Source organism: Chanos chanos, chromosome 1 (genome assembly GCF_902362185.1).
Source record: "Chanos chanos chromosome 1, fChaCha1.1, whole genome shotgun sequence".
Taxonomy (NCBI): domain Eukaryota; kingdom Metazoa; phylum Chordata; class Actinopteri; order Gonorynchiformes; family Chanidae; genus Chanos; species Chanos chanos.
In genome coordinates this window covers 42,996,495-43,138,099 of record NC_044495.1, presented here as the reverse complement: position 1 = coordinate 43,138,099, position 141,605 = coordinate 42,996,495, and the positions used below count along the sequence as shown (strand labels likewise).

General features: G+C 42.3%; 12 protein-coding genes and 1 pseudogene across 13 annotated transcripts in view; 8 read left to right on the top strand and 5 right to left on the bottom strand.

Moving 5' to 3' along the window:
- The window catches only part of LOC115830162 (P2X purinoceptor 3), a 15,028-nt gene extending 8,664 nt beyond the window's left edge, over nt 1-6,364 (top strand). The window contains 11 exon segments of the mRNA XM_075353540.1: nt 1,631-1,702; nt 2,170-2,239; nt 2,388-2,478; nt 2,584-2,661; nt 2,927-3,068; nt 3,196-3,332; nt 3,580-3,673; nt 3,864-3,929; nt 4,492-4,586; nt 6,294-6,308; nt 6,310-6,364. Coding sequence (XP_075209655.1) covers nt 1,631-1,702; nt 2,170-2,239; nt 2,388-2,478; nt 2,584-2,661; nt 2,927-3,068; nt 3,196-3,332; nt 3,580-3,673; nt 3,864-3,929; nt 4,492-4,586; nt 6,294-6,308; nt 6,310-6,364 — 915 coding nt within the window.
- A 9,370-nt stretch (nt 6,365-15,734) lies between these two features.
- On the top strand, nt 15,735-18,853 carry rad9a (RAD9 checkpoint clamp component A). Its single transcript, XM_030780892.1, is given in 13 exon segments — nt 15,735-15,768; nt 15,872-15,942; nt 16,101-16,223; nt 16,417-16,531; nt 16,631-16,730; nt 16,850-16,956; nt 17,115-17,221; nt 17,394-17,405; nt 17,407-17,448; nt 17,450-17,460; nt 18,182-18,299; nt 18,398-18,580; nt 18,712-18,853. Coding segments are annotated over 13 exon segments (1,128 nt in total). The 3' UTR covers nt 18,817-18,853.
- Nucleotides 18,854-27,989: 9,136 nt separating this feature from the next.
- Nucleotides 27,990-29,789, top strand: ndufs8b (NADH:ubiquinone oxidoreductase core subunit S8b). The gene is made up of 6 exons (XM_030787625.1): nt 27,990-28,032; nt 28,116-28,181; nt 28,328-28,417; nt 28,597-28,769; nt 28,896-29,024; nt 29,658-29,789. The coding sequence occupies exons 1-6, from the start codon at nt 27,990-27,992 to the stop codon at nt 29,787-29,789; spliced, it is 633 nt and encodes a 210-aa protein (XP_030643485.1).
- A 525-nt stretch (nt 29,790-30,314) lies between these two features.
- ran (RAN, member RAS oncogene family) lies at nt 30,315-33,214 on the top strand. Its single transcript, XM_030770475.1, has 7 exons — nt 30,315-30,391; nt 31,231-31,293; nt 31,520-31,604; nt 31,814-31,939; nt 32,046-32,233; nt 32,472-32,642; nt 32,782-33,214. Exons 2-7 carry the CDS (start codon nt 31,261-31,263, stop codon nt 32,824-32,826), a joined length of 648 nt encoding a protein of 215 aa, XP_030626335.1. The 5' UTR covers nt 30,315-30,391; nt 31,231-31,260; the 3' UTR covers nt 32,827-33,214.
- Nucleotides 33,215-36,073: 2,859 nt separating this feature from the next.
- On the top strand, nt 36,074-48,342 carry stx3b (syntaxin 3b). 2 transcript variants are annotated; one of them, XM_030770462.1, is made up of 10 exons: nt 36,074-36,103; nt 40,929-41,006; nt 41,282-41,381; nt 42,873-42,947; nt 43,115-43,185; nt 43,358-43,466; nt 43,857-43,930; nt 44,097-44,231; nt 45,323-45,433; nt 48,265-48,342. In XM_030770462.1, the coding sequence occupies exons 1-10, from the start codon at nt 36,074-36,076 to the stop codon at nt 48,340-48,342; spliced, it is 861 nt and encodes a 286-aa protein (XP_030626322.1). The 2 variants fall into 2 exon arrangements, with proteins under 2 accessions (XP_030626322.1, XP_030626312.1); XM_030770452.1 differs by lacking the exons at nt 45,323-45,433; nt 48,265-48,342 and adding exons at nt 44,982-45,092; nt 46,613-46,709.
- A 1,734-nt stretch (nt 48,343-50,076) lies between these two features.
- Nucleotides 50,077-65,188, top strand: kdm2ab (lysine (K)-specific demethylase 2Ab). Its single transcript, XM_030778030.1, has 23 exons — nt 50,077-50,160; nt 51,265-51,303; nt 52,098-52,236; nt 52,335-52,413; nt 52,563-52,609; nt 52,724-52,902; nt 53,008-53,114; nt 53,221-53,314; nt 54,113-54,266; nt 54,575-54,690; nt 55,999-56,125; nt 56,215-56,474; nt 57,168-57,245; nt 57,625-57,891; nt 58,179-58,310; nt 58,529-58,609; nt 58,873-59,127; nt 59,213-59,245; nt 59,450-60,414; nt 61,482-61,645; nt 62,904-63,050; nt 63,175-63,387; nt 64,932-65,188. The coding sequence occupies exons 1-23, from the start codon at nt 50,137-50,139 to the stop codon at nt 65,111-65,113; spliced, it is 3,882 nt and encodes a 1,293-aa protein (XP_030633890.1). The 5' UTR covers nt 50,077-50,136; the 3' UTR covers nt 65,114-65,188.
- Nucleotides 65,189-68,065: 2,877 nt separating this feature from the next.
- Nucleotides 68,066-76,439, top strand: ankrd13d (ankyrin repeat domain 13 family, member D). Its single transcript, XM_030779362.1, has 17 exons — nt 68,066-68,151; nt 68,256-68,391; nt 68,712-68,836; nt 69,098-69,143; nt 69,551-69,694; nt 71,080-71,269; nt 71,587-71,653; nt 72,758-72,839; nt 73,563-73,624; nt 73,747-73,877; nt 74,150-74,307; nt 74,401-74,514; nt 75,312-75,484; nt 75,814-75,893; nt 76,011-76,041; nt 76,081-76,244; nt 76,354-76,439. Exons 1-17 carry the CDS (start codon nt 68,068-68,070, stop codon nt 76,415-76,417), a joined length of 1,851 nt encoding a protein of 616 aa, XP_030635222.1. The 5' UTR covers nt 68,066-68,067; the 3' UTR covers nt 76,418-76,439.
- Nucleotides 76,440-77,515: 1,076 nt separating this feature from the next.
- Nucleotides 77,516-80,547, bottom strand: LOC115830150 (signal-transducing adaptor protein 1-like). The gene is made up of 9 exons (XM_030794202.1): nt 80,446-80,547; nt 79,706-79,777; nt 79,464-79,583; nt 79,287-79,343; nt 78,498-78,676; nt 78,275-78,403; nt 77,977-78,046; nt 77,766-77,868; nt 77,516-77,607 (listed from the first exon to the last, which is right to left on the bottom strand). The coding sequence occupies exons 1-9, from the start codon at nt 80,545-80,547 to the stop codon at nt 77,516-77,518; spliced, it is 924 nt and encodes a 307-aa protein (XP_030650062.1).
- Nucleotides 80,548-85,941: 5,394 nt separating this feature from the next.
- LOC115830139 (zinc finger CCHC domain-containing protein 7-like) lies at nt 85,942-89,254 on the top strand. Its single transcript, XM_030794191.1, has 8 exons — nt 85,942-86,197; nt 86,362-86,462; nt 86,553-86,654; nt 86,853-87,053; nt 87,156-87,191; nt 88,139-88,234; nt 88,410-88,527; nt 88,654-89,254. Exons 1-8 carry the CDS (start codon nt 85,942-85,944, stop codon nt 88,962-88,964), a joined length of 1,221 nt encoding a protein of 406 aa, XP_030650051.1. The 3' UTR covers nt 88,965-89,254.
- An 18,453-nt stretch (nt 89,255-107,707) lies between these two features.
- Nucleotides 107,708-109,950, bottom strand: LOC115806775 (zinc-binding protein A33-like). Its single transcript, XM_030767990.1, has 6 exons — nt 109,552-109,950; nt 109,135-109,230; nt 108,776-109,006; nt 108,609-108,631; nt 108,397-108,521; nt 107,708-108,249 (listed from the first exon to the last, which is right to left on the bottom strand). The coding sequence occupies exons 1-6, from the start codon at nt 109,948-109,950 to the stop codon at nt 107,708-107,710; spliced, it is 1,416 nt and encodes a 471-aa protein (XP_030623850.1).
- Nucleotides 109,951-110,472: 522 nt separating this feature from the next.
- Nucleotides 110,473-111,038, bottom strand: LOC115830131 (histone H3-like). Its single transcript, XM_030794181.1, has 2 exons — nt 111,025-111,038; nt 110,473-110,977 (listed from the first exon to the last, which is right to left on the bottom strand). Exons 1-2 carry the CDS (start codon nt 111,036-111,038, stop codon nt 110,473-110,475), a joined length of 519 nt encoding a protein of 172 aa, XP_030650041.1.
- A 507-nt stretch (nt 111,039-111,545) lies between these two features.
- On the bottom strand, nt 111,546-111,918 carry LOC115807687 (histone H2A-like; annotated as a pseudogene).
- A 4,679-nt stretch (nt 111,919-116,597) lies between these two features.
- On the bottom strand, nt 116,598-118,077 carry LOC115830121 (histone H4-like). Its single transcript, XM_030794171.1, has 2 exons — nt 117,990-118,077; nt 116,598-116,920 (listed from the first exon to the last, which is right to left on the bottom strand). The coding sequence occupies exons 1-2, from the start codon at nt 118,075-118,077 to the stop codon at nt 116,598-116,600; spliced, it is 411 nt and encodes a 136-aa protein (XP_030650031.1).
- Nucleotides 118,078-141,605: the final 23,528 nt, after the last annotated feature.

Genomic DNA, 141,605 nt, shown 5'->3' with positions numbered 1-141,605 from the left:
GGTTCAACCTAGTTCTAGTGACCAACCAGGCATCTAGACATTCTATTTCAACTTAGATTTCAATAACTTACTAGTATCAGTGAAATTACTATAAAAGTATGATTGTGAAATTTCTCAAAAAATTGTGAAATCGGAATATATCTGAAATGAGTCCGGGTCAACTTCAATGGTCAGGCCTGGTCGTAGTGTATAACGGATGTAAACATTTAATTTCTTCTTAAATATCAATAACACCCTGGAATTGATGAAATAAAAACGTGAATACAGTTTTGAAACTTCTTAGAAATTTGTGAAATCACGTAACATCTGAAAAAAAAAAAAACACTTTTTGGGGTCAACCTCAAGGATCAGGCCTAGTCCTAGTGACCAACCAAAAGAATGTAGATATTTCCTTTCAACTTATATGTCAATAACACCCTAGTACTGATGGAATAAAAATACAGTTGTGAAACTTCTCAGAAATTTGTGAAAACAGATTATGTGTCAAAAAAGAGCTTTCTGGGGTCAATTTCAAAACCCAGGCCTAGTCCTAGTGACCAACCAAAGGATGTAGACATTTCCATCCAGCTTACATGTCAATAACACTCTACTAATGATGAAATAAACACGGAAATACAGTTGTGAAAGTTGTCAGAAATTTGTGAAATCAGAAAACGTGAAAAAGGCACTTTCTGGGGTCAATTTCAAAGGTAAGGCCTAGTCCTAGTGACCAGCCGAGGGATGTAGATATTTCATTTTAACTTATATGTCAGTAACACCCTTGTATTCATGAAATAAACATAGAAATAAAGTCGTGAAAGTTGTTAGAAATTCGTGAAATCAGAAAACACATTAAAAAAGCGCTTGCACGAAAAATTGTATTGTGTTAGCTAGATGGTAAAACATGGAAAAGGAGTGTTGAATAAAGATGGTTAAGTTGATTTCAGCTCTTAGTGTTTGTTTGTATGTGGTGTTTTTATGGGGATGTGGATCTTACAGATCGGTTTGAGAAGTGCCTATGATTTGCATGTTCTACATTTTATCGTAAGTGTGTCAGGCAGTGTGGGTCTAGCACTGGTCTGGTCCTGGTCTTGACTTGGTCTTGTCCTGCCTTGGTCTTGGTCTTGACTTGGTCTCAATACACTGTGGTCTTGGTCATGACTTGGTCTTGGTTTAGGTGGTCTTGACCACGGCACTGCATTTTACACACATTTTACTCAATAACACACTGTCTGAACTTCCATGCTGTACTATTTAACACACAGTTCTAACTAACATGCTGCACTAACATACTGTACTATCTAAAATATAGTCCTTACTAATGTACTGTACTAACTAACATACACTCCTGACTAACATACAGTGCCAATGTACGATACTAATTAACATACAGAACTGCCTAACATACTTTTCTATCATTCTGATTTACCGTAATAACTGAAAATATCACACCTCATTCAGCATTCTGATTTACCACCCTGACTAATGACTAAGATACACCTGACATACATGAGCCTGCATAACGTCTACGCTTTCATTCTTCTTTTCATGTTTTTTTTATTCTTACTTGGGAGTGTACTCCTGACTGACATTAAACTGAATGTAGATGTGTACGAATTGCTTTCTCTCACCTGTTTCCTGCATTTCCCAGGGCTCATCTGTGTTCTGCATCATCACCAGACAGATTGTCACTGAGAATCAGATGCAGGGCAAATGTGCTGAGGTGAGACTCATCTACTTGATCTACCATGCTCTCTCTCTCTCTCTCTCTGTTACGGCCGGGCACACCAACCGCAACATAAAGGGCACACAGACAGTTCGGCTCAAAGTCTAGGAGTTTTTATTAAACTGAAAAGCACGAAAAACATAACATAAGTCAGCACAGCCTGCTCCAAGGTTAAACCACCCACCCTCTTCATGCCAGGCTTGGGGTGTATTTATAGACAGGAGCAAACCATGCTCAGGTGAGCCAGACAGGTAACTTAAAGGTACCTGCCTGGAAGAATAGAAAAGAGAAATAAATAAGGCAAGTCACCAGCAGGCTAAAACACAATCAATGTCACTGTGCCATCTTAAGGGGCAGAAGAACATAACACACTCTCTCTCTCTCTCTCTCTCTCTCATGTGTTTTTGTGTTTTAGAATGAGCTGATAGCATTGTTATGAGTTATTCTGTCCCCTCCATTTTTAGACTGAAAAGAACTTTTACTGCACTACTGATAATGATTGTGTGAAGCACCTCCACTCCATTAAAGCAAATGGTGAGAACCCTTAGTGTATTTTTTCCCTTTCAGTCTTTCTCTCTCACTCTTTTCTCGCTCTTCAGCATGCTGTGTGTCTTCTTTTTCTCTTTCCATCACATTCCTATCCTTCCCACATTTCTTTGTCATTCTTTATCTCTTCCCTCAGGTAACGTTACAGGCAAGTGTTTGTCACCAGAGAATAAGTGTGAGATTAACGGCTGGTGTCCTGCAGAGAAAGACACTGATGAATCAAAACCGTAAGAGACACAAACACACAGAACACTGTCTTTTTTTAATGTCTAATAGTGATTAGCTCTCAATTCTCTCATATCTCTCTCCATCTCTCTCTTTCTCTCTTGCAGTGAAATTATGGAGGAAGTAGAAAACTTTACCATTTTTATAAAGAACAGCATCCGTTTCCCTCTATTCAATGTGACTAGGTAGGTGTATGTCTTAATGCACATGCACTCTACGCTGTGATATACCTGACCGAACCCCTTTGCCATCTATTCATCATTTTTGAAATAAAGGACCTCTAGGAGGAGATGTGGAAAAAACTGTATATAGTCTCTATGTTCTGTTCTTCTTTTGTACTTGAATTTTGCCAATATTTATGACAAATGCAACAGTGACAATGTAAGACACTACAAAACACAAGCATAGAGATGGAAATCATATATGTGTTGTGCTTTTGGTCCTTCATAGAGGAAATTTCCCTCCAAACATGGATAAGGAGTACATCAGTAACTGTACCTTTGACCCAATCCATCATCCTGCCTGTCCCATCTTCAGAGTTGGGGACATCCTGAGATTCAGCAATGAAGAATTCAAGGACATTGCAAAAAGAGTGAGTTTCTGCTGCATTCTACTCCAGTCAGTCCACAGACTGGTCATACCGTCAGTCAGAGAGCAGTGTTCCCAGTAAGTGATATCTGACTGGTGAAACACTTAATATGTCTCTCTGTTCATCTCAGGGAGGAGAGATTGGCATTAGTATAAGCTGGAAGTGTAATCTGGACCTGCCTCTAAAATACTGCACACCCAAATACTCCTTCACTCGACTGGATGAAGTGTTTGAGGACAGCAACATCTCCAAAGGATACAACTTCAGGTGTCACCTCACGCATGTCCTTTCTCTCTGTATTTAGTCAGGACAGCACCACCTCTTTTGACCATTTTAAAGTAGAAACTGACCTGGTGCGTCCCACCCCCACCGTGTCAGGGTTCAGACCGACCAACCCTGAGTTACAGCTTCCATTCCCTTACCTCTAAACCTCTGCATTCTTCCTCTCTCGCTCTCTTTTCTCATTCTCTTGTGTTTATCTTTTGTGTATCTTATTCTCACACTCTCTCTCCAGATATGCCAAGTATTACAAGACAGAAAACGGCACTGATTTTCGTACACTGCACAAAGCTTTCGCCATTCGCTTTGATATCCTCGTCACCGGGACCGTGAGCACAATGTCTCATACCGTGTGCATGTTAACAGTGAGGTTTCTGTGTGTGTGTGTGTGTGTGTTTATGTGTGTGTTAGTGGGTGTATGCTGTTGTATATTTGTATCATGATTACTCAATGTATGCTCTGTATCTAGTATTTGTTTTTGTGTGAATGCATTCCATTAACCCTCTTCTTTATATCCAGGCAGGGAAGTTTAACCTCGTCCCAACTTTGATTAATATAGTTGCAGCACTAACCTCAGTGGGTCTGGTAAGAGCTCTCTCTGCTGGACAGACACAGACATTGCATGAACACAAGTAACGTGGAATATGGCACATGTAATATGGAGTAATGTGATAACTTGAATAATAGTGAGTGGAAGACGGACTTGATTAGCCTCTGTTGTTCAAATCAGAAATCACTTTGTATGCATGTCATCTTTTACTCCAGGAGTGTTTACTCCAACTGTGTTCTCAGGATGAATTATACTCAGATTTCAAGAATACTTTGGGTTTCTAGGAACCCAAGTCAAGGACAATCATGAGATTTTGGGATGTGAGAAGGGATGTAGGCACTTATAAAATCAATCCCTGTATGAAAATGGGTGTCTCAGAGAAACGCTGTTGATATAACCCAAAATAACACCATGTCAGCAGCATATGCACAGTCCTCTTTTCCCATGATCTTTTCCTTTCTTCTTTTGGAGACGTTGTTCATACCTCATCCTCCTCTGTATTGTACCCTGTTGAGCTGGGTCTTTTCTTTATGTTTTGTTGCTTAACATTACTCAAGTTCTCTCTCTCTCTCTCTCTCTCCCCCTGACTGGCTGCAGGGAACTGTGCTCTGTGACTACATCCTCCTCAACTTCATTAAGGGGGCTGAGCAGTATAAGGAAAAGAAGTTTGAAGAGGTTCTAGAACTTTCTTTGTTTTCCCCCTCCCAGACTCTGACTTTTTCCTGCTCTCTGTCTCTGCCTCTATCTCTGTCTCCATCTCCGTCTCCGTCTCCGTCTCCGTCTCCGTCTGTCCCTGTCTGTCTCTTTCTTTGTCTCTGTCTCTGCCTCTGTCTCTGTCTCTGTCTCTGTCTCTGACTCTGACTCTGTCTCTGTCTCTGTCTCTGTTTCTGTTTCTGCCTCTGTCTCTGTCTCTGTTTCTGTTTCTGTTTCTGTCTCTGTCTCTGTCTCTGTCCCTGTCCCTGTCTCTGTCTCTGTCTCTGCCTCTGCCTCTGTCCCTGTCTCTGACTCTGACTCTGACTCTGTCTCTGTCTCTGTCTCTGTCTCTGACTCTGTCCCTGTCTCTGTCTCTGTCTCTGTCTCTGACTCTGACTCTGTCTCTGTCTCTGTCTCTGTCTCTGACTCTGACTCTGACTCTGTCTCTGTCTCTGTCTCTGACTCTGACTCTGTCCCTGTCTCTGTCTCTGACTCTGACTCTGTCTCTGTCTCTGTCTCTGACTCTGACTCTGACTCTGTCTTTGTCTCTGTCTCTGTCTCTGTCTCTGTCTCTGCCTCTGCCTCTGTCCCTGTCTCTGTCTCTGCCTCTGTCTCTGCCTCTGTCTCTGTCTCTGTCTCTGCCTCTGTCTCTGTCTCTGTCTCTGCCTCTGTTTCTGCCTCTGTCTCTGCCTCTGTCCCTGTATCTGCCTCTGTCTCTGCCTCTGTCTCTGTCTCTGCCTCTGTCTCTGTTTCTGTTTCTGTTTCTGTTTTGCCTCTGCTCTGTCTCTGTCTCTGTCTCTGACTCTGACTCTGTCTCTGTCTCTGTCTCTGACTCTGACTCTGTCTTTGTCTCTGTCTCTGACTCTGTCTCTGTCTCTGTCTCTGTCTCTGCCTCTGTTTCTGTTTCTGCCTCTGTCTCTGTCTCTGCCTCTGTCTCTGCCTCTGTCCCTGTCTCTGCCTCTGCCTCTGTCTCTGTCTCTGTCTCTGACTCTGTCTCTGTCTCTGTCTCTGTCTCTGTCTCTGTTTCTGCCTCTGTCTCTGTCTCTGTCTCTGTCTCTGTTTCTGTTTCTGCCCCTGTCTCTGTCTCTGTCTCTGTTTCTGTCTCTGCCTCTGTCTCTGTCTCTGCCTCTGTCCATGTCTCTGCCTCTGTCTCTGCCTCTGTCTCTGTCTCTGTCTCTGACTCTGACTCTGACTCTGTCTCTGTCTCTGTCTCTGTTTCTGTTTCTGTTTCTGCCTCTGTCTCTGTCTCTGTCTCTGTCTCTGTCTCTGTTTCTGCCTCTGTCTCTGTCTCTGCCTCTGTCTCTGTCTCTGTCTCTGTCTCTGACTCTGTTTCTGTTTCTGTCTCTGTTTCTGTTTCTGCCTCTGTCTCTGTCTCTGTCTCTGTCTCTGTTTCTGTTTCTGTTTCTGTCTCTGTCTCTGTCTCTGTCCCTGTCTCTGTCTCTGTCTCTGCCTCTGTCTCTGTCTCTGTCTCTGCCTCTGCCCCTGCCTCTGTCCCTGTCTCTGTCTCTGTCTCTGTCTCTGTTTCTGTTTCTGTCTCTGCCTCTGCCTCTGTCTCTGTCCCACCCTGTCTATAAAGCCTTCCTCAAACACTTTCTTTCTTTCTTTCTTTGAAAATAATAGTGTTGTCTCTGATGTGTAAAATTTCTCTTTCCCCAGGTTTCAACAGTACAAAACTAATCTGAGAGTGAGCTATCTTGCCATGGCAGCCAGCTGTCCCTCAAACCTGAGTCGAGACTCAGCAGACTCAGGGATCCTCTCTGTTGGACACTGGAGTTGAGTAACACTACCATTACACCAGTGAACAATCAGAAGTTAAATAAGCTACTTTTCTTGCCTGTGCTTTGCATGTGCTGCTTGTGTTGACTAATGAAATTTGCTGTCTTTGTCCCACAGCCCTTACACGTTACTCTCCACTATTAAAAAGAGCTAGACTACTTTACAGTATATTCAGTCTTATGTGCTTGAGACTAATCCATGTGTAATTCAGCTTTTATTGTAATTCACTCCTTTAATCTATAAACCGGCCTCTTTGGGGACAAAATGCTGGAACATCAAAAAATGTTAGATCTTTATGTTAGATCTTTATTCACCAATTCACCACTGTACTATGTTCTGCACTCATTTTTTAAACCTGCTCTCTCTCTCTCTCTCTCTCTCTCTCTCTCTCTCTCTCAAGCTTGTCCTCATGTTTCTGCATTTGTACAGCTACACAAACTTCTTCACTAATACAAAATACAATATACAGTACTCTTTAACTATATTTATATCTGCACAGTTGCTATTTTTAGTATTCAGAACTCTGGCTAGAAATAATAATTATTCAATACATGCATGCAATTTGGAATGATTCATTTAACAATGTAACAAAGTCAGACATGTTTCCTTGAGTCAGTCAGTGTAAAGAAAATCAGTGTTAAACCAAAATCATCGAACAGATCGGATTAACACTCAAACAGTAGATTAGTAAATGTTTTTCTGAGAAGAATCATTCAGTGTTGCCGCAGTCTATTTCGAAACACTCTGAAAGTAGAGTGCATCCTTTAGAAAAACCTGATTCTGTACAAAATGCATGAAACAAATACTAACAATGGAAAAAAGATTGGAGTGTTTAAACCAACACTTAAGACCTGATCTCTGTCAGATGAATACAGAATGATAATCCATCTGATTCATCAATGCAGAATGATAATCCATCTGATTTATCAATGCAGAATGATAATCCATCTGATTCATTAATACAGGATGATAATTCATCTGATTCATTAATATAGAGTGATAATCCATCTGATTCATTAATACAGAGTGATAATCCATCTGATTCATTAATACAGAATGATAATCCATCTGATTCATTAATACAGAATGGTAATCCATCTGATTCATTAATACAGAATCGTAATCCATCTGATTCATTAAATGGGAACACGTGAAGTGATTTTATGGGCATATTTTCCGTGACAAAAAAACATATGGGTGAAGTTGCTGTTTTTTTCTGTGTTAAGTAAAAGCTTTTAAATGTCATTGTAATGTTTTGTTTTATTTTCTGTCAGACACTGTGTTAGTCACTGTTTTGGCCTCTATAATCAGAGAGAGATTTCACACGCAGTATCAGGAGTGCAGCCAAGATCTTGACATGGAAATGGAATGGATGGTGTGTTCTGAAAAACACTGTGTTTGTTGTAACTGTCTAGAGAAAGAATTGACGGTGTAAACCATGCTCAGGAAGAGAGACAGAATGGTCAAACTGTATTTCAGAGGTATATCAGAGATAATATTTCACACTTTTTCAAATCATTTTTCAAAATATCTTGTAATCATATTTTGTCATGGAAGACAGCCTCTTTTGTGATATTAAAGACAGGCAGGGATGAGTAGAGCTCAGTGGAGCCCTCTGCAGGAGATCAAGAGAATAGTAAACAAATGTGCTATCTGTCACCTCAACATTTAACACTAAGCCGCTTATCCTGACAGGTCGCCAGTCACACAGATAAACACATTCATGCACACAATAGTATCAATTTAGTATCTCCAATTCAACTGACTTGCATGTCTTTGGACTGTGGGAGGAAACCAGAGCTCTCAGAGGAAACCCATGCAGACACAGGGAAAACATGCAAACTCCACACAGAAAGAACATTGGCTGCCCAGGCCGGGAATCAAACCCGGGACCTTCTTGCTGTGAGATGACAGCACTACCCACTATGCCATTGTGCACCCTCAACATTTCACAAATGTGTGAAAATGTCTCACTTTTACTCTCTTTCTGTGTATATCATTAACATTTATTAAACATTTATTAAACAAACAAGAAAGAGGGCTGGGTGTTCCTGACTAGCTCAGGAACAAAAACATGTCCTTATCACCACGATTTGACACTTAGCCTGTTCCCCCAGTCTCTCCCATCTGTGAAATACTTCAGATATTTATTGGATGAGAAAACCCCCCAACATTTCCTGAATATTAAAAACCACAGATGTGGAAAAACGTTCAGCTCAGTTACTCAGTATTAGGAACATTTAAAACATTTGTTCAAAATTGTAAATGCTTGACACATGGGTTACACATTATAATAAAGCCACACATTTAATAAATGTTTCAAACATTTATTCAAATCTGAGAATATTTCACACAATCATAACATTGTGAGAAATGCCACTGGCATTATTGAAAACATGCATTTTGTTTTCACTTACTTACCATTTAAATATTATTCAAAAACTTCAGGCAATAATACATATGAAAATATAGATATCCTTGGTTTAAATGTCAGGCACACTCTGACTGTCCTATTTAATAATAAAACATACTGTATGTAATTGAAAATAAGCTTCTTTGCCATGTTTGACACCTCATAGCTACTTGTACTATACAAACAAATAACACAATAATTCATCTATTTCATATAAAATCTCTTTCCCTTATAAACTCTGAATTTTATATTTGACATAACTGACTTCCCTTAGAAACTCTGATATATGTATTTGATATAATGCTTTTCTAGCTTCCCCTATGAACTTAGACTGAACTGGCCAATAACAACATCTGGGAATCCCTCTTACCAGTTTGCATTGCTGACGATCCAGCAAATGCATCTACACACACTCTGCTTACACACATGTGTAATAGGGGAAGAAAAGAAAAGTGGCATATCTCAACATTTATGAAGGAAGTCAAACAGGTCCACAGCTTCCTGTCTCTATAGGCTGTGCTCTCGTAAAACACTTTACAGAGACAGGTACGTGTTTTCTCTCAGCGCTTCTCAGAGTCAGCAGCACACGTTTGTGCCATGTACCAAACGAAATGTGTCCTTTCAGCGAAACTCCATCACGTTTGCTCTGATAGCCAGAGCCTGTCACAGGTTTTTTTTTTTTCCCAGAGAACTTCAGCAGTTGCACAGTTATTTTTTTCAGACAGAAGTTAAATTAGCTGAATCACAGACGAGCAGAAATCCAACTACAGTGGACTTATATACTAGTGAAAAGTTTCATCCCTCTGTTATTACTACAATGATATGGACATGACGTGTGTTCTTCAGTATAATGAGACATATTTTGGCTTATGGCCTCATTAGATCAGACCTAGTCCTTCTGCTGGCTGAAATTAACACCAGGGCATATTTAGCTCTTGCTTCAGACCAGTGAGAGACTAGATCAGTGAGAGACTAGACTTCTCAAATCCAGAAACTCACTGACATAACCTAAAGAGAACGCTGAGACAAACGCACAGAAAATGTCCAAACAAACAACAACAACAAAAAAAAAAACTTTAAAAAAAAAGTGAGAGAGAGAGACAGAGTTCACTTTGCAGTGCATCAGACGTCATAATGACCATGATTATGTGAAGCTGAATGACTGCTAGGCTTCTGAAGCTGAACAGCTCTGATTATTGTGATTATGAATTTGATTTCTCAGTGCGATGCACAGTAAATGGCTGTTTGATGGTGTACAGACAGAATCCTGAGGTAATCAAGGCACATTCAATGTATTGTTAACTGGAGAGTGAGCATAAACGACCATAATCCACCACATCAGCCTGTGTTTCCCAGAGTTCTGAACTTCCCTCGCCACACCTGACACAGTCTTTCAGCCAATCAGCCAGTCATCCAGCCCATCGTTAACCCTATTGCCGAATCAGCAAATCATCAAACCCATCATTAACCCTAGCCCTGAATTAGCGGACGCAGGTGTTTTAGGGGATGGTGAGACCAAATGTGGACAGAGATGTGGGTCTCCAAGTAGCAGGGTAGCCCAGATTTCATTCCTCAGTGTTGGTAGCATTAAGGTTTCCATGACTTCCTCTTTGTTTTCTTTCTCAGAGCAAGAATCCAGCTAGGGAGGGAGGGGTGGGGCAAAGGCTCCTCTGACCAATCATCCTCAACATCCTCAAATGCGTTGCATGTGGGCAAAATCTCAACATCCTTGGCAAAATGGACACGACGGGTCTCCTCCACACGCCTCTGTGGGACAGCAGGAAGGTTTTAGACGCTGAACGACTCACACACACCAGAGACAAGGTTCAGGTTCAGCACCATTAGCACCCAGCTTACCTTTTTGATTACCGTTTCCATGGATGTGGACGACTCTGAATCCTGGGAAATGGAGTATGGGAGAGAAGAGAGAGATGAGGCAGAAGAGAGAGAGGGAGGATTCATCTTAGAATTACACTGCTCCTCTTCTACAGTTGTCTTTTCAGGCCTGCTTTCTTCTTTCTCCTCTGTGCCATGTCCCCTTTTTCTTCGCAGAGAAACACGTGTGTTGGCAGAAGAACTGCCTGCAGGCTGACGAAAGGAACATAGAGCATTCATTATCATTTTAAACTGAAATGTAACTCTCTCGTTTATATCTTGCCTGTATCTGCCTCTGACAACACAGGCCATTTTGAAATGGATTGGTTAATCTGGTGCTGTGTAGTTCAGGATTAAATGCCTGACCTACAGCATACAAGTGTCTGAGTGTCACAAACACACACACACACACACACACACACCTTTAATCACACTGATCAAAGCCCTGACAAGCAACTGAATCAAACTGAATCCACCGTGGGCACTGCAGGTGACATTGAGCCTGTTTCTCTGAAATGACACAATGATCACATCACACTCTCTTCTCAGGCTTGTCAGTCTTTGTTTTATTCCTTTTTTCCCTTTATTTTTCCCTTTATTTTTATTCTTATGTCCCTATCTGGATGATAGTTTTTCCTCTCAAGCCTGATCTTTCTCTCTCTCTCTCTCTCTCTCTCTCTCTCTCACTCACTCTCTCTCTCTTACACACACACATACACACACGAACACACACACATATACACACACAATCACAGACACAGCACTTTATCAAAAGTGTCAAGGCTACAATTTTAATCAAGAGAAGAGAAGTTAAAATGAAGTTAAAATGGATATCAAGGAGAGTGTCTAGGATTTTTCTAAGAAGAATTTTAGGGTCTCACCTTGAGAAAAGAGAGGTCCAAAAGAGGGAGCATGTTTTCCATCCTACTCTTCTCAGGCAGATTCTGGTTAATATCAGTTAACTGGGACTGGTCAGGAATTCCTTCAAATCTTACAGATTGGTTGTTCTCTTGTCTTGTCCAATGAAAGGGTTGTGATTGCTTATTGGTCTGCTGACTGGTTTGTGCCTGTTTGAGGCCAAACTCCTCAGTTTGTGACTGGTTTAAAGACTGAGGTTGGTTCAGGTTTTGCTCTGTGGCCTGTGGTTGGTTAAAACTGTTATCCACTGACTGCATAGGCTCAGTGAGATGCTCACTGAAGGTTTGTACCATGTTCAAACCTGCATTGAACGCATGATCCCATTGATTGCCTGTGTTCTCTGGCTCATGTGAATGATGGATTCTGTCTGGTGACATGGTGTCGCGGCTCTTGCCTTGGTCCTGCATGGTCCAGCCGCTGCTGGTTTCTGATTGCCCGATGGAAATGGGCTGGAGGAACCGTCTCCATTCTTCTCCACTGCAGATCTCCTCCATCAGGTTGAATGAACCTAATGAAAACTCACTGGGGGTGAAAGGGAGGGTGGTAAACAATTAAAATAAATAAATACACTTCAGGCCCTTCCCTCCTCATTCACTCTCATCTCTCCTTTTCTCAAATGCCATTTTCCTCTCTTTATTTAATTCTTTATTTATTTAACCTTTATTTAATTTCTTCTACTGTTCACTTTTCTCTTTAACTACTTCTTTTCATGCCATATAACTTCATTCAAATATGAAATAGTTTGGATGAGGAATCAAGATGACATATCAGGCTGAACTATGATTTAAAATGAGTCATTTATAGTTGAAGACTTCAGGAAGTGGTGTGGTGTCTTCCGCTCTTCCTCTCACAGATTGATTCAGAGAGGCATCATTTGCATTACCAGCCTTTAACTGGCAGAGCAGACATAACAAAGTAAAATGACAGCACTGATAAAACAGAAAAGAAAGCATTAGCTAAACTCGCAAAAAAGAGTTTCTGCAGTACTCTCTGTCTCTCTCTGACTGTGACATGAAGGAGCTGTGTAAAACCACTGTGGAATGAGAACTATGCCTACCACATATACCAAACATATTTTCAGACAAATATGTCTGCAGAGCTTGTGTCATTGCATTCACCTGACATTAGTCAGTGGGCTGGGTGGGCACTCAGTTATGCCCTCTGTGACTGGTGGCTGTTGGAACATTTCATCACTCTGATTGGACACCATATCTCCATCATCCTTTGGAGGGACATGCAGCCAAATGAATAGCAATGAGATTATCATGTATAAAATGATTCTCAAGTGTGTGTGTGTGTGTGTATGTGTGTATGTGAGTGTGTGAGAGACAGAGAGGGAGAGAGAGAGAGAGATAAAACATGTAAGCGAAGGTCCATTTCTGTTTATGAGTCTGATAACAACAGTATAATAGTGATGAGAAAATCAAGCGATAAACAAACAAACAAACAAACAAACAAATAAATAAATAAATACATAAATGAATAATAACAAAACTTACTTTAGGGCCATCATTATTCCCAGTCTCCTCTCTTTTCCTCTCCTGAGTGCGCCCTCTTTCTTTCCATCTCTCCTTTACTTTCATAGACCACTTTTTGGTTTTTATGTCCACCCATCTTCTCTTACTCGTCCTTTTTGTTATTTTCTCGTAAATACTTGTTGCCTCTGTTTTCTCGTCCTCCATTCCCTCACTTGCTCTCTCGTCCTGACTGTGATACGCCAGCTCTCCCTGAACCAGAGAGGGGGTGTGAGAGGCCAGAGGTTGGAGGTCTGCTTTGGAGGGAGGTTGTGTGATTGATGTGTTTCTGTCACTTTTCCCCTTGACTGTAGTAAACATCAGCTGCCTCCTCTCCCACCTTGGCACCTCCTCTTCACTCCAACCAGCACCATCACTGCTGAAGCTCTCTGATGTAGGGTGACCATGGCAGGTCTGGGCCCCTGAGCCAAACTGGGCAGCACCTGTGTTCTGTGTCTTCCACCCGGCCAGCCCTGGGGAAAGTTGTTTGGAGAAAGGTGCAAGTGTCTGCCTGGCAGCAAGGCATGGCTGAGTCTGTTGCCTGTCTGCTTTAGTCCAAGAGAAAGGGAGGTCCTGGCCCTGCTGCGTTGGGTCGGTGGAACCACCAAAACGAAACAGCCCTGCTCCTGAAACACCACCGCCCTGTGAGTGTGTGCTTCGCTCAGAGTGTGTGTAGAGTTTCAGTCTGTCAAGCATTGACTGAAGCAACGCCTGAGAATCTGAGGCTGAGTTCGACTCTGCCATTTGAGTTCACACCGAAGACAGAGTTACATCACAGCCAGATACACGCTGCACAAACACACACACACATACACATACAAACACACACAGGAAACCATACCCCTGGCATCAATCGGCTTAAGAGTTGATCCGCTTACATTCCGTAGTTCCTCAGTTTCATCACTCCTTCAGAAAAATCCAGTTTACATGTGTGTGAGTGAATGTGTGTGTGTGAATGTGTATGTGTGTGTGTGTGTGTGTGTGTGTGTGTGTGTGTTTCAAGCGCTGCTCAGGATAGTCCTTGAGTTAGATTGTGCTGAGGTCTTTCTCTCCCCCTTGTCAGTTAACCCAACTTATGTTTCCTTGACTGCGTCTGTGGCTCAGCCCTGCCTGTGTCTCGGTTTTTCTCTGTCTTTTTCTTTCTCTTTCGCCAGATTTTCTCCTCCCCTGCGTCCACATGCACTTACAGGAAGACTTTTATCTGCCTGACAACATCGCCCATCCTGTGTCGGTTCACTCCCTCATCTCTCTGTCTCTCTCTCTCTCTCTCTCTCTTACCCTCACTCTTTCTCACTCTCGCTTGCTGTCTCTTTCTATTCCTCTCTGTTGAATGTCTGGTTAGTCTCTTGCTTCAGTTTTTTTCTGAGACTTTCTCTCCATGAAGGAGGTGTGAAAAGGAGGAGAACAGAGACTGAAGTGGGTGTGTTACAGAGATCAGACACACACAGACCCAGACAGACAAGAAAGACTGGATGTCTGTCTTCCTACTTCACTGTCACCTCTCCCTCTCTCTCTCTCTCTCTCTCTCTCTCTCTCTCTCTCTCTCTCGTTTTGGGACCACTACATTCAAAAGCTTAGTCAGATGACTTACTCAAAAGCTTAGTCATTTGTGCGTTGTTTAATTAAAGTTAATATGGAACTTTAAACCTCAAGGGAAGCACAGCAGTGAGATTTATTAAATTTTAATCTTAATTTTATGGCAAAGATGCTTAATTATGGCCTGATTCTGTAAACCTGTTATCTACAAACAACACTTATTTCTAGAACAGTTCAGATCTCTTGCCAAATTTTATGACTTCAGCTCCTGATTCCTTCACTTGGTAAAAATGAAGACATATTCATTCCCTCTAGTGTTGTTAACTTATTCTGTTTCAGTACCCTCTTGTATCTTTCTCACTTCCGTTTCAATACCCTCTGCATTTAGACAAGGACTGATACGCCCAAGCACGAATATAATGAATAAACAAACAAACAAACAAACAAATAAATAAAACCAACACGGCTCTTCATGCAGTCACCCCCTCCCTTTTTTTTCTTTTACAGCGGCGGGAAATGTGGACATCATATGACATGGATTAATTTCCCATGGGTCACACTTCACAAATGACTTAACCATTGGCATTAACCGATTCGAGAGACATTGCTCTATTAAGATAACTAATTTTATGCAACACACTATACATGAATATCAAAATAGACTGAACTTCATGAGCATGGTGATGAAGTTTTTTTTTTTAGTTTCTAAGTAGCGATCTCACGTTAAGATATTTCTACATAGATTTCAGTCCGCGCAACTAGAACGCGTGAGCGTCGGAAGTAGATGCGTCACATGCTGTCCACTGATTGGATAGAGACAGAAGCGCGACATGGCGGATCGGATGTAAACAGCATGCCGGTTGTGGTGGATGCGAGACGTTAACGAATTATGTCAGTATCTGTCAAATCTCACTTTGACCAGTTACTTCAGTGTGCTTTTATACGGAATAGGTTCGTGGTAATATTAGTTTAAGATAACCGCCCTAAAAATCCTTTAAAAAGTAATGACGCAGATGGAAACCTCTTTACAAGTTGGCTGCTATGCTTCCCCTTGCTAAATTATTTGGGATTGTTCGCTTCATGTGTGCATGAACCGGTTTAACACACGTACCGGAATGGACTGCGTTGCAACCGGGGGAAATGTGAAAGGTAGATCCTTTAAGATGATGCCTTAAGTAATATAAGTGATAAAAATTTTACTTTTGTATCAATACTTAGAGTCTCTCTCTCTCTCTCTCTCTCCTTTTTGCAGCACTTGCAAAGGCTATACACTCCCTGTCAAAGATTGGAGAGGAGCTCTACCTCGAGCCTCAGGACAATGGGGTTAGTGCGTGTTAGGCTGCATTAGTGTGTTAGGGTGTGTTAGTGTTTATTTGTGCGTGGAAGGAGAGGGGCAGGCCATATAATGTGGCTGTAATTAACATAAAGTTGCCTCTTGTACGGGCCTAATTTACCTAAATTTGCCTCACTGTGGTTTCCAGCTGGCTCTGAGATCGGTGAACTCGTCACGGTCAGCATTTGCCTGTTTCCTGCTGTCGCCACTCTTCTTCCAGAGATACCGAACTGACCCGGACCACAGCTTCCGCTGTAAAATACCCATCAAGGTAACCACACCTTTCTCCTGGCTTAAAACGTGTATGCACACCCACCCACACACACACACACACACACACACACACAATAAGGCACATCATTAACTTCTTCATCTCTAATGTTGAGTATGCATCTGCCTCATTCTGTTTGGAGTCATTCGTATACTCTCTGTCTCTCACTTTCTCCACTCCCCTTTTTCCTCAGAGTGTGCAGGCTGTTTTTAAATCTATCTCTTCTCTGGAGCGGTCGGTGGAGAAATGTCACATCCAGATGAACAGTGAGAAGAATCGTTTGACTGTCGCCCTTCACTGTAAACATGGTACTGTCCCTTCCTGTTTCACTGTATACATGGCTCCTTATAAACGTCACGCTTAGATTCCACATTGTGTGTGTGTGTGTGTGTGTGTGTGTCTCCCAGGGCTGCTGAAGACACACAACTTGTCATACCAAGACAGTGAGAGCCTGCAGGCAGTGTTTGATAAGGAGAGCTGTGCTAACGTACTCCGGGCCCAACCCAGGTTTACCACTCTTTCACCTCTTTCATTTCTCTATCCTTCCGTTCTCTGTTAATGTCCTCTCGGTGAGTCCTTACTCTTTCCCTCTCTCATGGTCCTGCTCTCCCCCTCTCCTGTGTTAGGCTGCTGGTGGATGCGGTGCTGCATTTCCCCCTGTCTCAGGAGGAGGTGACGGTGTCAGTGAAGTCAGATCGAGTGTGGCTCAGGAACCGTGTGGAGGACGATGCTGGTGAGCAGGAATTCTCCATTTCTTTAATTCTATACCTGCAACAGGCTGTGTAGGAAGACGGTGCTCTGTGTGTGTGTGTGTGTGTGTGTGTGTATGTGTGTGTGCGCGTGTGTGTAAAGTATTGAATCTTGATCTCTCTCTCATTCTCTCTCTCTCAGATCCGTCTCGAGCGATGATGACTGAGCTATGTTTGAGTGCTGAAGAGTTTGATCATTTTTCTATTGGTGCTGAGACCAGTATCACTTTCTGTCTCAAAGAACTCAGGGTGAATGACCACACACACACACGAATACGTACACATTGCATACGCAACATATTTATACAATACACAGAGACAGACAGAACACATATGCGCACACGCAACACATTTTCACTTAGGGCCTGCTCTGAGATTTGGTTATGTTTTGAATCTCTCTGTCTGTCACACTTCATGTTAGGGGCTGCTGGTGTTTTGCTGAGTCCTCTGGTCTGCCTATCTCTGTGTTTTTTTCATCAGCCTGGCAGGTGTGTGTGTGTCTGCTTAACACAATGCAGAGACAAACAGAATCAGAACCAGGCTATTGGAAAAAGTTTTATGTTCAGTAGAGTTTTGACACAGGTGGTTTCTGCTGAACGAATGAACAAAGACCATTTTTTAAGGATAATCACGGTTGTATTGAGAGAAATGGTGAAATTGCAAGTCGTGAAATAGAAGTTACATGCTGTACTTACAACACAAACCTCACAGTAAATTAAAAAAAAATCTGTTGTAACACAGACAAAAGTTTATGCTTTTCTGTTCTTCCGACCTCAATCCTCAGTGACGATTATTAAATGTAGATTTAAATGTTATTTCATTTTTCAGATATTCAGATATTTTAGATATTTCAATCCTTTCATCCTCATACATATACACATTGCATAGCTCATACAATAACTTGTGTTAGTTTTTTATAACGTTTCAAGTCTACATTTTCTAAGGCATTGCAGTACTCTGGGCTCTGAGCTGCTGTTTTTGCCATAGTACGCTACTATAAAGTAGAACTGCTTTTAAAAGAAGTGGATCTGACATCTAGGTAGATTACTCATTGCATATCTCTAAAGTGTCTTTTGTGATTTTAACTGTGTCCAGGACTCCTCCCACACAGTCCCTTACTGTGCTAATGGGTGAAGTGATGTTTCTTAGAGAGATTAGAGGATGCACATTGCTGTTGATTGTTGTTGTTGTGTATGTGTGTGTTTTCAGTCCAGTTGTCCTAAATGTGTCAGACAGCGTACTGGAGGTTAACTTTGTTCTGGCCACTTTGTCAGAGGGACTTTCAGCTTCATGGACCAAGGCAACAAAAAACAGCAGTGCTAAAACGGTAACTACTGAAATCTGCTTTAAATATGTAAAGAACAAAAAAGAGAACATCGTGAATTCGTAAAGACAAGGCAGTGTGTTTATGATCTCAGGCCTCAGACCCCGCCCCCAGATGATTTCATGAGCGATGACATGGACTCCTACCTTATTGCCATGGAAACCAGCGAACTTCCAGGGCCTTCTGTTGACCCACAACCTTGCACCATAAACCACAGAATGCAATTGGGCAGTGAAAGTGAAGAGGAGGAAGAGGAACAGATAGATAGACCCCCCAATAAAAAGGTCAGTGGTCAAACTCTTGATTTGGTTTGAAATTTTCATTAAATGTTCACTTTTTAAAAAAAGTTAAAAATGTTTAAGAAGTTCCTACTTAACACTAACTTTGTCTTTCCTACTCTCTGTCTCACACACAGTTCTGTTCAGTGTTTTTTGGGTCAGTTCTCCACAACTCTCAGCTGACCAATCAAACAGTCCAACGTCAGCAAGTGCTGGCCAGTGACAGTGAGGATGAACAATAGGGATGTTACCAAGAAGACCATGATTGACGTCTCTGTAGAGAGATGGCAGACTGACAGAGAGGAGATGGATGACACATCAGAAGACTCATAGGTTGAATTAAAAAAAAAAAAACAGAAAGAGTGGAAAAAGCAATAATTGTGGAAAGTTAGGGAAACTTTTGTTTGTTTGTTTGTTTGTTTGTAAATGCTCTGTCAAACAGAGACCCTGGAGTAAAACACGCACTCATGCAGACATGTTGTCTTCTTTTTTATTATTTTACAGTGAAGCTCATCGGTCAGGATAATGATGGACAGTTTAAATGGTGTCAGTAACAAAGCTAACGAAAAGTCTGTCATTAAGATCACTATACATTAAAAAAGTCTTTTTTTTTTTTCAATTTGTTTGTGGCATTCAATTTTTTAAAACTCTAAGGTTGAGGGTCAGAGTTCAAAAGTCAACAGTCTCTGCATTCAGAAGTAATTCTCACAGTGAGGTGCAGAGTTTCTCTTCTGACATGCCGGTTTGGAGATGCTGTCTCCATGAGGAATGGCTTTACTCCCACTTTTGCCCCCCATCACCTGAAAACTCTTCCCTCTTGTCTGAGGCTTTTTTCTCTCCTTTTCTTTGTCTTTCTCCATCTCCTTCTCCCTTCTCTTCCTCTCTTTCTCCTCCTCTTTTTCTCTCCTCTCTTGCTCCCTCCTTCTCCGCCTCCTCTCTCTTGAGCTAAGTTTCTCTTCTCCTTCACTGAAGTCTTGGATGAGGATTGTGGGGACATTGATTTTGGGTGTGGTCTCACCCCTTAACCTGCGAAACAGACCCAGACCTTTCGGCCGTTCCACCTGAGGGGGGTGCGGGAGAGTGGCAGATTTTTGTTTGTCTTTACGTCGCTTGGTGTCTTTTTTGGCCGAGGAATCTGGCATCATTTTTGCCGTCTCTGGGGTGAGGCTGGTCTGTTTTTCGCAGGCCTCTGACGCCGTTTGTTGATGGTGTGTTTGTGCTGGAGATTGGATGTGTTCATGTGGATCTTTGAAGGTTTCCTCTGAGAGGATTGTGGGGTGAGAAGGCCTTGAGCTGGAAGTCCGCCGGAGACACTTCTGAGAGGGGGGGTTTGGGGCTGATGGAGTGGGGACAGGGTTTGAGTCAGGGGTGGAGATCTCTGGTGATGGAGTGGAGGAGACAGGAATTTGGGGTGGGTTGTTTTTAAGGGTTTTGCTCTCTTTTTGCTGCTGAGGCAGGTCCTGTTCTGGTGTGTCAGGTGGAATATTCTGAGGTGAGACATCAGTCCTCTGTCTTTCTGAGGCACATTCTGTCTTTGGTTGTTCGGTGGCGTTCTGAACAGACTCTGACTCCCCTGGATGTTCAGAATGGGTTGTCGGTTGGCTTTGGGAGAATGGGGCCAATTCTGACGCTTGTGTTATCTCTTTACATGTTGTATCTCTGTCCTTCTCTGATCTTTCTTCCTCACTTGTCTCCTGCTCCTCCCTCTCTCTCCCTCTCTCTACATCCTCTAAAGTTTTGGTAGGCTCTTCCATCTTCACAGTCTCCTCACATAGATCAGACACCACCTCTGGTTCTGTTTTTTCTTGTTTGTCTGTCTCCTCTTGGCTAACATGTGTCTGTGTTTTCTGTTCCTCTATACCATCATTAATTTGCATTTCCTGTTTACCATCAATTTTCTCGAAATCTTGTTCCTGTTTACCCTCATCAGGTTGCATTTCCTGTTCCGGTTTACCTTCAACAGTCTGGATTTCCTCCTGTTTACCCTCATTGGTCTCTATTTGCAGTACCTGTTGAGTGCTGTTAGTTTCTGTATCTTGTCCCTGCTTACCTTCAGTGATCTGTGTCTCCAAGCTTTGTTCTTCCTGGACTTCCTGATCTTGTTGAACCTGATTGGTCGAGATATGCACTTCCTCGTTATCATTACTAGTCTGTGTTTCCTGTTCCTGAATACCACGGACTTTCTTGATTTCCTCCTCCTGTAAGCTGGTGTCTGCTTCCACTTTCTCTGCATCTTTACTCAGGTATAAATGTGTTTTCTCCTCTTGCTGACTTGGGGGTGTCTGAATCTCCTGTTCTTGTTGACCTGAGAATGTCTGGTTTTCTGTGTTCAGTTGATTTCCAGAGATCTGTATTTTTAACACTGAGTGATGGTCAAGCATGTCTGTTTCCTTTTGGACAGTCTCAGCCTGTACTTCCTGTTCCTCTTGCACCTCAGTTTCATCATCCTGTTCACTGTCTCGTGCCTGTTTTTCTTGGACCTCTGTTTCCTTGTCCTGTTCACTGTCTCGTGCCTGTTTTTCTTGGACCTCTGTTTCCTTGTCCTGTTCACTGTCTTGTGCCTGTTTTTCTTGCACCTCAGTTTCATCATCCTGTTCATTGTCTCGTGCTTGTTTTTCTTGCACCTCAGTTTCATCGTCCTGTTCACTGTCTCGTGCCTGTTTTTCTTGGACCTCTGTTTCCTTGTCCTGTTCACTGTCTCGTGCCTGTTTTTCTTGGACCTCTGTTTCCTTGTCCTGTTCACTGTCTGTTGCCTGTTTTTCTTGCTGATCGGCAGTTGTTTTCAGCTCATCTTCCTGTTGACAGTTGTGGGTTAGCAGCATGTCCTCAGCAGGATCCTGTTTGACCTCTGTTCCCCTTTCCTTCTCCAGGCTGTCTGACTGCATGTCTCTCTCCAGTTTGTCTTGCTGTGTTGATAGCTCTTCCTCTGGTGGTTCCAGTTCTGGTGGTTCCAGCTTGTTTTGATGTGTTGATAGTTCTCCCTCTGGTGGTTCCAGTTCTTGCTTGACTACATGTACCTGAATTTCACTCTCTTCCTGACATGTGGGATTGTGTTTTTCCTCCTCTTTTTTGTTATTGTACATCTGTGTTTCTTCTTCCTTTTTGCCACTATCTGTCTGCAGTTCCACTTCCTTTTGGTCATTACGTGTTTCCATCTCCTCTTCCTGTTGGTTACTATGTGTTTGCATTTCCTCTTCCTGTCGGTCACTATAGTCCTGCACTTCCTTTTCTTGTTGGTCATTACATGTCTGTATTTCCTCTTTCAGTTGGTTACTATGTGTCTGTATTTCCTCTTCCTGTTTTTCAGTACGTGTCTGCATTTCCTCTACCTGTCGGCTATGATTTGTTTGTATCTCACCTTCCTGTTGTGTACTGTGTGACTGTAGAACATTGTGTGTGTGTATTGTAACACAAGCAGACTCTGTCTGTTCTGTGTGTGAGCCCTGCTCCACAGCTGAGTCTAGCGGTGTAAGAGATGTGTATATGGATGGACATGGCTTTAAGGGTGAGCTGATGTCCTCTGGTATGTTGACATCTTTGACTTTCTGCTCGCTGACTGTGACAGAGTCAGTAATCCATACGGAGTCTGAGTTTTCACTCTCCTCCGTGACCTCCTGTGTGATCCTCCTTTCCTTTTTCTCCTCCCCGCTGTCCTCCGAACCCTCCGTGTCTGCCCTGCTCCTCGTCTTCCTCTGTCTTCTCCGGAAAATAGGGGAGGAAAGAGAGGCGGAGACAGAGGAGGGTGATCGCAGAAGAGAAAGGGAGAGACTCCCTTTATGTTTCTCTTTCTTTTCTTTCTGTTCGCCTTTCTCTTTCGTTCTCTCCCACGCCATCTGATACCCGTAGCACCGGCCTCGGGGGTCAAAGGTCGAGTTCGGCCGATCCTTCCTCCATTTCTCCAGTTCTTTCTCTGTCTGTTTCTGTAGCTCTTTAACAGATAGGGGGACAGAACAGACCTGTAGGAGGGAAAGGAGGAGGACAATTATTCTCTATGTCTCTCTCAAAGACACCATTTCTATGTGTTGTCTAATAGAGGTACTGTCTAGAGGGACAGTGGGTGTTAACCGAAGGATATTCAGTGCAACGGGTATCTTGCGTTGCCTTGACTACAGTGCCCAGCACAGACAAATGTCTAGGTTACTAATAGCAAATTACAAGATAGGGGAGAATAGCTGTATTCATTATGAGGTGAGAGAGGACATTGACTGCTTTGTCAAAGAGTTTGAAGAGACAAGAATGATGGTAAAATATGTTATGTATATAACCATGGTCAATTTGTAGCAAATTTTCAGTACTAGTTTTATCTCCTGTTACTCAGAAAAGTGACCTGAGATAAGATCCTACTTGTCCTGCTCCTTGGTGCTCTGAGGTTGGAGCCTTAGCAGTGAACCTCACACACACACACACACACACACAGGATTTACCTCCTGGACAAAGGAGTCGGCCTGCTCATGCTCGACATGACTCTTCACCCCTCGTAGCCGCTCCAGAGTCTCCATCTGTCCCTCGCACTCCCGACGCTGTGCTGCTCCACCCAAACACCGCCGTACGAGAACCACCGCAACCTGAAACAACACGCGAACGCCTGCAACACACACACACACACATATACACACTAGTCAGTTACATAGGCACATACACAAATGTCAAAGCCAGCTGACACAGTAAGTCTGGGCAACACACACACAGATCCAGTCTCACCATAGCAAAAGAAGAGGTCCCAGACACGGAGTAAAGTGTCAAAGGGCAGGTGTCGGCTGTACAGACACATCAGCCAATCAGTGGCAAACATGAGAGGCTCCACCCCCTGGCAGTGCAAGTGCCTGTACGCAGCAGGACACGATTTTTTCAGCACCCAGGACAGAATAGAGGCATCGAACAGAACGCCTTCCTACAGAAAGACAGAGAGAATATGAAATGCCTTTAAAATCACTTGATCGTTTTACACTATATACTATATTCTCGTATACTCTCATAGGAGGGGTTGTGAAAAAGTGGTCCTACCAGCAGAGGACTGTAGTAGCCAGGGAGGTAATGCTCACTGATCTGGACCAGACACCAGAACGCCTCCTAAATCGGAAGCAGACATAGACTCTAAAATTGACCATTTTAGCACATTAAAACTGATAATGGTCAAACAGTATGTTTATGGCAGCTGGCTGTGAAGTAGCTGTGTGATCAGTCCTTTCAGAAAGTCTCTGTAGGCCTTGCAGCTAGGACTGACTTTTGATGGGAAAAAGAAAGGATGTCTGTGTATTTAGGAATGTATGTAGATAACTCTTCCCTCTCACAACAGCAGACTAAAGGTGTTTGAACTTGCCTCTCCAGCAAGACATGTTAAAGTCTATTAGTCCCAAAGCGCTGCATGCGACCCTCAGGTACTACAGCCAAGAATGTATGAAAATCAATGCATCAGAATACATCTGTATGTGTCATGTTTTTGTGCACGTACGATGAACCTGTTTTTTACGAATCCAGCAATGTCTGAATGCTCTATACTAAACAGTTGTTCATTACACCAATACATGTTACAGAGTCCTTACAACTGCACTACTGCAATTGGCTTCATTGTGAGAGTATCAGAGTATAAGCAGACTAAATGTAGAGTGGAATACCAGCACATTAGCATTAGCAGTAGCTTTAGAATACTAGCATGTTAGCCGTAGCGTCCGGAGCTATAGTGGAGCGGTACCTCAGGTGGCATGTTCATTAGTAGTACAGCAGCCACTGGTCCCTGGGCCTGACAGTAACCCTCATCTGGCCGGAACAATGTGTACGCTTTTAGGACGTGAAACAAGCCTTGTTGACTGCCAAAAAAGTGAAAGACATATTTTAGCAGATTCATTGTGTAATGTCATTTTTTTCAGGCCTGTCTGTTCTCAGAGAGGCAGGGTGTGGTATCAGTCAGAGAGGCTTTTATGATAAAACAGAAAAAGACAAAAAAATGCGCATGCTGAATATGATCATTAAGTAATGGATCAGTCACATTTTCAAATGAAGACTGGCCTCGCAGCATTATTAATCAGTGTGAGTCACTGACCTCATTAAGCACATATGTGTTTCAGATGTTTAGCAGTACTAATACATGTATGGATGACAGTGGTTTGATTCACACAGTAATCAGAAGATGAGCATGCAGCACATCACTGAGAGTTGAGATAAAAGTGATGAAGAAAAAAGAAAAACTGGGTCACCCACCCATGGCTCTCTTTGGAGAGGAACATTTCGTGAAATGGAAACTGTCTGTCTGTGTCTCTCTGAATAACGTCAATCCAACTCTGCTGACCTGGAGTTGAATCTAAAGACTGAGGGGAAGAGAATGAACGAGAGACAGGCAGACAGACAGACAGACAGAGCAGAGAGATGTGAAAAACTCTCATCTGCCTTGCTCCTTCCTGTTTGTCTGTAATAATTCTCTTGCATACTATTCTTCCTCTTCTTATTGTTGTTGTTGTTGTTATTGTTATTGTTATCATTATCATTTATTTTTGTTGTTGTTATTATCACCTCATACAGGTTGCTGTTGTTGCCCATTCTGTGAGAAGCAGCACAGAGCAGGGGCCAGCACTTGGCCCTCAGGGATGCTGGGATACCTTTCTGGCACTGGCCCTTGACCTGACATGGCACATGACAAAGGAAGACCACTGAGTGAATGCCAACAAAATGTGATATTAGGAGAATAACTGTCAGATGGGTCATGATTCTGGTTCTGTCCTGCACTTGCACATGTACCTTTTTGGTCTTTTTCTCTAGAATCTGCTCCCACTGGCTCATGAGATGGAGCCATTTCATTTCTTGCTGTCTCACTAATACAGGGGAGGGGCCATCACAGCTGAGGACGAATCACAAACAAGTACATTGGGTATCAGAGTATCAGCAACCAAGCACTCGGGAGCATCTGTGCAATCATGGTTTTTGTTGTTGTTGTTGTTGTTCTTCTTCTTTTTAGTGCAGTGTAACAAAATCAAATTTGCCATTGCATGTTTTCTCCATGACCAACATTGGACATAATCATTCAAGCCTCAACTGAAATCTGAAATTTTCTGAACTTTAAACAGTTTGACACTAATGATTCAATGCATAAAAAAGACAAAGTATCACACACATGTTTAAGCTCTCAGAAACAAACTGTGGTTGAGGGGAGTAATGGGTTCCACAGAGACTAATCTGGTTTTGTATAATTACTTACTTTGGATCATGCTTTGTAAGTAGCAGACTGAGTCTCTAGACCTTAACAGACAGGCAGACGAAGTATACAACTTTCCAGATGATTATACAACATCAGAATTTCATAATCTCTCTTTCTCTCTCTGTCTGTTTGTCAGTCTGTCTCTCTCTCACTCACTCTCTCTCTCTCAAGCATACACACACACACACACACACACACACACACACACACAAAACAGGAAACCACATTCTTGAGGGACAGTGTCACCATAGCAACAGGGCAGGATGTTGAGATGGAGAGAAAGAGTGTCATAGTTTGTGGGTAGGTGCAGGAGGTGACAGTTGAAAGTGACTTGCAGAGCTATTGAAATTCAAAAGTTTCAAATAAATTCAGAACTCTGAACTTACAGTGCTTATAATTCATTGTATTTTGATCACAGAGCTACTGATTCACTGGAAGTGTATGTTGCGCAGAACACAGATGCACGCACACACACACACACACACACACACACACACACACACACTGACCTGGTGCTGATGCCATTCCCCAGCAGGAATCCAAATCGGTCTGTTTCTGTCACAGAGGGTTCTGAAAGGTCCGAGCCAGAGTGCCCCTCTCCTCTCGGCTCTGTCTGACCAGACATCACCCTAGACAGAGAGAGTGATACAGACAGAAATCAGACAGAAATACAGCAGTCTGAGAAGAAGTGAATGTACCGTGACTTCATAAAATATGCAAAACAAATCTAGAAGTCAATTTTCTGAAAGAGGTTTTTTTTTTTTGCCCTGATATAGTAAATGTGTTTTCGACGCACTGCTCAGATTGAATTCAGATTTCACTTTACAGATACTGTACAATGAAAGAGACTCAGAAATGAATATCCGTCACTAAATTCTATCAGACTTACTTTAGGAAGGCTGGAGAAGTTCAAGCAATAAATATAAATATAATTTTACTTTATTTTAAGGAGATTATTTTAAGAAAATTACCTTCAGTTGATGTGCTGTGTTATCGCTCTATGATGGGAGGGGAGAAAAAGAACTGAAAGATTTCCGCCGCTGTAAAGGAAAAGCTGTGCTGTGCTGTGTGTGTGCGCGCGTGTGTGCGTGCGTGCATGTTTGGACGGATGTGTGTGCCGTAATGAGAATGGGGCGTTTGTTATCCTGAGGAATATAAGGTGAGTGAAGATGCGCTTTGCCTCAGGGGTTACTTTGTGTATACTTGCGTTCCAATGTCTTGGATGCCAACAGCGTAAATACATAAACTTTTAGTGGCTTATAAATTAAGGTGTGAAAGAAAACATGTTATGTGACGTTCTGCAAACGCCACATTCAGTATGGCACCTTGGTGAAACCACTTGATTCTCCTCGTTTAATCCTCGTGAGTCGAGATGTGTTCGCGGCAATCTTGCTCGACTAGGACTAGGACTAGGCAGAGAGCGGCACTGCTTCACTGTGGCGAGTGAACTATATTACGCTGGCATTTGGATTTTAAAAAATCGGTGGGTTTTAGTTGACACCTTACCTTACATGCAGTTCTGCATTTGTTAGTAAATTATCGGGAAAACCAAATATATTGGCCGGATTTGTGGAGCCATGAGTGAGGTAAACTGGTAAGGCATATATCCCAAGTACTCTCCCAGGTGTCTTGCGGGCATGATTTTCGTTCTGCTGTAGAAGTTTATAAGAAAAGCTCACTGTGAGTCAGATACGATAATAACCAACTCCCCATGCGAGTTACATTGTCTTTAATGAATGTGACTGATGTTTTTTTTTTTTTTTAGTCATTATTTAACTAATTGGAGCAGTACAACAAATGTCGCCCCTTTGTTGTATCCACTCTCCTATGACAGGAAGAAAGCAAAAGTGTAACGTGTTAAATAGCCGTAATTATGCTGAACTGCGTGATGAAGCGTTTAAAATTAATGAAGCGTTTAAAGTTAATTTTAAACACGATTTAAAATCTAGATTTTGGCATGTCATTTTTAAGGCAGAGCTGATTTCGTTTTATAGCTCTGTGACATAAGGTCTGGGATTTGGGACGGATTAAGTAGGCCTACCAGGTTGTACAAATCCAAATCTACACTGGCATAAACAGGTTTATCTCATTTGTCATAAAGTGAGACTGATGAACATTGTCACCTCTGGAATCCATAACTCCAGAGAGATATGTCATAAATAAGTTCCCTATGATACACTCTGATTTGTTCTTCATGAGTCTGTCTCTCACTCTCTAGTCTTGGAGATGTCTACTGCTTTGCGTCTGCTCTACTCTTCCTCCCGGCCAGGTGAGAATGAAAATAAACAAGTTTTGTGTGTGTGCGTGTGTATCTATTGCACTGAATGTTTGTCACCTATACCTTTAACTCAGGCACCTTTGCAGCCAGCCCCGGCCTTGTTCGCCCTTTCAGTCTGACTGTTTATAGAGGGAGTTACAGTAAGTTATCCTCTCTCTCTCTCTCTCTCTCTCTCTCTCACACTCACTCACTCACACACACACACACACACACACACACACACCCTCACAACCCCACAGTTTTATCACAGCCAGAAGTAGCTGATTCTTGTTCTGTCTCTGTGTAGAATATGTGAATGCTCAGGACTTACCCACTGACATGAGGTCCATCACAGACCGTGCTGCACAGACGCTCCTGTGGACTGAACTCTTCAGAGGTAGTGCAGTGTGTGAAAATCATCAGCTCTGTGTTACTGTTTGAGACATGGACATGTGTGTGAGCCTGTGTAAAGAATGGGTTTTATGGTCTTTCTAGCTCTAATTTTTAGTGTTTGTGTGTCCATATCTGAGTATTTGAATTTTGGTGTGTGTGTGTGTGTGTGTGTGTGTGTTTCAGGGCTTGGGATGACTATGAGTTATCTGTTCCGGGAACCAGCTACCATAAACTACCCGTTTGAGAAAGGTCCTCTGTCGCCCCGTTTCCGTGGTGAACATGCACTGCGCAGGTATCCCAACGGAGAGGAGCGCTGCATTGCATGCAAACTGTGTGAGGCTATCTGCCCAGCTCAGGTACACACACACACTCATACGTAGAAACACACAGGACATCACCGAATACAACACACAGACACACACACTTGAGAATAACTAAAGACTATGTGTATGTGTGTGTGTGCATGTGCATGTGTCCTGTAGGCCATCACCATTGAGGCAGAGACCCGTGCAGATGGCAGCAGGAGAACAACACGATATGACATCGACATGACAAAATGCATCTACTGTGGTTTCTGTCAGGAGGCTTGCCCTGTGGACGCTATTGTAGAGGTATATACACACACGTGTGCGTGTCTCTCTCACACACCCACATCATACACATACACACACACATGCATACACATCATACACATACACACTTACACACATGTCATACATACACACACACACACACACGTGCGTATCTCTCACATTCACGCACACACACACACACATACACATACACACACATCATACACATCATCATCATCATCATTTTCTGCCACTTATCTGGGACTGGGGTGCGGTGGCAGCTGGTTGAGGAGGGTAGCCCAGACATCCCTTTCCCCAGCTACATCCACCAGCTCCTCCTGAGGGATCCCAAGGCGTTCCCAGGCCAGTCGAGATATCTAATTCTCCTAACATGTCCTGGGTCTGCCCCGGGGTCTCTTCCCAGTTGGTCGTGCCCAGAACAACTCCACAGGGAGCCGCCCAGGAGGCATCCTGACTTCACATACATACACTTGCATACCTCATACATATGCAGACACGCGTGCATCTCTCTCTCTCTCTCTCTCTCTCTCTCATTCACACGCACGGAAAAACACACACACACACACACACACAGATGTCCTGTTTAGTTCTGTTCTCTGCAGTGTTTTACTGGTCTGTTATTCTTGTTTTTCTCTTGTTTGTTTTTTTAAGGGCCCAAACTTTGAGTTCTCGACGGAGACTCACGAGGAGCTGCTGTATAACAAGGAGAAGCTTTTAAACAATGGGGATCGCTGGGAGGCAGAAATTGCTGCCAACAATCAGGCTGATTACCTGTACAGATAACACTGCCTGTCCTGAAACACTCAGGCCCACACCGCACACTCATACACAGGCTCGCTGACCTGATCCATGTAGAGCCATACAGCTGGATCAAATATAGCTTAATTTGTGTATTTCATTGTGATATTACACAAAACCATTTGAGAAACACAGACAGACTTACCTGTTCCCGCAAAGCAATGTGATAGATAAGAACATAGACAAGCATTTTATTATTACAGACTAACATCAGCTCAGGACACGAACCCTAAAAATAACACACAAACGCACAACAGTTCAAAGACTTATAATGTAAAGGGCAATAGTGGTATTTTTGGAGAAATAAAATCTTTTAAATGAATACGCTGTGAGAAATGTTCATTTGTTGTTATGTTTTGACTACACCACATTATTGACTAGATATAGCAGAAATAAAGTGTGCTTTTCGGGCGAAGCGAAGATACGGGCCTTTAATCCACCCCCCACACCAAACGACACTATGACGTAATTTATTCAACCGCGGGGATTTATATATCACGTGGTAGGGGCGGAAGTGCTTATGTGACCCATGCTGAATCCCGCGCGGGCGCAGCCATTTGGTCTTTTACCATATCTCTACAGCGCCGGTGAGTGCGGAACGCAAGTGTTAATGTTAGGCTAGTCTAAATCCTGCCGCAGCAGTAACTTAAACAACCAGAGGAACATCAGAAAACCTTTATATAAAGTTTAAGTTTATGTATGTTGGGAAAACGATATTGAATTACCTCTGATAGAAAGTTAATGGCTTTCAGAACTTTGGGTCGCGTACGTGCTAACACCGTAGCATCATGAGTGGCAAGGCTTGCTGAGGCAGTTAGCTTACTGTTAGCTTTTGGACCAGCGGGATGCTACCTCATTTTGTCTGGTTGCTTTGTCTGTATTTTTCATAGGTGGTCAGAATTGTTGATGGTTGATAGTAATATAATTTTGTAATTACATTCGACCGACACACACCTTTATGCATTTCAGAAACAATGTTAGACGTGCTAGCTTGCAAGTTAGCGAGGGAAGAGATTTTGGTGGTGGACGGATTTTGTTCTAGTCGAAACTAGAAAAGTGCGGCAGCTCGACATGGCGTATAGCCACCACAACAGCGACGCACTCCACGTCTGTAGTGCTAAAGGCTAACGCTGAACAAAATACTTTATTTTTCTGTCTCGTTTGTCACCTGTCAGGCCGCATTTTTAAGTATCTTTTAGATTAACTGATGGATGGTGTAAACAGACGCTGAAAATGTTGAGATCGCTTATGTAATTGAGTCCGTTTCTAGAACAAGTTGTACCCTGTTACTGAGTAATGCTGCGCGATGGTGAAGCAATTTTAGGCCCTTCCACTCCAAATTATGTTTTAGAACGTTCTCGGCACGTTAACTTTACTGTGATTGCTATCTGTGAGTTTGCTAATCCTCCCGCCTTCTTTCCCGCAGTCTCATCGCGACACGAAGACAGCTCCAACAATGGCAGAGAACGAACCACAGGTTCAATTTAAGGTACCGCACTAAGGTTTCTATCCTTTTCGCTTTAAAGTAACTATCAGATCTTATCACTGCCGCTAAAGTTGTTATTTGCCCATTCTGTTTTAAAATACTAAAATTTACTGGTACAAGTTTAAAGGGGCACACGCATACTAACGCGCTTTGTGCTTGTGTAATGACTAATGGAAATAGTCAGTCTGTCGCGTTTGGTACCGTTAACTTCACTCTCAACCTCCCTTAGCTGGTGTTGGTCGGGGATGGAGGTACAGGGAAGACCACCTTTGTTAAGAGACACTTGACTGGAGAATTTGAGAAGAAATATGTCGGTGAGTGTGTTCTATAACAATGGCAACTGCTGAGGCACACTCTCACTCACAGGCATGCTGAGAAACTCGACTGAAATGTGATGCTGAATCACTCTTGAGTTGAATGACTAAACATCAAGTTAAATCTTGAGTGCAGAGTGTCCTTTAAACATTTAAATTGAATGAGTTGTGGATGTGGTATTGTAGTCATCTGTGTTCTCTCTCTATAGCCACTCTTGGAGTGGAGGTACACCCCTTGGTCTTCCACACTAACAGAGGAGCCATCAAATATAACGTGTGGGACACAGCTGGTCAGGAGAAGTTTGGTGGCCTCAGAGATGGATACTACATCCAGGGTACAGTGCAGATCAGTGTAGATGTCTGCATATGCTAGTCTGTAGTGTGTAGGATCACTCGGTGCTCATTTTCCCCTCTTTTTTTTTTTTTTTTTTTACTTCTCAGCTCAGTGTGCAATCATCATGTTCGACGTAACCTCAAGAGTTACCTACAAGAATGTGCCTAACTGGCATCGTGACTTGGTGCGCGTGTGTGAGAACATTCCCATAGTGCTTTGCGGTAACAAAGTGGACATCAAAGACAGGAAGGTCAAGGCCAAGAGCATCGTGTTCCACCGCAAGAAGAATCTACAGGTACGTCACATGCTAATTTGTCCATGGACATTATCGTTGCCACAGAATGGCACAGTTTCTCCTTTCTTTCTGTAGTTGTCGAGGGGTTGACTGCTTAGCGTGCTGGACCTGACAAGCATTGCTCTAGAACAGTCTACAGTTTTGTCAGTCATCATAGCCTGCTCTTCACACACACCTGACTCTCTCTAGGTAGTGCTAATCTCAACGTGTTAATGCTCTCTCTCTATCTCTCTTTCAGTACTACGACATTTCTGCTAAGAGTAATTATAACTTTGAGAAGCCCTTCCTGTGGCTTGCGCGGAAGCTGATTGGTGACCCCAACCTGGAGTTTGTGGAGATGCCAGCCCTTGCCCCACCTGAAATTGCCATGGATCCCTCACTTGCTGCACAGTACGAGCATGACCTGAAAGTAAGTGTACACTTCCAGCATCAGTATGTTTCCCATATGAACACACACACGTTTGAGTGTGGGGAAGATGACTGCACAGGTCTCTTGGTATGTTTTTGGTTTGGTCTTGATGTGACGCATTTTCATGTTTCTCTCTCAGGTGGCTTCAGAAACAGCTTTGCCAGATGAGGATGATGACCTTTAACCTGTGACCTCTCTCTGTAGTGGAGGGTGTTGTGGAGTTGCCCCTGGCAACAAAGTTTGACCCTTAAACCCCTTTTACTGTAAAACCCCATTGCAGATATTTTTATTTTTCAACTTTTGTTTCTGTTTTTGTGTTTCGAACTGAAAAATAAGTAAAGTTGTGTGGTTCTCTGATTTTCTGTGTAGACAGGATTAACATAATGCCACAGTGCACACATTCTCTCTCTCACACGCACACACACACACACACACACACACCACTCAACACTCACGTAAACACACTCAGAGGTGTAAGAGCAGTTTGCTGAGTGTACGAGGGCTTAATCTCTCTGTAAGGCGTCAAGCACTTGGAGAACAACTTTGAATAAAAACATTCTCAATATAGCAAATATGTCTGATCTTCTTTCAGTGCAAAAACATTTTTCCCCTCTTCAGATTGCAAGAAAGTATGATGATCTCATCGGAGTGAAAGCTGGTGAAAAAAAAAATGGTGGGGTTTCCTGAAACCAACCTTTGAATTTCCAATAGCTGGAACCACAGCTCCAGACGTTTCTTCAGCACCTGTAAACACGCAGTCAGCATTTGGAATGTGAAAAGGCTATCTTCATAACGGACTTTATTCCAATACACAGTGTAACACTGGTGTTTGTAAGCACCCTGAACATGAGTTATTTGACCCTGTGGTTGGTGAAAGCCATGAGCTAACCTTAAAATAGTGTAGGCTGCATGTGTGGTTTCCAGAGGAAACTAATGAAAGGTTTGAATGGCTGTACTGCAGAAACCTAATGTAAGCTGATGAATGAGCCTGGGTTTTAGAGCCATGTTCAGTACTGCAGTTGGAGGCTGAAATGCCAGTGGAAAATTCGGTCCAGAGAATGTTCACTGTTAAGATTTTTACAAAGAAATTTGCGACTGTTATTTTTTTACTCGGTTACGATCTCACAGCAAGTGCTGTAAGTTGCTTCAACGGCGAAAACAGTTAAATATGATCGGTATATTTTCATGAGATAAAGTACATTTTGTTCAATATTGCAAATACAGGAGACGAACAAACCATGTTTAGTCAATATCTTATCTGATGGTGTCATCGGATGTAATTCTTCCTCATTTTTATGATTTCAGGTGAACATAAGTTAGGGAGAGAGGCTCTTCATCAAGAGCCAGAGCAATGAATTTAATTTAGCCATAGCGGAACCGATGATTTGTTAATCGACAAAGGGAAGGAAGGCGATATCACGGTTTATGCTGCTTTAATGTTAATATTAATCAGCTGACAACGGGGTATTAGAATCGAAAACTAAATTATAAGGCGTGTAGATCTTTGCATTTTGCACAAGAAAGTGTTTCACGAAACAGGATCCGTTAACCAGCTAAAAGTCAAGAATGCATTAGAACAGCTAATGATGATACTTATTAGACCATTTTGATTTTTGATTGGCGCTCTACTGCTGAGGGAACTCGCTTTGTGAAATACTCCGCACACTCGAGATCACATGCGCTGTGCGCTGGGAATGCCGTTAGTCTGCAAAAAGACACCTGGGGGGTCTTCCAGAAAGCGGGTTTAGTGAAAACTCAGAGTTAGTTAACTCAGAGTAAGTAATAAATCTCCTAATCGAAGATCCCTCTTGCTTCATTCTCCTAGCAAAACAAAGTCATAGGGCTCTTCCATTATGAGTTTTACTACTTGCTTAACTAACTCTGAGTTTTCACTAAACTCGCTTTCTGGAATACCCTCCAGCTCTAACAACCACAAACAAACAACACAAAACATAACGAAAAAATAAAGCATTATCAAAAAGGTGCATTAGCTGATTTTCATATGTTGTAGTGTTAGTGCCATTTCTAAAATATTAATGTTCGTGATCATAAAAATATTGCAGTTCATCGGGAATTTGCCTCTAAAGAAAGGCAAGGTTGTTATCCCAGTAAAGCTGGCCCGCCTGGCCTGTGTTAAATTGTCTTTGGGCCGAAACTCCACCAGGAGGCGCAAGCGCTTTACTGTAGTTATGTCTACGGTCAAATGGTCTAGGACTATTGAGAGTATAACATACCAAATGCAGCACTAGTACGTATATATATCCCAGATTTTACATATGACAAGACCTTATATACTTTTTTTTTTTTTTTTTTAAATCTGTTTTCTTCTTTTTAATGAGAAGTCCAAGACCCTCTGTCGTTCTCAATCCAACGTATACCAGAGTCGCCTGCTTAGTATATGTCACGCACAGTTGGATGTATTTTCCCGAAGTATCAGGGGATATTACTAATCATAAACACTCTCGCAGACACACAAGGCTTCTCTGGCGAACCATCGGTGGTCATTTGTGGCGTATTTCCTTATCGGCTTACCAGGAACAGAGGTGGAGAGTGTGTGATGTTTTGGTTAATGAGTAGCAGTTCTCGTGCTTAACGGGTGATGGAGTGAGTTGTACACATTGACCCGGTCTCTCTCAGCAAGCTCATTCACAGAGACCCTATGCGGTGAGTGCCTCTATATTCGTGCGCAGGTATCGGACCCACCACATCGGTCTTTAGACCTGCCACAGTCAGTCCTTATAGCCTATTAGAAAGAATATTACCTTGCACTATTTTACTCGCGTGCAGTTACTCATGAAAAGACGCAGTTACTGACCAGTTAAGCAGCTGGGAATTGTAAAAGTCACGTAGCATATAACAATGTGCTCTCGCTCTCTCTCACACACACACACACACACACTTTCACGCGCGCGCACACACACTTGTTCCGTGCAGGTGGTCAGACTTCTGGGCGCTGGCGTTCACTTTAAGACGGCGAAGCAGTCAAAGAAGCCCAGGTATCCTTCACTAGGGCGTATTCAATGTCCGTAAAGTGCTGTGGTTTGCTAAAAGTGAAGGAAATCGAGCATGCGTGAGCCGAGGGAGCGCTTCAGAATGATTACTGTGGGAGAGAGAGAGGGAGATTAAGCGAGCTGCACACAACTGTCGTTTTAATCCCCTGAACGGATAGATTTAGTGGAGAAAAAACTACGGGTTTGGAACATAGCAGCCATATTGTGTGGACCATTGGTGGAGTACCCGGACTTCGCGCTGTGAGAGCAGAATCTCGGAGTTTGGTGGAATAGATCGTGAACTCACTGACGGCGGAGTTCTTTCTCCACAGCTGGCTGTTCAGCTAGCTGCACAATAAATAGTTTACATCAGTTGGTTTTGGATCAAAACCTTTAATTCGTTTTATTTCCTTTTAGACTTCGTAGTACACAACTTGAGAGATGAAGGACCGATTGGAGCAGCTGAAGGCGGTAAGTGCAGTGTTCAGATTAAAGCGTAATTCCTCCTCTGTGTAGTTTCAGGGTTTGATTTTGTGACTCCCTCCCCTTTAAGTATTTATTTAATTTTTTTTTTTTTTTGGAGAAAAAGGTGATGTCCAGTCGACTTTGCGAGGCTGTGGGGGAATTAAGTACGTCAGCAGACAACATGGAGTCCTTAGACTTGCATTCTTATGTTAGACTACCCCCGAGGGATCCCTATGATTTTATATACATACATACATACTTACAGTACATGTGTGTGTGATGTGTGTGTTTCTTTAACTGTGTTTGTACTTCAAAGTAATCTTGGAAAGTAAGACAGCATTCTGTAAACGAGTAAAAGAGTGAAGTCCTTTGATGTTGAGGAGGGAGACAGTTCTGTAAAGGTTATATATTTTCACAGAATGCTGTAGTGTCGGTATAAATCAGCAGACGTGTGTGACATGGCAGGGCAGGCAGATGATCTGGTCAGCTGACCAGGGTGGATTGGTTAGGGCAGGGGGAGGAGGGGAGTGGGGTCACAAGCCTTGAGTGGAGGTAGACGGTGATGTAGAGGCAGAAAGAGAGAGAGAGAGAGAGAGAGAGAGATGGATGGGGGTTTCTTATCCAGATTATAGATGTGGTAAGCGGTAGCATGTTTTCTCACTTGTGTCCATGTCACATTATGCCCCTCATAACCCAGCTGTCTTAGAAGGCCCAAAACACACTAGGATCTGTAATCTCCATACAGTGAGAGACACAAAGTAACAATTGTCATAAAGTCCTCTGTTTAGTAAGGATTTTGTGTGTGTGTGTTTAAGAGAGAGAGAGAGAGAGAGAGAGAGAGAGAGAGAAAGAGTGTGTGTGTGTGTATGTGTGTGTGTGTGTGTGTGTGTATGTGTTTGTATGTGTGTATGTGTATGTGTCAGAGAGAAAGAGAGAGAGCGAGACTCCTGAGGTGAAGCTGTGTAGGTCTGCGAGTTTTGTGGATTTGTTGTTGTGGTATTAGGCCCCTGTCAGTCCAAATTTGACGTGTTTATTCTGTCACCTGAGTGCTCTAGCAGGTAACCATGGAGAAGGAAGTGTGTTAAAGGAACTCAGCGTGTGTGTGTGTGTTTATGGTTGTGCCTTATTTACATAGAACAGGGGAATGACTCAGAATTGTTTTACATAGAGGAGTTTAACTCTTTCACAGGAGAAACAATGAGATGACAACTTCTGTGCTTTCGTGCTTTAGAGGGGTTGTGATGTTGTGGTGTGTGTGTGTGAGAGAGAGAGAGAGCAGGAGTTAAGAGTGTAAGGTGAGGTGTTAGTTTGGATGAATAGTGCTGTTTCTTGTGAACTGGTTTTGACCTGATTATATGACACTCAGGAAATCTGCTGTTTGCCTGAATTATGAATTGTATCTTCTCTCTCTCTCGCTCTCTCTCTCTCTCTCGCTCCCTCCCTCCTGCACTGTCCTTCTCTTTGTAATGTTTGACTTGTTGGTGGGGCTGCATTGTTCCACTGTTGTGTGTGCTGTAGATTTTATAAGAGCACACACAGACAGACTACTGCTGTTACAGCAGGACAGCCCAGGACCTGAACTTTTCAGGACTACTGAGTGTGTGTGTGTGTGTGTGTGTGTGCATGCTTGTGCTGTATATGAATGTTCCCTGTGGCGTTTTGAAAAATGCCCAGTGTACATAGCACCTCCATTATTTAACACAAACCTTACAACTCTGCACGGCACAGGGATAAAGACTTGTGGTTAGACAGTTTAAAACTGCTACACTGGTCTCTCTTTCTCTCTCTCTCTCTCTCTCTTTCACACACCCCCTGTAACAGGAAGTCACAGTCTTATCTGCCTGTTTCAGCTTTTCCAGTGTAGTATGTGTGGGTTTCTCTCTGTTAATTCGTTTACAACCACTGTTGTATATGTATATGTTGTGTATATATATTATGGAGAGGATAATTGTTTGGTATAAAACTGTTTAGAATAACTGTTTAGCCTAGTTCTCTTACACTCATTTTCAATAAGAGGTACCTTAACAGGTACTGAAGATTACTCTTGTTTCATTCCCTTTTTTGAAAAGCTTTATTGCTGTATGTATTATATTAATTATTTTGTTATAAATTTGCATGTTGAAGAAGGAAAACCTTCAATTTGGAGTTGGCTCAGTTTGAAGGTGAACCATAATATGAAGCTATCTGTGGCCCAAAGACCAAAGTACAAACTGAACCATAAGTATATACAGGGATATACAAGAATATATACACAGTGTTGTTTTTGCATACATATAAAATATTGATAGAGAGTCAAGTGAAAAATGTGACAGCAATTTGTAAGGAAATTATCTTGTTAAGTTAGTGATTAAAATGAAAAAAGTGAATCATTTTCTTTAACACAATGATTTTGTTGGGAAAGGATGGTCAGGCAACTGTGCAGCTCAGTGTTGCTATATAATGCATATGATTAATTAGCCTGCCTTTAATACTACAGTGCTTTCACAGAATACACTCCTGTGGACGACATGGAAAGCAATACACCTAAAAATTTAAATCCAAAAAGCAAAAAGAAATGCATAAACCACAGTTTACCATCAATTAATAAATCAAGAAATAGAAACTACTGTGAGGAGAATCAGTCCATAAATCAAAATTTAATTGGATATAGACCGATTTTTACGGCCTTAGGTGAAATAAACTAGAAACTAAGTTGAAAAAAGATGGGGTTATACAGCAATACAATGCTTTTTGATTTGAATATCGCTTTATTTTTTCCTTTCCACGTATTTTTCTCTCTCTTTTGCCATGCTTACTTTTCCTCATATGTTTCTGCGTTTCCTTTTTCCAGGACTTTTTTTTTTTTTGCAAAAATATGTCATGGAAAACAGGAGATGCAGAAACAGGGGAAGGCCATTGTACTGTATGTATGGAAATGACTCTGTTACTTGTCAATGCCTGAATGACTGCAGCCGCTACCTCTTCTTGCACTGGCTTTTATCCAGCTAGCTGAGACTAGCTAACCCACACCATGATTTTACCGGCTGATCATATGAGCCACAGTTCTCTTCCCTTGATTATATCTCCATCCAGGAGGCACAGCTCATGGGGAGTGTGGCAGGGAGCATCTGTGCTCTGCAGTGAAGATGATATTAGTGATACAGTTGATGGTGAGGGGAAACCAGGGCCCCTGTAGTTAGTGGGTCTACGGTCAGTGCTCACTGCGAAATTTTACTCCAGGAACTGACACTGTATTTTCGCCCGAGTCCTTTGCTAGACTTGAATTTGACAGTCTACAGCCAATGACTGTATAACCTGCGTGAGCCTCTGAGCGTTTTTATGGTGTATGAGCAGACACAGACACAAGCATCCTTATGGTGTACGAGCAGACACAGACACAAGCATCCTTATGGTGTATGAGCAGACACAGATGTGGGTTTGTCCTTATAACACTAGTGCTCTAATCTGATGCTGACATGTCCTCATAATGTTGGCTTCCTGACATGATGGTCTGTGTAATTTAGGTTTGACCAAACGGTATCACCAGTCATGTCTCTACTATTTTCTACTTACCTCAGTTACCAACACAAACCAAACACTCGGCAAAAGACCAATCAGCAAAAAGGAGTGGTTTTGCTCTGTCTGTAGTTACTGGCTCGGTGGTAGTTGTTATGGGGATCAGTTTGCAACAAGCAACAAGGTGCCTGGCTCAGCAGTACACAGAATCACAAGACAATGCTGTGTAGTGGATATTATCACAGTTAACACAAGAAAACTTAAGATGTAATAACAAGCATCCAGGATATTCTGTGTGTGTGTGTGTGTGTGTGTGTATAAATTTGCCTGATGTCATCATCACTGAAAATATTGTGAGTCTTTTCCATATGGAAACTGTGCGTCACTAGATTTGGACTTTATTCTTTTCAAATCATTCATAGCTGACATCTTGTAACTGCCATAATGATAAGCTTATTATAACATTGCTTAACGTTGATTATCAGTACACTGGCTGTGTGTGACGGTGGTTGTTTGATCTAGATAAAACTTCCATAATGACACAGTACTCTCAGTGTCTGACGCAGGGACCTGCTGTTGTCCACATGCTGCGTCTGATGGAGACTACAGCCTGGCGTCTCCATCCAGTTTCCATGTTGAAGTTTACAAATATCTGTGGTGATATCCAACAGTTAGTCCATTGTCATGGTAAATAAATAATGTGGGTATATTTATTGTTAATGTCTGTTTTTGTCTTGATTCCTTACCTTTATGCTATCTGACATTACACCATGTGAAGCCCCCTTGGTCGGTTCTGAGGAGAGTATTCATTCATTTTGTTCTCTTACAAAGGGGACATCAGAGAGAGAGAGTGTCCCTTTTCTTGTCTAAGAGCTAAAAAAAATGAGTGATACAGAGAGAGGGGTTGGTGGGGGGGGGGACTACTCAAATCTGCTGAACTAATTACGTTTGTTTTGAGTCAGATAAAATCTCCAGATTAATAAAGAGATCGCATAGTGATCCTCAGTTGGAAATGGCAGTGCAAAGTTAAATTACTTTAGTTAAAGTAGATTAAAGTCAAAAAGTACTTTAAATAAAATAAGTAGATTTTCATATTTTGAGATGGTGTGAAGCATGTAGGTGTTTTTATGACAGCGAAATGAAAGACTCATGAGGTTTGCAGTATACAGGAAGAACAGTGGTCTTAACGTTGAAACTTGGGGACACCACATTATATTATCATATGTTTATGGCGGGAAGGAACGTGATAGTATCTGCCAGCAGGTACTGACAGTCATAAACGGTTGGTTGGTTTGTTGTCTGAGTTTTGGGTGTGATGTGTCTGTGTTTCCCACAGACGTGTGACACGGATGACGCGGACGATGTGGAGATTGCTGTGGATAATGCAGCCTTCATGGACGAATTCTTCTCCCAGGTATGTGTGTAAAAGTGTGTGTTTGTGTTTGTGCATGTGCGTGTGTGGAAACATGTATTATATTTTTAATTGGAAAGTTATACAAAGACACTTAATCCTTGAATGTTACTTCAGTCTTTACTTTTTTTAAATATATGCATATAAGTGTATACCCTAAATGCTGTAAATCCAAAGTTGAGTTTCATGGATGTACATGTTTTGCCCAGATCTTTAAAGAGATTTTCACTGTAATGTATGTATGTAATCTAATGTTGCTGTTACTGTCTGTGTGTCAGATTGAGGATATCAGGAACAGTATTGATAAGATTGATGAGAACGTGGCCGAGGTGAAAAAACTGTATTCAGTTATCCTGTCTGCACCGACATCAGACCAGAGTAAGTCCAAGACACCCCCCCCCCCCACTCACACACACACACACACACACACACACACACACACTTATATGTACACACCACATGCATTAACAAATGCCACACAAAGGCAGATATTAGTCTATAGGCTCATAAACACACACAGATTTATAACCTGTAGACATTTTAAGACCTTGGTTTTGTCTGCGAGTTTTAGTTGTTGATTTCAGCTGATCACAGCAAAACAGGGCAGACAGTCAGAATGGTAAAGCTACTGGAATCCGGACCATCCGACCAACTCCTCTGCGATAAGTCACATTCACAATACCTTTGTAAGAGTTCACTGCTATGAAGTTGTCTCCATTTCCAGGACATTCTCATGAAAAACACTAACTGTTAAAACTGTCATTAGAGTACAGCGGAAATAGCTTTAAGTGTTTAATCTAATCTGTTTTTTGGCTTTTTCCTTCTCTGGTGCATATACACTCCCCTGTGGTCGTCACACAGAACTTTCTTTACATCAGCCAAACATCCTGGTCAGGTGCAGTCCTAATGTGTGGAGACGTGACAGCCAGTGTAGAGTGCAGAGATTGTTTCCATGGCAACAGCAGTATTCGGCTGTGCTGGGTTCTACTCCAGGTCATGTCCAGTCTTTAACAGCCCACTCAGGCCCTGGGTAAACTGCATAGGCCCTGTGCTTTTTCCTCTCGCTGTGTGATGCCCGTGTAATGGTTCTGCTGACCACAGAACAGAGTCTCCTCTCACCCATGCGCCCTGTGGGTGAGAAGGCGTGGCCATGCGTGATGAACCTGCAGAGTCAAACAAATCAGCGAGAGTGGAGTTGGATTCAGGTTGGGGGCGATGGATATTAGCAAACAAAAATGGAAGACAGGCAAGGAGAGAGTACCTCCCTGGTTAAGATCGGGAGAAGATGCCTCATTGTTAGTGTCTGAACGCGAAGTTATAAATATCTCTGAATATCTCTGTCAACGCTGCATTCATTGTGTTGGTATGCAAATGGCCTTTTTACCTTTCATGACCTGCATACAGTGTCGTTTCCCCTTTCTGCATTGGCCAGGTTGGACAGGACCTTTCTGTAGACGTTCACTGTTCTTTGTGAAGATGTAAAAAGCTTGACTTTGCTGATGTAGCCTTGATAGTCCAGTCAAAATTTTCTAATCACTCTTTATGTAAACAACCTTCTTGTGCTGGTTTTTAAAGACGAGAGGACAGATTATTGTTGGTTTTGATCACTGAGAGCATTGTCTCTTCAGTCGCAACCGAATGCTGAGTTGAATATGAGAAAATTCAGTGACTGAGTAAAAGATCAAAACTCATGGATGTAATGTCATGTCATGTCCAGTGTTCTGGTGCCTCATTTTTAAAAGTTGTGGTAGTGATGGGAAACATTCCCTTCCTAATAGCAGTCTTCTTTCCCTTCTTAACCATGGAAACACTCTTCTTTTTCCATATCCTCTTATTGTTTTTCATCTCTCCTTCATTTTCCTTCTTCAGAAACACAAGATGACCTGGAAGCTCTGACTAATGACATTAAGAAAATGGCCAACAATGCTCGCAACAAACTCAAGAGTGGGTGCATTAATTTACTGTGTAGCACTGTGTAGTTCTCACAACAGTGTGGATGTGTGGTGTATATAACAGTAAACTCAAAAAAAGGATTTCTACTCTTCATATTTTCATTTCATGTTCCAGTTGTGTTTTTGTTCCGTTTATGGTGTTTGTATTGTGTTTGTCAGCGATCGAAAGGAACCTGGAGACTGGGGAGGAAGAAAGAGTGTCTGCTGATATGAGGATACGCAAATCACAGGTTGGCAAAGAGGATATAAAACACACACAGACAGACACACACACAAACAACCACCCCCTCCCCCACAGACACACACACACACACACACACACACACTGATGCATACATACACACTCTGTTTCTCAACTGATGCCGTATTCACATGCTTCTCTGTTCGGTCTCTTCGTCCCAGCATGCTGTGCTTTCCAGGAAGTTTGTGGATGTGATGACCAAATATAATGAAGCTCAAGTGGATTTCAGAGAGAAGAGTAAAGGACGAATCCAACGGCAACTGGAGATCAGTGAGTCAAGCCTCATTCAAACGTTATTACTGCTTATTATTGTTATTATTTTTATTGTTATCATTATAGTACTGTTGTTTTGCCTTTATTTGTAGAATATTCTCTAAGATCAGATTCCTCTGACATTTGCACATATGAAAGCGTTTGAAACAGTCAGAGAGATTTTTTTGTCTTATTTGTAAATCCACATCTTCCGCTTTGTCTAGTGGCCCCGTGTGTTCCCCTCTTTGCCTATGGTGAAAAAAAGTGTCTAACTGACTCACTCACTTTTTTTTTCCTTCTCACTTATCTCTCTCACTCTGTGTCTCTCTGCCCCCCCTCTCTGTCTGTCTGTCTGTCTGTCTTCGCCTCCCCTCTTGCCTTTCTTCCTCTTGTCTTGTCTATTGGAAGCTGGAAGAGCCACAACAGATGAAGAACTTGAGGAAATGTTGGAGGGTGGGAATGCAGCTGTCTTCACAGCAGGGGTAATGTGTGTGTGAGTGTGAGTGTGTGTGTGTGTGTGTGCGCATGTGCGTGTGTTTGTGAACAAGTGGGAGTGTGAGTGGTGCTAATTTAATACAGTCTTAACTGTCTCTCCCTTGTTATCTTGTTTTTTTTCTCGCTCTCTTTCTCTCTGAATATTTTCAACAGATTGTAGACTCGGGAATCTCGAAGCAGGCATTAAACGAGATAGAAGCACGACACAAAGACATAGTCCGTCTGGAGAGCAGCATAAAGGAACTGCACGACATGTTTGTAGACATCGCCATGCTGGTGGAGAGCCAGGTATACATTTCATTCCCTCATTCATCCATTCATTCATTCATTCATTTACTCATTATTCATTCATTTCATTCCAAAGCTTGTTCCTAACTTCTCTCTTTCTCTCTCTATCTCAATTTCACCCCCACCCTTTCTTTCTTTCTCTTTTTCTCTTTCTCTCTCTCACTCATGCACACTTTCAGTACTTCTTCCTTTGTGTTCTTTTCTTTAATCTTTCCTGGTGTGCTGCTCCTGAGCTGTGTGTGATTGGTCCAGGTAACAGCCAATCAGAGCCTTTGTCTCCAGTGTGAGTGTTCATGGAGAGTGATTGTTAGTTTAAAGTGTAACCTTACCCATAACTTCTCCCTTCGCACAACACTCTGTTCTTTGTCTCTCTCCTCTAATTAACACAATTCATTTGTAGAGCTCCCTTTAGTGAGGATCACCTCATTAACACCCCCCCCCCCAAAAAAAACGCATCTGAATCATTCTCTGAAAACCAATCTGATAAAACTGTATGGTCTGGGACACATGTTAGTTAGCCCTGCTCTGATCAGTGTCCACTTTCCCTTTGTTGACAAAATGCTTTCTGAGGAAACACAAAACTTTGAGAGGTAAGACTGCTCTGTTTTCGCTCTCTTCTCCAGAGATGTCTGGAACATATCGCTGCCAGTCTGTTTGTGTCTTCTTGTGTGTGCGTGTGTTTGTTTATATCTGTGTGCATGTAATTTGTGTCTAAGTCATGTGTATATATTTTTATGTCTGCTTTTTCAGGGTGATATCATAGATAACATAGAAGTGAATGTGTCAAAAGCAGTCGATCACGTTGAGGTGGCCAAGACTGAAACTAAGAAGGCAGTCAGGTATCAGAGCAGCGCACGGAAGGTACTGGAATTCAGCCATAATAGTCTGCTCTCTCTCTCTCACACACACACACACACACACACACGGTCCTCCCTCACTCACTGAACTCACTCAAATAAACTGTAACTCAGTCTGTCTGTTCTGCTGCACTCCCTCTTTTTCCTTCTCTCTTTGCTTCTTTCATCTCTTTCTCTCTCTCTCTGTCTGCTCTGTCTATTCTGTTTGCCCTGCCCTCTCATCTCCCATGCTAGGGTGGCATGATTGACAGAATTGAAAGTAATATGGACCAGTCAGTGGGCTTTGTGGAGCGGGCAGTGGCGGACACTAAAAAAGCTGCCAAATTTCAGCAGGAGGCACGGCGCGTGAGTGACTAAGACAAACGGACCCGCCCACCCCAGCCCAGCCCACCCCACCCCATCCCATCCCAGCCCAGCCATGTTATGACCATTTCTCTGGCCCCGCCCTCTTTTACCACCCAGTCAGAGAGCAGTGTACCTGTTAACAGGCAGTCTCACTCTGTCATGCACACACCTGCACACGTACAAGCAATCACACAAAAGTTCACCTTCTCTTATTCTCCCCAACAAATATTTCCCTCTCCACACTTCCTGTTCTGTTCTGCTAAGATAAACACACACCATTTGTTTAAATATGTGTCATTCTCGCTAAGGTGTAGTAGGAGAATGTTGCCCCCATGTGGTCAAAGCCTTTAACTGATTTCCATCTCGGCTTAGGACACATGAGCACGCAGTCATGGACACTGCACATCCCAGAGAGCAGTGCTCATGTTATGTTGCCATATGTCTATTATGTGCAATAACTTATGTTTATACTTGTATTTGTATTTTACCACCCTTAACATTTTCAGAGTAAAAGCACAACAACTCTCAACTCCTTTCATGAACACACTTCTCTTTTCTTTTCTCTCATTCTCTTTTCTCTTCTTTTCTCTTCTTTTCTAAATGAATGGTTGTTTTATTAATCTTTTTGTTTGCTAATATCAGTAGATAGATATTGAGTCAGTTGTTACTGAGATGAGCAAATATTACATCTGTTCTGTGATGTGAATTAACTAAAGTAGAGATAATACCTGTTCTGTGATGTCATTCCACTAAACTAGTGATAACTGTACATGCTGGCATTTAATGTGTTTTGTCTCATGGGATACTGTGTGTGTGTGTGTGTGTGTGTTTTTTGACAGAAAACGATCATTATAGTGTGTATAGTGCTGGCAGTGCTGGCAGTGATTGCCCTGATTGTTGGCCTATCTGTCGGACTGAAAACGTAAATTTGACTGGTAAAAGAGTTTGGTTAGTACAGCCCTCTGTTAACCCTTCATGTGCTGATCTGATTGGTGTGAGGACATGGTTATTGAACATTTCTATCCCGTGACATTTGCATGTGGACGTTTTTGGTCTACTGGGTGCTGTCAGGTTCTTTTGGGTTTTCCTGGGTTCTGTGAGGTGGTGTATTTTAGTTACATGTTCACTGATGTTTCATTCTCTGATCCCTCACAGTTGTTTTTATCTTTTGTCTTGTAGAAGATGATCATTGTGGGCGTGGTCGTTGCTGTGCTAATTCTCATTGCACTGGCCATCATCCTATCACAGACGCTCTGAGGCCATGCCCCTCTGTTGCCACTCCCACGCCAATCCCCCCTACACCATTTAAAGTTCACTCCAGTCTCCTCCTCAAATTTCCCCCACCTCCTCAGACTGTGTCCTGTTCTCCTTCAACTTCTGTTCCTGAAAACGAGGAGCTGAGGTGACGGACAAGCACTACATCTCCTTTGCCCGTCACCACCTGCCTCCACCTGCTCTCCATCACCAAGACTGCAACCCTTTATCCCATGGACTGTTCTGGTTGTCATAACAACAGCAAATGTTTAAACTGTATGTGAACTTGTGTTGTAATGTAGGACACAAAGGGAACTCTTATGCTGAACACACACACACACACACACACACGAGGAGATGCATACAGGGAAGATTTTAACACTGATGAACTTGACTGAAAAGGAAGTGCACATGGGAGCAGTTTCCTGTACAACTTAAATTGTAGCACACATGCAAAAAAAGAGACCTTGGCATTACACAGTGGCTTTAATTTTTAACTTATTATTGTTATTTTTTCATTTAGATGTATTTAGATCAACATTTCTGAGCACACAAACCTCTTTTCCATCATTCTTGCCATTTCCCCCCCTGTTTTTCATAAAGCCGTGATCTTGTCACATGTCCATTACCCTGTGATGAATACAGAATCAATTGTCTGACTGATGCCCATGCTAATGTGGACAAACTTAAGTGAATCGTTTAATAATGATATTGAATTTGATGTGCAATGTCTCTCTTCTTTGGTGTTCATTTTGTTTTTGTTTGGATCTGTTTTGGCAACCATGGGGATGCTAACCAAATGATTGGACAAATCAGAAATTCTCTTAGTCCTCTTCGATCAGTGAAGCATAGATTTTGAAGGAATTTATACTTAAGTTAAAAATGTCACTTTTACTGTTTACGTAAATACCAAAGACTTAAATAATGAAAAAATAAATGAAATTTTATGTTTTGTAATTGCTTTCCTGATGATGCTGGCTCCTGGGTTTTGAATTCTTTAGGGGGGAGGGGTGTGTGTGTGTGTTTGAGAGAGAATGGTGATTTCTTGACAGTTATATCATGTTGGACTTCAGGTCTTTTGATTGTGCTGAGTAAGTGTGAACAAAACCTACCTACGAGCCGAATGGTTAGATATTATAATGGTAAATGTATTGTATTTAGTAACAGGGCATCGCCTGCACAGTGTTGAATAGAAATATGCTTTGTTAAATGAATTTCTTTTGGATGGTGAGTGAGGGTTTCTCTCTCTCTCTCCCTCTCTCTCTCTCTCTCTCCCTCTCTCCCTCTCTCTCACACACACACCTCCATACAAAACCCTGTCTTACCTCTGTGATTTTCCTGTTGTGGAGTTGTCTGGGTGGTGGGAGGAGGCTGGGGGTGTTTATTTGTCATATCTCAATTTCTATTAATTTCCTTAACAAAAGAAAAAAAGCCTCCTTTTATTTCTCTCTCTCTCACACACTTTCTCTCTTGCTCTCTCTGTCTCTCCTTACCAATTCCCTCTCCTTTGTTATGTTCTTCAACTTTGTCTTGTCCTTTCTCTTTGTGCTTTCTCCTTTCTTCCTTTGTCTTTGCAGAAGAAAATGATGATTATGTTGTGTTGCGTGATTCTGGGGATAGTTGGTTTTTCGTATCTCTACAGTTTCTTCTCCTAAAATAACTCAAGGTAAAACACCTGTGTGTGTGTGTGCGCGCTCTATATTTTCTCATTAGTCTAAAGGAATTAAAAAGTAAATTGTGATCAGAGATTAGACCATATTCATGACTTCTCATTACACCTTTCCAGTGCAAATTGGTCTTCACAAATATAGAAAGTTAAATAGCAGTCCATCTAAAGAGGCTGCCTGTCACTCTCAGACAGTACATAAAGCTACGGAGAAAGGAGAGAAACCAGTAAGCATCAAAAAAAGAATATGTTGTTTTTCCCTGTGTGATAATCCAGGCAATTGGATCTGTGTGGATCTAGTGTCTATGGAGATATGAATGACAAGTAGGATTCCGGAATCCCCCCCCAGCAAAAAAGTAGTATTGATAAAACAATTACTGCCAAAATGTTTCCTCAAGTATGGTTACAGTTCGGTTATTAATATTAAGTCACAGTCATATGAGTGATCTATGGGAATATTCCCGTAGAACAGAAGGGCAGGCATGTACATTTTTTAAAATTATTGTGTGCGCGCGTGTGTTTTTACCAAAGTAGTCTCAGTATCAGTTAGGGTGCTTCGCAGAACGGAATATGGACTTAATGAACACTGTAATATCTTTATTATTATCTGTTTCAGGAGCACAGACCAATGGCGCCAAGCACAATATACCAGCTCTTATCCTTTCCTTTCTCCAATCCTCCTTTGTGGGCTACAGTGTATGACTTGTCTCTTCGTTTTTGTGCACCGTTACGGACCTCCTCAGATACACTATTGGCTCCAGACACCTACTCACTCCACTTTAAAACAGATAAACATACGGTTCTAGAAATCAAATCCAGTAAAGAAAGAAATAACGAACTGTCTGTTTTTACCGCGTTTTCTGTCTACCGTGATCAGTAGCATTCCCTTTAGTGGCATAGTAAACATGACTATATTGTGCGTTTGTATGTATTGTTGCTGTGTGTTTCTGTACGCGATATTTGTATGTAAAATGAGTGCATGCATTTACTCTGCTTTGCATTTCCACCCATCTGTGATTGTTATGTAAGCAATTATTAAAATCTGCGAAACCAGTATAATGTTCCCTGCATCGTCTCCCTCTCTCTCCCCCTCTCTCTAGCTGTGGACGCACACGGACTATGGGCATGCACAAAGACTCTCACAGGTTGTCCAAACCGCGCATTCTAAGAAATATTCTGTTAAAACACTTCTTTCGCCATACCCACAAGAAACAATCAGCGGATTTCTTTAGATTTTTAACTAGATACAGCATATGGTGCTTCAGATCAGAGACAATACAGACATAGTAATTACTACAGATGTGTGGATTTACTTGTTCTGTTATTCTGGTGCGAACCGTCCTCTTTCACATCGAGTCGCTGTTTTCTTACCAATCATGAGATTAGCTATCCCTCTTCATATTTTATGATTGGATCATTTTTTATTAGACGTTCTTCGGTCTCCGCTTCCAATAGGACATATTCATGACCTCATTTCTGTGTCTCGGCTAATATATTCCTTGCTTTAATCCTCCAAGAAAGCGTTCATTGGCTCTCTTCCCCTAACAGGACCCTCTTGGGGCGTGGTTAACTTTGTTTGAGTCCAGAGCTGGACTCAAGAGCGACATGATTTGTATCCAATCATATTTTGATGTATTCACATCTTTGTTCAGTCATTGGTCTTATTCCTCGAAGGCGGTTCTTGTGGTAGTTGATAGTGGTGTGTGTGTGTATCTTGACAAGCTGAAAATGGCGGATGGGAACGAATCGCTTTAACTTTATCGCACAATAACAAGGATAGTGGATGAAAACGACAGAATTACTCATGGTGAATATAAAGTTTAGTCAGGATTTCTAAATTGCTTTAAGGCAAACCATCTAGACATCAAGGCCATCTCTATTGAAGAGTAACACGAGAGGTATTGCCAAAAGTTCTTTCAAAATAATAGCGTTAGCTATCTTAGGTGGTTAGGTTTCCTGCTAACCTACGCTAGGTTAGGTAGCATAGCTTGTTTGCTCTGTGCCATTGAATACTTCCATAGTTGGCGAGCGTTTGCTAGTTAGCCAGGATAAACTTCTGTTTTTTGTGCCCAGGTTTCCCGAGTGTGATCTTGGAGACTGTTACACACTAAGGACTTGGAACGGATATCAGTGGCCAGTTCAGATAAAACACTCAACCAGCGTTCATGAATAGTCTGAATAGTTATCTAATGTTAGCTCATATTTAGGGATGGCTTTCGAGAGCTTACTAACATCAGTTCTGTACGCGAGCGTCAGTCAACGAGCTAACACCGCTAACTGGCTGACCAGTTAACAATACCGCAGTTTTCAGATTAAATTTAAATCTAAGGACTGATATTGTAATGTTATCTTGAAAGGTGTGGTAAACTCACATACACTGTGTCCATGGTAGAGTTAAATCGTAAAGTATATTGCTATGTACTGCTATCCTAAATCCTTATGTAAACGCGAATTCACGCTAACGTTAGCGAGCTCTACGAGCCATTTAACAGTCCGCTAGCCTCATTAGCAATCGAAAGGTAGGTTAACCTGTCTTGCGAACAATCTTAGGTAGGTTGCCGACATTTGTCCTGTAATATGCAATTAATAGGATGCATATGAATAACGAGTGGTTTGCAATGAGATGGCTTATAATTTTTGAATACATTTGGTTTGTTTCGAAAAGGGCGACTAACCTAGCTACTCAGCTAATTGTGAAGGGCTAACTGACACCTTTACAACCCTCAGTAGGAAGTCCGTCAACTAACTACGTTTGTGTGTATCATTCATACGTGATAGGGTCTTTTTAGCCTGTTAAACACAGATATGCAGCTGGACGACTTACTTAGCCAAACCTCATAACTAGCGCATCATATCTGCAGCTGAATTTAGCGCGATGGCTAACACAATTTGTCTCACTTTGATGTTTTAGAATATGGAGGACGCTAACCCCCGCTACAGCAAGCGCCTGGTAAGTAACGTACGCCGTATTGTTTATTGTTGGGACCACAATGGAGTGCATCAAGGCTGTTAGAACAGTGTGTTGTTGTCGTTAGCTAACCAAGCTGTACAGGTGTGGACTTGACGTCCCAATTGATGAGATTACACTGTAGCGGATGTGTTGGCATGGCAATAGACGCATTCGCTAGTGAGGGGCAGTGGTGAAAAAATGAAGTGCACGTTGATCCGGGATGGAAGGGTGTTTTTCTTTTCCCTACAGTGATTTCGAACTCTCAGCTCTAGAAAATATAATTTCATGTTGTATGTGCGTGCCGTTCTGCGCGGTTTCATGTTTCGTTTCTGTTAGGACTGAGACAAAAATCCGTTGAATGTAGCGTATTTTCAAAAGATATTTTTACTGTTCTGACACTTACAGAGAAGCAGCTGATGTAGTCGGTTCGGTCGACGTTATAGAGTAGCCGACAGCAGCTGAACTATTTCTCTCTGTTGTTTTTAAGCTGCTACTCCGCACACCATGACAAATACTTGATTTGTTATTTATCCTTGATTTGTTCTACAGTTCAGATTGCAATTTGCAGATGTGTGAGAGAATTAATATATTTAAAAAATCCTTATAAATGACTTGTTGCAGGCATCTTAATATCCATCATCGTACATCCAGGTCGTGGGTCTGAGTTTAAGGCTGATTGCTGAGCGTGTCAGATTAGCCCTTCTGCTCCAGATCAGCCCCTCTGTTTAGCGGGCTGGAAAACAGCCCAGAATGATATACTGTAGAGCAGTAGTGAGAGTGGAGTTTTCATTCAGCGCACAGGTACCCGGCGGCGTTATCAAGACGATGGGATTTCTGACGATGAGATCGAGGGGAAGAGGTCCTTTGACTTGGAAGACAAACTCCACAGCAACCGCTACAACTCTGACCTGGTCAAAATCATGGAAGGCAAAGGTGAGGGTCTGACTGCTTTCACAGTATGAACATTGTACAATACAGCCTCCTCATGGAGATGCACTCTGATGTGTGTGTGTGCGTGCGCGTGTCTGCAGATTTCACCTTTGAGTATATCCAGCGGGAGGGACTTAGGGACCCCCTGATCTTTGAGACAGCAGATGGCCTTGGTATTCAGTACGTATCTCTCTTCTCTCATCACTCTCTCTCACCTCTCTTTCTCCTATCCTCTCTCTCTCTCATACTCTCTTTCTCTTGCCATGCCCAAGTGTATGTGGAGACAAGAGTGACAATCTGTAAACTGTTAATGTCTTTCTCTCTGACAGGATGCCTGATCCAGACTTCAGCGTGAGTGATGTGAAACTGTTTGTAGGTAAGCACTCTGTCTCTTTGGGTCTTGTGGTGTAAATTTCTGCAGGTCTATGAAGGTCCACTGATGTCCTTTTTGATGTATCTGTACGTAACTGTGATTTCTCTCATCTGATAGGCAGCCGAAGGGTGATTGATGTAATGGATGTGACCACTCAGAAGGGAATAGAGATGTCGATGGGGCAGTGGAGGCGGTATTATGAGACTCCGGCCTCTGAGAGGGAGAAGCTGTATAACGTTATCAGTCTGGAATTCAGCCACACTAAACTGGAGAACCTGGTCAAGAGGCCTGCTTCGGTACACACACACACACACACACACACACACAGACCCACTGTACCAATGCTGTGGCTGGGTGTTAATTTAGGGTGTTTGTGTGTGTGTGTGAACATGTTTTTACAGGTGGATCTGATTGACTGGGTGGATAACATGTGGCCACGGCATTTAAAGGAGAGACAACGCGATTCAACTAATGCTATCATAGACATGCACTACCCCAAAGTCCAGAAGTGAGTTTGTGCTCTTTAACCTTTTGTATTCGTGAGTCTTTTTGTAACAATTTTTTTTTTAAACTCTACTGTTTATTTATTTACTTATTATTTGCTCTTTCCTCAGGTACTGTCTGATGAGTGTGGAGGGCTGCTTCACTGATTTCCACATTGATTTTGGAGGGACGTCTGTGTGGTATCATATACTGCGGGGAGGCAAGGTGAGGACACCCACAGTGTGACACTCATCAAATATAACAGACAAGCCTCTGACTGCCACCCACTGTTCTTACTTATTAAGGAGAACGTATGTCATGCGTACAAGTAATTTTACTGGTATCACGCATGAACTCCTTCTACAAAGATTTTCAAGATGAACCTCCATTTTGAGGTCAAAAGTGTTTATTACTTATAAATCTGAGTTAGCATATTGATTTATTAATGAGTAAAAACGAATGTGTTTATTAAAAATGTGAATGTAAAAATATGGATAATTTACAGTTGTGATGTATATTTGTGATGCTCACTGATGAGACTAATTTTGAGTTTGTGTTAAAATAAGGACCTGAGGATGTGACTCAACATTTGACTCAGTGTTGGATCAGTGGCTCAGTTTTCATCTCAGCTTGCCTTAGGATTTTATAATTCTTATAATTTCTCGTGCCACCGTGACATTTACGATGCATCGTCTTCTTTTCCACTGCAAAAACACAAGTGCCGTTCAGCATTGTTCTCTAGCAGCACATGACAGCGTGTTGGTTTATGCTGTCACAGGTTTGGGTGGACTACCGTGGAGTGGAACAGGCGCTTGCGTTAGAATAGTGATAGTATAAAACCATCACTGGGAAGCATTAGAAAACATGTCCGGAAAATGCAGCCAGGAATCGTAGCGTTTTTATTAAAGAGCACTCCTGTGATCCAGGCAAGCCCTGATAGACTTTGTCTTTTATGGCGTCAGGGTGTGACCGTTGTGTGTGTGGTATAACACGTTGATAGTGACCTCTGTGTGACCTCCCCAGGTGTTCTGGCTGATTCCGCCCACGCCGCACAACCTGGAGCTCTATGAGAACTGGGTGTTGTCAGGGAAACAGGGAGACATCTTTCTCGGCGATAAAGCCACCGCTTGTCAACGCATTGATCTGAAACAGGGAAATACTTTCATGATCCCCTCAGGTACTGTACACAAACCTTTTTTTTACATCACACACACAAATCTTGAAGACACCTATATTCAGAATGGTTGGTATGGAGGGATGTTTAATGGCAGAGAACCAGATCCAGTTTCAACTTTGAACACAGAACATGTAAACTCATGTAGGTGTCTATAAAGTGTGTTACCACCCAATATTTGGTTTCAGGGTGTCCAGTTTTTTTTGGTTTTGGAGTGCAGGCATATTTGTGTTTCTGATCTGTTCCCTGCACTCAAACCAGTGAGTGTGTGTGTGTTTGTGTGTGTGTCTGTTGCACATTCTCTTGTGCAGGTTGGATCCATGCTGTGTACACTCCTGTCGATACTCTGGTGTTTGGAGGGAATTTCTTACACAGTTTTAACATTCCCATGCAGCTCAACATTTACAACATAGAGGATCGCACTCGGGTGAGAACACACAGTCATACACAGAGAGCATGAGAACCGTATGTCGTACACAGAGAATATGAGAACCATATGGCATACACAGAGTATAGGTGCTTTTGCACCGGAGGAACTTTTTCATAGCTATTAGAACTGTTGGAGAAAGTACCCCCTTTTTTATGTGTTCACACCGCAGGAATGTGGAACGATCATAGTTCTTAGAACGCCATTTTGAGGGGCTTTTTTAGCTCCTACTTCAGGGTAGGTACTTTCGCAGTGCAATAAGAGATGTAGGTGTACGGCGATTGGTCCAGATGTAGGTATAAGATGATTGTAACCGCCATTTTTAAAAATCTGTGTAAAACAAAGTCTTAAATTTAGTTTTTGATATTCAGGTCTAAAAATGTCTTAAAATGTCTGGAATTGTAGGAGGGGAGGCATGTTCAATTTTTATGTTTTAATTTACTGGTATTTTATATCCCACAACAATGACCATTTCCACAATGTCCAATATCTATTTATTTGTACATTAAAGAGGTAGCATACACTCCGCTTCGCTAGGTCATTCAAATTCAATAAAACTAAACAACTGTGTATACTGTAGTCTAGTTTGTGATTTTCTTTTGCCGCAGTAATGGTATTATTTTTTTCTGTTTAGAGGTGTCGTACACAGAGTTTGAGAACCGTATGTCGTACACAGAGAATATGTGAGAACCGTATGCCGTACACAGAGAATATGTGAGAACCGTATGCCGTACACAGAGAGTGTGAGAACAGTATGTCGTACACAGAATATGTGAGAACCGTATGCCGTACACAGAGAGTATGTGAGAACCGTATGCCGTACACAGAGAGTGTGAGAACAGTATGTCGTACACAGAATATGTGAGAACCGTATGTCGTACACAGAGAATATGTGAGAACCGTATGCCGTACACAGAGAGTGTGAGAACCGTATGCCGTACACAGAGAGTGTGAGAACTGTATGTCGTACACAGAGAGTGTGAGAACAGTATGTCGTACACAGAGAATATGTGAGAACCGTATGTCGTACACAGAGAGTGTGAGAACAGTATGTCGTACACAGAGAATATGTGAGAACCGTATGTCGTACACAGAATATGTGAGAACCGTATGTCGTACACAGAGAATATGTGAAAACAGTATGTCGTACACAGAGAATATGTGAGAACCGTATGTCGTACACACAGCAGGACATGAGACACAGCTCATTACACACAATTTAGTAATTACAATTGTAAACACACATATACTTACTTCCTGACACTCCTACTCTTGCTCTCTCTGTCTGTATCTCTGTCTCTCTGTCAGGTCCCAGCGAAGTTCCGTTATCCGTTTTATTATGAGATGTGTTGGTATGTGCTGGAGCGTTACCTCTACTGTCTCACCAACATCTCCCACCTCACCCCAGAGTTCCAGAAATTCTCTCTGGGCATTGGTCAGTATACTCCCTCTCGCAATGCTTGTCCGCAGACACGCTCACAGACACTGATTTAATCATGTGGTTTTTTTGGCTGAATAACACAGGTTTGAAAAAAGAGGATCTGAAAGCAGACGGAAAGCTGAATGGCCATGTCGGAGATGCGGTCAAAGAAGAGAAGGAGGAAGAAGATGAGGAAGAGGAGGCGCCTTCTCCTCCTGCCCGGCCGGGGGTTAAAGTTCATTTGACGCCCTTTGAACTTGAGGGTCTGTGGCAGCTACTGCATAAGCTGGAGGAGCTCCCAGCACATAAGAAATGTGTCCCAGCTGGTATTCGCAATGCACCAGCCCTGCTCAGCGACATGAGGGTACACACACACACGCACACGCACACGCACACGCACACGCACACACACGCACACGCACACACACGCACACGCACACACACGCATACATACACACACACACACACACACACACGCATACATACACACACACACACACGCATACATACACACACGCATACATACACGCACACACACGCATACATACACGCACACACACGCATACATACACGCACACACACGCATACATACACGCATACATACACGCGCACACACACGCATACATACACGCGCACACACACGCATACATACACGCGCACACACACGCATACACACACACATGCACAGATACACACACACACACACACACACACACACACATAGACAAACACACACATGCATACATACACACACACACACACACACACACACACACACGCATACATACACACACACACGCACACACACACACGCATAGACAAACACACACACGCACACACACAGTTGGTATATGTAAGGCACCAACCACCAAGGTATACACACACACATATGCACACTGTATATGTTTGATCCTCAACACATCATTTAAAGATTGTACACGTTATCAGTGAATCAGCTTTAGACTAGAGGTGAATGGTAGCCGCATTAATATTACAGATTTAATCAGTGTATGTGGGTAAGTGGAACTGTACCTTTCTTTCCCCTTTCCTACCCTAGAACCTATTGGAGGAGCATGCTAATGATGATCCCCAGTTGTCTTACACTGGAAAACCCATCGTCAAATGGCCCATGAGGGTAAGAAAACACACGCACCACACACACACACACTTAGTTCCATATGGTCTGATCAGCTCACATATACAAATTTACAGGAATTGCTGTGTATATTTTCTCTTCCTCTCCCTCTTACACACGCACACACCCCCCTTGTCATAGGAAGTCACAGCCTTGTCCGTATAAGCTTTTCAGTGTAATGTACGTAATTTGGTCTTCTATGTCTTAAGTCCTGTGCATACTGTATGTGGGAAGTCTTCATTTACTCAAAGGAAATAAATATACTGTGTGTGTGTTTGTGCATGTAAATGTATATTAATAAAAACACTCCTGGTGTATGTCTGTGTCTCTCTCTCTCTCTGTGTGTGTGTGTGTGTGTGTGTGTGTGCGTGTGCTACAGCCCTCGTGGTACCAGCCGCCCCCTCCTCCTGCATCTCTGCTCTATCGGCCGCGTCTGCCAGGCTCAGGGCCCATCCTGCCCCCTGTGGCTCGGCCGGTGAAGCCGGCGTCGTCCATTTCGGCTCTGCGGCGGAGGCGCGTGCGGTGCAAACGGTGCGAGGCGTGCCTCAGGTCTGAGTGCGGAAACTGCAACTACTGCAGAGACATGAAGAAATTTGGAGGTCCAGGCAGACTCAAGCAGACCTGTGTGCTTCGACAGTGTCTCGCTGTGAGTCTAACACAGCTCTTTGTGCATGTGTGTGTGTGTGCGAGACACCATGTCTTGTCAAATCTGTGTGTGCGTGTTCACAAGTTTACTGGTACAAAGAAGAAGTTGCTTGACAGACAGTAATGCTTCTCTTTTGCCTGTATCATGTATTGTAGAATTCTCATATTCTTACATCTTTGAGTTGGTTGATGGCACACTGTGTAGCCAGCGATGCTGCTCTGATGTGTGTGTGTGTGTGTGTGTGTGTGTGTGTGTGTGTGTGTGTAACACTCTGTATCTGTGTCCAGCCCATGCTACCTCTGTCTGCCGTGTGTGAGGTGTGTAAAGAGGGAAACCAGGACTCAGAGGGCACGACCAATGTCCAAACACTTATGGAGTGCTCCAACTGCGCCCAAATAGCCCACCCAGAATGCATTAAGGTACACACACACACAGACACACACAGACACGTACAGACACATACAGACATATATATATAATGTGTATGTGTGTGTGTGTGTGTATGTATGTATGTATACACACACACACACACAAACATGTACACATGCACTCACACACACACGTTTATTTATGCAGGTTGACATGGACCTGGAGATGAAGTGACTTGTTCCCCTGTGTGGTGGTGTGTGTTTTTCAGGTGCCTGGGGAAGGAATCATCAATAAGGACCTGCCTAGTTGTTGGGAGTGTCCCAAATGTGTCCAAGACAAGAACAGTGAGGTATCTGATCCTCAACACGCACAACACAACACAGCACAGAGTTTTTTGTGTTACATTAGTAACAGTGCACTACATGACTTTATAAAACTTGGAAAACGGAAATGAATGTGAAATCTACGCATTCTATATGTTTTACAGTCTAAAAAGCATGTTCTGTTTAGCTTCATACTAATGTATTTGGTACCTGTTTTCCAGTCTGCAGTGACACTGATGACAGTTTCTTTCTCTCTCTCTCTCTCTCTCTCTCTCTCTCTCTCTCTCAGTCTTCCAGTAGCAGTGGGGAGGATGAAGAGGAGGAAGAAGGCAGTGCTTCGGCAGGCTCTCACTCCTCTGCTCCCCCGGCCAAGAGGGCATACAGAGAAGGCATCGGTGTAGGTCGCAAGGGTCGGCCGCCCCTATCGCCGTCTCTGCCTCAAACCCGCTCTAAACGCCAGCCCCCGCCCTCACAGAGACTGTTACTACAGCAACAGCAGAACAGGAAGAGAGCTGGAGCACTGGAACTGCAGCTCAGGAAACGAGTGAGTGTCCTCCATCCGTTTTTTACACCCTATTTTACATACGTGAAAAATCATTGAACTTCTTAATTTTTCTCTTCTGGTACAGATAAAATTGGAGCGCAACAAAATCCTGAAATCGGTAAGTGAGCTATGATTAAGTATAGTTGTACTTCACTCCATGCTTTCACTCAAACATCTCCTCCCATCATATTGTCTGTCTTCCGTTTGTCGTCTTTCTCTCTCTCTCTGCCCACTTTTCTTTTCTTTCTCTCTTGGGCTACTTTTTGCTTTCGCCCTTTTCTCTCTTTCTCAGAATCTTTCCCCTGTGTCTTTTTCTCCTAAGCTCCTGCGGCAGAGGAGTCTGGAGAGAGGAGGCGTAGTCAGGGCGAGTCCGGGCAAGGGTGTGTCTCGTGGAAGAGGGCTGTCATCTTTTCGGGGTAGAGGCGTGCGCCTGAGAGGTGGAGGAAGAGGAGGAGGAGCAGGGGGTCTCAGACAGGACTCAGAGATGGAGGACGAGAGACAGGAGTCAGAAGACGATGAGGATGCAGAGGAAGAAGAGAGGAGAGAGAACGGACAGAGGGGAGGGAAAGAGAACCGGCCTCAGAAACGAGCAGGAAGAGTGAAAGAGGAGGATGATGCTGATGGAGGTCAGAATGGAGAGAGAGAGGAAGAGGAGGATGAGGAAGGAGCGGAATCACAGACCGACTCTCCTGTGATGCTTAGTGATGAGGTCAGGAATCAGGGGTCGTGTGTCACCGTGACCCTACAGCCCTCTAGAGGTCGACGCGACCCCAGTGCCATTGTCCCCAAACTGGAGGCCAACGTGTCTCCCAGAACCACGCCCCCCAACCAAACCTACATCCAGCGCAAATCCCTGCTCCGCCCCCCGCTGCGTAACGGCACCACACACTCGGACAAGCCACTCCCACACACAGAGAGCTCACATGTTCGCTCAGACAGGTTACACCCATGCTCCGATAAACTACACTCGGACAAGCCCCTCCCACCCACCACGTCCACCCTGACCAGGGACACTGCCAGAGATGCTTACCTGAGCTCCAGTTTCCGCGGCAACGCCAAAGGCTCCTCCCATGGCTCAAGCCGGGAGAGAGTGAGAAAACGGATACGGGCAGAAAGGGGGGCGTCATCTCCAGCCTCTTCCTCCAGCTCTCCCTCGCTCCTCTCGTCGGTGCAGGACGGAGGAAGCGAGCCGGGCTGGGAGAGGGAGGTGTGGGTGTCTGTGTTCCGTTACCTGAGCCGAGCGGAACTGTGCGTGTGTATGGCTGTGTGCAAGAGCTGGTATAAATGGTGAGTCTGTTGACAGATCATGTGCGGCGTTTTCAGTCTCAGCTGTGCTTGTGTGCGGTCGTGTTTTTGTGCATGTGTACTAGTGTTTGTTGTCTTGGGTTAAACTGCTGTGTTAAAAATGGTGTGTGTGTGTGTTCTCAGAAGACTCTGCTGTGTTAAAGACATGTTTGAGCGTAGGTGTGAATGTGGTGTGCTGTAATCTCTCAAAGATAAAACAAAAGAAGAGAATAGAAAGAATTTGGAATGTTTTCATGCTGTTGAAGCTTTACAGTGAGGTTAACATTCCATGTTGCTCAATGATGTGAATTTTGGCCAGTCAAATACAGATTTTATCTTTCTGTTTTCTTCCCTGTGGCAAAGGCTGTTTTCATTTGCCTGCCCTGCTGTCTCAGCCCTTCAGTTTTCAACTCCTTTCAGTGGGAAGGCCATAGATACAGAGAGGTTTATGATAGCACATGGCTTTTTTTTTCTTGTGCTGACCTTTGGTTACTTACTGGTCATTTTTCAAAAGACAGCATCATCTTTTTGTAATGGGCCTTCTGATGCCTTTTGATGTTGTAGCCTGCATTCATTTAACGTGAGGGTAATTTTGACTTAATGCAGATGCATTAGTGGTAACAGGAGAATGAGATCTCTGGCATAGTGCTGTGTGTGTGTGTGTGTGTGTGTGAGATGAATGCATTGCTGCTGGCCACTGTAGTTATGAAAGGCAGAGCTGTCCATATAGAAATGTTATCAGAGAGAAAACACATCACCTGTGATTGGCCCATTTAGATGTCCAGACCAGATGCTTTGACTTTATGATGTGTGCATTTGGTGGTGTGTGTGTGTGTTTATTCTGGGTGATAAGCATGTGTAGTTTATGTGCCTGTATGTCTGAGTACCTCTCACTGTGTTGTGTGAACGTATAATCTGACTTGGTTGTGTGTGTATGTAGGGCATGTGATAAGTGTGTATGTAGAATTCTGACTGTGTGTTGGGGGGTTGGGGTTGTGGTGGTGGTGATTGTGTGTGTTTGTGTATAACACTGTGTGTGTTTGTGTATAACACTGTGTGTGTTTGTGTAGGGGATGTGATAAGCGTCTGTGGACACGGATAAGTCTGAGTCGTTGTCGGTCCATCAGCCCTCAGGCTTTGTCAGGCATCATTAAACGCCAGCCTGTCACACTGGACCTCTCCTGGACCAGCATCTCCAAGAAACAGCTCACATGGCTCATCAACAGACTGCCAGGTATGCACGCACACAGTAACACACACACACATATATACAGAAACTGACACATACACACACGCACGAGCGCACACACACGTACATTCATATGCGCGCACATACATTCATACACACACACACACACACACACATATATATATATATATATATATATATATATATATATATATGTGTGTGTGTGTGTGTGTGTGTGTGTGTCTGTCTGTCTGTATGTATGTTCATACATAGACACACACACACAGAGCCTCTATCTCATGGACAGCTCTGGATGATGCACTGCATCACAAAGCATGTACCATGTCAGAGTGGAACATGGCAGAGAGTTGACTTGAACTGTGTGTTCTGTGCATTCCCCAGAGCTAAAGCCATCAGAACACCTGTGAGCTGAGCTAGAGAAGGGTTTTTACACAGAATGTCTGTGAGCTGAGCTAGGGAAGGGTTTTTACACAGAATGTCTGTGAGCTGAGCTAGAGAAGGGTTTTTACACAGAATGTCTGTGAGCTGAGCTAGAGAAGGGTTTTTACACAGAATGTCTGTGAGCTGAGCTAGAGAAGGGTTTTTACACAGAATGTCTGTGAGCTGAGCTAGAGAAGGGTTTTTACACAGAATGTCTGTGAGCTGAGTTAGAGAAGGGTTTTTACACAATGTCTGTGAGCTGAGCTAGGGAAGGGTTTTTACACAATGTCTGTGAGCTGAGCTAGAGAAGGGTTTTTACACAGAATGTCTGTGAGCTGAGCTAGAGAAGGGTTTTTACACAGAACACCTGTGAGCTGAGCTAGGGAAGGGTTTTTACACAGAATGTCTGTGAGCTGAGCTAGGGAAGGGTTTTTACACAGAATGTCTGTGAGCTGAGCTAGAGAAGGGTTTTTACACAGAATGTCTGTGAGCTGAGCTAGAGAAGGGTTTTTACACAGGAGGGCAAATCATTACAGGTCCCAGAGACACTCATTCGCTTAGATTTGTAAAGCAGATTTGGTGAGGGAGAGGACAATGCCATCTTGTTAGTTTTGTTCTGTTGCATAGTGACAAGAAACTGACAGTGCATTTTGGTTTACAGTCACCGTTTTAGTGACGGAGCATGCGCACTAGATATTACGGTTTATTACTGAACGCCCTCAAAATCACCCCACGCTTTCAGCTGTAATATTAAAAGCAGTCGGACGCTGTGTGTGAGTGCCGGAAGTATAGACATTTAACGCCTCTCTCTCTCCCTCCCTCACCCTCCTTGTGTGTGTCTATGCACGCGTGTGTGTGTCAGGGCTGAAGGACCTGGTGCTGTCGGGATGCAGCTGGACGACAGTCTCTGCTCTTAGCTCTCCCAGCTGTCCCCTACTCCGCTCGCTAGACCTGCGCTGGGCTGACGGCGTCAAAGACACACAGATCAGAGAACTCCTCAACCCGCCAGGTAACACACACACACACACACACATTCACCCATTCCCTCTCTCTCTCTCTTTCTCTGAGTGTGGCAGCAGTCTGCCTGTTGATCACATGTACAGTGAGTGTGTATATACATGTGTGTGTTGCAGGCTGTGATAACCGCTCTAAGCTACGTAATGTGCAGTGTCTGTGGCTGTGTGGTTTGGAGGTGAGTGAGGCCACTCTGAGGCTGATCATTCGCCACATGTCCCTGCTAACCCGTCTGGAACTCTCTCACTGCCCCCTCAGTGACCAGGCCATCAACCTGCTCACCGCTGTTGGCTCGTCCACACGCAACACACTCGCACACCTCAACCTGGCAGGTAAATGAACACTCACTCACACACACGTACATATATACTAGGGGTGGAGCTGAATCCGAATTGGCAAAGCACAGACAGTGGGTTTTTACAAATATTTATTTCATATAAATATTTTAAAAATTATTTGTTTTCGGGAAGAAGAAAAAAAGCATGTCAAATAGCTGGTGTTCCTTGTTACGACGGAGTATTAGGGCCACATTGAGGGGAAAAAAATCTGAGAATAAGGTCGTAATATTGCGAGAATAAAGTCGTAAATTCAGAAGAGCAGCCTGCCGCAACGTGCTGCTGATGTGCCAGAAGCATTATTCATGAATCCTGTGCTAAAGTACAACTTCACAAGATGCTGCACGTTCCTCATTTTAACGCTGGCGGCAGGCTGCTCTTTTGATATTTCACCTGTAGAATAACACTTCAGCTAAAATTACGACTTTATTCTTGTAATATTATGACATTTTCTTGTAAAATTACGACGTTATTCTTGTGGGAATTTCCTCCAAGTCCTTGTGGTTCTTTCTTCGGAATAGACACAGTTTCTTGCACAATCTTTTCAAAATCCTGATACTTATGATAATGTGGTGCTGATGTGCCAAAAGATTAAGTATTTCGTTATTTGTGAAACCTACACTAAAGTATAACTTTACAGGGTGCTCCATGACATTAGCCTACGTTAGCTCTGGCAGTGTAGTTACTAGCTAGTTCACCTACACATTGTGCGCACTGCTCAGTCAACCTGTCTTTCACGTGGTTTTGTCCTCCAATTAGGGTGGGTGGTGGCGAGGTTCACAATGTTTACATAGGCATTTATTAGTTTAGAGTTTAGTTTATCGGTCTGATTGTGGATTAGGAACTCAATATTAGTTTTAAAATGATTTTCTTTTCAATGATGATTATGGTTATACATATTTATTGCTGGGTTTCTGAAAAACATAAACCAATCGTACATTTAAGTGTTCATAATTATTGTAATAATTGATTGAAGAACAGTTAGCCTATATTAACACTTTGATATCCTAAAATTAGAAGTGTAATAAAAACTAAAAGAGGACTGTTATGCCTATTTCCACTTTTATTCGAATACAAATAATTTTGCTGTCTCAACACATACAGATACAAATACAAATACTGGGCTCTCTGCACATCCCTAATATATGCATGCACATGCAACACTTACACATCTCAACCTGGCAGGTAAACGCACGCGTGCGCACACACACATACATACACACACGCAACACGCTCACATACCTCAGCCTGGCCGTTAACGCGCACGCGCGCACGCACACACACACACACCATAACATACATATACATCCACACAACTTGCTCACACACCTCAGCCTGAGGTATAAATGTGCACACCCCCCCCAACACATACACACACACCTCAACCTGGCAGGTAAATGCACATGTGCATAAAAAAAACACACACACACACACTCGTACATACACACACACATGCCCTTTCACTCAACCAGGAGACTTAGTATATCCAGTAGGAGTTACACACAGACACATCCTTAAAGTCCTCTCCTGTTGTCTGTCAGGCTGCAGCCGGCTGACGGACCGTTGTCTGGTGTACCTGCGGCGGCTGTCCTGTCTGTCTGTGTTGGACCTGCGCGGCTGCAAGGGCGTTTCACGCCAGGCCTGTGAGAGCTTCATCTCCGAGCTGTCAGTCAACGCCCTCTACTGCCTATCAGATGACAAACTCATCCAGAGGATCTCATAGAGCCCGCCCACTCAAGGAGAGAGAGACTGACTGTGGTGTGGGAGGGCAGCGCGTGTGTAGAAGTGTTTGTGTGTATGAGTGTGTGTGTGTGTGTGTGTGTGTGTGTGTGAGAGAGAGAAAGAGAGCAGTGAATGGTGTCAAAACAGAAGGATGTAGGTGTGTCCTGTGGGTGATCCATGTTTTGTACAGAGCAGTGAGAGGACAGTGACATGTAACCACACACACACACACTCTGCATTTGGCAATCAGAACTTTCCTCAGGCCTGCGGTGCCAATGGCTCTTCCAGCAGGAGGGATACAGGTGCTATTCCCCTAAAGCCTCTTTTCTAGCCCAGAACAGGCCACAACCTGCATCAGACCCCAACCCCAAACACCCCTACCACCCCGTCAATCCTCTGATGAACCATTACCCTCCCTCATTTTCCACCAGCCTTCCTGTTGAAGGCTCTTGCATTTCACTCCACCTTTTTCCTGTACAATGGTATTTTTCAGAGGAATACTGTTTTATTTTTTTCTTCATTCCTGATTTGTTTCTCCTCCTGTTAATCTCTAAAAAGAATATAAATATAAGAATATATATATACACCCTTGTGTAAATGTATCTTTCTCCCGTAGTATATGACAAAAAAAATCTGTAGAATTTTAATTATTTTCAGAAAACTTTTCCACTTTTTTTTCCAAGAAAATAAAAAATGCAAAGTAATTATAACTGAATAATTTTTTGTTCCTGCTCCTGTGGTAAAGCTCGTAAGAGTGAGGTCAGCTCTCCTGGCAGTACTCATTATTGGATTAAACATCTGGCGGATAACTACACTGTAAGAAATAAGACTTAAAGGTTTTGTGGAGAATCACAGTGCACTGGAGCCAACACAGTACTCTGGCCAATACTATACGTACAGCCTGAGTTATTCATTGACCGCTTCTCACTAAAAGTCAAAGCTGAGTTACCAAATTGAAACTCTGCTGATGACTTCATGGAGACAGGTTTTTTTTTTTTTGTGAATAACAGATGAATAATGACTACTGGGATTAATGAACTATTGTCAGTGACAAAATAAATGTCACATCCAGATGAAAGGATAATTAAACCTGTAGCTGCTGTCTTAAATACTTAAATGGGGAGGGGCTTAAGCACTGTTTAAGGACTGTTTTCAAAATGCTGAGAAAGCTAAAGATCTCCCAAGTGTTTATACACACACACACACACATATATATAATGTATGTACATAATAGTACATTCATTTTTTTTAGTTTGTGAAATGATGTGTTCCACATTCGAGTGCCATCTCTTCAAGACTTTAACAAAGTTGTTTCTTGCTGCACGAATATACCTCCTTCCTCGCCTTGGACCATTTTTTTCTTCACAAAGAGATCGAAGACAGAAATCAGCTGGCCATATTTTTTTTCTATTTTTCCCGTCAATTTTCTATTCCAAACACAGCAAACCTTAAGACAGAAGGGGTTGGAGGCTCTGAAATCGTTCAGCATTGTTAGTACTTGTTTTTTGTGTGTTTGTTTTGCTTTTGAGCGCATGAAGACTCTTGCACACGTATTTCTCATGTAAAATGAGCTGAAAAGCGTTTTGTTCCCAAAACCCCTCTGTTCCCAAAAGCTCTTCGACAATATTAGTCGCAGTTTGCCCCACTGCTTTGAGCAACCCAATTTTCTGGTGCTATTAAACGGCCGGTGTTTATTTGATCAGCATCCAGGCGAAGAGATGAATATGCCGTTGTCTTTGGTTGTTACATGTGGATTTATTTGCACTGAGTTACACATTTCTCTCCATCATTGTGCAGATGCAATTCTGTTTTCTCGCTGCCCCCACTCTCCTTGTAACCTGGAACCAAAGCGAAACCGACGCAACAAATAAATAAATAATTTATGTTAGCAGTGGATATTTGATCTCAACTAGGTCCGCCGTTTCTTTTCCTTTTCTTTTTTTCTGCCACGAATGCAAATATTCTAAAATATTTGGCGTGGTTGCTCTGCGCATTGGAAAAGGACTATCATTTCAATTGTAAATGAAGACCTCGAATCAAAGACCATCCAACAGGACGCAACAGCCGTCTGCGGCTCTCACAAAGCGTGCATCCCTCAACTCGAGTGACCTGGATGTGTATGGAAATTAGGCCGCTACTTGGTTGTTCGGGTCTGACTACTGGAAGATTTTTCGATAACGTTATGCACTATCTCAGACGCAGAGTTATCCAGATATAGTGGGATATATCTGTTTCTAGATAACCGTTTACTCAAAGTGTCAACGTCCGCTGAAGGGGATGGTGCTAACGTAGCTTTGCATCTTTAGCCCATGCTAGTTAGCTGTTTGGTTAGCTGGTGAGTTTCCAAGCTAACATGCAATTGTCGTAGATTTTTTTGAGGACGTACATCTATTTTAACAGACACTGGAGTCAGGAAGCTTTTATCTTCATTGCGCAGACGTTTATTTTTCCTGTTCTGCATACAGTCGCTATAAATACATTCGTTAATGTTTTCTAGCTGCGAAAGTTGGCCCATGGACAGGACATCTTATGCGACGAGACGACTGGAAAGTTCGCTAATTTTACCAGCTTGTTAATGTTAAATGATCCTTAAATTTCCTGTCCGTAAATAAGCGCTTGGAGTTTGAATTACAGTTCTGAAAGCTAATTCGTTAGCTGTACAACAAGCTGTCATTCTCTTCTGTTTCCTGACATGAGAGGATGACTGTAACCAGGAAGCAACCCGATTTCTCATAGAAATCGTTGTGCTCCTAATTTTGAGCTTCATTCAATTTGTGGGAGGGTTTGGCAAACTTATCCTGTTTATTCAGATATCAAATAGCCTGAGAAAAAAGTTGGTTGTGAGTGTTTTCTTGCTATCCTCGTCAACCACCAGATTTGTTAAACGCCTGATCCAGTTGACCATAGACACTCAAAGGACCATTTATATCTCAAAGCTAGGGTCTCTGGTGCGCAATGGCTCAAGAGGCGTTTCCTTTACATTATATGGTGTGGAACAATCAATATCTGGAACTGGACCGCGAGCTACAGAAAAAGCAGGTATTTGCGTGCTTTTCCACACCGTGTTACTTCTGCCTATGAACCTGATTTTGTGTGTGTGTGTGTGCGCGCGCGCGCGTTTACTCGTGTTGTTTACGTTGCAGCAGGACATTGAACGGTTGGACCCACGCGGGCGCACACCACTTGAGCTCGCGGTATGCCTCGGACATCTGGAATCAACCAGGGTGTTGCTGCGACACAACGCGGACCCCACACACTGCAACGCACAGGGCTGGACAGGTGACAGTCTGGCACGAGCTGAATGAAAGTTTGTTTTGAGGCATATAACTCGACTGATTTATGAACCCATGATTGCCTTGAAAAGCCACATGTTGTGTTAAATTGGGCTGTTATTCACTCCCCAAAAGTCCTTGCAATTTTTGCTCATTTTTCTTTAACAGACATTATTTATTATTCAGAAGTTGTCCATTAACATCCATTATCTGTGTATGATGGGGAGATAGAGAGACAGATTGGTATGGAATACACGGCATTTTTTTTTTAAATTAAAGAATCACTGTTTGTTCATTGTGTTAATGATGCATTTATGGTTTGTATAGTTTTGCAAGAGGCCGTGAGCACCGGAGATCCAGAGCTGGTGCAGCTGGTTCTTCAGTACAGAGACTTTAAACGGGCTACAGAACGACTGGCTGGCATTCCAGAGCTTCTGAGCAAACTGAGACAGGTCGCTCGCACACGCACACGCACACACACACACACACACACACAGCTGTATAACAGTTCAGTGTTGATAGTCCATTGAAAGTGCATTCGTTTGAACTGGATATCTCCTTTGATAAGTATGTTACTGGAAGAGTTACTGGCTTGTGATCTGTCTTAAACCATCTGTGCTCAGCTGCAGTGTAGCATACCTCAGATAGCATTTACATATTTCAAATAAGGATGTTTCTCTCTCTCTCTCTTGCTCACTCGCACTGTATCACAGGCTCGGGATTTCTATGTGGAGATGAAGTGGGAATTTACCAGCTGGGGTGAGTGGAGGGTTAAGTCAAGCTGTTTTTGCTCCATTTTTAAAACCCGAGTTTTTTTTTTTTTTGTAACTGTATGTCTAGTGGACTTTGTCCCATTTTAGTTGTCTGACTGAAGAGGGGTAAATTCAACATCAACATGTTTAAAGTCTGAGGAGAGATGTGTGGTGCAGGTAGTTTGAGGACAGATCAGTGACGGGATTCAGCCGCTGACAGAGACTGCCGGGTTTTTACCCTGCCTCTCTTCACCGGCAGACAGTTGACCAGCTGTAGTGTGTGTAGTTGTACTGTGTGCAGTACTTGAGGGTTTTGTTGCTTTAAGCTTAACCCATTTCAGCACCACAGTGGTGGACAGCTCCCCCTGCTGTTGCCCCACAGATGATCTCTGTCTCTCTGCCTCTGTTTGCCAGTGCCTCTGGTGTCCAAGGTTTGCCCCAGTGACGTGTACCGCGTGTGGAAGAGTGGCTCGTGTCTGCGCGTGGACACCACGCTGCTTGGCTTTGAGCACATGACTTGGCTAAAGGGGCGCCGTAGTTACATTTTCAAAGGTGGAGGTGAGACATTACACACCAGTGAAAACACAGGCTGGACACGGTGCTGCTTTTGTCTGATTATGTATAATTGGAGTCTGAGAATAAGAACTAGCAGATTTTCCTCTCTTACTCTGCGTGGGTTCAAAGAACTGTTTGTGTGCGACCGTGTGTGCTGCTGTGTGGTTACAACGTGCACGTGTGTTTGTGATGTGGAACAGGAGTCACTGACTGCATGTGTGAGTGTGTGTATGTGGTACAGGATTATGTGTGTGTGAGTTTTTGTATTTGGCAATTATGCTTATATGGTATTGCTGTGTGTGTGTGTGTGTGTGTGTGTGTGTGCGCGCGCGCGTGTGTGTGATACAGAATTATGATTGTGTGTGTGTGTGTGTGGTCATGTTTATTTGATACAGGTTGTTGCTGTGTGTGTTTGTGTATGTTTGTGTGTGTCACAGGATTATGACTGTATGTGTGTGGTAATGTTTGTTTGATATGGATTGATGCTGTGTGTGTGTGTGTGTGTGTGTGTTACAGGACTATGACTCTGTGTATGGTAATATATTTTTGATATGGGTTGTTGGTGTGTGTGTGTGTGGGGTACAGGATTATAACTGTGCGTGTGTGTGGTAGTGTTTGTTTGATATGGGCTGTTGCTCTGTGTGTGTGTGTGTGTGTGTGTGTGTTACAGGATTATGACTGTGTGTGTGTGATAGTGTTTGTTTGATACAGATCGTTGCTGTATGTGTGTGTGTGTGGTAGTGTTTGTTTGACACAGGTTGTTGCTGTGTGTGTGTGTGTGTCGGGGGGGGTACAGGATTATGACTGTGTTTCTGTGGTAGTGTTTGTTTGATACGGGTTGTTGCCGTGTGTGTGTGTTACAGGAATATGACTGTGTGTGTGGTGGTGTTTATTTCACATTGATTGTTGGTGTGTGTGTGTTAGTTACAGCATTATGACTCTGTGTGTGAGTGGTAGTGTTTGTTTGATATGTTGTTACGGGTTGTTGTCTGTGTGTGTGTGTGTGTGTGTGTTACAGGATTATGACTGTACGTGTGTGGTAGTGTTTGCTACACAGTTGTTGCCGTATGTGTGTGTTACAGGATTATTACTGTGTGTGTGGTAGTGTTTGTTTGATGCAGGTTGTTGCCACATGTTTGTGTGTGTGTGGGGGGGGGTGCAGGATTATGACTGTGTGTGTGTGGTAGTGTTTGTTTGATACAGGTTGTTGTCTGTGTGTGTGTGTGCGTGCGTGTGTCTGTGTGTTACAGGATTATGACTGCATGTGTGTGGTAGTGTTTGATACGGGTTGCTGCCGTGTGTGTGTGTGTTTGTGTGTGTGGATTATGACTCTGTGTGTGTGGTAGTGTTTGTTTGATACAGGTTGTTGGTGTGTGTGCGTGTTTCAGAGAGTGGAGCAATGGTGATGGAGGTGGATCATGAGAAACAGGTGGTGTATACAGAACCTCTGTCTCTGTCCCCGCGAGATGCTCCATCTCTCCTTGCAGCCATGCTTCCCTCACAGGAGAACACAGCACAGAGGCTTACCTCACCCATCGTCTCCACACACCTCAACACACGCAACATCGCCTTCGAAAGGTACACACGCACACACCTCAACACACACATCTCAACACATGCAACATCCCCTTCAAAAGGTGCACACGCACAGTTGCACAGACACATGCAGCATCGCCTTCGGAAGGAAAACACACACACACACCTGAACATACACACACACACACACACACACACTCACACAGACCTCAACACACAATATTGCCTTTGAAAGATGCACACACATGTACACACACACACATATGCACTCACACACTGTCTCTCTCTCTCACACACACAGACACACACACACACACACATACAGTTTGTTAACGTGTGTATTTGTCCTTTTTGTGCAGGAATAAGTCTGGTATTTGGGGTTGGCGTTCGGAGAAGACAGAGGTTGTGAGTGGCTACGAGGCAAAGGTGAGATCTGCCATGACCCACCTCAGACTGACCAGCTGCATGGTGTCTTTTAGCACTAGTAGTCTGTTTGCCGTGGATAGCACAGTTCCAGTCCGGACCGGTTTGGTGTGGTGTGTTTTCGTGTGGTGGTCTGGTTCAGCTTGGGCTGGTGTTTAGCGTGGGCTGGTGTTTGGCATGGTCTGGTTTGGTGTGGTTTAGTGTGGTGCGGTTTAGCGTGGTATGGTTTACTCTGGTCTCAGTAAAGTTCAATGTGGTTTAAGGTTTAGAACATTTGTGAGAACATTCTCAAGATTGTTGATACAGGGTCTTGTTTTTAAGTGAGAGAATGAGGCTGCTCTGGTGAAAACTTGACTATTTGACCCCATGAAGATATGATAAATGACATACCTTAATCACACTGGAATAATACTGCCCTGGAAGAGCAAAGCAGCAACAGTCAGTAAGAACTAGTCAAAAGTGCGGACTCGGGCTCCCAAAGTGGAGTTATTGTAACGTGAGTTTTATGTAAAATTATTACTGGCAATGTAAATTTTATTTGACCCCTGTTGCATTTTTCGCTGTATCTCTGCCTTTTTTTGCAATAAAGACATGCAGAAAAATCCTGTGTTTTCCTGTTGATGACTTCTGAAATTCTAAAGCAGGGTTTTTAAATTGCTTTGTATTTTGAACTATTGAGAGTTGCATAGTGTCTTATCTTGACAAAAAGAGGGGCCAGACCTCTGTCAGAGGGTGTGCTGAAAAAGATGCATAAAGGGAAATGGAAGCACTTTATGGTCTAAACAAACACAAAACTAAATCTATGGCAAAACGTCCAAAATGACGTCAGACTCCAAAGCCTTAGTCTTGAGTTATGATATCAAATAAAGATACACAGACATAGTTTTCTGAGCATTGTCAGTGGCTGTGAGACACCGTTGTGAATGTGCTCAGAGATTTGAGGTATTTTGACAAATTTGGGGCTCAGATATTTCCTTGCAGGTGATTTGGGTAGTTTTCAGATGTGGAGTTGGACTTTCAGACCATCCATCAGACTATCCAACAGTTTATTTTGCAGTCAATGTGAAGTATGTCTGTTTTCATGAGAGCTTTTGGTGTTGTGTTAAGGTTTACAGTGCCAGTAATGTAGAGCTGGTGACTCGATCTCGCACAGAACATCTGTCTGACCAGGACAAGTCCAGGAGCAAAGGTATTCACACACACACCACACGAACCACATTGCACCCAGTTCACACACACACACACACACACACACACACACCACACCACACCACATCACACCCAGTTCACACACACGCACACACACACACCACACCACATCACACCCAGTTCACACACACGCACACACACACCACACCACATCACACCCAGTTCACACACACACGCACACACACCCACACCACATCACACCCAGTTCACACACACACGCACACACACACACACCACATCACACCCAGTCCACACACACACACACCACATCACACCCAGTCCACATACACACACACCACAGCACACTCAGTCCACACACACACACACACACCACACCACACCACACCCAGTTCACACACACCACATCACACCCAGTCCACACACACACACACACCACAGCACACTCAGTCCACACACACACAGACGCACACCACACTCAGCCTGCATACTTGGATGCTTTGTTTTCACTGCTTATTTTTATTCTGTTTACCTGATTATTTCGCTGACGCTACCCACCATTTTCCTACTCCACACTGTGGATACTTACAGGAAACAATTGTCCTCCTCCACCTTCTTAGAGTGAAAATGAGAAAATCTGAACAAAATCAGAATGTTTCACTCTTTTCCTATTGCTCAAACTCTCTTTCTGTCTCATCTCCCCTGTCTCTGTCTATCCTTCTGTCTCTCTCTCTCTCTCTCCTAGGTTCTAAAACCCCTCTCCAGTCATTTTTGGGAATAGCGGAGCAGCATGTGGCCCATAATGGGGTTAGTAATGTTGATGCTTTCCACGCTGATGAATTGCTTATTTGACCAGTATTGATGTCTTAGTGGACTGTGATGGTTTGATCTGTGTGTGTTGACTGAGGACTGTTGTGATTGGCTGTCAGAGTCAGGTGTCTCAGTGTGCCAGCCCCCATAACCCCACGGCCATAACGGCGGAGGAATATTTCGACGCCGAGTTCAACCTGAATGGACGAGATATCGGCCGACCCATTGAGCTTACCAGCAAAGTGCAGAGGTGTCATCTCTATGGCAACACAAAAAAACACTTCATGTCTGTTTTCACCTCAGCGACACGTTCAGTAGATTCAATTAATCTTTCTTTCAGTGTCTCTTGGAATGTTTCTCTCTCTCTCACTCCTTACATCTTTTTTCTTACTCTTTCTGCCCGTGTCTTTCTCCCTTCTCTTTGTATCCTTCTCTCTCTCTCTCTCTCTCTCTCTCCCTCTCTCACACTCTCTCTCTCTCTCTCTCTCTCACACTCTCTCTCTCTCTCTCTGTCTGTGTCAGGTTTAAGGCAACTCTGTGGTTGAGTGAGGCTCATCCTCTCTCACTGGCTGAGCAGGTCACGCCCATCATCGACCTCATGGCCATTTCCAATGCTCACTTTGCCAAACTGAGGGACTTCATCACCCTGCGCCTGCCGCCCGGGTTCCCAGTTAAGATAGGTGAGTGATAAAGAGCAAAGGCTGAAGAGACGAGAGAAGAATGAATGAGTGTGTGAAATGAAATATAAATCTTTGATTCTTTGTCTGTCTCAGAAATCCCACTGTTCCATGTGTTGAACGCACGCGTGACCTTCAGTAACCTTTGTGGTTGTGATGAGCCAGTCAGTTCTGTCACCGTTCACACGCCGCATGGACCATCCGAGACTGGTAAAGACCATCGTCTTCTTCATCATCATTACCATCATTAGTGTTTGCTCTCTCGTGCTTGGCGTGTTTTATAATTAATGCCAATACGTGTGATCAGCGTTAAATGTGAAACGAAAAGAATCTTTCATATTCTTTTCAATGGATGGTTTGAAGCTGTCTCGTTAATAAGTAAATAACATGTTTTAACTGTAAACAGCAGTTAATGGGGTGCAAGAAGAACAAGATGGTAAAGAAATTGAAGGGAGAAAGATAAACAGTTACAGAAGAAAATCAGAATAGGTACCAAAAGGGCAACACTGACTGGTTCAAAGTGAGGCTTCCTATTTATGGAAGTAGCTCAAATCCATGTGAAATCTAGCACAAAATGCTCCCTTTCAAAGCTGTCTTAACACTACAGCCCCGCCTAGTGGACAGATGCTGGCTGAGTTGCCTGATTTCTTTGAGCTTATAGTTTGCCTTCTACGTGCAGATACATTAATCACAAACTCCAAAGCCACATCATGTTTCATAGACGCAGGTTTGATCTGGGGGGCAGTGGATCTGGCTGTCTTGGTACTGTGGTACACTGCCCCTGGTTAGCGTCAGATCTCAGTTTAGTGTGGACACAGCCCGGACACTTTTTACCACACACTGAATTTCATTATACACTCAGCTGTCTATCACAAGAAATGGGGCCTTTGTTTTGGCCTTAATATGTGGCCTAGGATTCTACCCAGGGTCAGTAGTCAGAGTTATTTATTCCTGCCTTGACTCACATGGTCTCTATATCTCTCATTCTCCCCCGCATCTGATCCCAGGTCAGTTACCCCCTCCACTACATTGTGAAGTGGACCAGTCCGTATTTGAGCCCCCCCCGGACTACACCACGCTTGGACCGGGCCGCAGCGAGCCGCTGAGAGACGAGGACGACAACCTCTTGCAGTTTGCCATCCAGCAGAGCCTTTTAGACGCTGGCACAGAGAGCGACCAGGTAATCCACCCACACATTTCACCTCGCTCCACCTGATTTTCCACCCATGCCAGTAGGTGGCGACATGCACATTCGATCCAAATTCAAATCCACAAATCATTACTGCCTTAACTCACAGTGCCTGCTCTCCTATGTATTTTGCTGAGACCACTGTTAGCAATATAAAGAATACTTCAGCTCATTTTCACCAAATGCAGATGAACTTTGTCACTTTGTACACGATTTCTAAACTGGAAGCTCTCCACCAGTCCCCTTTTCTGTCTCTCTCTCTCCCTCACTCTCTCTTTCTTTCCCTCTTTCTCTCTCTCTCTGTCTCTCTCTCTGTGTAGGTGACTATATGGGAGGCCCTGACCAACACGCGCCCTGGTTCCCAGCCACCGCAGTATGAGGAGGACTCTCAGCTGGAGAGGTGTGTGAATGTGGGAGGTTTGTCACTGTGTCTGTGGATGGAGTTGGATTGGATCATCTTTGGCTCTGGTGAAACGTGTAAAATGTGTCTCTCTCTCTCTCTCTCCCTCTGTAACAGGGCGATTCAGGAGTCTCTGTCTCTCTCTCTGGCTGGAGGAGAGGGTGGAGCTTCGGCCGACGCGGCCAAGAGCCCATCAGGGTTACCTTCTGACCCCGCCCTTCACTCCTCTCCCTCTTACAGCTCATTGGCCGAGCCTCGGGGATCGGCTACGTTTGCCGTAGCAACCAGCTTTGACGAACAGCTGCGCATAGCGATGGAGCTCTCTTGTCGAGAGCAGGAGGAGCTGGACAGGTGAGATGTACAGATTAGGATCCTGTCTATGACTGCTCCCGTTTCTCCAAGCGTAATCTGTAAGACTTTTTCAGAAACTAATAAGGCATTCCCATTTCTCACTTAACAGGAAGAGGAGGGAAGAGGAGGAGGAGCTTGAGAGGATACTACAGCTGTCACTCACAGAGAAGTAACCATAGCGACAGTATAGGCGGGTTCAGGGGGGTTAATTTATTATTTGTGTTTTTTTCTTCCTGAAATGTTAAATTATTCTTGTTTTTGTCTCATCCCTTGCTTTTATTTTATGAAATATTTAAAATTGAGAAGGAAATACTAAAAAGTGGACCAGGAAAGATGAGGAGAGTTTATCAAATACAAAAAGTAAAAAAGAAAGACAGATTTTAATATTACAACACTAAGCGAGAAGTAAGTGTGTGTGTGTGTGTGTGTGTGTGTGAGAGTGAGTGTATGAGCATTGTCCACTCTTGAGAGCTGCAGTTCCACCATCAGTATTTGGGTGAAATGTCATTAAAACATAACTCGATTAAAAATATCATATGAAAAAGCAACTATTAATGCATAAAGATAACGTGATAAATATAACATTGAATAAGGCATAAGATTAGTGCTCAAAAAACAAACACGGTGGCTGATCTGATGACGTCTTGGAAACGTGATTAATAAACATCCCTCAAACACTTTCACTGTGTCATGTATTTTTTTTCTTTTTTTTTTGTGAAAGCCTTTGTTCTCCAACTGTGACCTAACATTCCTTTATAAACAGGTTCTTCTCTGCACTTTGACTCTTGCGGACGGTGGTTCGGACTTGTGTTGTCTCCACGCTACTGTCCAGTGTCCGTCTTCTCCCTCCTTTTCTGCAGAACAGACGGCAGCTCACCCTGACAATACCATCACAGGCTCTACCATCACAATCCATATGTTCTTTTAGCTACGTAGGTCTGTCATACCGATAGCAAGTGATCCAAAACAATCTGTAAAGAACTACTGAGTTATTTCAATTCCCTGTTATCCCCACAGCTAGATATAAAAAACAATCTGTAAATATTACCAGATTGTCAGTTACCTGTACCCCCACACCTAGTAATGAAAAACAGTTCATAATGAATCCATAAATACTGCCAATTAGATTGTATCGGTCACCAGTATTCCCATATCTAATGTCAATCAAGGGGTGACTGATTGGTCATGTTATATCATGTATATATGTGAGTGTGTGTGTGAAAGAGTCAAAATTTGTGAGTCACATGACTTAGAGGGTCTTACCTGTGCCTTTACTGTTTTTTAGGGGCATATCTGTAATTGGAGTGGATGTTCGAATCATGGGAGGGACCCTGGCGTGTGGAACAGTCCGGTGGGGGTAGCTCTGCGATACAGAACACATTATTTGAGCTTTTTCCACACATACCCATGCCCAGGGTAATGTAAGGACTTAGTATGAAGTGCGCTCCCATATTGCTGATGGGTAGAATGGGTTGCCGCAGTCTTAACTGAAAAGGAACAGTGATTTGGAGATTTTTGTACCTATCCGTGTATCATACTGTTGGACTTTAACGAATGGCTTAAGCTTGTTGTTTGTCTCCTTGAGGAAGTGTTCCACAACATCTGATAAGTTGGGTACAGTCACCTGAGAAACAGCAACCAATCTCTTTGAGCAAACTTAACTGACACATGTGCAACCCAATAGTTGTATAGATTAGATTAGAACTCAACTGTTGTATAGATTAGAACTTACTGGGTCGTCCAGCTTGATGACAAAGCCACAGTCGCTAGAGTGGATCTTATAGTTTCTCAGCAAAGCACCACTGAAACACAAACACACACACACAAATGAACCGTGGTGTAGATGTGCTGGTCAATGGGGTGTGTGTACAATATGTTTATCTACTTGTCTCATAATGGTCATGTGCCTGGTTCAGGTGTGTCTGATGGTAACGTTTGTGTGTGAGAGACAGAGAAAATGAGAGATATAGAGAGGCAGTATCTGGGATAAATCTGTCCGGCATTGAGGCTGTGTGTGTGTGTGTGTGTACCTGGGGTGTTGCTGTCTGATTGTGACGGCATAGTCGGCATGTGCTGATGGACGCATGATGATGCTGCCATACTCTGGATGCTCCTCCAGCATCTTCTCAGCTTGTTCACGAGAGACTTCATAAAAACATCTAGAGAGAGAAAGAAAATCCGTGAAGCCTGCATACAAAGGAGTTTATTCAAATGTAATTGTGAGTGTATTGCAGTAACAGAGAAGTTGCTAACTCTGGAGTCTGAGGCTGGCGGTAGTCGTGCTGGGATTTGGCTTTGGAGGCTGTTTTTCCGAGAGGCAGGTCAGGGTTATGGCTGAATGAGGCAGCTCTTCGTTTGCGTTCATCAACCAGAATTTCCTCCAGTCGTAAAATCTGACCTGGCAGCAACTGCAGCTCCGATGGGATTTCTAACTGGGGGACGGAGCACCAACAGTTTGTCGACAGCCGTAAAAAATGTATTATAATTCATTAGTTTACAGCAATACAAGGAACATCCTAGGATCGGAGCTGTGGAAACTTTTTTTTTTATCACCTAATCATCAAAACACTAATTTCTTTCACGCAACTGTTCTTCAACTGAAAGAATCACAGAGCAGCTCCTGGTTATTCTTCATTCCAGAGTTTATTTGTTTGATCAATAAGGTAAAAAATATCCTGGCTTCAGCAGAAGATGCGCATCCTATGAATCAGTGGCCAGTCTTTCTCTGGCTGTGTAAAAGAGGAGGATTTCGAACTCAGACTAAACCAGCCGTGTTACGTTTTCACTTGATGTGCCATGAAGAGTGTCCAGATTCTTCAACACTGCCACTGCAAAACCAGATTTTATATTCCTCCTTTTTCTCTCCTCACTGACTTGGACCTGAGTCACAGCAATAAAAACTACAGGTGACAGTGGTTCACTACTTCAAAACTGCACTTATAATGCAAAGTCCACGGGCATCACGTGTCGAAGTTACTCAGTCCAGTTCAGTATGTAACCTTCTTCTATGCTCTGTGTTTGAATTTTACTCAAAGTACTCACGTTCGCCACGGTGTGGATGAAGCCTCTCCATTCCTCCGCATAATTAGGGTTTTCAATCTAAAGAGAAGCATGCACGCACATGTAAGCACACACGTACATGCACACACAAAACAGCATAAATCTCAGTTTAAGTTAGGGTTAGGGTTAGGGTTACTCTCTCTTTTTGTTTACTTTTACCTTTAGTTGCACCTCCTCGTTATGTAGTGTGAGTGTGAAAATGACAGGTTTGTTCTTCATATATGAGGAAGAGTCCATTTTTAGTGATTTCAGGTTATGCACCTCTAGCCTTTCACAGTACTGAAACACACAAAACATGTCCACAGGTGTCTGTTATTATTTTTATTACTGATATTATTGTCTGAGGAGTGCATTTGAGCTTAACGTTAGGAAAAGTTTCTTTCATTCTTTTTTTTCCTGACCTTTTGCTCTTTTTCATCAGAGTACAGAAAAATGGTGGAACCTCTCAGTTCAGCAAAGAAACTCTTAAAGTCCTGGCAGAGAAAAAAGAGAACGACTTTGCATGACTTTTAAATGAACAGTTTTTGCCTCTTCCATTGATAAAGCCATTTAGCCCCGACTCCGTCGGCACACTGTTGTCAGCAGGTGAATTTTAGTTCAGTCAGGTGTTTGGAGCAGAGACAGACACAATGTATAGGACTGGACTGACAGTGTATCAGCTCAAAATGCCTAGTGGACCAAAGAGAACAATGAGAAATCATTTATGTCATATCTAGTAAGGAACCCCATGTTTCTAAATCCACCTGGTACACGTGTGGTACGGAAATTTTTGTATCATGTCGCAAGAAAGAGATAATGGAGAAATAATATAGAACACTTTGCCCCCTTGAACACTCTGGACTTCCTGTTATCTCTACTCTCTCTGCTCATTTCTCAGGCCTCACAGGTAACACTGGCCAAGACATCATGTAACTATTACAGATCAATGAAAGCACTGTCCATAAAGTCAGTCGAAAACAACACGGCATAAAAAGACAACATATTGCATGTTCCAACCAGACAATATTTGTCGAGAATCTCCACATTCTTAAATTCAAAGTCAGTACAGTCGTTAAAAATTCTGTGAGGGAAAACAGCCAAACAGTGGGTCATTAAACGACGGTGCTCTGCTCACACACACACGGCTCTGTTGAAGTCTTACCCTCTCTCCGGTGTATTTTTTGAACAGATACCTGCTGTGGTACAGGGGCAGAGCGGTGACTCTGTCCCTCCTCTGGAAAACCACTCGTGGTGGAGCTGCCATGTTTTTGGACCAGTTCAAATGTCAGCTCTCACCCCAGTCCTTCTCACACCAACACTCATTCACAGCTTGTATTCCTTATTCCTTGGTCTTCTTGGTGTAATCCTCTCTTTTTTTTCTTTTTTTTTCTTTCTCTATCACACTCGCTCTACCTCACACACTCCCACATAGCACTCAGTTGACGCGCTCCTATCTTTCTCATGTTCACCCCTCTCTCTCTCTCTCTCTCTCACACTGTGAGTGTGTAATAGAATGAGGAAGCTGCTCAGTAATTCACTCCTTGTTTACAGCCCTATTGGACTTTACACTTCACCTTTGGGCCTTTAAAGAAAAATTGCATACAGACTGCCACACACAGAAATATTCTCACTCAACCATGTCTGGCCTGGAGTTTCATGTACTGAGGAATAGTTGTAGATCAGTATGCTGATTCTGTTGCTTTATGGGGGAGATTTTGAGAAAAAGAGACTTCTAAAGAAAGACTCGTATTTGTCTTTTCATATTAGTTACGGCCACTCACAAAAATCACTCCATTTCAGACTCCACCCTTCTTACTTCTCACTACACATCACAGACATGTTTCATAATGAGAGAAGCAGTGAGTGTTAGACAGATTATAATCCTGCCAGTTTGTGATACTGTACATAATTCACTATTGTCTGATTTGATTCGACATACTGCTAGGTCCAGTCTCTGCAGGATTTCCAGTAAAGGATTTCCTTTATCCAGCCCTCTTCCTCGTTCTTCAGGCATCACTGAATAACTTACAAACGAAACAGCGTCCTAAAGAATTTTCAGAATTTCTCAGAGTTTGTTTGAACATTCAGTTGCTGTCAACTCTCATCCTGTCTCCTCAGACTTGTGCGCCAGTGAAAAATTACGTTCAGCTTAGTATCAGATGGATCAGGTGTGTGTGGAGCAGACACTGAACAGTGTATAGAAGACACAGTGTTTTGGAATGAACTGAGGGACACTGAATCAGTGCTCTCTGTCTGGTGGATTTTGTGCCATGTTGTATTTTAAAAGAGAAACATCCTCATTTAGAGAACAATGGCAACAATGACAGGTCATTCATGTCATATCTAGAGAGGAATCCTCTTTTTCCTTATCCAGCAGGTGCAAGTGTGGCTTGGAGATTTTTACATCGTGTCTCACAGAGGAAGAATTGGTGAACGTAGCATAAAGCTGAAATGAATTTGTTGCCACCAGCTCATGCCCTTTTATGTTATGTTCTGGGTAAGATTATCGCTATTTTCTCATGGAAACTCGTGGACAAGGCCATGATCGTGTGCGTCAGTGAAAAAATAATCTCGCACACATACAAATTCTATCTTACAACCTTAACAACTGAAAAAATAAAAAAGGAAAAAGGCCCTCCTGGACTGTCTGTGATCTTACCAACACCAACTGCGATCTCCAAAGTTCCCAACAAACTTCCTTAACTTCACCACTGAGAGAGAGAAAGAGATTTGTGGAATAAAAGAGTTGGATTAGTCAAAAGCCAGAGAAACCCCTCACCCTTTTGACTCTAATGAAAGTTCTACCCCTGATTAACCAGTGAGGGTGATTATGATGTCATTCAAAGCTGGTAATAGGAAAATTAAGCAAGCAAGCAAACAAACAAATGTTGTACAATTAGGTTTCCCTTTTTTCTCTTTCTTTCTTTCTTTCTTTAAATCAATTTTGTGAATAGATGTCCCATCATACAGCACACAATAATTTTATGTTCTTGTATTGTTACATTTCTTAGCTCTCGATAAGTCTATATCTTATGCATATTCAAAAAGTCTATATTTAATGTTCAAATACCAGAGTGACAAGAACAATCATTGGAAACTCTGATGCTTTCAAATTTTCAATAAAACGATTAGTACATTTACATAAATTCATTTCGCAGACGCTATTACCTAAAGCGTCTAGCATGAATAAACTCTGAATAAACTGTCTACTTGTCTTCCGCTAACTGTTCCCTACAGATCTGTAAACATACTGTATAATGGCAAGATCAATGGAAACACTCACCGAGTCTTTGTCTGGTTTGAAAGTTTGTGCAATTGTTTTGTGCAAACTGAATCCTCTTCCGTTTTTTTTTGCAGGAACCTGTTATCCCGGAGTCTGTTCTCTTTTGACGGCTACGGTGTGGATGTGGACGACATTGTGTTTGCTGCTCTCGTGGCTTGTCTGGCCTCTGGCATTATGTTTTGGTGTTGTCTGGTGCTGTGTGTGTTGGGTGTGGCGGTGCATGTGGTGGTTCCTGTCTGTGGTGTATGAATTCTTTTTCAGTCCTTTTAATACTATGGTTTACTGCTGTGGACTAGTCTGTGTTTTCTCAGTGATTGTAATTCTTCTCAGGGGACCGTGTCCGGTGACAGACTCAGACAGACCAGTCTCTTAACCGTGTGTGTGATTTTAAGGGTCAAAGTAGTTTTTATTAGATATTGCGCACTGTAGTTGGTTTTAGACATGCAGACATAGCTTTACTATGAGTGTGTAGGAACACAACCTTGTCTAAGACTTAGATTGGATCAGCAGAATAGAAAACAGCCCCAGTGGCACTGCAGGACTAATGCTACATATCTTTCACAAAGTAAATAAAATGGTTACCCTTCACAATAAAAAAGAAAAGGGAGAGAGAGATTAGAGAGATGCCATTGTCTGTCTTAATACATGGTAATGAAGACAGCTGTTCCTGCAGAGAATCCAGACAGGACATTAATCGTAATGCTAACTACAAGGTGATGATTAAAACTTTCATTTATACAGCACCATTGCTTTTGTTGATCCATTGGTGTTGATTCATTCACTGAAAGCTATGGAGGTGAGTGACGGTTTTGACCATATTGCTTGTGTTCGGAACTGATGGTAATTTTGTGAAATCAAAGTATTTGTGAGTTTGTGAGGTCTTTGTCCTTCCATGATCAACGGAGAAACACATGTATTGTGCCTGTAGATGCGCTGAGAACTGATGACCGCGCCGTGATGCTTGGTATGTTTAAAGTGTTAGAGATTACCCACTTAAGTTGTCCATGTGACAGTTTTTGTGCAATATTCCCTGATTCCACCTATAACCAAGTGCTGCAGGCATTGTTTTTAGGTATGGGCATATTTTGTTTATCTAGATGGTGCAATGTGTGTTTTATTTAAATGTGCTAATTTCACGTTTGATTAATTTTAGATGTGATTTGTGAGGGGAAGAGAGCAATGGTTGTTCTCTCCGTCTGAAATGTAATGAGATACGTTGAAGGATTACTCAATACTGCAGTGCACAGATGTAAGACAGTTAAGTAATGTGACTCAGTTATTAAGATGACTGGTAGACTTCCGGCAAAACATGCTGGTACAGTCAGAACTGGAGGAGTCAGCTTGTCCCTTGTGCTGTATCATTTTTGAAGTTCTGTATTAAACTGTTCAGAGAGATCTGCCTGCTCTAGTTATTCATCTTTTATTTGATTGTTTTTCCACTTTTTTTAAATTTCAAAATGAACTGTGACTTTTTGTCCAGTTTTACCCAACCCCCTTCCCAAGTGCACAGCTGCCTGGATCCTGACCTCTATTGTGTGTAATGATTGGTTTTTCTCAGTACTGATGTGTTTTGGAACACGCTGTATCATATGCAGTGTGCATCTTGATGTAGTAATCATGTGTTCAAGTGTGTTACGTATGTGTACTGCCATGGTGACTGATACAGGACTGTTCCTTCTCTGAACCTTTTGTAAAGCTTTACAATATCTGTCCAAAGAGATATGGCAGAGACACTGACCCTTATTGATCAAACGCGACTGATTTTTTCTTTCTGACCTCAACTGCAACCTTTTTCAGGATGTCTGTAGGCACACCCCTGCCTGTTTTTCTTTTTCACTGTCTTGATATGCTGAAAAATACAGAAAACACAAAACATGTCAAAAGTGTTAAAACTGCAAAGGTCTTACAACTATCCTCACCAAACTGTTGGAAAATGATTGCTGTCTGTGCAGCAGGATTAACGTGGTGTGTGCTCCAAGTACAAAGCTAAAGGCTGTTGTTGTGTTTTTTTTTTCTGATAAAGAATATTTACCTGCTATACTGACAGCTCTATGATATGTTTCTGACCTTGTAATCCTGACAGGAGCAAATTTAGTGGTAAGCAGACATCAGATGCTACCTTGTCAGTTTCCTCCCCACATGTACCTGAGACCTCATGTAGATCAACAAACACCTTATGACACACCAGGTTATGATACACAAACCTTAGACACACCGATTCTTGCCCTTTCCCAGGGGAAGCTTGTGTGCCATCCGTTAATGTTTCATATGGCAGAACTACTGCTGACCTGGCTGTTTCTGTGAAGTGTCTTACAATTTTCTTGCCAAACAAATCAAGAAACTTGTTTAGGTTGATGGAATCATGACTATGTGTTAACCACTTAGTAATTATAAATGTATTTATAGATAGATATGTTATAATGCCAAACGGCAATTCAAGGCTACAGACTGGCTACAGTCAATCATGTTGAAGAACATGGGATGCTCTCTTTCTGATATTCAGTAGCGATAATTAAAAGTATAGCCTACGTTTAGTTAGTTTAATGCAATTTAATACATATTTCATACAATGTGATCTGATAATTATTACAAATGCCTCTCTTCTGTTTCAAATTTAAATCTTGATGCCAACATGAGGGTGAATGGTTCATAAGTCCGCGAGTTTTCTCTGAGACAATTCAGGGACACATTGGCAGAGAACTTCAGTAACATGGACACACTATATCATACCCATGCAGAATTGTATGTATTTAGGTTGTGTGTGTGTGTGTGTGTGTGTGTGTGTATGTTTTTTTTTCTTCTTACTTTTGGTACAGAAGGGAAGTGATTTGTACTCTCATTGTAAAGGAAAGCATCACACAGTAAGTGATTGTAGTCGTCCAACTAATAGTACACGTGAAATCCAGGAAATATTTTTGTCGGCCAACAAAATGGTTCGGATTTTCTTGGGCAAGGTATGCAGAAACAGCAATAGTTTTTAAACTATTTTTGTCTTTAGAGATTGGAGGACAGCTGCCGCTTGATCCCTCTACATACGAAGAAGTGTTTCGGGTGTTTATTCTTCAACACTAAAGAGGCTGCGTTCTTAGAACACTTTTCGACGCATAGCTTTGCGGCGTTCTCAGCAGAGGTTCGAGGAAACTGAGTGTAAGGTGAAGATTTGACCGACTTCAGATGAAAACTGGGCCGCACGTGCTGTGTGTACATGACAAAAGTGTACTGAGGTTTCCTTTTTGTTTATTTAATCAAAACGTTGACCTTTACACTTCTTTCACTCTACGGGTTTGGACAGATTCCTTAATGTTTTTACGACCGCTGGATTGAGGCAGACCTAGTGCCCACGTGTCTTCGCTCGAGGCAGCAGTAGCGGGTGGCATGCACTGCGAATACGTGGTAGATGAAGAACATGAGTACGACAGCTGGAGTTTTGTTAGTTCTGACAGATCGCCTGATCTGTCCTGGCCGGATTCGGAGCTCAGCTCCGATAGTGCGGACGAGAGAGGTAGCGAAGAGGGGAGTGAAGGAGAATCAGACTTTGAGATTGAGCATTGGATGATCTTGGGAGAGGAAGAGGAGGAGGCAGACCGGACTATACAGCTCAACCTAAGTTACAGTTGTTCGGACACGGACGGTAAAACATCACTCTTTTATGAGTTAGGAAATTGTGGACGTCAACATCTTTGCTGAGTACGTGGCTTGTTAATACAGTTCTCTTCTAGCGTGCGATAGTAACAGCGCACACAGGCTATTTTAAAGGCTGCAGTGTATTTATGTAAGAAAGTCTTATTTTCCTAGATGAAAAGAATGAAGAAAACTATAATACAAAACTGTGGGTAGTCTCAGAGAAGGATCGAGAGAGCGGCAGTAGAGGAGGAGATAAACGCAAAGACGGAGAGGTCCGTGAGTGGTCTGTGTTTCAGAAAAATATGCCGCTGACATCTCTCCGTATCACCTCACAGTAGTTTCTCCTCTTTTATCATACCCAGTTTTCCAGCCGCACACCCCGCTACTTCCCGCTCCAAGAGGACTTGTTTTGCTCAAACTGCCGAAAGAGAGGACACAAGACTTGGAGCTGCCCTGCTCCCAAGGTATAAACACACTACAGATACGTTCTTATGTAGTATTATGGTTGAAATCAAACCCACAGTCTTTTAGGTCTCTATGACCTTTTTGTCTTGATTTACCACAGTTGTTACACTCCTGGCACAGCACTTGTGCACTGCTTTGTTAATGAGTGTGTGTGTTATGGCTTTGTTAATGTGTGTGTGTGCACGTTTGTTTTACAGAGGCAGATGTGCTGTGTGTTATGTGGACAGCGGGGACACCTCCTCTCGGCCTGTCCACAGCAACACTGCCCTGTGTGTGGACTCCTGACACACACACTCACATCCCACAAACAAACAGTGCGCACACAGCTGGCCTGCCCACTGCAGACATACTGTGATCAGCCCTGTTCTCGCTGTGGAAGGTCTGGGCATCTACAGGATGTGAGTTTGTATGCTTTTTTTTTTTGTCTCCTTCATATTTTCATTTCTAGATTTGTTTTTCATTTTTTGAAGCCTGACCTCTCATCTTTATGTCTGCTGTAGAGTTGCCCAGACAGCTGGAGACAGTATCATCTAACGGTGAGACATGTATCTAAGATCTACCCAATGTCTTAATGCTTTTAGATACTGTATTCACACCCGACATGTACTGCTATCAGCACAGCTTTAATTTTGTTGTAGTTGGACATCACATAACCCCAGAATGATTTTGTAGTACATATTTGTTCTGCATTGCATCAGCTGCCAGTAAGATACATATATTACTAGCTCTGTTGATTAGAATTTAACTTGCTGTTAGCTGTGATAAACATTCATTCTTTCATCGCGTTGAAAATTCTGTTTCTTTGCTGTTTCTAAATCTGAACTAATGGAAATGTCAGGGGAGATTAAAGATGTCTAAATCTAGAAATTAGGTACTGGTTTCTGGACAAACATTAAGATTAGCCCAAGTGTTTATTGCGTTTCAGTGGATAGTGGACTGCAGTAGAGATAATGGAGAAGTTCAGCCTAGCAGTCATACAGATCCTGTGGCGATGAGAGACTGTCACCAGGATCATGAAGTCATCAGTTGCATTAGTCTGATGTGTTATTACAGTTAACTGATATTTTGACTTTTTTTTAAACTAGTGTTGTTTATGTGTTCAGTCAGTCTGCTACTACCTGGGTGGCCAAGCATGAATAGTTTTACATTCTGTCTCAAGATTTGATTCTTTGTCCTGCCTGCTAAGAGAGGAAATAAGAACAATATCAACATAATTAAAAGAAAAATCCTAGTGTTTGAAAAAACAAATAAACAAACAAAAAAAACCCAACAGGTTCCTGAAAACAGCGAGATAAGTTGCTATAATGAGGACATGGGTTAGTTGGGTAATTTTCCCCTTTGACACCAAGGCTCATGTTGCCAGATGCGAAAGTCAGAGTGTGTATTATTATATTCTAGAGACAGACAAAACGCACCACAGACTGAGAAATACTGTGATTGTGTTAATTCTGTGTTTTGAACACTGTGCCTCTCCGACATTTAGACACAGCATGGAGTCCCTGTCAGACCAGAATGTGAACACACAAGAAGACAACCGGTTTACTGCTACAACTGTGCTCTTCAGGGACACTATGGCCATGTATGTGAACACACTCACCTGCACACAGATGCGTGCACACACACACACAAACCTGCCCGCAGATGCGTGTGCACACATGCGTGCACGCACACACACACACACACACACACACACACACACACATGCACACTTGCTCTCATACACACAAGCTGAACATCTCTTGTCTTGCTGTTAGGAATGCATGCAGAAAAGGATGCAAAGTGGAGTCAAGCCATCTGTTCCATATGTGTGTGTTTATGATTCAGAGCAGGATCTTCAGATACGGCAAGCACAGACTCTCAGCAGAGCCACAGGTGTGTTTGTGTGTGTGTGTGTGTGTGAGTGTGTGTGTGCATGACAGAGAGAGAGACTGGGTACGACTGTATGACAGAATCAGAATGCTAGATATATGACTATGTTTATTACCATGGCGTCTCTAGGGTTACAGCAGCTGTGTTTGGAAGGATCCCAAAAGGCCAAGCAGCAGCGAGGTCAGACATGGCCAGAGAAGCGAAGAAAGCGACGGGAAATTAAAAAACTGCGGAAAGAGAGGAAGAGTGTAGGGGGAATAAGGAATAAGGAGCCTGAGTCTCTTCAAAGCCCCTCAGTAGACATTACGTTCCCACCACAGAATCTCCCTGTAAAGGGGCACACCAACTCTGGGCCGCGAAGGAGCGCACAGTCCAGACACAGGAAATCCTACCATCTGGGTCGACACTTTGTTTCTGTAAAACGCAGAGTGTGTAGATAGTTGAGTCACACTGTAAAGTGTGTATATGTGTCTGGAACTGCATGAGTGTGCGTTTGTGTGTGTGAGATAATTTTATAGGTTGTCAGCTGAAGTGAATGCATTTCTTTGAACAGCAGTGCAGCTGCCTTGCATGGGGCTCTGGTTTAGTGGTCTGCATTCAGCCAACCGTTTTGACCTCATGTCTCTTTATAAATAAGATGATGTATTGGGACGTGCTGATTTTATGTATATACTGTCGAAAAAATAACTACCATACCTCATTTCTTTGTTGGATTTGCATTCCAGACTTTTTCTGGAATGTCTTTTTTAGATTTCTTTTCAATATTTCATTTGAAATGGAAGCTTTACCATGGAATATTTAAAAAAATTTTGTAATTAAGTTTACATGGCAGTTTCTGATGAATGAGTACTTTGTGTTTCTTGTATATAATGTATAATATTCGGGTACTGTTGCTCATTACAGTGAGTAGGGTCACTCAGGTGCGTGGTATGGAGGGTAAGAATACCTTAGGCTTACACTGAGCACTGGCTTTAGTGAGGTGGTGAGTTAACATCAGTTGCACTGAAGACCAGGCAGAGACAAACAGGTGTATTGTACGTCACATATACATGTTCACATGTCTTCACTATGTCCTTCTTTAATTAAAAAAGATTAAACAACAGATTGACTTCACATTTTACCTCGATTGTGGGTTTTGCCTACACGTCACCAGAATGGCCAGTACATGTCCTCAGAGAGTTTTTGTTTTTATCTGTAAACTGGAATCCAACCTTTTCAAAATCCCAATGGGGTTTAAACACAATCAGTTCCTTGTGCGGTCTGACCAGTGCACTGCGATTACCATGTCGACATCTGCCCGATATTTCCCCCTTTCCTGTGCTAATATTGGTTATGAACTCCGAGGTAACAAACAATAAACGTAATGTTTGTTGCTGTTGAGATTTACGCCAGAGACAATTCGGAGTTTGCGACACAGCAATGAATACGCGTCACAGAACGCGGAGAGTGCTCAAGTTGATGGAACACGTAGTGCTCTATAAAATGTTGCACATGTATTATTAGGCTAACTTCGCCGAGGAAGTTATGTTTTCGGTGCGGTTTGTTTGTTTGTCTGTTTATTTGTCAGGATTATGGAAAAACTAGCGGGCCGATTTTCATGAAATTTAGTGGAAGCATGGGCCAAGGAATAACCATTGAATTTTGGAGCGGATCAGAGGCACGGATCCACGTATTATTTTCCACTTTCGGAGATCATGCTGGTTTTTGTAATAAGGTTTTTTTCTATATGTAAATTTAAATTTGGTTCAAGTAAAATTTTCTTCCTTGTGAACATACAGTTTTTCGTAACAGCTGTTTCTGATAACAAGCTGATGTTCATAATGTTATTTCAGTCTAAGCATTTGGTATTTTTACATATGTACAAACCTCCTCCCAAAACATTTATGGCTTTCACAGTGTTACAGATGTTGTACTTTAAAACAGCAAAGACTTATGACAGGCACATGGAACACGTCACCCCTTTGGACGACAAATATCCTATGAAACGCACTGTCGCTTGTTCATCGCACCTTACAGACAGCGCTGTTTTATGCCAGCTACATCAATAGCCTTGCCGGTTCATTTGCTTTTCTCTGTTTATTACACAATGAAAACTGTCTGCTTGGTATGCAATGAAATTCACTGTCCCAAGTCGTCCTGCTCAATGTATTTTGCACGGTAAATACGGAGAGAAAACACAGTATTTTGACGTTCACTGAAGCACGGCAAGACAGAGCTGACTGAGTTGAGTCTAAATGGTTCTCACGTTCTTTTTAAGAAGGGCCTCCAGCTCTCCACATCGAGTAACTGTACGCTCACACTGAGAGCGGCGAGAGCGTCAAAAGTCGCTCTAACCTCCCTGCCAACAACGCTGTTGAACACTGTGGACGATCTGACGTTGATGAAATAGGCGGGTACAAGTTTTAAAGCGCCTTTTAAAGCGCAAAGGATTGGTTGGGCAAAATTGCATAATTAGTGTTGCCATTTTTAGATTTCGATTAGATTGAAATGGCGTAAACTTACCAGCCATAACATTTGCACATTAGCCCAAGTATCAAAACAACAACAATAATAAAAAAAAATGTTTTCAGTGCGTATATAGCCTATATGCAGATTATCTTGCTAGATACATTTTTGTTCTTTTCACTTTGGAGAATGTAGCCCACTTGAGACCCACCCAGTACCCATGTTCGCTGTGTAAATGGTATGCCCATTTCTAGCCCATGTATGTTCATCTGGGTTGCCCATTTGGGCCCCAACACCAACCCACTTAAAAGTCCACTCTGAGCCCATGCCCAGTTGAAGCCCACCTAACCCAGGTAAAGCCCATGTGGGCCCCACTTGGACGTGTTTGCTGGGATAATGTCTCAAGTAGAAGTAAAAGTACTCATCAAAATAAAGTCTTGAGTATGAGTAAAACAGAATCTCATAAAATGACTACTCAAGTAGTGAGTAACTTCAAGTGATGATTTATTACATCTATAATGTCTTACATTCAAATGTATCAGAATATCAGTTATGCCCAAAATAAAAATTTAAAGATGCATTACTGAAACATCAGCAGTGCGATAGACATTCATTACAAACTCATCTAAAGCTGGCAACACCTTATCTTTCAGCGATTTGCTCAGCAACTTTACGTTTATTTTAGAAAGGTATGTATGTGTGCAGGGTTGGAGATGTTACTGAAGGATTGGAGCAACTTCCGAAATTTCCGAAATCTCTTCTCCGTCGTTGAAATGAGCGCTGAAGCAACACTCTTCTCTGTTTTATGAAGCTCAGTTTGCTGAAGCTCGCAATCTCCATGCTCTTTCTGTAGCTCATAATGCTACTGTGTTATAGTGACGTGTCGTTCGTGAACGATTTGTTTATTTTGAACTGCTTTTGTATGACTCGGGAGTTACAAGTTGTCTAAGTGAGTGATTCCTTCATTTTTCCCCCTAGGCCGCGCACGCGCGCCACTCAGGCTCAGCTTCGTTCACGAACTGGTCTTCAGTGACCTGGTAGGCTAAAGTGAATAGCTACCACAGAATGATCTTTTTTTTTTTATTGATAGGCGAAGTTTTTTTTTTATTGATAGGCAAAGTTCCTTAACCACTTGCTCCCCCCTACAGTATCTTCGCTTGGTCATACCAAAAGTCAAGACACCAGATTGATGACAGTCTGTCTGAGAGGCAGTCTTGGCTTTTATTTCTTATAGCAGATGCTGTGAAGTGTTATTAGTTTTCAGCAATAATGTCTGTTACACTGTCAGTTTCTCAGTGTGAAATACAGATGTGAAACAATTGATTCATAGGCTGCAAATTTCAGTAAAAATCTCCCAGAATGATTCACTTATTTGTCTAATTCTTGCTGTAGGGGGATGTATAATTGCAAAAGCGTGTATTTCTTGAGTATCACATATTTGCAAAATCTCTCTCATGGCAAGAAGCATTCATTATAGCATAAAATACTATTGGACAGATTTTGGGCTGTTTGGAAAGCTGCACTGTGTGAATTAGCTGGAATTTTCCCTCTAGTCAGTGAAGAACTCAATGTAACCATCAAGCTTTGTGGTCCCATCTCAGTGAAAGAGACTCAAATAGACAAACAGAATTGAACTTCCACACCATTTCTCTGCCTGCTCACATCTTCTTTCATCATTAGCTCTGAAATTATTTATTTGGCACAATAAAAGATAATCATTTTGCATCAAACCTTACAGAAGAATTTTCAAGTCTGTTCGAGATTCAAAGTATTCTCATATACATATATGCACTGTAGTTGCTGAATGTAAAGGAGCTGTCTGACAGAGATGCTACGAGTTTGACAGATTTTCTACCAAGGGAAGATCATGACAGAATTTGTTCTTTTTCAATGATATAATGAAGACATTTTTTAATTCTGTTCATGGGGACTTCTGTGATCACTTCTTATCTACATATACAACCTTCTTAATGTATAATGCGTCATGTATTTAGCAGCTGCTGCCTAATGGTTAGAGAAGTGGGCTGCCTCCAGAGGGTCGCCGGTTCAGTCCCCTTGAGTGAACAGCCCTTTCCCCTCCCTAAACATCCAAGGCTGAAGTGCCCTTGGGCAACGTACTTAACCCCAAAACTGCCCCTCGGGTGCAGGCATGCTGCCCACTGCTCCTGCTCCTGCTCCTGCTCCTGGTGTGTGTGTTCACTTCTGGAGTGTATAGGATCGGTTAAATGCGGAGGTTGAACTCACTGCTCACACTGTGTGCGTGTGTGATCACAGAGATTCTAATTCTAGAATCTCAAACATTTATTTCAGTAACTCAGTCTTAATGTCACTAAAAGAGTGATATCATCACCCTGAAAACAGTCAGAACTATTGCAATGGAATAATTAGATGGAAATATCCAACCTTTACAAGTGTCTAGCGTATTTAAATGTACAGGAAACATGTATGGTTTTACACATATTTTTGCATTATGCTAGAGAGATTAAAGGCAGTTATTACTTGTGTGATGGTTCTAGCAGCCTAGAAACAGTGTTGTGAGGGAGGGTCATTATTTGCTGCCCTCACACTGCCACTGCATGTTCTCTGTGTCACTACTGGTCTGTTCAGTGGAGTGACATTGAACCTGACTCAGGGAAGTACACGGGTGAAAATCTGAAAAGTGTGTGGACTTGGCTCTCCCTTCTGTTGAAACAGAAGCACTGCATGAAACCTTATGCAACCAGGAGTGGAAGGGGGAAAAATGAGTAAGTCCAGTGTTCCACATTTATTCAAATGCAAAATAAAATTCATTTTTGTTCAACAAAATGAGACTAATATGTACAATGTGTATTTGACATAAAACTTGTGAGCTGTACGATGTTTTAGTATCACAGATAAAATTATGATACTACATGATGAGTATGACGTTTTTGCGTGTTTTGAAACTCTATTTCTTAGCCATGATAAGTGTGCTGAGTGTCTTGTTCCACTGTAACAGAGCACAGAAGGGAGAGGTCACAGTCATTTGTGAGGAATGGGATGACTCCTCATAGCAGTAGTGTAGTGTTGTTGATATGAGACCAACACAATAAAAAATCAGCAACAAAACTCCTTTCATTTTAAAATGCACAAAAAAATCCAAAATCTTTTCCGGGGAACCAGATAGTGGGCAAAATAGGCACAAACAAGTGTCTAAAAACACTTAACCAAAAAGTGTGTGTGTGTGTGTGTCAGTGAATGACTATCTTCCTGTGTCCCAATGCAGCTGTACTCTGATCCTTGTAGAGTTTCTTATTCAAGTAGAGGAGATTCTGTTTCTTTACTGGAAAACACTATGTAACCAGACAGCTGATCTGCTCTATTAGCCATATTTCTCCCCCTTTTACAGTGAGAGTGGGAGTAGCCTGCATCATGCTGATCAAGTTGTAGTCAGAGACAAGAAGCTGCCAGACTGTAGGGAACTGTAGGTCATAAAGGAACCATAACTTCACCGCTTTGTGACGTAAACATGATTTCCAACTCTGTTAGCCCTTCTCCCTTTTCCTTCAGCCTTTTGGCAAATTCCACAAGTGTGAGTGTGAAAGCTCCCCTTACCACTCCAACTCTGTTCTCTTCCCATATGCTTCACATGTTGCAATGTGCACATCACAAATAAATTCTAAGAATTTACACCATGAGAATCCAGCCGAACTGTGCTGATTCACTGTTACAGAAGTCTGCACTGGTAGAATACTCAAAAGAGACAGTTTACAATAACTCTAGAAGAGTGAAAAGGCTTTCTCAGTAAAAGTGTGTATTTGTGTGTTGTAAAGAAGGTGACAGCATGCCATTTTTTCACAATTAATGCTTCCTCTAATTTACAAAAGTTTTGCAATTATTTTCTGAGGTTATGATGCATTCCATTTCAAGGGAGATGCCTGAAAGAAAGAAGAGATGATGAAAACACTAAAGACACCGGACCCAGATGAGCCCACTGATGTTAACATTTATTCATGTCGAACTTTTAGCTACTGAGGCCAAAACCACCACAGATTGAGATAACACACCACAGCACAAATAAAAGAAGTTGTTTTTCAAAGCATATCCATTCACAAGTCAAGCCCAAGAGTATGTGGCAATGGATATAACATGAGTCTAGGTTGTAAAAAACACAAAAAAGTGCCCTGAAGCAGCTTTTCTTGAAGGACCTTAGTGAAGATGACTTGTAAACCACATACTGATGATCATGCTTATTTTCCATCAAGAGGCACAATTCAAAATTACATTTCTTCTACGGAGCTGTAAGGAGACCCCAGACAAGAATGGGACATGACACTTGGCCACCAATGCAGTTGAGGGAAGAAAAAAAAGAACAAAAAAATCTCTGTTGCACAGTTTGTATTAACACAGGATAAAAAATGGATGCAACTTATCTGTGTCATGATACTGAGTATTTGCAGAGGACCAGACAAACACCAGTAGAAATCAGAGTATCCTTTATAGGCTCCTTTTCAAATGAGAATTCTTTCTTTTGTTGAGAAAAGAAATCAAGTGTAGCGTGCTCTCCCACCAAGAACGAGAAAAGGAAAGCTTAGAATGAGTGTCCTGGGACAATGCAATGCCCAGTTGTTTCATTGTTGTTACCTGTTATGATTTTACATTTATGCTAGTCTGTTATAAACAACTGAAAATATGCAATTCACAGTCTTTTTTCAGGAGATGTATGACAGAATAATAATATTCTATTCATATGTCAAAGTTTAATCAGTTAATTTTTTGCTGCCAGTGCAACAATACTATTCCCTCTGTTTCTCTCTCTCTATTTTCTTTCCTCAGCACTCGGGTCAGTCATGGAGGGATGTGGAGAGAGATGGAAGAAAGTAACAGGATCCCTTCAGTAAACTGAATCCAATGCTTATTCTCTTAAATAATTCCCTATGGAATTAAGCGCAGTGCTAGTCTCCATGAAACGTTGTATTTAGTCAAAAGGTTTAATCCCTGTACACAAAATGATCTCAGTATGTTTAGGGTGAGGACTATTGTAAATGACGGGTCAAGAGAAGGGCACAGAGACCAGAGTGGAGAGGGCAGAATTTTGGTGTTTATGAAAGAAAGTATCTCTTAATTAAAAAAGGAATTCCAATAAACCATGGGAAATATAATGTGAAACAAAACAGAATGAAACAAAACAAAAAGTTTGTAATAATGAAGAAATAAAGCTAAGCCTGCTCTGGCCTCTGTCTGTACAGAGGTCTAAAACCAGCAGAAACAACCTCATCCTTCTGTCTGTACAGAGGTCTAAAACCAGCAGAAACAACCTCATCCCTCTGTCTGTACAGAGGTCTAAAACCAGCAGAAACAACCTCATCCCTCTGTCTGTACAGAGGTCTAAAACCAGCAGAAACAACCTCATCCTTCTGTCTGTACAGAGGTCTAAAACCAGCAGAAACAACCTCATCCTTCTGTCTGTACAGAGGTCTAAAACCAGCAGAAACAACCTCATCCTTCTGTCTGTACAGAGGTCTAAAACCAGCAGAAACAACCTCATCCCTCTGTCTGTACAGAGGTCTAAAACCAGCAGAAACAACCTCATCCCTCTGTCTGTACAGAGGTCTAAAACCAGCAGAAACAACCTCATCCCTCTGTCTGTACAGAGGTCTAAAACCAGCAGAAACAACCTCATCCCTCTGTCTGTACAGAGGTCTAAAACCAGCAGAAACAACCTCATCCCTCTGTCTGTACAGAGGTCTAAAACCAGCAGAAACAACCTCATCCCTCTGTCTGTACAGAGGTCTAAAACCAGCAGAAACAGTCAGACAGGGCCACAGACACAGCGACAAGACAGGAAGCTCCCACACACATATGTATAGTTTCGTAGCCAGCACCTGACAACAGACAGAAGGGGTGACAAACAATAGAACGTAATTAATACATAAATATATAAGACCATGATCAAATAAATATAACTGAGAAAACAACATAAAATTATTTACAGTTGTTTAACAATTAATCTTAGTAAACAAAACAAACCAAAACACATTTAAAGAACAATGAGGAAACAGAGGGTGATGTCTGGTCCTCTCAGGCAATTGGGGATTGGCGGTTTCCTCAACCTTCCCCTGGGAACCCGATAAATAGTCTGTGTTTCCCCTTTTCTTGGCAGACCAATCTGGAAAGATGACTCAGGCATGTAACAATGGAAGAAGTGGATTACAGAAGGTATCAATGATTAAATTCATGTACACAACTTAGTAGCTGAAAGTAAATAAAAGGTTGTGGTAGTCGAATGGTGGATTGTATTATTATATATTGCATGGTGTTATGTAATGTGATAAATGGGGTGAAAACTAGACTGGTGTAGTGGCCTATATGTCTGGCCATCACACATAGCCATCACAACCATAATCAACTAGATATTATGATGAAAGTAAACCACACAGAACCACATTGATCAATAATGTAATACCTCATTCATCTGTTAATTCATCATAATTTCTTTGGTGCACATTTCTACATGTGAAAGCTGACAATTGTTCTAAGAATATATTCAAAATTCATTTGTAAGTGGGGCATACAAAGAACACCCTAAATTTGTGTTCAGACATAAAATTCATTTGAACATGAACTGTATTTGAAAATGAATCGAAATTACTCCGTTGAGTTCCAAAACCCAGGCCAGACAATAGTAGAATGACTTCCATGATAAAGCAAGCATTAAGTATAAACACCTTAACACCAGATCTGTGATAAGAACAGGTTTGAAAGTAGTGCATACAAATGCAGTTGACACTCAAACAAATAATATGGTGTGCTAAACAAACCGTCGATCCATCTGCCTTATAAAACTCTCCACATCCATTCAACTGAACATGACAAAATTACCACTGACTTGTATACCTATTGAAATCAGGCTGTAACACCTATCCTCTTAATTTTACATTTTACACAGAAGGCAGGCTAGCCCGCAGGTGTTTTAAACTTACAACAATATTAAAAAGACGAATATGGCAAATCTTCCCAGTTAGTCAGACCTATCTTTTTCCGTTCTTCCCCTTAATCCAGCTGAGCTATCCTCGTTTGTCAAACCTGGCTTTTCCAAGGAATTGATTGTTCTGGTGACACTGGTTGCTTGTTGAAGCCCACTCTGATGTAAAGCCCAGAGCACCAACCCCAGGCAACATTCCGTATTTTTAGGGAGGCCCAAGTTCAGAGAGAGGAGACACACCACCATGGTCACGTGTCAGCCGTCAACCGGCCTGCCCAGACAAAGTTTAATGAATTGAAGCAACGAATCAGTGCATGGAAGTGATCAAGATCATTTAGTTCACTTAAAAGATCCTTGGGGAGGGAAAAACCCTCTTTAGTTAACATCTGCCATGACACTGATTAAGTTCAAAGCTCAAATAGGAGTGAACCTGGTTTATCAAAGCCAGCTCTCTCACACTATGTTAAACTTCCTTCGTGAGGTACTCCCCGATTTTGGTGATTTTAAGTTTGTGTGATTTACAAATAAAACATGAAATTAAGGTCTTGTGAGGTGAAGGGGTTGAATATTTCTAATTGCAACTGTGTGTATGTATACATGTTGGATATATATCATCCAACACATGTTATATATATGTTTTTGCCACTTAAGAGGCATTCTTGGTTTGGTAACTGTTTAACTGAGCACATTCGCATCACCTGCTCTTAAATATTTTGAAGAGAGTTATCTTTGAGGATACTTAATAGATAATTCAGTAAAATTCATTAGTAAACTGGACAGTTTGACTGGTACTATCTGATAGACTTTGAGCACGTGGAATAGCTTGCTGAGAAAATTCAACTTTAAAAGAGAGAGAGATGTATTTAATCAGACTTTCCAACAAAACACAACCTCCAGTCAGGAGCAAATTCCTTCTTGAGACAGGCAATTGATTTGTACAATTTTGTATGCCAAGTACTATATACAATTTCTGTACAATTAAGTAAAATAAGACTAATGTGGTCACAGTTTGCATTTTTCACATGTTTACATTCCCTCTGTTTAGAGATAACAGAAATCCATCCTATTAAACAGTAGGGTTGAGGAAAAACAAAGAAAACTCTTGATCCACATGAATATCTGGTTCATTAAATGCTTCTAGTTCCTAGAAACTCAGACAAAGTTAAGCTCTTTTTTTTTGAGATACACCCGTTGACAGATTTACAGTTAGCCTGACTTACAAACATTTGAGCAAGACAGTCCGTTCTTCGAGTGACGATATGATTTTTACTGTAAGAAATTTAGATGACATACAAATGATACATACAGGCATATGAATATGATGTCATAGTATATATTTTATCCTTTCCAGATTAATTTTGCAGCGTTTACTGTATTGACATGCCTATTTTGGGATGAATGTGTCATATTTGACAACTGGAAAGCACCACACCCTCCATTTATGACATGCTGACATACAGGAACAGGCAGTAATCAAAGTCTATGTTTCTAGCCTTTCCCAATTAATCCTGCAGTGTTTACTATGCAACGGTGATCTGTAATAGGCCTATGTTTTTAAGAAATGCAATTTTACGGGAATTCCCGTCTCTTATCAGAAGTGGTCCGCGAGAGAAGTGGTGACAGAGCCTTTCAGAGTCTGAGTCCATTTAAACACAGACAGACGAAGGCAAACTCTTGTTTCAAGAAGGTTTTTATCTCCTTCAACATAATTTTTGCAGTAAGTTAGCCTTATGTTTACACGTGCAAAAAGAAAAGTAAAATCTCATTCTGATTGCTGTAGTAGCTCCCAGTTACAGTGCAAAACTTACTATAAGTGAAATTTTTGTGAAATGTTAACTTATATGGAAGCAGGGGTCAATTATTTCTGAAAAATATTCAATAAAAAACAAAGACATGAGTTTTTCTCATTCTGATTGCTGTAGTAGTTCCCAATGAGAGTAAGTTGCCATAGGTGAGGTTTTTGAGAAAGATTCACACTCTAACTAGGGACTACTACAGCCTGTGGAATTCAATAAGGTCATTTACTTGATTTTTTGAATGTGTTTAAAAGAAATAATTCTCTCCTGTTTCCACTGATTGAACTGAACTACTGCTGTTTTCCTGTCTAGGCCACCTGTGAAACAGGAGTGCTTTGTTGTATTCCTAAAAATAGACAGTCACTTCTTGATCCTATACTTGAGGTGGCTGCCAGTGCAGGTTGTAGGCTGAAAAAAAACCTCATGTCCTTGACTTCATCTCCCTGTTCATCTCCCATTTCACAAAGATTTCACATGCAGTAAGTAGTACACTCTAAAGTGGATCTCCTACAGCAATCAGAATGAGAAAAGGACATGTTGATTTTTAGTGAATAATTTTCAGAAATAATTGACTCCTGTTTCCATGTAAATTGACATTTCACAAAAATTTCAATTGTAGTAAGTTATGCACTGTAATTGTGAAGTACTACAGCAACCAGAATGAGAAAAAGTCATTTCATTGATTTTTAGTGAATATTTTTCAGAAATAAATGACTCCTGCTTCCAGATAAGTTGATCTTTCTCAAATATCTCACCTATAGTAAGCAAGACACTGTAATTGGAAAGTACTACAGCTTTCATAATGAGAAAAAGTCTTTTAGTTGATTTTTAGTGAATATTTTTCAGAAATAAATGACTCCTGCTTTCATATACATTGACCTTTCTCAAAAACCTCACCTGCAGTAAGCAAGACACTGTAATTGGAAAACACTACAGCTATCATAATGAGAAAAAGTATTGTAGTTGATTTTTAGTGAGTATTTTTCAGGAATAAATGACTCCTCCTTCCATATAAATTGACCTTTCTCAAAAACCTCACCTGTAGTAAGCAAGACACTGTCATTGTGAAGTACTACAGCAATAAGAATGAGACAAAGTCATTTAATTGATTTTTAGTGAATATTTTTCAGGAATAAATGACTCCTGCTTACATGTATGTTGACGTATCTCTAAAACCTCACCTGTAGTAAGCAAGACACTGTAATTGGCAACTACTACAGCTATCATAATGCGAAAAGGTCATGTCGTTGATTTTTAGTTAATTTTTTCAGGAATAAATGACGCCTGCTTCCAGATAAGTTGACCTTTCTCAAAAATCTCACCTGTAGTAAGCAAGACACTTTCATTGTGAAGTACTACAGCTATCATAATGAGAAAAAGTATTGTAGTTGATTTTTAGTGAATATTTTTCAAGAATAAATGACTCCTGCCTCCGTATAAGTTGACCTTTCTCAAAAATTTCACATGTAGTATGTTACGCACTTTAAGTGGGAACTACTACAGCAATCAGAATCAGAAAAGGTGTATTGGTCATTTAGTTGATTTTGTGAACATTTTTCTGGGAGGAAAAGAATCCCTCTGAGTTCCATGTAATTTGACTTTTCAGGAAATTCTCATTTGTAGTGAATATTTTAAAACCAACTGTCATGTCAGAAGGCGAACATCCATGAAATGTGTAATTTGCAGACGGTCCCTTACACAGACGTAGCGACTGAAGGTATAATGAAAGTGTCCTGAAGCTGTTTTTGGATAAAAATTGATAGCGACAGCAAAAATTGTTATTTTCTTCTCACACACCACATTATGGTGTACTTTCCATGCCTTCCAACATGTAATTAAGCTGGAGTGCTTTGTCGTGTCCGAATTTAGGAAAGCTTAAAACCGAATATCCAGCGAATATCCCAGTCTTAAACCAACTTTATCACGCTCGTTTACTTTCAGTATTTGGTCTTTTCTGACTTGTAAAATGATCACAATGTATTGCTGATAAATGTTTTGCCTGTCTTTTTAGGTGTTGGGTGCCCTGGTAATCGCTCTAGCAGTGCTCAGTCTGTTCTATATCCATAAGCAAGTAAGAAACTTCAAAACTAAACAATATATAGCCAAATATGGAAATCATACAGAAATTGTGATTGAATAAGTGAATTAAACATCAGACAGCATTTCAGTTAATGACTGTTATACAAAGTGACACAAGCGTTTTTCGAATTTAGTTTGTGTATCCATCTTCCGTTAAAGGCAAATCGCTAAAGGGAAAATAGTTAGTGCTGCCCAGCTCTGTGGTTCGCCCATTTTAATGGCATGTCTCAAAAATCAAATGGTTCAGCCTTGGTCTAGGACTGTGCTCCAAAGCCAAGTGAGGTACAGATCTTTCAGTTGTGTAAACTCTGTGGATTAATATTGTACAGTAGCTCATATTCCTTGTTTTGTTAATTGCTATCAGCTTGAAAACAAGAGGACTGAATTCATCTTCCTGTATATTGTTGGCATCATCATAATAGCACTCGCATCGCTCGGAGCATATGGTGTCCACAACGACAGCAAGTGCTGTTTGACTACAGTAAGATTTTTTTTAAAACAAAAAATAACACATTTATTTGTCGTGCGTGGGAGTATCGTTTGATATGGAAGTGACTTGCAAACTTTCTTTTACAGTTTCTTCTCTTTATGTGTATTGGGGCTGCTTTTCTTCTGATAGTTGCGATTCCTCTAGCCCGCTCATACTCACAGGTTTGGAATGAAATGGTCTCTTGTGTAGATTGTGCTCATATGTCACAAATTAGAACAATTTTCAAAGTTGAAAATGAAGTAGCCAAAGATTATGCATCAGTGCCTTTTAACTGAAACTTTTCAAAATGGAACTAGCTCATATAGCCAAGCATGAATGAATATTTAGCGCCATGCAGTGCAATGTGACTACAGACAGACTGGCATTTTGCCAGGAGCCAGACTGATGATTGCTGATGTTGACAACATTTTTATCTTTCACAAAGGTGATGTCCTCAGTGGAGGACAAAATTAGGAGCACTGTGCCCTTGGACAAAGCTCCTGTGGAAGACCAGCAGATTGCTGAAGTGGTACAGCAGGAGGTAGCCTGAAATAAAATAAATTCTTTCTTTCTTTCTTTCTTTCTTTCTTTTATGATTTAATGACAGTTACATCTAATATGACATATGTGATTAACATTGTTTCACAGTGGAAGTGCTGTGGGCTCTATGTGGGTTACCAGGACTGGGGCCAGAGCATCCCTGACTCCTGTTACTGCACAGACCAGTTGGAGGAAAATAAATGTGTAGAGGTTTCATCCACATACAACACATGGATTAAAGTACAGGTGTAGAATATGTCCATCGAATTGCCAAGTTTCTAACATCAAGAATGAATTTAGTGTAATGATATGTTTATGCCTAATTTGAGATGAATGCCTCAAATTAGATGAGCTAGAAAGCAGCACATCAGAACAAAAATGGAATTTCTGTTGAATATAGGCAATGGAAAAAGAATGAGTAGAAAAGTCTTCACTGCAGAATTGGTCTTAGTTTGTTCACTCTTATGTATGTATGTATGTGTCTGTCTGTCTATCTATCTTTCTGTCTATCTGTCTATTGTTGGTTTTAATTTGTTTTTGCTTGCTTTAATATAGGAAAGGACATTTTTCAATGAGAAAAACAGGAAGATGGTGTACTCACAAGTAGGTCAACTATATTGAATTTTGTCATGTATTTTGGCTGTTTGTTTGTGTGTGTGGTCATTATCTGCTCTTTGTCTCATTAACCTGCTCTGAATACTTAACTGATTTGTCTCTCCTTTAACCCAGCTGTGTGGCCCAAGATTCACGGAAGTTTTGGGAAAACTGTATAAAATCATAATGGGTGTATACTTTGGATTAGCTGCACTGGCAGTGAGTACTTCACTCTTTTCTTTACAGAAACTCAGCCATTTAAAAAATGTGGGTCTGTAAGGGATAAAACACCACTTAGAAAATGCCCCTTATTGTGTGTACATTGACAACAATCTTTGAAATTGATCAACTGTCAGAGCACACATACTAACAGTTGCCTGGCAACAACCTAATATTTCCGTAACGACTGAGCTTCGTCCTGCAATGTGTCTTAAAAGTGATACACAATTCTCTGGTCAGTCACTCTTACTTACTGAACTTGATATTAACTTTATGTTAGAAAATGTGTTCTCAGAGCAGATGAACTCACATTTACTCAGACAACACTATATAACAAATTTTCAGTTTTGTGTAGTGAGTAGATAATGCACATGCATAATACCATGAACATAAATATTTTAAATAGTTTACTGTATTCATCATTCATTTTTTATAGTGTTAAAAATTGAAGTAGATGAAAAGGTGAACAGAAATGAAAATGTTCTTTCCTCTTTCTGGTAAACAACACTTGTTTCACAAACTGTTATGTGCTTTGTAGATGAAAATTCTTTTAAATTAGGGACAAACACCCCCCCCCCCCCCAATCTTAAATGACCTGTTCATATAGTAATATTAACTGAATCTCTCTCTCTCTCTCTCTTTCTCTCTCACATGCTTCTCATGCTTATATACTCTTTCTGCAGCTACTGGGAGCTGTGACGTCCTTCATCCTGATTCTCAAGATAAAAGATCCTGTAATCCAAATGTCACACATGTGGCCAGTGACTCCCCAGCCACCCCAGTACTGTCAACTCCAAAACCAGGACTAAGCCTTTCCAAACATCAAATTCTAAAGCCCAGCACTTAGATGACCAACCTCAGATGAAAAATCCTGAAAAACACAACATGTTTTAGAATGTGGTGCAGTTATGGGCATGTTTGATACTACAGACTGTACACATCTTTGAAGGGATTTTATTCATAGCCTCTCTTCTATCTGTTTTGATTTTTAAAAATATTATTTATATTTTTATTCAAGAAAAAGTAAAAATAATAAAGAAATCTATTTTTTATTTTCTGTTTTCAGATGTAATTAGGGCCTGTAATGTATTTGTAAAAAAATCTGCTGAGGTGCTGATGAAAAACACAAATGACCAGAGGTGTTTAATTAGGCTGGGAGTTTATTCACAGTTAAAATGACACATAACACTGACCTGTTTTCACTGATGTGATTTCTATGAGTTTCCTATGCACTGTAGCTATTTCCCTAAAACACAAACAAAACATGGGTTATGAACATTAGAGATTTTGGTCACATTGAAATGTGGTAATGTACACTTTTTTGTTGGTCTGATGATGTATTTAATTAGAGAGATGCATTTAATTAGACTTTCCAACAAAACACAACCTTTAGTCAGGAGCAAATTCCTTCTTGAGACTGGCAGTTGATTTGTACAACTTTGTATGCCAAGTACTATATACAATTTCTGTACAATTAAGTAAAATAAGACTAATGTGGTCACAATTTGCATTTTTCACATCTTTGCTTTGCATTCCCTCTGTTTAGAGATAACAGAAATCCATCCTATTAAACAGTAGGGTTGAGGAAAAACAAAGAAAACTCTTGATCCACATGAATATCTGGTTCATTAAATGCTTCAAATTCCTGGAAACTCAGATGAAGTTAAAACTTTTTTTTTTTTTTTGAGATACACCCGTTGACAGATTTACAGTTAGCCTGACTTACAAACATTTGAGCAAGACAGTCTGCTCTTCGAGTGACGATATGATTTTTATTGTAAGAAATTAAGATGACATACAAATGATACATACAGGCATATGAACATGATGTAATAATAGCCTATATTTGTATCCTCTGCCGATGAATTTTTCAGTGTTTAATGTACTGATATGCCTATTTTGGGATGTCTCATATTTTATAAACGGAAAAGCACCAAAAGCACCACAAAGGTGAAGGCAAACTCTTGTCATCTCCTTCACCATCATTTTTGCAGTAAGTTAGCCTTATGTTTACACGCACAAAAAGAAAAGTAAAAGTGAGCTCGTGCTTACAGGAGAATGTATCTGTTTTTCTGTGTTAGGCACTATATCAGTGATGTGCATCGTTCACATCGTAACAGCGAAAAAAAACAGATGTGAAACTCTGTTGATTCCAAGGCTACAGCATTCAGTGGAAATGATCACTGAAAACTGTTGCGATAGAGTAATCAGATCAAGATATCCCATTTTTACAAATCTCTCTGCCCCCCCCCCCCCCCCCCCCCAACACCAGCACCAACACCAACACCAACACCAATTTAAAAGCCTGCCAAACTCCATTCATTAAATGCAGAAGAGTCAGGATTCACCTTAGTGTTCACCTTTAATAAGATGCTGGGATGCATTCATGAATTAGGAGTGAAACTGTAAATAATACAATAGAAATGACTGAGAAATCAGATTCTGAATACTGCACATTATAATGTTGTACTAGCAAAATATAACAAAATGTAAATAGCGATTACATTTATAGTTCAGTAAATAGTTCTTTTGAACATATTGAATGAACTCTAAACGTATGCATTTTTACCAATAAAGTATGATTTGTTTTACAGCTAAGCAATAACGAAATAAGAAACAAAGTACTTTCTCTTTTACAAACTTCCAAATGGCACTCCTACAACAGAAATGCAGTCAATACTGAACTCACTTCCTTCTTTTACAGTTTAAGAGGTCGTAGCTATAGTGCATCCTGCTCAGAAAATAAGACCGCTAGGGGGAGCCAAATACAACAAAGACACATTAATAGATGGGCAGAACAGAAGCACTACACGAAACATTGTGGAACACTGAACATACTCTTGGCTCACACTCCTGGTTGCACACTCATTGAAATCCAAACAAAAATTCATTTCTGTTCAACATAATGAGACTGATGTGTATCAACCTTTTGTGTGTTTTGACCAAACACTGCTATTTCTTAGTTGTGTTAAGTGTAAGCTCTGACTGTCGTATTCCACTGAAACAGAAAAGTGAGAAGTCACAGTTATTGGTGAAGGTTTACTCCTCCCAGTAGTAGTGTAGAGTTTTTGATATGAGACCAACACAATAAAAATGAGCAACAAAACTCCTTTAATTTTAAAATGCACATTTCAAAATCATTTCCAACACTTTTTCCAGGTGACCAGATGGGGGACAAATTAGACACAGGCATAACCAAAAAGTGTGTGTGTGTGTGTGTGTGTGCGCGAAAATCTGTATGTGTGTGTCAGTGAATGACTATCTTCCTGTCTCCCAGTGCAGCTGTACTCTGATCCTCGTAGAGTTTCTTATTCAAGTAGAGGAGATTCTGTTTCTTTACGGGAAAACATTATGTAACCAGACAGCTGATCTGCTCTATTAGCCATATTTCTCCCCCTTTTACAGTGAAAATGGGAGTAGCCTGCATCATGCTGGTCAAGTTGTAGTCAGAGACAAGAAGCTTCCAGACTGTAGAGAGTTAAGGGTCATAAAGGATTCATAACTTCACAGCTTTGTGATGTAAACATGATTGGCACCACTGTTAGTCTTTCCTCCAGCCTTTTTGGCAAATTCCACAAGTGTGAATATGAAAGCTGCCCTTGCTCTCTTCCCATACCCTCCCCCTCTCCCCCAGCCAATCAGATCACAGTTAAAGCTGACAGATTCTTATTCAATAGATTAACAATAGTAGGTCAGGCTGTGCTGAGAATGCTCCACATGTTGTTATCATCTTTCATCCCCCTGTCAGCCTCTTGTCAGCATCGCCATCTCCTTTGTTCATGCTCTAATTTACTTGCAATTGTAACTGCACACTGGGTCGGCACCTATTGCACACCTGCCTGGCCAAGAAGGGGTCTCCTCTCTCTGTGGTCCTCCTCAAGATTTCTCCCATTTTCCCATTTCCCTTTTGGGTTTTTGGGGAGTTTTTTCTTGCCTGCCATGAGGATTAAGTCAGGGGGTGCCATCCTGTTTTGATTTTGACTGTTGTGGCCTGTAAAGCCCTTTGAGACTGTAAACAGTGATACTGGGCTCTAAATAAACTTGAAACTTATGCATATCACAAATGAATTTTAAGAATTTACTCCATGACTATCCAGTCTAACTGTGCTGATTCGCTGTTACAGAAGTCTGCACTGGTAGAATACTCAGAGGAGACAGTTTACAATAATTCCAAAAGAGTGGAAAGACTTTCTCGGTAAAAGTGTGTGTAGAAGTAAGTATGTGTTTGTTTTTAAGAGGGTCAAAGAATGTCAGTTTTCCTCTGTCCCAGTCCAGCTGAACTCTGACCCTTTGCAGTTTCTCATTCACTGTGAGAAGAGGCTGTAACTCTGCCTGAGTCGGGGACTGTGATTTACAATGACCATCATAGGACCACAATCTCCACACTCCACTAGAGAAAGAGTTTCCCTTCCTCTTGACAGACTCTGTTATAATGCCCAAAGCCCAGCGTGTACTACCCCCAACATCAACATCCCAGCAGTGTGTGCCTGAGTCAAAGCCCTCGGAGCCTAAAACACCAAAATATCTATCAAATCTCTCTGGGTTATTAGGTAGCTGCTGGCACTGATCACTGAATCTCACACTGGTCAGATCCTCAGACAGGATGAGTTGTGGGTGAGAAGTGTTGGGGTCCAGAATCACTGAAGCTGGAGAGAGAGAGAGAGAGAGAGAGAGAGAGAGAGATTGTTTTGCTGAAACAAGACAATTATGCAAAAAGGGACTAATATAGAGGACAGAGAACCATAAAATTGTCATTGAATATCTGGACTGTAAATCCAAGAACTCACTGTCCTGAATCTGAAAATTCTCCTGCATCTTCTCCCAGACTCTGAACTTCAGGTTGCCCAGGTGATTTGCCACATGGATCAGTTCTCCTGAAAGCATCTGAGGATCCTGCAGTGTGCACTGGGCTCTGGAATAACATTCAGGAGTCAGTGCTGCTGTGGATTTGGCTTCAGAAACACAGAGAAGAGAGAGAGACAAGAGGCAGTTCACTTACCTTTTCATAGTGCCCTGGAAATTCTGAGAAAGAAACAAAGTGAATCTGAATGAATGCAATTATTCACATTTACGTTTGAAAGCTGTGGTCGATTTCACAGTATATAAAACATCAGTAACAGGTAAGTAATAAAGATGAAAATGTGTGTGTGTGTTTCTGTCTGATACCTGTAAGAAGGACAAATCATTAGCTTTTAACTGTTCTCCTATTGTCTTAATTGTGTCCGAAAGAGATGATATATCTCTTTCCAGCTCTTGAATCCTCTTTTTCAAAATATGACTCTTCTGCTCTTCTTCCTCCCTCAGTGCAGCGATCCTGGCTGCCTCTTCATCTCGTAGAAACTGGTGAAGCCTCTCAAACTCCTCTTTAATCTGCCTCTCTGTCTTTCGTGCCTGCACCTGGAATTGGTCACAATTTAACTGAAATTATGGTCAAAAATAGAACTAATAACTTCACCGTTAAGGGAAAAAAAACTCTAATAAAATCCAAGACCAAGTATTTCTTGTTGACAAAGTGTTAGTCTCACCCTGAGGTGTCTTGCTATTTGATTACAGCTAAGCTTGGCTTTTTCAAAGATCTGCAGCTTTTCCTGCAGGGGCTTCAGCGCAGTCTTGAGATCATCCTGGAATTCATCAACTCTATTATTCATTTGTCAGTTCCAGAGCACTGTGACAACATTTCCTATGGAGTCTTTTGCAGTAACAACTGTCTCTGATACAAATTCGAATGGACATTAGACTATAAGGTATATGTGTGTGTGGTTTTTTTTTAAAATAAACTAAGGAGTAGAGAGTTTGAATTATTTCCGTCTTCCTTCATTTCAAATTTCATCAAATAAATTAAACTGAAGTAAAGGCCAAATCACCTATTTTACAGACTCCAATCAAAAGAAGCGAAATACTTATCTATTCACTTATTATATAACGGGGTTGTTTGTTTTTACCTTAAGATCTTGCAGGACTTCCTCTATGGGGAAGCAGTCATGATTTTTATGTTTTTTTGAATCGCGACACACCAAACATATGGGCAGTTTATCCTCCAGACAGAAGAGTTTGAGTTTCTCACTGTGCAGACTGCAGAGATCCTTAGATCCCGTCGAATTAGTTTGGTCTCTGTCCAGTAAGAAGGCCTCACACAGGTTCTTTAAAGCCAGATTCCTGGGAGGATCTATATTGTTTTGTCTTTTGCAAACCGGACATTCCTGAGATCCTTTGTTATTCCAGAACAGCTGCAGGCAGTCTTTACAGACGCTGTGACTACAGGACAAAACAACAGGATCGTTGTAGATCTCACAGCACACAGGACAGGTTAAATCCTCCTCCGATTTAGGTTTAGAAGCCATTTTCTCATTCTCTCATACTCAGTCATCTGTCCTGTAATGCCTCTCAGCAGTCCAATCTCTGCTTTCACTTTCAGTTTATTCAGAAAGACACCATATCACTAAAATAGATGTAATCTTCAATTAATCTTCAGTGTTTTCTCATAAACAGCATATGCTGAATATTGTTAGAGATGATAACAGACTTGGCGTGAGCTAAACTGGAGAAACCGTCTGAGCCACACAGAGAAAGCGAAAGAGATTTACTTTTACTTTTGATTCAGGCAAGTGCGTCATAAGCTGCGAGAGTGGTAATTCGTCAGAATGGATCATGCACATGTGGAAAACAAATCACAAGTGGTAACTAATGAATAAACAAGGAACTCCCGCGCTTTTCCATACAATCAGAATTGATAATTGGAGGGGGGGCTGCGCGAGTAGAAAAAGTGGACATAAAAATTGTGTTTTGTAGGAATATCGAGCCTTGTACAGGATGACTGAAGTGTCTCTTAAAAGAGCCTTTGGGGTTTGAGGAAGCAATTTGATTTAAGCACGCTCGCCGCGGATACGACGCGCCAGCTGGATGTCCTTGGGCATAATTGTGACTCTCTTGGCGTGGATAGCGCACAGGTTGGTGTCCTCGAAAAGACCGACCAGGTAAGCCTCGCTCGCCTCCTGCAAAGCCATGACAGCGGAGCTGTGGAAGCGCAAGTCGGTCTTGAAATCTTGAGCGATTTCTCGGACCAGACGCTGGAAGGGCAGCTTGCGGATTAGCAGCTCGGTGGACTTCTGATAACGACGGATCTCACGAAGAGCCACGGTCCCGGGCCTGTACCGATGAGGTTTCTTCACTCCGCCGGCAGCAGGGGCACTTTTGCGAGCAGCTTTGGTAGCCAGCTGTTTCCTGGGGGCTTTGCCACCAGTAGACTTGCGAGCGGTCTGTTTGGTTCTTGCTATTCCGTCAGACAACCCACTTGTGCGAAGCAAAATATGCAATGCAATGGCCTGGAGAGGCTCTATGAACTCATTGGGCAACTGCGTGTCTTTTGGTCTGATTGGGCGGCGATTATTGCGAAAACAACGGCCATTGGTTCGTACCGTTCGATTTCCATGGCCGCCAGAAATTCAAACAGTAAGCCCCCGCCCCTCCTCCATGGCGCGTTTCATCATGCTGACAGTTGCCCTTGCCTATGTGGAATTTGTAGGAGAAATGTATCGCGTATGCGCATGCTAATTATGAAATACTCAAATATACATGTTCTGTCAGATAGCGCCAAAGCCGGGCGTGGGGCAGGGGACGCTTGTGTCGGACACACTGGCAGTACAGTACAGTGCGAATAAAGTCGCCAGAGCTGTAATGTGTCTGATGTGGCTGGGACAGGATACCGTTGTTCTTTTACGCACTTGGATGACAGCATACACCGTGCTGCCGAGGATGAATAAAAAGCTTAGGGGATACGGGCTGTCACTGAAAACACATGTACTATATATTTATGTATTATGTATGTGAAAGTACATGTATGTGTACATCCGTTGAAACGCCATGAGGAACACCTGTTCTTTTGACAGAATTGGGTGGCTCTTAAGAGCCTTTAGGTTTCTCAATTAAGACATCGCATTTACTTGATCTTAGCTGGTGTGTCGGTCTTCTTGGGCAAGAGAACGGCCTGAATGTTGGGCAACACGCCGCCTTGAGCGATGGTGACTCCGCCGAGCAATTTGTTCAACTCCTCGTCGTTGAGAACGGCCAGCTGCAGGGGACGGGGAATGATACGGGTCTTCTTGTTGTCGCGGGCAGCGTTGCCGGCCAACTCCAAAATCTCAGCGGTCAGATACTCGAGCACAGCGGCCAAGTAGACAGGAGCACCGGCACCCACACGCTCGGCATAGCTGCCTCTGGCCGACGGGGGACACGGCCGACGGGGAACTGGAGTCCAGCTCTGGATGACTTGGTCTTGGCCTTAGCCCACCCGTCTTTCCTCTTCCACTCATTTTCCAAAAGAACTCGTGGCTGTCAACAAGGAGACGAAACAGCACAAAAGATGGTGGTGGTGGTGGGGGAGGGGGGGGCTCCAATATATGGGATCGGTTGCCAGTACTGGATTGACTATTGTCTTGCTCTGATCTGAACCAACCAGCCTTTTGTCTTTGTGAGCGAGCGCTCTACACCCGCGGAACGAGGAAATCCGTTTTTCTCTAAATTCAGTTTAAAGCAACGCTTCGTTTTTTTCCTTCCAGATACTTGTGTTGGCCACGGAGGTTTGAAATTAACTCAAATACACACCACCAGATGAAACGTAATGTTTAGCGTCCTCCCTCTGACTATTTTACCTTTTATTTCCCTCCCATTCATACCGGGCCAACCACGCTCATCTCAACTAATGAGATTCTTGTTACTAGTTTCTTCATAAGCTGTTACATCATAAAAGGACAATTGTGAAAATATTCACGCAAGTAAACCACCAAATCAGTTGTACTTTTTGGCCAGCTCATTCCAATTATTTCGCCTTTCTCCCTTCGTCGGTCTTCCTCCGTCCAGTCATTTGCTCTTTGTCCATCTCAAACATAAAGACTTGGTAGGAACACTATCGTCGTCCTTTCTCTGCTATTGTTGTGTCTCAGACGGACAACCACGGAAACGTCTGATCTTTATGGCCAACACACCTGTCTGTAATGTCAGCCTTTAGTGTAATTACATTAATACATCAGTATTCTGCAAGAGAAAGGTGTGCAGGTTCCATTTCCACATACAAAGTATAAGGAAATTATTTAGTTTGTTAGCATAGTTTGCCCCGGTGACATTCCGCAGCCAACGCAATGTTTCTCCTTTGTATACAGAGGTGAAGACATTGCTGCTCACCCGACAACACCACCACAACCTATTGTGTAGGAGCAGTACAGCAAGAGAAGACATTTGAAACATCTGCCGAGCCGAAACGTTAATGCCTATTAAGAGCAATAGGAGACTCACAAAAAGAAGCTTTAAAACAGTGGAGAGTTCTTTTCTTAACTTTGTGGGTGGCTCTGAAAAGAGCCTTTGGGTTGAGAATCTTATTTTGACGCACTTTACTTAGAGCTAGTGTATTTGGTGACGGCCTTGGTACCCTCGGACACGGCGTGCTTGGCCAGCTCACCGGGAAGCAGCAAACGCACAGCGGTCTGGATCTCCCTGGAGGTGATGGTGGTACGCTTGTTGTAGTGCGCCAGGCGAGACGCCTCTCCGGCAATGCGCTCAAAGATGTCATTGAAAAAGGAATTCATGATTCCCATAGCCTTACTGTACGTTCACACTGAGAGCGGCGAGAGCGTCAAGAGTCGCCCAAACCTCCCTGCCAACGACGCTATTGAACACTGTGGACGCTCTGCCGTTGATGAAATAGGCGGGTACAAGTTCCTTCGGAAAGCTTGGTTATGCAAATGTTTTTAAAGGGGCTATAAAGCAAACAAACAGGTCGAGCGGTATCTTTGTGCTGACTGACCACCAGTAGGCTATGAGTTAACCTTATGAGACATTTTAAATGTGAAGGTGCGAAATCGACCGATGACAGAAATAAATAAACAATGCTAATTACATATTTCGTAACAAAATTAACTAATGAAAAACACTACTTAAAAGCTTTTTGTTGTTGTGTGTCTTTTGTGTTAATGATAGGCTAGGTCAAATTCCAGCATGGAGTTTATAGGACACGTTTACTAGCCTTGGCCTTTAATTAACACTAACGTTTGTGCATAACCTACATTACAGTACAACATGGGGAAACCCACCACCGATATAATCAGTTTCTCCTCCATTTTGCTTAGGACCAAAAGTTTTGTGGGAACAATAGTTTATACTGTCGTGTTCTCTACAATTCTCTAGAGCGGAGCACTTCCAAGTTTCTATTGGTTGCCGCCCAACCGCGTCATATCTCATTACCATAAAGTTAACCGAACTTCAACTGTATTTTGACGCCCAAACCACCCTCGCCGCGACGCTCTTCGCCGCTTAAAGACGCTGGCTCTCATTGAAAATGAATGACTTCCGGTCACTTTGACGCTCTCGCCGCGCTCAGTGTGAACGTACAGTTAGAGGAAATGCCAGTATCGGGGTGGACCTGCTTCAGCATCTTGTACACATATAGCGTAGCTCTCCTTCCTCGACCTCCTACGCTTCTTGCCTCCCTTACCGGCCGTCTTACTGTACGTTCACACTGAGAGGGGCGAGAGCGTCAAGAGTCGCCCAAACCTCCCTGCCAACGACGCTGTTGAACACTGTGGACGCTCTGCCGTTGATGAAATAGGCGGGTACAAGTTCCTTCGGAAAGCTTGGTTATGCAAATGTTTTTAAAGGGGCTATAAAGCAAACAAACAGGTCGAGCGGTATCTTTGTGCTGACTGACCACCAGTAGGCTATAAGTTAACCTTATGAGATATTTTAAATGTGAAGGTGCGAAATCGACCGATGACAGAAATAAATAAACAATGCTAATTACATATTTCGTAACAAAATTAACTAATGAAAAACACTACTTAAAAGCTTTTTGTTGTTGTGTGTCTTTTGTGTTAATGATAGGCTAGGTCAAATTCCAGCATGAAGTTTATAGGACACGTTTACTAGCCTTGGCCTTTAATTAACACTAACGTTTGTGCATAACCTACATTACAGTACAACATGGGGAAACCCACCACCGATATAATCAGTTTCTCCTCCATTTTGCTTAGGACCAAAAGTTTTGTGGGAACAATAGTTTATACTGTCGTGTTCTCTACAATTCTCTAGAGCGGAGCACTTCCAAGTTTCTATTGGTTGCCGCCCAACCGCGTCATATCTCATTACCATAAAGTTAACCGAACTTCAACTGTATTTTGACGCCCAAACCACCCTCGCCGCGACGCCCTTTGCTGCGACGCTCTTCGCCGCTCAAAGACGCTGGCTCTCATTGAAAATGAATGACTTCCGGTCACTTTGACGCTCTCGCCGCGCTCAGTGTGAACGTACAGTTACTGAAAAAGTGACCGGAAGTCATTCATTTTCAATGAGAGCCAGCGTCTTTGAGCGTCGCGGCAAAGGGCGTCGCGGCGAGGGTGGTTTGGGCGTCAAAATACAGTTGAAGTTCGGTTAACTTTATGGTAATGAGATATGACGCGGTTGGGCGGCAACCAATAGAAACTTGGAAGTGCTCCGCTCTAGAGAATTGTAGAGAACACGACAGTATAAACTATTGTTCCCACAAAACTTTTGGTCCTAAGCAAAATGGAGGAGAAACTGATTATATCGGTGGTGGGTTTCCCCATGTTGTACTGTAATGTAGGTTATGCACAAACGTTAGTGTTAATTAAAGACCAAGGCTAGTAAACGTGTCCTATAAACTCCATGCTGGAATTTGACCTAGCCTATCATTAACACAAAAGACACACAACAACAAAAAGCTTTTAAGTAGTGTTTTTCATTAGTTAATTTTGTTACGAAATATGTAATTAGCATTGTTTATTTATTTCTGTCATCGGTCGATTTCGCACCTTCACATTTAAAATATCTCATAAGGTTAACTTATAGCCTACTGGTGGTCAGTCAGCACAAAGATACCGCTCGACCTGTTTGTTTGCTTTATAGCCCCTTTAAAAACATTTGCATAACCAAGCTTTCCGAAGGAACTTGTACCCGCCTATTTCATCAACGGCAGAGCGTCCACAGTGTTCAACAGCGTCGTTGGCAGGGAGGTTTGGGCGACTCTTGACGCTCTCGCCGCTCTCAGTGTGAACGTACAGTTAGACCCCTTCTTGGGAACAGACTTCGCAGGCTCAGGCATGCTTGCAATCGCTGAGAAACGAGAACGAGGTAATGAATAAATGGAAGGCTTAAGTAGACAGCCGTATTCAAGTAAGCTCAACATCCTCCTCTCCTCCACTTTCCCTCCCTCATGGCGGAAGCTACCGAAACGTCATAAAACGCTGGTCATCGATTGGTCGCAGACCAAGGCGTGACGTCCAATCAGTTGAGTCACAAAATCCCAAACGCATACTTGATTTTTTCGCGGGTCACACACTCCCCAACCCCCCTCTCAAGTTCAGCTTTTGTTTCCATGCCTCGTCCAGTTTACCAAGCTAATTATATATATAATCTTTCTGTTCTGCCGGTCATGAGAGTCGCTTTGGGCAAAAGCGTCCATTACATGAATAAGTGGAAATGTCTTTAAATGCCATGTAAATCTGATAAATAATCGACAGATCATTGCTCTACTAAGCAAACACGAAAATTTGATCGCTTATAACCGCAAACTTCCCCCCGCCCTGCAATTAGAGGCGGAAACGTTTCCATACTTGTTCAGTGCCGTTTGCCAACGCATTACCCGTTTCATCTCGTATTAGTAAAAATGACCTCGCTGAGATCCTTCACGGGGCCCCCGCGGCATAATACCGATTTTTAAATTCATTACAGAAATACGTGAGAACACACACAAACTCAAAGCGCAGATCAAAACCCTAACCCTGTTCGCAGGATTTATTATCACTGACGCTTCAGAAAAGGCTTGTTCGCCAATTAACTTTCGCGATTTGGGATAGCTCAAAGGTGCTGCTGATTCACGCTCGCCATCAGCCAACTACATCGACGTGAAAGGAATATCGGGTTTTTACCACGCGGTGTGGGTGGCTCTTAAAAGAGCCTTTTCAGTTTCATTTAACCAGATCATTTAGCCGCCGAGGCCGTACAGGGCGCGTCCCTGCCGTTTCAGAGCGTACACAACATCCATGGCGGTCACAGTCTTTCTCTTGGCATGCTCTGTGTAGGTGACAGCATCACGGATAACGTTCTCCAGAAACACTTTCAGCACACCGCGAGTCTCCTCGTAAATCAGACCCGAAATACCACGACAAGCCAAACGGCGAATAGCGGGTTTGGTGATACCCTGGATGTTGTCGCGAAGCACTTTGCGGTGACGCTTAGCACCGCCTTTTCCCAGCCCCTTACTGCCTTTTCCTCTACCAGATACGGTAATCTGTGATGCTAGTTCGCCTAATAACAGTGAAACAGTTCAGCGTGGAACTATACGCCGGGTTAAAAACTCACCGACAGGACCTGTTTGAAACCATCTAGCGTACTCGCCCGCCCCCGCTTTGCGTCGTCGGCAAACACCCTGCAGCAACCGGGGGCACTTTACTTAGACCTTGGAACGTGCTGCAGGTCTGCGATGATCACCTCGTCGCAAACCTTAAATGACGAGGCTGGGAAAACAACAGGAACTTGTGCACCCATCGGTATGGGAATAAAATGCAGACCTCTCTTTCTTTCTTTCCCCTCAAAATTAACGACATACGTACAATCAGCCTAAAACCCACTACTGCTACTGTTCTTTTGTTGTGGAGGCAGTTTCAAAGCTGCAGTACCTTACCTTTCAGAACATGTGTAGGTACAGAGGGCTGACTCACACTTTGTTGCAGCCAGGGGCGAGTACATTTGGAGCCTGTAACGACCTCACCATACTCTATTTGTGTAATTTCAGGCAGCAAACAAGCACTCCCATGGCAGGTTACCGAGTGGACTACCCACATTGAATCAGCTTGAGGCCATAGACGCGTAAGACAATTCTCTGAATGGAATTTCAGCAATGACTGTTAAGTCCATTTTCTTTGTACTTTTTAAAAGACAAACCGGGTAGACATACCAAGTCGTGAGAAACTTCATATCAATGCGGGTGATCGGCCCGTGGCAAGGCCTGCCATCTCTAAAGCTGTGATTACGCCGCCTGCGGACTGTCACCTCAAGAGTTTTTTAACATATATAGTTTACATAAGCATATATCTCAAACCTATCGGTTAAGTAGGCAAAATAATGAGCAGAGGCGTGATTTCAGTTTTACATATAAAATAGTTTATTGGCAGCAAAGAAATAAAGTTGAACAATTTAACTGACTTAGAATTGACATTACAGGCACCTTTCATCACCATTGCCGTGTTAAAATACAATTATCAAAATATATACATATATTTCTGTTTAAATCACTCAAACACCACTGGAATAAGGAGGGACGGAGGTTTATTAGAGTCAGGAGGAAGGAAGCTCCTCAAGTCAGAGTTCTTCTCACTGTTCAGCAGGGCATGGGAAATGTCAGCCACTGTTTCAAATGCCCAAGCTGGCTTCAGAGGCACTGGAATGTTTCCTTTCAATGCCATGGCCCTACAACTCGGTGTGTTTGAGCCACGTCTCACCACAGAAAGGCCCACAAGAGCCAAATCCACCTCATCAGCAAGGGTCTCCAACCCCTGTGCTCACAGACTGGACTGGAGCAGAAGTGTCAGTAGGGGAGGATAGTCCTAACACTTGCAGAGGCCAGGAGGAGGAAGTGGCTTTCGTCCCACCACTGGATAGAGGTGCGTCCACAGAAGAGGAAAGAAGGTTGGTGTCCTTCTCCACACTGATCCCCATTCCAGTCAGAGAAAGAAGCCAGGCCAGAAGAAAGTCGAAACCCCTCTTCTACCATCTCATGAGTGATGAACACCTTTCTTACATAGCTACAAAAACACCAAGAAAATTCAGGAAGCAAAAACTGGAGGGTAAAAAGAGAGTAGAAGTAGAGGGGAGCACAAGCAGAGAGGGGGAGGATGCTTGCAAAAGTTGCAAAATCAGATATGGTGATAAGGAGGACCCCCAAAAAACAGAGGAGTGGATCATATGCGATCTCTGTGAAGAATGGTTCCATGAAACATGCAGGGAAGTAAATGGCCTCATTGAAGAAAATGGAGTACTCACTTGTAGAGACTGTCTTTTCCTGGGGGAGGTATAGGCTAGATATTCGGTCCAGGAGGGCATTTTAAAATTGACAGGGAATAATGAATTTAAGTCATAGATTTTTTTAATGTTTACGGTTTGTAGTTTGTGAAATATTTCTACTTTTCAAAATAAATGAAATTTTTACCCGTATTGCATTTAAAAAAAAAGAAAAACGAGAAATATTAGGAGTTAGTTTATTTCTACAGTTCCAACATGTCCAGTTTTTAAACAATGTTTAATGCTATTTTTACATTTTTAAATTGAGAGAAGAATGAATATCAGTTTTACAGTTTTTCCCTGAGTTAAAGCCCTCAGAGCCCAGCACACATGGGTGAGAATCAAATCTATCTGGATTATCTGGAAACTGCTGTTTCTCATCACTGAATGCCAAACTGGTCAGATCCTCAGACAGGATGAGCTGTTTTTCTGCTGTGTTGGGGTCCAGAATCACTGGAGCTGAATAGAGAAAACAGAGAAAGGAGGAGAGTTGGAACTCATTTTCTGAGGTTATTGAGTTCACAAGGTTTCACATTACCGATACATGCTCTCTTTTTACTCTTTAAATGCTACAGTGTGAAATTTGCCTAAAAATGGTGCTTTGCTCTGTTGAGTGTCCGTTACATTATGTCATATGTTGTTCGGCTATGTATATGTAGCGCCCCACCCCCTTCTATATTATGTATACCTTGTATTGAATAAAACTGGGAAAATAGGGCATTTGGATTCGTGATTTTATCTAGAGTTAAAGTGCTACCTTTACTCGGATTGTATGGTTTAGTAAAACCAGTCTTTTTTAAGCTTATTAATAACTACAACCAGACACTGTGCTAGAATGCAATATGTATATATTTTTAATTAAACAAGATTAGTTTTGTTCAGATTAATTTCTATGAAATCAGTTTCTGTGGTTACAACACAGTATTAAACATGAATATGAAATGAAACACAATAAAGGTACAAAACCTGAGCCCTACAAGTAGTCAATGTTCACATCATGCAGGGTTTCCCAGTGTTAAAGCATAAACTGGAGCTACTGCACTTAAATGCACATATCCCAAACTCCTATAAACATACAGGCATTAATCAACCAGCTACCCACTCCTTGGCTAACGTGTTATAAACAAGTATTCAAACTACACATACACCCATACATGAAATGCATACACACATACCTGAACTACATGCACACGTGAACCGTGGGCCCACACACACATTGAAAATAACAAATATTGCAGGCCTGTACGAAGCTGGGGTGCGGTTCACGCTTTTAACACACTTCCTCGCTATTTAATGCTACTGCATATCACTCACACACATATCGTTAATCACAATATCTTTCTGACCAAAGAACTTGATCAGATTAAGCGAGCAGTGCCTCAGTTAAAGTTTTTTGTGGTTCTTTCTTTCCCGCGAACTTTCCAGCTCCTCTCCCTCTCTGTGAATTTACCAGCTCCTCTCTCTCTCCGCCTCCTTCTCAATTTATCCTATGTACCTGCCCCTCCTGAGGAAAATCGGTTTATAACAAAAATATATCATGGACTATTTCAAACATTAATTCACACATCATTAATTAATGTTAATGAATTTCAACTTGTAAATACTCAACTTAAGATAAATGAACTGTTACAAAACTTAAACATGACTGCTTGTAAATAAACAGAATTTTGGGGTTGTGTGTTTTTCTCATCCGGGCTACATATAGTTCTCATCTTTATGTGTATGTTTTAAATTTTAAAGAAAAATATTTAAATTTTTAATGAAAGACATTTTTTAAGCGTTTGGCAAGGAGTCATACCATGGATCTGTACTAGCAGAAATAAAGATGTTATATTTATACGTGTTTTGGTGGTTTGTACAGTAGTGATCGAATTGTGTTATGTGATGTTGTAATGAATTCACTTCATCCTTCAATCTAGAGGTAAGAGACACCCGAGTTCTCTGACTGAAATGTGACTGACGTAGAGAGTCTTTTGTAAGTATCACACCATTACTGTGTTAATCATGATTAATCTATTTTCTAAACACATGCGCGCACTCTCTCTCTCTCTCTCTTTTTTCCCTATGTGTCACAATGTGGTCCCTGTATGAAATGTGACCAAAACAATTTTTCTCCACATATTACAATACAGTAATTATTCAGTAAAATAATGCTGTCTTATAAACTCACTGTACTGAACAATCTCCTGCATCTTCTCTCAGACTCTGAACTTGCCCAGGTAATTTGCCACATGGATCAGTTCTCCTGAAAGCATCTGAGGATCCTGCAGTGTGCACTGGGCTCTGGAATAACATTGAGGAGTCAGTGCTGCAGTGGATTTGGCTTCAGAAACACAGACAGGAGGCTGTGTTTCTGAAGAGAGAGGCAGGAGGCAGCTCACTTACTTTTTCATAGTGCTCTGGAAATTCTGTGGGATCAAAAAAAAGAGGCACAAATGCTATTTATAACTGAAAAGATCCATATTAATTATGGAACACTTTCAGCCATAACATTATGTAAAAAGTTGTGTAAAACCAGACATGTTTGTCTGTACATTAAAACATTGCAGGTTAACAAAAACAAAACATTAATGAAAACACTTAGTCTTTTACAGTGCATGTTCTCCCTCTCCCTCTCATCTACTTTGTTGTTGCTGTTTGGAAGTTACCACTTGCCTCCAGTCTGCAGGACACTTCGTCCCAGTACATCTGTATGTGTGTGTGCATGTTGTTACGACCCCATCTAGGGTGGGGTGAACATAACTGTGTGGAACTCCCTCCTTAACTTGGCGCCAGCGATATCGCAACACCAACACCAACGTTTGGAATTGTTAGTCAGCTTTATTATTAGTACTAATGAAACGCAAAAGACTTCAGGGGTGGGCAAGGCCAAAATAATAAACAAAACACCAGTAACCAAGAGGAGAGGGAACCACCTTACCTACCCAAAATAATATTTAAAAAAAAATACAAATAAACTTCCCTGCCTCCCTAACCAACATAAACAGGAGAAAACATGAGCAAAATAAAATGGCACCCACCCCTACCACTGCTGACTAACAACGAACAGAAAGTATTTTTAACAACACAACACGACTATTTACAACTATGTACAATACACGCTCGGTGTGGACACATGACTCCAGATCTTCTAAGCAATAGATTTAAACAAGTATTTTGCGTGGCGGCAGAGTTTTTTTCAGGAGGATGAGCCCAGCTGTGCCCTTGCACAGCAGTCGTCTTTTCAAACTTCCCTCGCCCATTGTCCAGCCAATGGCAAACCGCCAGCAATCTGGAAAAGAAATGGGGAGGAGGAGGAGAGAGAGAGAGAGAGAGAGACACCAAAACCGAAACAACAGATTCGTCACAGGACGTAACAGTGTGTGTGTCCTACCTTCAGGAATGACACATCAACAGCTCTTAACTCCTCTTCAAACTCTTCTTTAATCTCTCTCTCTGTGTGCTGGACCTGGATCTGGAATGAGTGGCATATTAAGGAACTTTCGTCACAGAAATGTTACAACTTCACTGTGAAACGTTTATTCTGATCGCTGTATCATGTGGTACATAACACAACTGTCTCATCTGTTTCTGTTACGAATAGTGAGAAAACAATCCAAAAACAGAGAATTATCATTCATATGTAATTATTCTCACCTTTATGTGTTCTGCTATTTGAATACAGGTTACTCCAATCTTTTCAAAGATCTGACAGAAGAGTTTCAGTTTCTCACTGTGCAGACTGCAGAGATCCTCACACCCAGTTGAATCAGTATGACTTCTCTCCTGTAAGAAATTCTCACACAGATTCTTTAACACCAGGTTAACAGGAGGATTTTTTTGAGGATCTTCTTCTGCAAAGAGGACAGTCCTGAGATCCCTGGGTTTTTCAGAACTACTGTAAACAGTCTTTACATAATGTGACTACAAGACAGGAGAACAGGATTTTTATAGATATCCCTGTGTTTTGCAATGTCTCTCAGTCCAAGCTTCACTTTCACAAGTTCAGTCAGAAATACTTGATATTTGTAGGAAAGCTCTAGTCTTCAGTTAGTCCAGTTAGTTCCCTTCGTCCTGGATAAAAGACAGGTATAATTCTCACTTTCTCTTTTCAGTATCAAGACTTGCAAGACTGCAATTATTCAAACCAGAGAGAAACTTCACACAGTGACAATCTGATTTTCACTTCCTCCTTGTGTCAGTAGAGGTGGATGTAGCACCCCCCTCCTGTATTGGCAATAAAAGGAGGGAGCTACCCTGAGTTAATTTATCAGACAGTATATTATCGTCTCCTTTAATTATTTTCTTCTTTTAATGTGTTGGATTCTTGAGCATATGTATTTATCTCACCATATAATGACATGAACTCTTACTTCCCTGGTGAGCAGCTAAGTTAATACAGTAAAGCTTAAATGAGAATAAAGATTCAAATGCAATAAAGTGATTTTACAGTTAAATAAACTAATTATTTATTTACAAACATAGCAATACAAACACAGATTCTCAATGTTTCACCTTGTACCTTTTAAACAAACCAAAAATCTATCCTCTTTTACCTTGTCGTAATCACAAAAGTGCTTAAATCAAAACGAAATACACTTTCAAATACAAGTTCAATATACTTTCAAATACCATTAAATAAAATAATGGGCCCTTGGGACCTCTATGAAAAGAAAGTCTGCAAAAATTAAATACCCCAATCACGTGCATTGCAGGCCTGGTGAGTAGTTTGCGTGCGTTGCAGACAAAAACTATGGCGGCTCCTTCAGTCACCTGAGCAGAAAGAAAAAGAGCAACTCCTCACAGATTTCATGATGCATCCACGCACACGGCTTCTCTCTCCTGAGTCCTGTGTTGCAGCCAGGAGGAAAGTCTGTCGAAGCATAGGGAAGTCTCTCTCACCACTGTCTCCTCCACGTTGTGCAGACAATTTCGAGTTCACCGTTTTTGCGAACAAGCAAAGTCCTCGGACATTCCAAAGAGTTAGCTATCTCAGTCACGTTTGCTAACCTGGGCTAATAAAGATGCGGGCTGGCAGGACGTTGACTCCTCATCGAAGAAATTGTTCAAAACAGTCTATCTTTGGCGAAGTGTGTGTCTCTCTGACGTGCTCCAGATCTTTGCCAAATCTGCCGAAATTGCGCCTCTCACAGGTTGCTGAAACGGTGGATATACATTGCAAAACAAAATGATCCAAACTGGATCGTGGATATAAACTGTTCCATGAACAGTTTCTTTAATTATGAAGGTAATGTCAGCTAGCTACGGAGAGATGCCTATCGTTAGATCAAGCCGCTTGCAGCTTGTAAATGAACTTCAGTAAAGTTGTGTAATGGAATTACCCAATTGTTCATTGTCGTAGCATATGTCATGAGAGTTCAATATTCATTCATATTTGTTACGTGCATGTTCTTTTTGATATAGTGTCCAAAGTAGTAGGCCTAGACGTACTGTCGTAATACAAGCACGGTGCTACAGGTCGCTTAAAAAGAATGAGGAGCCACACAACCTGGAGGTGTAGTGAAGATAATATTGAGTCTGTTAGGGGGCAAAAGGAACAAGAGCACAGAATAAGTGATTGTTTACGTCGGTCTGTTGAAGGAGACACCTTGGCTAAAATAATATCGAAAAGACACGCAACAAATGACTATGGTTTGTAAGCAAAATTATGTTGTCCTATAAACGCTATGTGCCATTTGTTTAGTGCCAAACGTCACTGATTTCATGCAGTACTAGATGATTGATAGATGACGTCTTCCTAGTAACAGTAATGATCTCTGTATGAACTGGGTGATTTTTTGCACATCTTTCAGTTTTAATAACGAACGCTCCCTCCTGTGTGGACTAAACCAACAATAAATTAAAGCAGCAGTAAGACGGATCCTAAGAGTTTCTGGTAAGTGGTTATGTTTACTGCTTGTCATTAGCAAAACTAGCTTGTTGCAATAGCAACAAAAGACGCTCTCAACGGCTTTTTGGAACAAACGGGAGAGACTGCCAAGTCAGGGCCAGATGTGACTGAGTCCCAACACCACACTTTAGTCTTTCTCCAATGTTACATCTTCAGTAAAATTCTGAGTCTCAAGATGAGTCTAATGCAGTATACGTTTATTGCATGTATTTTAAAGCATATAACAAACAGAGCTGATCGCAGGAGTGGCTGAATCTACTACAGAAAATCTCTTACTCGTATAAAAAAAAAACATATCAGTATACTAAACCTAAACATCCAATAAGCACCCAACACGGTCGCACAGTCACACCCTTTACATCATCTGCTGCCTGGTCCGACCCCCATATTTCCAGAACACGCCCAGAATTCACTATTTTATACACCAATATTTCTCAGGTTTTTCCCCTCTTAATGAAAAAATAATATCTGACCATGCCCTCAACTTACCTCAGATAATCTACACTTAATGCAGGTGTTAGCTTTCAAGCGATGGGGCTAGTCCGTGCAAAGCAGATACTGATGCATCCGCATCCTGGCCATTACTTAGGCCTCCCTGTCCCTGTGACCTAGTATTTCCATTTTCAATTTACAATTTACAATTTAGCATTTAGCAGATGCTTTTAGCCAAAGTGACTTACAATCAGTGCATCAGTCGGATTCCTAATACCTCATAAGCATACATCGCTAAAAAGACAGTGTCAATTTACTCCTTCGTATTGCGCCCTGGAATTCTTAGACAAACATAGATACAAGACAAGGTTTTTTTTTTTATTTTAAGGAAGGGGAGTAAGGCTTAGGGGGATAGGTGGATTCTGAAGAGGTGAGTTTTCAGTTTCTTGCGGAAGATGGTGAGGGATTCCGCAGTCCTAACTGTATTTTCTATTTTCATATACAGAGGCCCTTCTTTTATTTCTCCAACATTTCAGAGGCCCTTTTTCTATTTCTCCAACAGCTGTTTATTTTTATCTGAAGATTATTTTTCCCTGAAATTTTAGGGAGGATGGTCCTCCCTTTCTTCAATGGACGAGCCTCCTCTGGTTTGTGCACAACACCACTTATTGCTTCTTGACTGTGCTGTTGTCTATTTGCTAGACAACGGCCTGTTGTTGGCTCAGACCGGAAAGTTCCCATGTAAGTGCTCTATCCGTATCCAGATACACGATCTGGTCTGCACATACACATAACTACATAACTGGAAACACAACTTATTCCTGCCCAATTTGAACCACTCGTGTGAACAGAGCACTTGACGGCAGACACCGCATTCCGTTCTGCACAGGTGCGTAACTGCGTAAACAGAGACACAACTTGCTGCCCGACTTGTACTACGCATGTGTAAACATTTTAACGGAAACTGAACACTTGACGGACGTCAGCGAGTTTATGTAACCAGAAACAGCCGACAATTCACAGCAAAAGTCTGTTTAAAGATATTTAAAGCTTGCTGTAGCGCAGATATGGAGACATTTCTATATCTACGTCTTCTGCCCTCACTGTGCGTTTGCGTACACAGCTATGCAGCGAGCTAAACATTCCTCCAAAAAGTAGCCAAGACAGGAATTTGCTTCAGCTGTATTTAATGGAGTGACCTTTTTTTTTTTGTGAAACTGCAAAATAGTACAAAGGTATAATCAACTGCTTGTAATAAAGTTTTCTCCTATCAAATAAAGTACCAAGCAACCAGACATCTGAGTCTTCAGCTGATGTGGCTTCCACTAAATGTACATAATGCTACACACTCAAAATAAGTGAACGCTACCCAGAATTAATGCCACAGAAATGCCCAAACATAAACAGATAGTACTGTAATTCTTACAGCTGATGAACACAACACCACACAAAACTGTAAATATTATAAATAATGTTACATAGTTCGGCCCGCTTTATGAAAGCAGCAGCTTCACATAGTATTCTCAACCACAGCAAATGGGTAACTAAAAGGGGTAAACATCTTCAAAATAGCAACAACATATGACTAACAACAATTTCAGAAACATGCCACTTACAGATTATGATCCTCGAAGGCACAAAAGGAAGTGGATGCAAGAGGATGTAAAATTGCTGCATTCCCTATGAAAGCTTTAACAAAATGGCTGGCAGAAACTCAAAAACTGTACAAACTTATACAATAGGAATAGCGCCAGCAGGGGGCTTCACATATAGCACTGCTGGAGGCAGGATACTCCCCGCCTGGCATCTTTAAGATGGCAAACCAACATAACCTAAAGGTAAGTATGTGTCCACTGTCCATTCTTCACAGTCATTTATCAGTGTCATCAGATAGAAGAAGGATGACCTCAGAGACAGGTCTGAGGAACAGCTTTGTTGTACCATCCCTTACAATCCTCACTTCAATTTTCCTTACCTTCCCATCTTCACTAGGAAAGGTTTCAATGATAATCCCTAAGGACCAGTCATTTCTCTTAGTTTGGCTGTCCCTTAGCAAAACAACATCTCCTTTCTGCAAGTTTGGCCTTTCACGTCTCCATTTGCGGCGTGCTTGCAGACCACTGACATATTGGACCCTGGATTGCCTGGCCCTGAATGCTGACAGGTGCAGCAAAACCTAAGGGGTCAAATAAGCTGTTGATAGTTGACAGCACGCCACGACATATGAAGGGTTTCTCATTGGCCGCCACCTGAAAGGTGAATGTGTCCGTAGGCAAGTCCCATCCAAGTCCTAGACTGCGTTGTGTGGGAGGGAAGTCTTGACCGACATTAAGGTCCTGCAGGTCCTTGGCGAGGTCTTCTCCTGGAAAGGCTCTCATGACGTCAGTGCTGTTCGATACAATCTTATGTAGCCTTAGGTTGGACTGCGCCAGCATGTCTTGAGTTCTTTTCAGCACATCAATGGCCTCTGCCACATTGGAGAAGGATTTCAATCCGTCGTCAACGTATAAGTGCCAATCAACAAAGCGTCTTGCTTCACTCCCAAACTCCTCTTCTCCCTCCATTGCAGTCCTCTTCAGCCTGTAGATGACCACAGCTGGAGAAGGGCAGTTACCAAACACATGGACTTTCATGCAAAACTCCGCTACCGCATTGTCAAGCTGGTGGTCATGAAACCACAAGAAGCAGAGGAAGTCACGATGATCTTCTCTGACTAAGAAGCTGTGAAACATCTGCTGGATGTCAGCCATAACTGCGACTGGTTCAGCTCTGAAGCGGATGAGGACACCAAGCAGACTATTGTTCAGATCTGGACCCCTAAGAAGCACATCATTCAGAGATACACCATTGAACTGTGCGCTTGAATCAAACACAATCCCAATTTGCCCCGGTTTTTGAGGATGATAGACCCCAAAGCTGGGTAAGTACCAGCACTCTTTATCATCTTCCAATGTGGGAGCAGGTTCAGCATGTCCGTTGCTGAAGATTTTCTCCATGAAGTCCACAAAATGGACCTTCATTTCAGGCTTCTTTAACAGAGGTCTGCGGAGCGACATGAGACAACTGAGGGCTTGCTCCTTATTGTTGGGCAGACGCTGTCTGGGAGTACGGAACGGTAAAGGGGCTACCCAGCTGTTTGAGTCATCCTTGAAGAACTCCCTGTTCATGATGTGGAGGAAGACTTCATCTTCAACAGAAGGCGCTAATTTGTGGTCATTAACTGAATGACTAAAGATCAGTTTTCCTAAGGTGTAATGTGTTTTTGTATCAAAGGAAGGTTTGTGTCGCTCACCTACAAAGTTTTCTTTCACATAAATGCCACCATCACAAGGTCTGAGATAGCTGGGGCGTCCATTTTCTAGGATACTGGTCTTGAAAGTATTTACAACTGGTTTGTGAGCTCCCCTGAGTCAGACGTCTCCCACAATTACCCATCCCAGGTCAAGGCATTGGGCAAAGGGTGCATTGTGAGGCCCATTGCACTGGCTGCGCACCTTGTGAGCACGAATGATGTCTCTACCAAGTAGAAGGAGGATTTCAAGCGGTGGAAGTTTGGCGGCTACCACTTTGAGATGAGGATGGCAGCTTGCAGCCTCTGGTGTAGGAATTTCTTCTCTGTTGTTTGGGATTGAGTTACACTCAATGAGAGTGGGCAGTGGCAGGTGTACTTTACCATCAGCTGACTCCACTATGAAACCAGAGGCTCTTCTTCCGGCAGCGTTTGTTGTGCCAGAACATGTTTTGAGGGTGTAGGGGAAGGTGTCCTCCTGAATGTCAAATGTGTCGAAGAAGGTGGATTTAGCCAGTGATTGGTTGCTCTGGTCATCTAATATTACATACATCTTTGCCTTTCTTTCACGGTGGCCCTCAGGGTAGACGTTCACCAGGCATATTTTGGAACAAGATTTACCTGTAGGACCCTTCCCACAGACTTCTGTGCAAGTGGAAGTAGCTACTGCTGGAGCCTGCTCGACTTGCTCGACTTGCCATGCTCTGCAGCAGGTGTGGTTGACGTCTTCGTTGTCCAGGGGGGTGGACCAGTGTGAAGAGCAGAGATATGATGATCACTATCACACTCTGAACAGCGGATGTCAGTCTTACAGTCTTTAGCTTGATGGGCTGTTGAAGCACAACATCTGAAGCATATGAAGTGCTCTTTCAGGAATCTCTTCCTCTCGTCCAATGGCTTTTCTCTAAAGCCCCTGCACTTTTTGAGGGAGTGAGGTTTTTTATGTATTGGACATTGCTTGTCTGGGTCCACATGGGGCTTGTCACCTAAGCATGGCAATGAAGTGTTTCCGACCTCTGTTTTATTGACAGCAATAGAGGTCTTAGTTTTCCACTGCTTTGGAGGAGGCTTCTCAGCTCTGAGAGATATAGCACTGGAACCCTGGAAAACAAAGCTGGGATCTGTTCGCATTTCAGCATGAGTGTTCACAAAGCCGACAAAGAATGAGAAAGGTGGGTATGGGATGTGGTGCTCCCTCTTGTACTTTGAACCTTGAGTTATCCACCGTTTTTGGAGGTTGTATGGGAGTTTCTCCACAATTGGGTTTACCCCTCTAGCGATATCAAGGAAGCTAAGACCCGGTAAGTAGCCCTCGGACTTAGCTGCTTCTATTTCAACAAGCAGATCCCCAAGTTCCTGTAGCCTCTGAAAGTCTTTATTTTTTATTTTTGGGAAGTTCTCCAGCCTTGTGAAGAGAGAAGCTTCAATAGCCTCAGGAGAACCATAACTTCTATCTAATCTTTGCCACACCTTGTCTAAACCAGTGGCTGGTTGATTAACATGAACTGCTGAGCCTCTTGGCATGCTGCAGAGACTCCCCGCCAAGCCACTTGATAATTAGGTCTAGCTCTTCGCTTGGTTTGAGGTTCAACCCTTCTATTGCATTGCAGAAGCTGGATTTCCATGACAGATAATTTTCTGGTCGATTGTCAAACGTTTTGAGCCCTGCTGTCACAAGGTCTCGCCGAGCCAGGTATACAGCAAGGTCAGAAACATCTGAAGGCCTTGGGGCAGACATATGTGACCTGTTCTCGACTCTAGAAGGACTGTCTACTGCACTCACAGCGTGTGGTGGGTAGAGATAAGAGGCTGTGATGTTAGTGTGAGAGGAGCTTGTAGGGTGGGGGCCTTGTAGACATGAAGTTTTAGGAGGAGATGCTAAAGGGTTTGGTTGTGGTGAGCTCTGACTGATATTACAAGCCTCAGTGTGCTGAGGGTGTGCAGGCTGTGGAACGTGAGCAGCCTCTATTTCTTCATCCTTTATATGTTGACTTAGAATATCATTTTGCTGGGAGCAGAAGTGAGCTTTAACATATTCACCAGTGCGCTGCAGCGGCCCCTGTGGTGATGAAAAGAGGCTGGCCTCACTCACTTTATCCTTACCATCCAGATCTACAGCTGCTTCAAGCACCTTTGCTCCTGCTAAGGCAGCTTCAGCTTCACCCACCTCTTTAAGAGCATTTAATGTTGCATCGATGCTTGCCTTTTCCACTATAATGTCTATTTCACGCTTTGCATAGGCAGCTCTCGTACGTGTAGCTTCAGCTTTGGCGCGGGCCTCTGCTGCCGCCACGCTTACACTAGACTTGCTAGAAGAAGACAATGATGCAGCACATTCTGACCTGACCTCCAAGGCGTGACGATTTTCAGGGCTTGGGGTGTTTGACATCGTTGCTCACAGCAGTGATGTGATGTACTTGCAGTCCACGAGGATGCTCTTGAGGTGAAGAAATCTTTTCACTCTTCTGCCCTCACTGTGCGTTTGCGTACACAGCTATGCAGCGAGCTAAACATTCCTCCAAAAAGTAGCCAAGACAGGAGTTTGCTTCAGCTGTATTTAATGGAGTGACCTTTTTTTTTTTTTGTGAAACTGCAAAATAGTACAAAGGTATAATCAACTGCTTGTAATAAAGTTTTCTCCTATCAAATAAAGTACCAAGCAACCAGACATCTGAGTCTTCAGCTGATGTGGCTTCCACTAAATGTACATAATGCTACACACTCAAAATAAGTGAACGCTACCCAGAATTAATGCCACAGAAATGCCCAAACATAAACAGATAGTACTGTAATTCTTACAGCTGATGAACACAACACCACACAAAACTGTAAATATTATAAATAATGTAACATAGTTCGGCCCGCTTTATGAAAGCAGCAGCTTCACATAGTATTCTCAACCACAGCAAATGGGTAACTAAAAGGGGTAAACATCTTCAAAATAGCAACAACATATGACTAACAACAATTTAAGAAACATGCCACTTACAGATTATGATCCTCGAAGGCACAAAAGGAAGTGGATGCAAGAGGATGTAAAATTGCTGCATTCCCTATGAAAGCTTTAACAAAATGGCTGGCAGAAACTCAAAAACTATACAAACTTAAACAATAGGAATAGCGCCAGCAGGGGGCTTCACATATAGCATCGCTGGAGGCAGGATACTATGTGTTACTGAGTGTGCAAGCGACAGTCATTTTGTGTGCTGTGGATTATCATTTTTGCAAGTTCCAGTTTCTTGAAAAAATCCCTGTGAGTAAGGGGATTTTGGAAAATCAACAAAATAACGCCTGTGGTAGTAAAATAACTGCTTGACTCGCATTCGATTCAGTTTAATAAAATGCATGTGTATGTGATCTCCATAAAGACTCTAGACCCATTATATCTCTAAAATATGTCTGTTGCTATCCCTCTGCTCACAGCGAAAAATAACAGGACTACATAGCAAGCCACTTAGCTAATGTGTCACCAATTTCACAAGGTGAGCAGAAGCTACCCGTAGCTAGCTGTACTGATTGGGGATCACAAGTGTTCTCACAACCACACAGTTTACTTAATCAAACACATTGATTACCTAAGGATTTGATAGCCACAGACAGTTGCATGGAATAAATCAGATGTTTTAGGTGTATTTTCATACATTATCAACGACAAACATGATCATACACCAACACAGTGCTTAAACGATATAAGTTTATTGACACACAACAGTTGACCTAATTACACCATGCTCCATCATTACTGGGCCAGAGAATGCAATCTTCATTGCAGTCATGTCTTATTAGATTACATTAGACTCAGTTGTGCAGAGCACAAGTACACAGCCACACTTAACCAGTGTCCAACCAAAAGGGAGTGTGAGGTGGAGTGTTAAAAAAGTCAACATTCAAAAAGTCAAAGCATTTATTATCAAATGCACAATTAAAACAAGTTTCCCCATACTATGAAATTCTTACTTTGCCTTCCACTCTGAATGCCGTTTATCAAATAAAAACAAGGTATAGAAAGTAGAGATAAAGGAAAATTATGTATGTGTATATACATATATATATATATATATATATATATATATATATATCAAACCCGGGACCTTCTTGCTGTGAGGAGACAGTGCTACCCACTGCACCACCGCAGTGCCAAACAAAATTACAGAAAGAAAGAATGAAGACATAAAGAGACATATTAGCAGGGAGAGAGGAACATAAATGAGGGGGGAAAAAACAGATCATTGGTGGGACAAAAGATGCCAGTTTTTTTAAAGGGTATGAGAGAGAAAGAGAGAGACACATGTGGGTCATGACACACAATGCTCTTTAATTTTGATATAAATATCAAAAGACAAAGATGCAGGAAGAAAGAATAAAAAGATAGATAAAGAGAGATTTCAACAGGAACACAAACCAGAGTCCAGCCTACACTTCACATGCAGCGTTGACTTTTAGACCCTGCCAATCAGAGCATGCTGAGAGGAAAACCTCCATGTCCTCCATGTTGTCAAAGGCAAACATGAAGGGGTCCTTAGCTTTGAGGTCCTCTCCCTCCAGCACCACCCTCAAGGCGTTCTGCTGGTCCGCTTCATCCGTATGCAGGAAGGTTGGCTCTCTCACCTTTCCTGTGAACACCCCCGGGTTGCTGCGGACCTACTGCGCAGCCAAGCGGAGATCCTTTACAATGTTGAGGTCCTCCTTTGACAAAGGTTTGGATTACACTATAACATCAGCTGTTTGTATGCTATGACCATACATGAGTAACAATAACAGACAGACAAGCTAGTCAATACATGCAGCGACAAAATGCTGAATGGAAGACTGAAGATGGGTGTCAGGTGAGTATTGGCCATACATTCAGTGGGTTGCTGCGGGTATGTCTGTGGGGCAGCCAAAGAAGAGGCTCTAGTTTTCCAGCCAGCAGTGCCTTTGCCTCTGTCCAAAGGGCAAGCGCTGTCCATGCCTTTTCAACAATCAAAGTATGGTACTTTCAATATAGTGTCATTGAAAAGGAGAGTGACTGACAGTGCAGTGTTAGGTGTACTGCTCCTTGTGCCTCTGCGCTGATTTAGGGACCTTACTGTCACCATGGGGTGTCGGTAAGAACACAACCCAAGCATTCAGTTTGGTTTTATATTTTCATTAAAACGCACAACACAACATAAGCACACTTGAACTTGTACGGACAGAGGTTGAGGTTTGGTAGGGTATGGTCTGGTGTGGTTACTGGAAAGGAAACATATAAACCATATTGAATAAACGGTGAATTATCGGATGTAAATATGGAATTAAATACACATGAATACACATACAATATTACTTGCAAGGAACATTTGGTTGCACGCCTAGATACACTGTAATAACTTGTTGCCGATCCATGTTCATGAGCCCACTAGTTGCACTAGCATGCTGTGGCCACATCAGTATCTGACTGTAGCATACTATGTAGCTAACGTTAGCATGCTAAGTGACTATGCTAAGAAAACAATTCACAGGGTGCAGCCATATTGTGGCGCCGTACTACGCATGCATGCTAATGGAATTCTGATCGTGGACCGGCACTAATGTAATGGAGGAGGGGTTACATTTAGGTCATGCACGTCACTGTTCAGGTACACAAGCATTGTATTGTTTATGCTATGTTTGATATGGCTATGTAGCTAATTTGTACGCTGATAGGGACTAGCATACATATACAATTACTTGTTTCTTAGTTGACGGCAGACTGCAGGGAAATTACAGTAACTGTACATGCAACCATTACGAATAACAATGTTAAATATAGCTGCAAGCAGCAATGAAGGGGCCACGTAGCTCAGCGCCCCCAGGTAGACGACTAATCAGAACAACCCCTGAACAAGACACCAGTCCAAGACACCAGCATGCAAGTCGGGTAGGAAAGGGAGTTTCCCTGGGGCCCGTAGGTTAACTCCAGGGACTAAGTCCCAGGGGGAAGCAGGGACCCAGGCCCAGTCCCTTTAAGGTGCCTGGAAGTCGGGTAGGAACGGTAGCCTCCCTGGGGCCTGGAGGTTGGCTGGGGCCTGGAGCTTCGCTCCGGAAGGTAAGTCCCGCTCAGGAACCAGGGACCCAGGATCAGTCCAACAGTTCCCCCCTCCAGCGTGCATGCAAGGCGGGTACAGATGGCCTGGGAGGTCCCCTAGCCTGGTTACCCGGAGCCCCAAGGGGCACTACCCGGTGCTCCATTGGTCACCAAGCACCCACTCTTAAACATTTCAGGTGGTTGGGCCTCTGTAAGTCGCGCTACATGTGGAGACGATGGTTCCCAAGCTTAAGAGTGGGTGCCCGGGGCCCAAGGGAGAGCCAGGTTCTGGCCTGGAGTTGCAGGGAGTGAGGCCCGAGGTTCCCCCCATTTGGGTCAAGATAAGTGGGCATAGATGGGCGGGAGGTTCCCGGGGCCTGCAGGTTTGTCCTGGAGTAATGAGTAATACATTTTTATTTGTTTTTCTGGTATAGCGCCCCCATGCGGCCACATTTCACCAAACTTGCAGGGGACCCTGATATCAACCTAGCAATGAGGTTAACTAAGTTTGGCATCAATCCATGCAAGCATTGCTGAGATATGCTCACTTCCTTTTTCAGAGGCTTCGCCATTGAAGTTCTTTGGATGACAGCAGTTTGTCCTAGCAAAACTCTTTACAAATTTTTGATCAGGCTCCTCGGAAGATGATGTGTACCAAATTTGGTGGTGATAGGATCAACGGTCTAGGACTAGCTTGCAAAAGTAGGTTCATGAACAGTTCAAAATGGCAGAAAATGAAATACGGTGATTTTTGAAAAACCGAGTCCATTTCACTCCGCATGAGACAGGGATTAAGGGGAGTCAAAGATGATTGCTCTTGGCCAAAAGGCTCAAAAGTTATAGGCAAATTTGGTGGCTGGGTACCTTGGGCTGTGCTCTGTGAGGGTGCCAAATTTCCCCAGGATCCATTGGGGGCTTCTATGGGCTCCCATTGAAAACAATTGAAATGTGTTAAAAGCAAGATGGCTGACAAACTAAAAGAGTGAAGCCTAGGGTTCATAAAATCCCAGTTAGGGCTCATTACGGTTTCGTTGAAATATCTGCTTTTACCTTGGAGTTATCAGTATTTTAATACACTTTTATGCGTTTTTCTGGCGTGGCACCACCATGTGACCACATTTCATAAAACTCGGTGGGGACCCAGTACTCCCTCTCTCAATGACGTGTACCAAGTTTGGTATCAATCCCTCTAAGCATTGCTTAGAAATGCTCACTTCCTCTTTTGGCGGCTTCGCCATCAAAATTCTTTGGACGACAGCGGCCATATCCTTTGACCTAGCCAAATTCTTTATATAGCTTTTGATCAGGCTACCTTGTAGATGATGTGTACCAAATTTGGTGGTAATCAGATCAATGGTCTAGGACTAGTTTGCAATAGTAGGTTTTTCGAAAAATTCAAAATGGCAGAAGATCTAATTAAGCGGAAATTGACGGCAATGGGTGCTTCGCTGCTTGGCCCCTAATAAAGAAATATATACATATATAATAAACTATTTACAGTTAATTACAATGCTTCCCCTTATTTATGAGAGATGCAGCCTTAGCACAACGTTTTGCACTTAAAATCGTTACTCGACGCACACCGCACAAACTTAAACTGTCCATGTTTTTGGCTTCTTCTCTCCAGTGTGGGTGTTGATCTGATGATCGGGAGGGATGCGAGTGTCTTATATGCTGACCTGTGTCCTTAACTGTCAGAGAAATAATATGTTCCCTTAAGATAATCATTGTAACAATCATGATAAACACTGTAACAATTATGTAATCATTTTTGTAGGGGTGAATAAATGTAATCATTTGTATTAAAAGTCGTAATTATACAATCTTTTGTATTACAAGAAATATCAAGTTCTCTGTGTTCAAAAAGAAGAGGCCTGTGAGGCCCTTTAGGGGGCTACAGTTGAGGTAAGGAGGGGGCCTCTGCCGGAGTGTTGTGGTCATTAAAAAAGCATGCAGGCGGCGAAACGTTCAAGGTTACATGGTATGTCTTATTCCACTAATGAGAGGGGCAGTAAATATTGGTGACAACTTATGCTTGTTGTAAAGGGAGAATATGACATAATAACGTATTATAGAGTGGAAGGGGAATCTGCGAGGCTGGTACTGCAGGGGCACTAAACGTCAAAGAGATGAGGTAATGCATCTCCTTTTTTGGGGATCTGATAAGAATATGTATAAAAATCGGTGCTTTGTGTAGGTTGCTTCCGCCACTCTCGGGACCGGCTCCGTTTGTTGTATGCGACACTGAGTTCATGCAATAAACGTATACTGCATCAGACTCTGAAGACTTTGATTGTTTATTTTGACAGTAAGTGAACAGTCTGGTTAGAATATTAGCCATATCTGGCCCAGGCGGAGAATTCTCTACCACACTCTAATATTTGTTATGTGTAGTTATTTAAGAGTCCTCACCAAGATAACATGATATAATGCAGTTTAAAAATAAACTTGTTTTACTGGCATAAATAGTACTTTGAACAAAAGTACAACAAAAATATATTAAAGTTTTGATAAATAACGCAGTAAACTGATACAGTGACCTAGAGTAAACACTGCTGTTGACTGTCTGCAACGAGGACTTTGGGATTTCACACTACACGTTTGATAGAGAAGATAGATAACTTTGTTCGGCTACCAAGCCACGTTAGATGCTTGTTCAGCTCACTTTTGTTTATGTGTCCCCTCTGGTTTAATAATTTCCAATGCACCAACCGTAACTACAGACATGCGAGTCACAGATATACTTACCATTGCTTCATTTAGGCAGAATAAGTTAAACGCTATAGTTTAACCATTCATTAGCGTAAGCGGTCTTTCACTCATAAACACGGCATTAGCTGGCTTTGTGGGTAACCTAATGCAATGGACAGCCTTATAAGCTGCTGTGAGCGAGGTTGCCAGAGAATTTTCAGAAGTGACAAGGGAGAAATGATAGGACTGTTTGTTTACTCGCTATAACTGCCAGACTGTTTCATAAATAAACCTACAATCAAGTTTGTCAACAGCTACCTAGACCACTAATCTACCGCAACGTTAAAGGTTTTTGATGTTTGACTGTACTGCGTTACTGCAGCAAAACCAGGCATGGCTTACATGAATGTCATAACATAGTTGAGGGATCCATATTTTATCTCTCCTTTTCTTGTTTAATTGTCATTTATCGGCCGCTATAAACGCCAATACCGATTTATCTGCAATTAGCTCATATGACGATAATATGGGCACGCCGGTGTCGTATGAAACATGGAACGGAATAAAACATGGAACGGGTGCATCCGGTTAGCCATTTTCACAGGAAATGCGTCAAATTCAAATTGGAAGCACCAACCTGTGAAACGGCTTTTAAAGATACAGCATACTTACAAAAAGTAAAGTGTGAAAGAATGAAATCCCACTTTTGTGGTGTATCTAATCTCTTTACAATACGTTTGGCTAACTGAGCCGCTAATACGATGCTTTGCCCCTATACCTTGGCTCAATAAACTAATTGTAGACGATACGATATGGGATGTACATTACATGTCTATACGAACAGAATTATTGGAGTCTACCGATAGTGTGTCTAGCGATTAGGTGTCGTGTTGCTTATATATTTTAATTCATTGATTTTCCTACGCACCGTTGTATTGTCGACAGAATTTGCTGTGAAAATTGCTAACCGGATGCATGAAATGGTTAACCGGATGCACCCGTTCCAGATTTTATGCCGTTCCATATTTCATACGACACCGGTTTATCGGTCGGGCTCTAATTAAAACCGTGGTTTATTACCGCGGTTTGAAAAACTCATTTTAAATTCGGTGCAGCATCAACCAAAGTTAGTAATGGTCTCCCAGACGCAGGCGTGCAGGTGCAGCACGCAATGTGGGTTTGTTTTGTGTTAGTGAAAACATGGCGGAAGGCAGTGACAGCGCTGCAGAGATTTTACAGCCTTTTACCTCCATACTAAGCTGGGTAAATCTGAAAACGCAGAGTTTATGCAGAAACGTTTCTCCGTACACACTATCGTTTTTGTACGGTTGTCCAAATGTTCTACTTCTACACCGGGGAGGTATTTCAGAAAGCGGGTTTAGTGAAAACTCTGAGTTTGTTAACCCTGAGATGAAGGAAACTCTGGGTTTTCCTTTCCAGAAAGCGAGGTAACTGAAGCTCTGGCTCAGTTACCGTGGTAACTGACTCTGTGAACCTAACCTGCTCGCTGGCAGGTTTTCTTCAACAAACCCTGAGTTTCTCCCTAACTCCTCCCTCCGGCTGAACCTGAAGCAGCTGTCAAACATGGCGTCTCCTTTCGTTGCTAACCCGATCAGTGTTGAAGCCAAATTAATTCGCATAGCCTTATGTCGGGAGAGATTTATGAGACCCCGATTAGATGTATTATCAATCCCTGATGACTACGTAATCGAGCCTTACCGTTTTTCATCACAATCTATCATTTATTCGAACAACTCCGGCCTACATCTCTAATATTAGACACCGTGGACTTCTTGCATTTTCGTAGTGACAGACCTCTAAGGACCATCGAGGAGGAATTACACAGGATTGCAGGTGACCGACGTAGAATCATTCAGTTAAAGGTAATGATATTTTAAATGATATCGTGTTCATGATATTCTGCTGCTACCTCAGACTGGGAGCAGTCGTTAGTTTTTATGTTGCAGCGTTTCCCAGTGTCATGGGCTTCATCGATGGCACACAGATCCCTATCACTGCTCCTTCAGTTAATGAAGTAGAATATGTGAATAGGAAGTCTTTCCACAGCATTAATGTGCAGGTACACTGACTATTGTCTTACAATAACAAAGCCTGTACATCACAATATACTGCAACTAATATTTCTCATTCTCTGCACTGTCAAGATCATATGTGATGCAGTGCACTTGATCACAAATGTTGAAGCCAGTGGCCCAGCTCTGTGCATGATATACGAATGTATCATTAGTGTACCCTGAGCAACAAATTTGCACATGGTAAGTAAAGTTTTGCACAAATGTCATTCCCTTGTCTCCCTCTTTTAACACCATTAAAATGTATCCACTGTATAATTACAGGAGGGTTTGATGATCACCTGCTTGGTGACAGAGTACCCATGCCAGCCCTCTCTGTTGAGCCCTTACCCTGACCCTGACCCTGAGCTGGGCCCCCAACAACATTCCAGTGTAGCCCACTGCAGGACTAGAGCCCGGGTTGAGATGACAGTAGGCATGCTCAAAGCCTGGCTCCAGCGTCTGCGTAAAGTCAGAGTAACCCCAGAGACGGCATGTGACACTATTTTGCCATGGGTTGTTCTCCATAATATTGCCAAAATTAGAGGAGAGCAGCACCCTGCCGCACAAATGAACGATCCTGAGGAAGACAGTCCCATCCACCCTGCAGATGTCCTGGATGGAGGAGCCGTCCGAAAGATAATTTGCCAAAAACATTTCACAGATTAAGATACCACCACCCCCAGCAGTCAAATAAAGACAAATCAGTCACGTTTTATTTGCTCTTCTCTATTTCCTACAAATGCAACAATTACTATATTTAGATTGTTCCAACAATTAACAATTCACTTTTGACCATGCACCCACCTCTAACTTGTGTTCCAGTAACTGAATTTCAAGATAGGCCTTTTAATCTGCCACTGCAATTGCATCATTTCTCAGTCAGTTTTAGCTATTTTCTTAAGGAGATGCATTTTATACAACTCCTTAATTCATAACTGAGAAAACATAAGGATGACATTAAATTCTACAGTTCTACATGCAGAATTAACCTGGCATTTATTGAACATCTCACTGTGTCAATCTGTGCTGTGGAGATTGATGGACTCTCCTCCTGGTAATGCCCAGTCATGCTCTGTTAAAAAGGATAAGAACGTGTCATCCCCTCAGTGTGCATTTTAAATTCAGTTCCACACAAGATCGAAAAACATTTTAATAAGGAGAGAAATATCAGTAGCTACCATACATAATATTAATGCAAACCACAGTAGGCCTTTCTGAATCCCTCTCTTTGGCAGCAGACAACGTGTCTTCATTATCATCCTGTGATGAAGAGGAGCATTCTGTTTCAGTATACCTTAAACTACTACAATTGGCAAAATCTCTGGGAGTATTTACAGCCCAAATGTTAATCTGCTAAGCAGGATATTAAGTGAGAGGACATTTGTGTGTCTTAAAAACAGCATTCTGTTGGGGGTTACAGCTACTCCAAGTTGAAATAGCCACTGAATGACATTTACTTTGTTTAATATGTCAAATGTGATTAAAACCAAAATGAGGTACAATCATGAGCCTATTGGGCTAAGCAAAATGTACCTTACCTGTTTGAACTATGTTTTTATATTTCATTCTCAGCGACTGCCAAGTGTGCTTTGTGCCCATGGGATTACTCCTAAAAGAAAATAGAATTTTATTCAATTACATTCCACCACTTCTAACCTGTAATATTAAAAGAAAGTGTGCTTAAATGTTAAATGAATAGACTTCTGCATTCAAACTTACGCATTGACTCGGGCAGCAATTCTCTCACACGCCAGTTGTCTCGCCTTTGCCGATGCAGTTGTGTTGCCCCCCCTCCCAACAGTCCGTAATCTGCTCATACTCGCCATAAACACGTATCAGAATTTCTAACTGCAGCGGGGTAAAGCAAAACGAATTTTGTTTTGGCCGGTTGCCAAGGTGAATCGTAGTATCGGAGCTCCATTGACGATGGCTTTTTATAATTGTCATGCACGCGCCTAACTCAGAGTTAACATTCTCAGAGTTGATCGAACCAACTCAGATCAGCTTTTCTGGAACCCAAAACTCAGAGTTTCCCATCTCAGGGTTCATCAACTCAGAGTTCAGGATTAAACTCAGAGTTTGTTAAACCCGCTTTCTGAAATACCCCCCAGAACACTGAAACACCTTAGTGTTTGTTGTTACGCCACTGACTGCATTTTGCCCGTCATGTTTGTTTTCGTGTCGCCAGCACCAACTTTCGCCAGTGTCATAGCAATTATACGTCAACGTTTCTGAAACTCTCCGTTCTCCCTGTAAACATTACAACGCAAACCCAAGGTTTTCAGATTCATGCACCTCCGAGAGCGTTTTCGAAAATGATCGTTTTCGGTGGCAGAAAACGCCGTTTTAATGTAGACGGAAGGGGCTAAATGGAGGAATGATAATGCATTTACAAATGTACCCGGGTTAGTGTGGACAGGGCCTATACAAAAAACGTGCTGACATTACATGCTTTCTATTACTAAGACTTATTTACTTGTTTGATTATTATAACTTTGCACTTGATTTGCGATGAATAACGCACCCTT

Excerpts from the sequence above, each read along its gene's own strand:
- ndufs8b (XM_030787625.1), top strand. The coding sequence starts at position 27,990 with ATGTCTACTGCTTTGCGTCTGCTCTACTCTTCCTCCCGGCCAG. Across the intron at positions 28,033-28,115 it reads CTACTCTTCCTCCCGGCCAG|GCACCTTTGCAGCCAGCCCC; the intron begins GTGAGAATGAAA and ends CCTTTAACTCAG. Across the intron at positions 28,770-28,895 it reads AGGCTATCTGCCCAGCTCAG|GCCATCACCATTGAGGCAGA; the intron begins GTACACACACAC and ends TGTGTCCTGTAG.
- ran (XM_030770475.1), top strand. The coding sequence starts at position 31,261 with ATGGCAGAGAACGAACCACAGGTTCAATTTAAG. Across the intron at positions 31,605-31,813 it reads ATTTGAGAAGAAATATGTCG|CCACTCTTGGAGTGGAGGTA; the intron begins GTGAGTGTGTTC and ends CTCTCTCTATAG. Across the intron at positions 32,643-32,781 it reads AGTACGAGCATGACCTGAAA|GTGGCTTCAGAAACAGCTTT; the intron begins GTAAGTGTACAC and ends TTTCTCTCTCAG.
- stx3b (XM_030770462.1), top strand. The coding sequence starts at position 36,074 with ATGAAGGACCGATTGGAGCAGCTGAAGGCG. Across the intron at positions 42,948-43,114 it reads TGCTCGCAACAAACTCAAGA|CGATCGAAAGGAACCTGGAG; the intron begins GTGGGTGCATTA and ends TGTGTTTGTCAG. Across the intron at positions 44,232-45,322 it reads CCATGCTGGTGGAGAGCCAG|GGTGGCATGATTGACAGAAT; the intron begins GTATACATTTCA and ends CTCCCATGCTAG.
- kdm2ab (XM_030778030.1), top strand. The coding sequence starts at position 50,137 with ATGAAAACGACAGAATTACTCATG. Across the intron at positions 56,475-57,167 it reads CCCTGCTCAGCGACATGAGG|AACCTATTGGAGGAGCATGC; the intron begins GTACACACACAC and ends TTCCTACCCTAG. Across the intron at positions 63,051-63,174 it reads AGAACTCCTCAACCCGCCAG|GCTGTGATAACCGCTCTAAG; the intron begins GTAACACACACA and ends TGTGTGTTGCAG.
- ankrd13d (XM_030779362.1), top strand. The coding sequence starts at position 68,068 with ATGGCTCAAGAGGCGTTTCCTTTACATTATATGGTGTGGAACAATCAA. Across the intron at positions 71,654-72,757 it reads TGAGTGGCTACGAGGCAAAG|GTTTACAGTGCCAGTAATGT; the intron begins GTGAGATCTGCC and ends TGTTGTGTTAAG. Across the intron at positions 74,515-75,311 it reads GCATGGACCATCCGAGACTG|GTCAGTTACCCCCTCCACTA; the intron begins GTAAAGACCATC and ends ATCTGATCCCAG.
- LOC115830150 (XM_030794202.1), bottom strand. The coding sequence starts at position 80,547 with ATGGCAGCTCCACCACGAGTGGTTTTCCAGAGGAGGGACAGAGTCACC. Across the intron at positions 79,344-79,463 it reads ACGAGGAGGTGCAACTAAAG|ATTGAAAACCCTAATTATGC; the intron begins GTAAAAGTAAAC and ends GCTTCTCTTTAG. Across the intron at positions 78,677-79,286 it reads TCATCCACACCGTGGCGAAC|TTAGAAATCCCATCGGAGCT; the intron begins GTGAGTACTTTG and ends TCCGTCCCCCAG.
- LOC115830139 (XM_030794191.1), top strand. The coding sequence starts at position 85,942 with ATGCACTGCGAATACGTGGTAGATGAAGAACATGAGTACGACAGCTGG. Across the intron at positions 86,198-86,361 it reads CAGTTGTTCGGACACGGACG|ATGAAAAGAATGAAGAAAAC; the intron begins GTAAAACATCAC and ends TTATTTTCCTAG. Across the intron at positions 87,054-87,155 it reads GGTCTGGGCATCTACAGGAT|AGTTGCCCAGACAGCTGGAG; the intron begins GTGAGTTTGTAT and ends TGTCTGCTGTAG.
- LOC115806775 (XM_030767990.1), bottom strand. The coding sequence starts at position 109,950 with ATGGCTTCTAAACCTAAATCGGAGGAGGATTTAACCTGTCCTGTGTGC. Across the intron at positions 109,007-109,134 it reads AAATAGCAAGACACCTCAGG|GTGCAGGCACGAAAGACAGA; the intron begins GTGAGACTAACA and ends GACCAATTCCAG. Across the intron at positions 108,250-108,396 it reads GAATTTTCAGATTCAGGACA|TGATTCTGGACCCCAACACT; the intron begins GTGAGTTCTTGG and ends CTCCAGCTTCAG.
- LOC115830121 (XM_030794171.1), bottom strand. The coding sequence starts at position 118,077 with ATGGCATTGAAAGGAAACATTCCAGTGCCTCTGAAGCCAGCTTGGGCA. Across the intron at positions 116,921-117,989 it reads TTCCCATGCCCTGCTGAACA|GCGAACTAGCATCACAGATT; the intron begins GTGAGAAGAACT and ends CACTGTTATTAG.